At 42.3% G+C, this 144,179-nt stretch overlaps 1 protein-coding gene across 1 annotated transcript; it reads right to left on the reverse strand.

Annotated features, from left to right (window-relative positions):
* Positions 1 to 36,930: 36,930 nt before the first annotated feature.
* On the reverse strand, positions 36,931 to 105,917 carry LOC139409384 (BMP/retinoic acid-inducible neural-specific protein 3-like). The gene is made up of 8 exons (XM_071154465.1): positions 105,339 to 105,917; positions 104,576 to 104,904; positions 66,605 to 66,795; positions 66,271 to 66,455; positions 61,375 to 61,480; positions 60,767 to 61,003; positions 57,040 to 57,262; positions 36,931 to 38,791 (listed from the first exon to the last, which is right to left on the reverse strand). The coding sequence occupies exons 2-8, from the start codon at positions 104,848 to 104,850 to the stop codon at positions 37,675 to 37,677; spliced, it is 2,334 nt and encodes a 777-aa protein (XP_071010566.1). The 5' UTR covers positions 104,851 to 104,904; positions 105,339 to 105,917; the 3' UTR covers positions 36,931 to 37,674.
* Positions 105,918 to 144,179: the final 38,262 nt, after the last annotated feature.

Genomic DNA, 144,179 nt, shown 5'->3' on the forward strand with positions numbered 1-144,179 from the left:
GAACCGCCAGCCGGCCAAGATCTGCCGGATCCAACCACCTGCCTGAGCTTCCTCTCAGTGCTGAGCTTCCTCTCAGTGCTGAGCTTCCTCTCAGTGCTGAGCTACCCATCAGTCCCGAGCTACCTCTGTCCCGAGCTGTCCTTCTGTTCCGAGCTGCCCCTCTGTCCCGAGCTGTCATTTAGGAGGGTAACCTATCTAGGGACGCTAAGGAGGTGGACTAAGACTATTATGGAGTGGGGTCCACGTCCAGCGCCAGAGCCGCCACCGCGGACAGATGCCCACCCAGACCCTCCCCTATAGGTTCAGGTTTTGCGGCCGGAGTCCGCACCTTGGGGGGGGGGGGTACTGTCACACCCTGACCATAGTTTACTTTGTATGTTTCTATGTTTTGGTTGGTCAGGGTGTGATCTGAGTGGGCATTCTATGTTACATGTCTAGTTTGTCTAGTTCTATGTTCGGCCTGATATGGTTCTCAATCAGAGGCAGGTGTTCGTCATTGTCTCTGATTGGGAACCATATTTAGGTAGCCTGGGTTTCACTGTGTGTTTGTTGGTGATTGTTCCTGTCACTGTGTTTGTTGTCACAGGATAGGCTGTATAGGTCTTTCACGTTCCGTTTGTTGTTTTGTAGATAAGTTATTTCATGTATCGTTCATTTTCCATTAAAGAACATGAGTAACCACCACGCTGCTTTTTGGTCCGCTTCTTCTTCTACAGACGAACGTCGTTACATTATTAATATTATGAATCACATCCGACCGTGAATGGGAGTCCCATAGGGCGGCGCACAATCGGACCAGCGTTTGTCTCCCTCTAAAAACAGAAACACATGTTTTGTCCTTTACAAAAAATGTTTTTGCCTTTATTTAGATTACAATCACTCACTTTCGTTTTTTTTTAAAACAAAATCATCTCCAAAATATCGTAATATATAATCAAGTTGATGGCACAGTCTTATAGCCCCAGCACCTATATAAAGCTGAGTGACTCACTCATTCATGGCGTTGGATCAAAATATAAGTACCAACATTATTTCTGATAGTCTTTAATAAATACATTTTTACACCATGTACATTATTATAATAGCCCATTATGGGCTATTATCAGGACAATATACCTTTACCAACATCTCTCTGTGTTTTGATACTTTGTGCAAGGCAATTGATCAGCATTAAAAACTTTGCATATGGGGCCTCCTGAGTGGCGCAGCGGTCTAACACACTGCATTGCAGTGCAAACTGCATTGCTACAGATGCTGGTTTGATACCCGTGCCGGCCACAACCGGGAGACCGAGGCTTTTGGTTTCTCCTTCTAAAAACAGAAATAAATCATTCTTAATAACAAACTGGCTTTATTTCCAAATTAGTGAGAATGCCTCAGCCCATGTTCAAGAATGGCCATTTTGTCACTCACTCTATCTCCAAAATATTATTAATTTCTAAACAAAGTAAATTACTTAAAAGCCCCTTAGATATTCTCACAGATTAGATTTGCCCTAATAAAAAATGCCCCTTAGACATTAATTTACAATCCAGCATTCCTCTAAATGTAATTATTTGGCGGAGAGTCGTCTTTGAATTTTTTTTTTGTAGATATACTGTAGGCCTACCGAAGGCAAAATGAGTCTCACTAGTGTTGAGTAATGTACCGTTAAAAGTGGTGTAGGTCTTATTTATTTAAAAAGCATATTGAGGTTAAAAGCAATAGGATTTGAAGCAATAACTATTTCAGCATTTTGTGCTACTCGGAGACAATCATGGGGAATGGTCTTGAAAAATCAATGAGATTTTTATTTTCAATGAATCTCCATTTCGGTATTGGTTACAGTTCAGTTAAGGTGTGGAAATGTTATGCACTTAGTACTGTAGCATACTCCCGACCATCACGTTGTACAGTGCCATATTTTCCGTACCATCCTAATGGAAACCCTTAGAGGTTAGTTTTTCATGTTTTCTTGGAATAGAAACACCATAATATTAAGAAAATAAATTAAGCAAAATTTCATAAAATCAATCCTATATACTATGTTCTCTAGTAATTCCAAAATTGAAGACTATCAACTTTGCTTTCACCTGGTCAGTCTATGTCATGGAAAGAGCAGGTGCTCCTAATGTTTTGTACACTCAGTGTACATTGTACATAGAAATTGGATCCCATAGGACTCTTTTGTGAAATTAAGCATTTAGTGATTTATAATATTATTAAACAAAAATATAAATGCAACATGCAACAATTTCATTGATTTTACTGAGTTACAGTCCCTATAAGGAAATCAGTCAATTGAAATGGATTAATTAGGCACTTTTCTGGGCAGAGGCGTAGCCATGGGTGGGCATAGGCCCACTCACTGGGGAGCCAGGCCCACCCAATAAGAATGAGTTTTTCCACCAAATAGGATTTTATTACAGACAGAAATACTCCCCAGTTTCATCAGCTGTCTGGGTGGCTGGTCTCACACGATGCCACAGGTGAAGAACCCGGATATGGAGATCCTGTGATGGCATGGTTACACGTGGTCTGGGGTTGTGAGGCCGGTTGGACGTACTGCCAAATTGTCTAAAATGGCATTGGAGGCGGCTTATGGTAGAGAAATTAACAATAAATTATCTGGCAACAGCTCTGGTGGACATTCCTGCCAATTGCACTTTCCTTCAAAACTTGAGACATTTGTGGCATTGTGTTGTGGGACAAAATTGCACATTCTAGAGTGGCCTTAAATTGTTCCCATTTAATGATCATGCTGGTTAATCAGCTTCTTGGTATCCCACACCTGTCAGGTGGATGGATTATCTTGGTAAAACAGAAATGATCACCAACAAGGATGTAAACAAATGTGTGTTCTAAATTGGAGGGGGATAAGCTTTTGTACATATGGAACATTTCTGGGATCTTTTATTTCAGCTCATGAAACATGGGACCAAAACTTTACGTGTAGTGTTTATATTTTTGTTCCGTATATAATTTTACATAATGCAAATTATAATTTACCATTCACAATATCTTCAGCGTTTCAATTTGAGTGATACAATATTTATATACAGTATGTAACTGAGCTATAAAAATTACAATTTTGATTCTTCATTCTTGCCTTTTTTTACTATTCTACTATTTATTTTCTAGTTTATTGTACTTTATTTCGATGGTTGTTATTAAATAAACATCAGTCTGGGAAAGTTTACTTCGTGAGGTTACTAAGTTCATCTTATTCATCTCAATTTGTCTTGCTCAAAGTGGTGTACCACAGGGCTCAGTGGTATGCCCTCTCCCAAACAGCACAGTACAAAATTACTCAGCAGAGAACACTCAAGAGGTTACTATAAAATTTGCTCAAAACATGCTGCACACGTCAGTCATTTAGACCATTATGATATAAGGCCACAGGGAAGAAGTTGTAATAATATTTGACTAGAATGAGAAACAGAAAATGAATGGTATAAAATTGCTTGCAGGGAAACATTGAGCATTTCATAGGCAGTTATCATATGCCCCTGATAGAGAATTCTCAATGGAATACACGCAGTATTGGATATTGAATTTGACTGTATGTGCAGCTAAATTGTTATTTTGTATCCATTAAATATGTCTAGAGTTGTTTATATTTCCTTGGAAAAACAAATACTCAGTAACCATCTGTATCCACATTTTAGTTTTTTTTTGTTTGTCCTTGATCAGTGATTGTTAAATGTGAACAACATACTGAGACACCCACTCAACAAATTACTACAAACACTCCCAGAGCACTGATACAAAAAAATCCAATTAAAAAAAAATCTTTAATACGATGTTCTGCTTTTTTCTGTACATGTATTGCTGCTGGCGATGATGTGAACTTGGCTGTCAATGAAACATAGAAATTGTTGGGAGCCATTACTTATGAACCATTTAAGGAAGACGGGCTGCAATCTCATGCAATCATCTATCCTATTTTTCTTGATGCTGGCTGCGCTTTGGAAAGGAAGTGAAGGTGTGATTGATACAGTCGAAACATGAATCCCAGATAACTATCAGAGAGAGAGAGAGAGAAAGAGAAAGACTCAGTTGGTCAGAAGAGATGTCATTGAAGAGTATTCACCTTGACTGGCAGCCAGCTCGCACACCACTGAAATACCACTGTGCCTCCTAAAACATTTAAAGTACAGTATGTACCACAATGTTTCTATGTACACACACAATTTAAAGCAAATCATCAATATTCAGAGCCTACTTCCTGTACAAATGTAAGATGAGGAAGTTCTTTAACCGCCTCAGCAGGACATAAATCCACTCTCCCCAAAGTCCTAATTTAAAGACTTAAATTCCACATTTAGTCAAACTAAAGCAGTCAGCCTGTGGATCACGCTGTGCCTTGCAGGGAGGAAACATAAAGACGGCTTGTAATTGTTTTTCCTCTCTAGTTGTTTCTCCTTGGCTTGGGTGCTGTGTTCTCTAGACCACCTCTCTCTGTTTGGCCTTGTCTTTACAGGCACTGGAGACCAAGAAGTTGGAGAATACACTTTTCTGTTTATGTTACTTACTTTAACACATTCGATAGCATGAATTAAAGCTTTGACCAGTCTTTGATCTAAAAGAAGAGTGACAAGTCATTTTAAACAAGTACACAAATGGAAACATATTTATCAACATATCCTTATTTAAACAGACAGACAGATCACATACTGTGTACTCTGATTCAACTGCTGTGTGTGTGCGTGTGTTTTTTTTAAATCAGAGTATGATTCCCTATGTGTTTATATGTGTGTGTTTGCGTGTGGTGTTGGCTTTATAAACAACATGCTGAAAAACAACAAAGGGAAACGATTCGAGGTGAGATGAGAGGCCTCCTCAGATCTGCAATAGCTCCCTACGGCGACGCTGATGTGGCACCGCGAACACAAATCACCTAATGGTGATCGCTTTTCAAGGACCCACGTCGTTCTGATGATTAGTCAAACATATTCCCTGGCCTCTAATTATGTGTGAGGCAGCAGAGGCAGATACAGAGCGGAAGACATGCAGGAGAGGCCTCTGTTCTGTCAAATCGTGCTTGGCTGTGCTGGGGTGGAGGGTGACTGACTGGTGTGTGGTTGCTGTTTAGGGCTGTCAGTATGAAAGGCTGCAGAGGTGGATTTGAGGAACTATTGATGTTAGGTAGAAAAGAGGCATGCTTCATTGAGATGCATGCAAACCGTTTTCTGCCTACGATAGAGGAACCAACTTTGAGAGAGGAAGCTGTATATCTGAGTCTGCAGTTGGCTCTGTGTGGTCATTTCCTGAATCCTCGCGGATCTCTGAACTGTGCTTTAACCTGTAACCTCACATATTCCACTTCCAGTCATCCACCAGTAGTGCAGCTACAGCAATGAAATGGGAGGGAACATGACAAATAGGCAGAAGTTTAGAATGATCTCTGTGGTAAATATAATGAACACAATGCATGTATGAATTAAATAATTGGATACTGAAAACTCACACAGACAAGCACGTTTTTGTTGAATTTTTGTGGCCCAGAGTAACTTGAAGTGAAGTTGGGGAAATCAGTCCTCAAAGGTGGTAGCAGAGTGTGTTAGTTAGTCAGCACTGCTGCACTTTCTTCAGAGCAGGGGAAATAATTGGCTGGATTGTGTGAGGGAAGGTGTACATGTCAGGCTTTATAGTGAGTGGAGCCATTGATGTGGTGAAACACATAAAAACAGACATCTCTCAAGGTTAGCTCAGTTTAGATGTAGGTGTGTTTGTTTCCCTAGTATTGCATGTAGCCCAAAACATCTATTATTGTTTGTCTCTCTCTCTTTCTCTCCTTTTTTTCTCTCTTTCTCTCTCTCTCTCTCTCGCTCGCTTGCTCTCTCTCTTCAACACCAACAAATTTAACACCGTCTTCTTCACCTGTCCTTGATTGCATGTTGTGATTTGTCGTGTTGCCTCTCATTAACATTTCTATTATGCTAATTAACCAGCTTTAACACTTCTGAGGGACTACAAAGTCCATCACGGGGAGATTGCAGGTTGCAGCATTCTGATCCCACTGGTGAATTACATTATTTTCAGAACCCCACTCCACAGTGTCTCTCTGCCACACAGAGCTCTTTCTGATGTGGTTCCTGGATTCTGCTGGTTTATAGTTCCTTATTTGAGAGACAAAAAGGACAAAAAGGACAAAAAGACAGACAGACAGACAGACAGACAGACCTGGCTCTCAAGAGAAGACAGGCTATGTGCACACTGCCCACAAATTGAGGTGGAAACTGAGTCGCACTTTCTAACCTCCTGCCAAATGTATAACCATATTAGAGACACATATTTCCCTCAGATTACACAGATCCACAAAAACATGTGAAAAGAAAAAGCAATTTTTGATAAACTCCCATATCTACTTGGTTAAATACCACAGTGTGCCATCACAGCAGAAAGATGTGTGACCTGTTGCCACAAGAAAAGGGCAACCAGTGAAGAACAAACACCATTGTAAATACAAACCATATTTATGTTTATTTATTATCCCCTTTGAACTTTAACTATTTGCACATCGTTACAACACTGTATATAGACATAATATTACATTTGGAACTTCTGTGAGTGTAATGTTTACTGTAAATTTGTATTGTTTATTTCACTTTTGTTTATTATCTACTTCAATTGCTTTGGCAATGTTAAAACATATGTTTGCCATGTCAATAAAGCCCTTAAATTGAATTGAATTGAAGTGAACAAGTGTGTGCCTGTTTGTGTGTTTGTTGGGGCACAACAAAGTAAATACTTTGGAAAACACGTTGCATCAGAATTCAAACATCTACATCTATTGGCTCATTGTGTAAATTGTTGCTAAAAAAGTTGCAAAAACATTTGTTTTTACTTTTCTCATAGAGAAAGGAGCAAATAACCTGAACAAAAATGTAAACGCAACATGTATTGGTCAAGTGTTGGTCCCATGTTTCATGAGCTGAAATAAAAGATCCCAGAATCTTTCCATAAAAAGCTAATTTATCTCCAGTTTTGTGCACAAATTTGTTTACATCCTTGTTAGTGAACATTTCTCCTTTGCAAGATATCCATCCACCTGACATGTGTGGCATATCAATGAGCTGATTAGACAGCATGATCATTACAGAGATGCATCTTGTGTTGGGGACAATAGAAGGCAACACAATGCCACAGATGTCTCAAGTTTTGAGGAGTGTGCAATTGGCATACTTACTGCAGGAATGTTCATTTCTCTACCATAAGCTGCCTCCTCTGTCATTTTAGAGAACTCGGCATTATGTCCAACCGGCCTCACAACCACAGACCACGTGTAACTGCGCCAGGCCAGGACATCCACATCCAGCTTCTACACATGTGGGATCGTCTGAGACCAGCCACTCAGACAGCTGATGAAACTGAGGAGTAATTTATGTCTGTAATAAAGCTCTTTTGTTGTGAAAAACGAATTACCAATAGGTGGGCCTGGCTCCCAAGTGGGTGGGCTTAAGGCCTCCCAGGCCTACCCATGGCTGCACCCCTGCCCAGTCATGTGGAATCCATAGAATAGGGCCCAGTGAATTTTCTTCAATTGACTGATTTTCTTAGATGAACTGTAACTCAGTAAAGTCATTGAAATTGTTCAATGTTGCATTTATATTTTTTTTCAGTATGTATATCTAAGTTGTGTTTGCTCTGCTCATTATATACATGCTAGAACTAAATGGTTGGATTTGATACATTGTGCCATGAATGCAAATTGTATCTGTTATCAAGTCTAATACGCTGTAGATGTACAGTAGACTTTGCAATCAAATATATTGAATGCAGGACTGGGGCCAATGTTTTCGAAAAAAAGGAAAAAAGCTGAAGTAGCAAATTAGAAGGTGAACATTCACTGCATGACCAAAAGTATGTGGACACCTGCTCATCAAACATCTCATTCCAAAATAATGGGCATTAATATGGAGTTGGGCCCCCTTTGCTGCTATAACAGCCTCCTCTCTTCTGGGAAGACTTTCCGCTAGATGTTGGAACATTGCTGCTGTGACTTGCTTCTATTCAGCCATTAGAGCATTAGTGAGGTCGGGCACTGGTTTTGGGCGATTAGGCCTGGCTCAGAGTAGGCGTTCCAATTAATCCGAAAGGTTATTGATGGAGTTGTGGTCAGGACTCTGTGCAGGTCAGTCAAGTTCTTACACATTGATCTCAACAAACCATTTATGTACGGACCTCGCTTTGTGCTTGGGGGCATTGTATTGCTTAAACTTGAAAGTGCCTTCCCCAAACTGTTGCCACAAAGTTGGAAGTACAGAATTGTCTAGAATTTCCCTTCAGCGGAACTAAGGGGCCTAGACCGAACCATGAAAAACAGCCCCAGCCCAATATACCTCCTCCACCAAACTTTACAGTTGGCACTATGCATTCGGGCAGGTAGCGTTCTCTTGGCATCCGCCAAACCCAAATTCGTCCGTTGGACTGCCAGATGGTGAAGAGTGATTCATCACTCCAGAGAAAAGGTTTCCACTTCTCCAGAATCCAATGGCAACAAGCTTTACACCACTTCAGCCAGTGCTTGGCATTGCCCCTGGTGATCTTAGGCCTGTGTGAAACCCATTTCCATGGCCGTTGCTTCCAGAGGCAGTTTGGAACTTGATAATGAATGTTGCAACTGAGGACAGACCGTTTTTATGCTATACTCCCTATACAGCACTCAGTGGTCCTGTTTTGTGAGCTTGTGTAGCCTATCACTTCATGGCTGAGCCATTGTTGCTCCTAGACGTTTCCACTTCACAATAACAGCACTTACAGTTGACCAGGGCAGCTATAGCACTGCAAACATTTTACGAACTGACCTATTGGAAAGGTGGCATCCTACGACGGTGCCACTTGAAAGTCACTGAGCTCTTCAGTAAGGCCATTCTACTGCCAATGTTTGTCTAAGGAGATTGCATGGCTGTGTGCTCAATTTTTCGACGTGTTAGCTTGGGGCAGCAGGTGGTTGGAGCGTTGGGCCAGTAACCAAAAGGTTGCTGGATCGAATCCCCGAGGTAAAAATCTGTTGTTCTGGCCCTGAACATGGCAGTTAACCCACTGTTCCCTGGTAGGCAGTCACTGTAAATAGGAATTTGCTCTTAACTGACTTGCCTAGTTAAAGAAAGGTATAAATGTATATACAGTACCTGTCAGTGACAGGTGTGGCTGAAATAGCCAAATCCACTCATTTGAAAGGGTGTCCACATACTTTTGTATATATAGCGTATATCAACATTGCCATGCTGAATCTTACATACACAATCTCTCATTTGCAATCTTGGATGTATTCACTGCTTGTAACTTTGATATCATTAATAGAGACAGCTACCAATGGAATATGATCTAGCTCCAACCCACTTTTGAGTGAATACAGAAGCTTTCATTCTCTCTGTCCTCGGTATCTCTGTCGTCTATAGAGATTGTTGACAGGGAGAATCCTGCTGTTAGTGGAAGATAATGAGGGTCTGGAGAGGTACAAAAGATGGGACTCCTCATTGCTAGAGAGTGTGAGGTCTTCTGTTTCCCAGCAGCAGATGCCAACGGCTGTATTCTGACATCCACTTTACCTACTAGCAAAAATACCCAGGGGTTTTCCTACTGAATGTATCACATAGTCATTGTGACTGTTCCTAGTGTAGTGGCAGGAGAAATGACACTAATAAGGAGACTAAATGCTGAGCCCAGCACTTTGGTGACAGAAAAAACACTGCTGTAAAGATTCTGACTGTTGGATAAGGAAATTAATAGAGAACAGGATTGTATGGCTGCTTAAGTGCGATTTTACCACAGTATACTTTTCTCAGTGCAGTGAGGTGTGTTCCTGTCTAACAACAGTGAAGGCAATCTATTGGACATGCCTGTAATTAGTAAAAAATCTAACCCAAAAATAGACTTATCATGAATGGACATCACACTTGTTTGTTAAGCGATGTCAGTTAAGGAATCTCAGTGGGCTCTGTGTTTGAAATGTGTTTATCAGGAAGAGACTGGCTGTGTGAGGAGTGTTTATGCCAATGGTAAAAAACAGAGCTGTTTCATCTGTGATAACAAACAGCTCTGCCACTCTCTAATTACTCTGTTTTCATACCCATCCTTCGTTACATATACACAGGAGATTCATTTTTAACAATGCCCTGTCTCCTTCAACACCTCATGGACATCAACAAGCAACCATCAACCCTAGCTGTCACTTGAAAAGACCACTGGCTCTGCAATCAAAACAATAACTGCACTTTCAAATGCTGCTTGCTCCAGAAAACAGCCATCAATATCCCTCCTCACTTAGGTGGGTAAAGAAGGACATTTGATCAGGAGTGCTTGGTAAACAATTGCATGCATCGCCTCAGAGCCCCTGGGAGAGGTTTCAGCAGCCCCATTCTCAGTCAGGCTAGCTCGTTAGTTAAGCCTCAGACCTGTCACACCTTATATTTCACTGCTTCCTCGCATGGTAGTCTTCCCTGTAAACCTGTGGTTCACTCTTACATTATTGACCCTTTTCATACCTTTCTTCGATCCCCTCCCTCCCTCTAACTATCCCCTTACACTCCTTTCCTATTTCCTCCATTCCTCCTCTCATACCCCTTTCTCACCCCATTATATCACTACCTCCTTCCCCTCCACCCCTGTCTCTCCCTCCTCCAGCCTTGTTAAATAGAGAACCACATTAGTCTAACTGGGGCCTCCTCTGGGGCTAGCAGTCCTGTCAGCCCCAAGGTTTAGTTGATCACTCAGCCAGCCTCCAAGTCCTGCGTGAAGCTTGGCTCGTTGGTACGTCCCCCGACGCTAATAGAGAGACAACTATAGGGGAGGAGAGGGGAGAAAAGGGGGAGTGCTTGTTAGAAATGCAGTTATTTAAGGAAATGGTCCATTTCAAATCAAAATATTTGTCTCCGGCTGGAGGTTTGGGGTTCTGAGAGGATGGATAGGCTTTAGTTATTGAACTGCAGATCTGGAGTAACTCAGGGATGCAATAGGCCATGAGACACTATAAGGCTGTTGACACTATCAATTTGAAATGTGATAAATACTCGCTGTGTTTAGACAGCATATTTTATCGCCAAAAGAGAGGTTTAGTTTTAATCATTTTCAAAGGGATTTTGCTGACTCCTTTTGTTGTTGGAAACCCAATGAGGTGGGACTCAATACAGCTAAACTATGACCTCCATTTGCATGATGCCGTCTGCTTCAAATCATAGAGGGTTTCTTGTTCACGCACATCAAATTTGCGGTCAGAATTTTTATACCCACATGTTAAATGTAACACTTTCTTAGTAATTACAGCATATATGACCCATATAAATAGTGTTAAACTAACACTATTCAAAGTATTGAAACATTAACACCCCAAGAGTTAGGGTAATACCATGGGTGTTGCAAATTACGACATAAATTAACACTTTATTAGAGCTGATGCTGATACACAGTGTTAGGGAGGTAACACCTGTGGTGTTGCAGTAACCTGTTTTGGGGTGTTGTTTAAAACCTCTTAGATCTAAAGTCCGCTGTTTAGGGGAAATGCGTGGTTCTGGTACCACTTCTGACCGACAGTTTATAGTCGATCTGTGGACAATGTAGATTGAAATGCTTTGCATTGAGCGATAGCCTTGGTTACATTGGCCGCAGACTATACTTCTTTGCCTAGGATGACGTAGGATTTGAAAGACTATACTTCTTTGCCTAGGATGACGTAGGATTTGAAATCTGAAACCACTTGAAGTTGGGATGTTCCTCCTACCAGCCTGTTTTCCTCATGGTAGCACATTCAGAGATTGATTTATATGCATGAATCTAAAATAATTAATACATTTGAAACAAAAAACACTTTTGGTTTGTCATAGACGGACAAGATTAACATAAGAGGAAAGGCGAGTTCCTAATGCGTTCAGGAAGCCAATAACATATGCTAAATATGTGTATGTGACCAATAACATTTGATTTTGATTTGGTTGTTGCATTCAATGTCTATCAGTCCTGTAGCCTTCATCCAGTGAGTGCCTAAGTGAATAGTTTATAATTAAAATTTAATTATTTATGGCAATAGATTAGTTTTTTTTGACAATAACATATTTCAATAGCCTATTTTACCCCAACGCAGTGTTCTAAAACTCCTGGTTTGCAGACCACATCAGTAGAACATATTATGCTGGTTTACAAAAACATAAACATGTCAATGATTTTCCTGAAATACAGTTAAATTAAGGAAATCAGTTAATTAAAACAAATGAATTGGGCCATGGGTGGGATTGGGAGGGCATAAGCCCACCCACTGGGGAGCCAGGCCCAGCCCTTCAGGATATGTTTTCCCCACAAAAGGGCTTTATTACAGACAGAAATACTCCTCAGTTTCATCAACTGTCCGGGTGACTGGTCTCAGACGATCCGCAGGTGAAGAAGCCAGATGTGGAGGTACTGGGCAGGTGTGGTTACACGTGATCTGCATGTGAGTCACGTTGGACGTACTGCCAAATTGCTCTGAAACAACATTGGGGGCAATTTTTGGTAGAGAAATTAACATGAAATTATCTGACAACAGCCCTGGTGGATATTCCTGCAGTCAGCACGCCAATTGCACAGTCCCTCAAAACTTGAGGAATCTGCGGCATGGTGTTGTGTGACAAAACTGCACATTTTAGATCGGGCTTTTAGTGTTCCCAGCTAAAGGTGCACCTGTGCAATTTTTTTATTTTTTTATTTAACCTTTATTTAACCAGGTTGGCAAGTTGAGAACAAGTTCTCATTTACAATTGCGACCTGGCCAAGATAAAGCAAAGCAGTTTGACACATACAACAACATAGAGTTACACATGGAGTAAAACAAACATACAGTCAATAATACAGTAGAAAAATAAGTCTATATACAATGTGAGCAAGTGAGGTAAGGGAGGTAAAGGCAAAAAAGGCCATGGTGGCGAAGTAAATACAATATAGCAAGTAAAACACTGGAATGGTTGATTTGCAGTGGAAGAATGTGCAAAGTAGAGATAGAAATAATGGGGTGCAAAGGAGCTAAATAAATAAATAAAAACAGTAGGGAAAGAGGTAGTTGTTTGGGCTAAATTATAGATGGCCTATGTACAGGTGCAGTAATCTGTGAGCTGCCCTGACAGCTGGTGCCTAAAGCTAGTGAGGGAGATAAGTGTTTCCAGTTTCAGAGATTTTTGTAGTTCGTTCCAGTCATTGGTAGCAGAGAACTGGAAGGAGAGGCAGCCAAAAGAAGAATAGAGTTTTGGGGGTGACCAGAGAGATATACCTGCTGGAGCGTGTGCTACAAGTGGGTGCTGCTATGGTGACCAGCGAGCTGTGGTGGGTAGTATATGGGGCTTTGGTGACAAAACGGATGGCACTGTGATAGACTGCATCCAATTTATTGAGTAGGGTATGGGGGCTATTTTGTAAATGAGAGGTAAATGTAATTAACTAGAAAGTCGGGGGACCACAAAATAATTTTTATAGAGCTGATAACTTGCGAATAAACTCTTAACCTCCTTGGGGTTATGTGGGACGGTAGCTTCTGGGCCTGAGTAGCAGGCAGTTTACTTTGGGCACGCTTTTCATCCAAAATTCTGAATGCTGCCCCCTATCCCAAAAAAGGTAACTTCTTTGTGACAGGGGGGCAGTATTGAGTAGCTTGGATGAATAAGGTACCCAGAGTAAACTGCCTGCTACTCAGTCCCAGATGCTAATATATGCATATTATAAGTAGTATTGGATAGAAAACACTCTGAAGTTTCTAAAACTGTTTGAATGATGTCTGTGAGTATAACACAGGGCCCTCGGAGAGTGGTGTCAGGAAAATAACCTCTCACTTAATGTCAGCAAAACAAAAGAGATGATCGTGGACTTCAGGAAACTGCAATGGGACACCCCCCTATCCACATCAATGGGACAGCAGTAGAGAAAGTGGAAAGTTTTAAGTTCCTTGGTGTACATATCACAGACAAACATAAATGGTCCCCGCACACAAACAGTGTGGTGAAGAAGCTGCAACAGCGCCTCTTCAACCTCAGGAGGCTGAGAAAATGTAGCTTGTCACCGAAAACCATCACTAACTTTTACAGGTGCACAATGGAGATCATCCTGTCGGGCTGTATCACCACCTGGTACCTCAACTGCACCGCCCACAACGGCAGGGCTCTCCAGAGGGTGGTGAGGTCTGCACAATGCATCACCGGGGGCAAACTATCTGCCCTTCAGGACACCTACACCACCCGATGTCACAGGATGGCAAAAAAGATTATCAAGGACTATAACCACCCGAGCCACTTCTTGTTCACCCCTCTTCCATCCAGAAGGTGAGGTCTGTACAGGTGCATCAAAGCTGGGACAGAAAGATTGAAAAACAGCTTCTATCTCAAGGCCATCAGATTGTTAAACAGCCATCACTAGCATAGAGAGGTGGCTGCCTACCTACAGTTTTCATATTTTAGCCATTCCAACCCTCTCATCCCCATACTGTATTTATTTATTTATCTTGCTCCTTTACCCCCCAGTTTTTTGCACATTCATCTTCTGCACATCTATCACTCCAGTGTTTAATTGGTGAAATTGTAATTACTTCGCCACCATGGCCTATTTATTGCCTTACCTCGCTTATCTTACCTCATTTGCATACACTGCATATAGACTTTATCTACTATATTATTGACTGTATGTTTGTTTATTCCATGTGTATCTCTGTGTTGTTGATTTGAACTGCTTTGCTTTATCTTGGCCAGGTCGCAGGTGTAAAAGAGAACTTGTTCTCAAATAGCCTACCTGTATACTGTACACTACACTATTTAGTCTATACTATCTATTGCATCTTAGCCGCTCTGTCACTGCTCATCCATGTATTTTATATTTCTATATTCTTATCCCATTCCTTTACTAGATTCTGTGTATTAGGGGTTGTTGTGGAGTTTGTAAGATATTCGGTTTTGTTGTGGAATTGTTAGATGTTACCTGTTAGATACTGCTGCACTGTCGGATCTAGAAGCATAAGAATTTCGCTACACTCGCAATAAAATCTGCTGACTATGTGTATGTGACCAATAACATTTCATTTTATTTGGAGCGTGCATGGCCACGTAGTCATGGGTGAGCAGGGAGTACAGGGGGGGCTGAGCACACACCCTTGTGGGGCACCAGTGTTGAAGATCAGAGAAGTGGAGATGTTGTTTCCTACCTTTACCAGCTAGGGGCGGACCATCAGGAAGTCCAGGACCCAACTGCACAGGCTTAATGATGAGTTGAGGGAACTATGGTGTTGAATGCTGAGCTGTAGTCAATGAACAGCATTCTTACATAGGTATTCCTCTTGTCCAGATGGGATAGGGCAGTGTGCAGTGTGCAGTGTGATGGCGATTGCATCGTCTGTGGACCTATTGGGGAGGTATGCAAATTGAAGTGGGTCTAAGGTGACAGGTAAGGTGGAGTTGATTTGATCCTTGACTAGTCTCTCAAGATCATTTCATGTTGCCCAAATGTGAGTGCTACGGGGTGATAGTCATTTAGTTCAGTTACCTTTAACTTCTTTGGTACAAGAATAATGGTGGCCATCTTGAAGAATGTGGGGACAGTAAACTGGGATAATGAGAGACTGAATATGTCCGTAAACAAAACAGCCATCTGGGCCAGCAGCCTTGCAAGGGTTAAATGTCTTACTCATGTCAGCCAAGAGAAGGAGAGCCAACTGTCCTTGGTAGCGGCGCGTGTCGGCACTGTATTATCCTCAAAGCGGGCAAAGAAGGTGTTTAGTTTGTCTGGAAGCAAGACGTCGGTGTCCGTGACATGGCTGGTTTTCTTTTTCTAGTCTGTGATTGTCCGTAGATCCTGCCACACACGTCTTGTATCTGAGCCATTGAATTGCGACTCCACTTTGTCTCTATACTGACATTTCGCTTGTTTGATTGCCTTGCGGAGGGAATAACTGCACTGTTTGTATTCGGCCATATTCCCCGTCACCTTTCCATCGTTAAATGCAGTGGTTTGTGCTTTCAGTTTTGTGCGAATGCCACCATCTATCCACGGTTTCTGGTTAGGGTAGGTTTTAATAGTTACAGTGGGTACAACATCTCCTATGCATTTCCTTATAAACTCACTCACCGAATCAGCGTATAAATGGAAGCGTATAAATATAAGTGGATTCCGATTGGCCAGACCAGCGTTGAATAGTCCTTGTCACGGATACATCCTGTTTGAGTTTCTGCCTACAGGGAGGGAAAAGCAAAATTAAGTTTTGGTCAGATTTGCCGAAAGGAGGGTGGGGGGGGGGGGGGGGGGGGGTGTTGTATGCATTGCGGAAGTTAGAGTAACAGTTATCCATTGTATTGCCAGCGTGAGTGCTACAATCAATATGCTGATAGAATTTAGGTAGCCTTGTTCTCAAATTTGCTTTGTTAAAATCTCCAGCAACAACAAATGCAGCCTCAAGATACATGGTTTCCAGTTTGCATAGAGTCCAGTGAAGTTCCTGTAACTTGTAACTGTAACTGACGAGAATTATCTTGGGAGATAAAAAGGTAGGCATTTGATTGTGAGGAACTCTAGGTCAGGTGAACAAAATGACTTGAGTTCCTGTATGTTGTTACAATTACATCATGAGTCTGTAATCATGAAACATATACCTCTGCCCTTCTTCTTCCCGGAGAGATGTTTATTTCTGTCGGCGCAACGCACAAAGACTCCCGGTGACTCCAACAGAATATCCTGAGAGAGCCATGTTTCCTTGAAACAGAGTATCTACAATCCCTGATGTATCTCTGGAAAGCAACCCTTGCCCTAATTTCATCTACCTTGTTATCTAGAGACTGGACATTAGCAAGTAATATACTCATATGCGGTGGGTGGTGTGTACGCGTCCTAAATCTGACCAGAAGGCCATTCCGTTTTCCTCTTCTACGGCGACGTTGTTTTGGGTCAGCCTCTGGAATCAATTCAAATGCCTTGGGTGGTTCGGACGAAGGATCTCCTTCAGGAAGGTTGTATTCCTGTTCGTAGTGCTGATAAGTTGACGTCACTCTGATATCCAATAGTTCTTCCCGGCAGGATGTAATAACACTTAAGATTTTTTGGGATAACATTGTAAGAAATAATACATAGAAAAGCAAAATACTGTAAAGTTCCCTAAGGACTAGAAGCGAGGCGACCCTCTCTGTCGGCGCCATCTTGCTATCTGTAGCTATGACTGTAGCTAGGTTTCCATCCAAATGGCGGGAGATTTTCATGGGAAAATTCTAAAATCCATGTGTAGAAAATATGTGCATTTTCCTACCAGCAGTTTTTCCACCAAACTGACTTTTTGCGGAAAACAATCAGTGCGTGATGACATAGTGCACACAAAATGCAATGTTTTGCTTAAGTTTTCATGTACTGAATTGCATATTCAATTCTACCATCTCACAAAAACTGTTGCGTTAAATAGCAAATGTGCCTACTCTGGTCTTCCACATGCGCTCTAGCCAACAGCTTGCAGATAAAGTACGGGTAAACTGTGCTGGTAAACTTGTCAACATGATGAGATTATTGGATAAGACTAAGAGCAAGAATATCTTTATTTGTCAAACGTTAAACCTCTTTGGGCGGAGATCCCGCTATAACGGGATCGATATGACAACAGCCAGTGAAAGTGCAGGGCGCCAAATTCAAAACAACAGAAATCACATAATTAAAATTCCTCAAACATACAAGTATTTTACACCATTTTAAAGATACACTTCTTGTTAATCCCACCACAGTGTCCGATTTCAAAAAGGCTTTATGACGAAAGCAAACCAAAAGATTATGTTAGGTCAGAGCCAAGTCACAGAAAAAAACATTTTTCCAGCCAAAGAGAGGAGTCACAAAAAGCATAAATTAACTGCCTGTTCAGGGGCAGAATGACAGATTGGTACCTTGTCAGCTCGGGGGTTTGAACTTGCAACCTTCCAGTTACTAGTCCAACGCTCTAACCACTAGGCTACCCTGCCGCCCCCAGGTAAATTAATCACTAACCTTTGAAGATCTTCATCAGATGACACTCATAGGACTTCATGTTACACAATACATGTATGTTTATTTCGATAAACAAAAATCTCATTATACATTTGCGCGTTACGTTCAGTAGTTCCAAAACATCTGGTGATTTTGCAGAGAACCACATCAATTTACAGAAATACTCATAATAAACATTGGCCAGCTCGTGGCTCTCTGGCAGACCTCTGACTCATTCCCCTCTCATTCGCCCCCACGTCACAGTAGAAGCATCAAACAAGGTTCTAAAGACTGTTGACATCTAGTGGAAGTCTTAGGAAGTGCAATTGACCCCATAGACACTGTGTATTCGAGGGTTAGCAATATGGTGTAACCGGAGGGAAACGGGGCCTTCAACTGAAATGTGTCTTCTGCATTTAACCCAACCCCTCTGAATCAGAGAGGTGCGGGGGGCTGCCTTAATCGACATCCACGTCTTCAGCGCCTGAGGAACAGTGGGTTAACTGCCTTGCTCAGGGGCAGAACAACAGATTTTTACCTTGTCAGCTCGGGGATTCGATCCAGCAACCTTTCAGTTCCAGGCCCAATGTTCTAAGGACAGCTACCTTCCGTCCTAATCTGGGTACTTTTACTTCAATACAAAACCTAGGAGGCTTGTGGTTCTCACCCCCTTTCAAAGAGTTACACAATAATTATAGTTGACTCAAAGAGAGAGAAATACAATAGTTGAACAGTTTTGAACAAATAGATTTCTTCCAAAATGAAGGAGAAGCAAAAGAGAAATAAAGAGAGATTTTTAAAAAATCACTTTCAGTTTGACTAGTTTAGCCAACTGAAACGCCCTGCTCAAACAGAGGGATGCTATGTTAGCTAGCTGGCTATGACTTTTCAACACAACACTGGAACTCTTCCAAGTCAAGGTAAGCTTTAGGTTTTACTCATTTATTGCAACCGGGGCCTGTCGGTTTAACTGCTTACTGACTGTACACTAACATTACTGCAAGATTGTAGCGGGTTTACTAACACATTAGTTCAATTAGCTATGCTGACTATGGCGTTACTTTAGCTAATATTGAGAGAATGATTTTGGCTGTGTGCAGCAGTTTGGTTTGAAAAGTTTTTTTCGCCTGGTCACATACAGCTGATGTGTTGTGCATTGAAGTCCACAAGCAAAGGGAAGAGGTGAGAGGAGAAGAGTGCATATATGCGAGAAGGAATACAATGTGGCTGCTATGAAAATGAACTGCGTTTAAGTGTGAACAGGGGTGTATTCATTCCAGACAATTCTGTTGAAAAACATTTCTTAAACGGAACCAACCGTAACAAAACAGGGATGAACATATCTGAATTTGTCCAATAGAAACTCTCGTTTGCAACTGTTGGACTAATGATTACACCCTATATCGGCTAGATGCAGGCAAGAGTGTGCAAGGCGGTAATGAATGTCATTGTCTGTCCATGTGTCACTGTATGTCACCTCAAATGTTTTCTCTCGACCTGTGTTCACCTACGTTGTAAACTTTCATTCATAGGCTAGGTTGGAGCAACCTCATGATGGGAATAGCGAAAGTTTGAGTATCAAGTAGCCTAAACCTATCGCTGTTACATTGAACTGGGTGAATGGAACATGAATGAGATTCATCCAATATGCTGTAATAGAAATAAGGCCATTCTCATGGGAAAAAAATGTTGTTCTCCCTCATCTTAAATGGCACTGCTTTCACCACCCTGTAATTTATTTAATCTCTAGCCTTATATACTGCATGGTTTCCAGAGTTATAGTGGGAAGACCACATCATTGCGTTTCTGCCACCATTTTTTGCATAATTAATTTTACAGACACAAAAACATCCCACCATGTCGAACGAACAAATTATCTATCGCCATTTATCAAACTGTACAGAAACTTCCTGTTTCCATCACAGCTGTCGTGATTTCATTTTAATACAGTAGGACATTACTCGCATAAAAACTATGGATGGAAACGTGGTTTGTGGTACCAAATCTTTAATATTTTGTTCTTCAGTACCTCTTCATTTAAGGTGCTGCATACAGACGTATCAGAGGGTCCATGGACAGGGTCCATGCTACATATTGCTACAGACAGGAAGAATAGAGCTGTTTTTGTTTGACGTTCCCTCTGGCAGAAACCTCTTCAGGTGTCTCCAGTCCTGACTGAGCCAACCTGTCCCCAGTGTTTGTCCCACTGTATCATTAGCCAGCGACTCAGCTCTCCTCTCCAAATGTCATATATCCACAGTAATGAACTGCTAGAGAGAATAGAGTAGAGTACATGCTATTCCCAAACTTCCCTGCTGCACAACTCCCATTAATCCAAATGCTCTGACTTTGCTGCTCCAGTACCTCTCCTCATTAGCCTTGGCAGGTATCAGGATGCATATAATTGGGAGGTGCCCCATGTCAGGCAGTTGTATATACTAGAGAAGGAGAAAGAAAGAGGGAGAGAGAGCCATGAGGAAATGACGAAACACCCTGGAGAACGATGACTAGGGCTCAGATTACTACAGGGGTGCAAGTGGCAAGCATCAAGCTGTCATTCTGTTTGTCAAACCGTGTCAACCCCTTTCAGCGCACTGTGCCAATGAAAAGTCCCTAAAAATATATATGAAAATGTAGAGGGGGGGACAAACAAGGTGTTTGTGGATTCCAATAACCCTCAGAGGCTCTGTGAGTCGCCCCCTATACCCACTTATCCAATGTTTACCTCACAGAGAAGCATTGTTATAAATAACAAATAATTATGTATCCTGCACATTGAACTTCCTTGCTAGTCCCTCAGGGGGGGAAAGTGAGGCTCTACTGTCAAACTATTTTTCCACTGATGTTCATTGTCTTGGATTAGAGTATGTCCTTGGTTAATATTACAGCACTGTAACAGAACGCCTTGCCTTCCTGGCTTTGTCACAATTAAGACAATCTCATCCTAGCTCCTCATGAATCTGAGCACTTGGTACACTTCATGGCGAAGGATGCCTGAGAGCCCGATTTGCGGAAATGCTTTCACAAATAAATGCACAAACAAGCCATAACACTGCTATGGTACCTTATTCTCTACATGTTGCCCCTGCATTAGTTTCCATGTTAAATTGAACGGGGGGTGTCCACCTTAACTGCATCTTGCCCTGGAGTGACATTGGAGACACGTGGTATGGAGGGGCATGGAGCGGCATGGTGTGGGGCAGTGCAGAGTGGGCAGGTGCGGTTGGGCGAGAGTGCTTTAATAATTGCCTGGGCAACATGGCCAAGCCCTGGTGGTTGTGTGCTGCGACTCTGAAGAAGATGCTCAGAATGTGCCACTGCATCATAGATTGAGGTTGGGAACCTAGGAGCACGTCTGGGCCATTTTTCAAATGTGCATTTCTTGTCCCAGAAGGAAGAAGTGGTTTTCCCCTATCATAAGCAATTGGAATAGATACAGGCACTAATATACTTCTTCAGTAGGTTGAGAAAGAGGGCTCACTGTGATGTTTTTCCTGGAGCACTGTATTTCTCCTTCCTGTTTTCACTGATAGAAGAATGAGGAGAGATCTGAGAGGAATGGGCTTACTGACCCATTCAATACTGCAACAGCCATGCAATTACTCTCCGTATGCTCTGACACCACGTTGAATGTGGTATAGAAGATGGCAATGCAACAACACAGTATTTACAACAGCATGGTGCTTTTAGGAGATTGTATGGGGTCCTTACTGTAACAGACAAACACTGTAGAGATTTCCACAAGGAAATAACACAAAAGCAGTTACCCCATTTGAAAATAAAACTCTGAATTATGTATGAATATTGAAATATAGAAATAAATATGAATTATAACAGTAAATCCAAATGGCACCAAAATAAGTATTGCCTGGACTTGGAAGTTCTTACAACTTAACACCCTTATTGTGGATATGATTTTTCCATCCTGTTCTCTTTCAATAAAAGGCACCAATCATTGTTAGTAATTGGAGAGCGAATGGAAAGGACATTCCTTTGAAATGCCACTCCTAAATGGTCCCGTGTCAAATGAGGTAAGGGACATATATTCAGAATCCCCCTCATCTCTACTTCCTTATCAAATACATCTCATGCAGCCTATTTCAGAGCTATGCAAAAATCTGATGATTTAGAGAAAAGCCTTGCCTTTTCTAATCCAGCAGAAATGTCATGCTTGATTGAAACTTGGAGGAGTTGCAGAGTCGAGTCAAGTGAGAGGCGCATTCATTTGCATTTGGCCGACCAAATCACTATTTTTATAGGCCCCCTTTTCACAATTACACTCTCAGGATGTTAATGTTACTTTCAGACAGAATTACCTCTTTATGTGCTCTGATGCTTGTACTCCATTAATTTTGTTTTATTGCCACTAAATTAGTTTCACTCAGCCCCTCTGGCAGAGAAACCTAATGCGCATAAATATAATTTATGCACCTAAACATTTGTACTCAAAATATTCAGCTCAAGTACACTGTAGGTAGGCCGTGGGAATGTAAATTCCCTTCCCAACTCTTTGACTTCCACTCTGTTCTGTGTAGGAAATGAATAGACTTATGGAGTTATTCTGGTAAAGTCATTCACCACAGGAATACCTTGTCTCTAACCTCATAGATAAAGTTTCTAAGGGAACATTTTCTCAGAGAATTGTGCCTCGTAATAATGTCACCTTCAGCCCACCAAATTCGGAAGTCTGTGCTATTTCACTTTCATGCATGAACATTATGTTTTAGTGCTACTATTAAGGCTATATGAGTTCAGATATTACTGTTTTAGCGGTGGGCGGGGGAAACTAGGTGTCACATTGGGAATTGCACTTGATTGCAGTTGTGTGGTGAACTATGAAGATCATTTGGAGAAGGATGCAGAGATTACACCATGGGGAGCTCTACAGTACCTAGCTGAGGAATAAACATCCACTAAACAATAAAACAACAATTATGAAACATTTCAGGAATAATGAGGTCTTTATGAAAATCTCTGTTTATAAAGACTCAAGGTTGAGTCTTGCCTTGTCGACTGAATGACATTAGTTGGACCATGAATATAAATATGTGGACTACACTCAATAGATTTTTTTGTACTGCTTCAGAGGGAGAGACATTACAGCAAATAAAGTAATATCAGCAGGAGATAGTTCTACAAAAGGATGCACTAAAGAACCTGAGATGTTTTGGTGGATACTGGGTATTAAGGCTTTTACTCCAGCCCTGATCTAACACACCTTATTTGGCTAATCAAGGTCCTGATGAGCAGCTGATTTGTAAGGCAGATTTGTTAAAGCAGGAGAGCACAGTAGCTCTCCGGCAGGAGGGTTGACCACCCCTGTTGTTTTCTATTTACTATTTTCCTCCTGTTTCACTCCTTGTGTCTGAGCTGTTCAGAGGATGCTGTGGAATGTTTGAGTCTCATTGCCTCCAGTTGTCATTCTGGGTGATGAAGCTAAAGCTGAGCTAGGGTTGGGAGATTTAAACCAGAATGTAAACATTTGTCTCCCATCAGGCCTGCTGTCGAGACAACCCTAAGCTTTTTCACTCCGAGGCCTCTCAGGTGAAATTCCTTTATTCCAGGACCCAGAGTAAGACATAAAACTCTATAGATTACAAGAGACTGGCAGCTAGTGAGAGAAACACCTGAGATAATGAGCTTTGATACGCTGCCTGTCTCTCTTCCTCCAGCAGCCATCCATCAATGGAAATGTTAGAGACAGAGAGGTCCAAAGCTGGGTTATTCTCCTCCTGTCACTGGAAACTAGATTCCAAACACCTGCCTGACCTTTGGTGAAGCAATTTTCTGCCCATGTAGTATAGCCTACTGCTGGTGTCCTGCCGACTACACCAGCTGCTGGGATGAGCGATGGGATTTTATTAGGGATGGCAACGTCTTGTTACTGACCAAACATAACTTATACCTGCACCCACCTACATCCCACTGGGAACACCATGTCATGTCAACATGGGCAATTAGGTAATATTTAGTTGCGATATTGTACAATGAGATTACAACCTATATTCAACCAAAAAAAAGCTTCTCCCAAGTGGGTGTGACACATAGTCCCATTGCCTGCTGCACTGCTGCTTGGATTCCACCTGGCAATCTGTTCACCGTCCGCCCTGGCCTGTCTCCCACTGTCTGGTATAGGTACCTCCACCACACTCACCCCTCTCTCCCGAGCTTTTGCTCGCCTCCAGCACTCAGACGCTGTTGGGGCGAGTGACTATGAATTTACAATGGCTAGCCCCAAGTCGTTATATACAGTGCCTTGCGAAAGTATTCGGCCCCCTTGAACTTTGCGACCTTTTGCCACATTTCAGGCTTCAAACATAAAGATATAAAACTGTATTTTTTTGTGAAGAATCAACAACAAGTGGGACACAATCATGAAGTGGAACAACATTTATTGGATATTTCAAACTTTTTTAACAAATCAAAAACTGAAAAATTGGCCGTGCAAAATTATTCAGCGCCCTTAAGTTAATACTTTGTAGCGCCACCTTTTGCTGCGATTACAGCTGTAAGTCGCTTGGGGTATGTCTCTATCAGTTTTGCACATCGAGAGACTGACATTTTTTCCCATTCCTCCTTGCAAAACAGCTCGAGCTCAGTGAGGTTGGATGGAGAGCATTTGTGAACAGCAGTTTTCAGTTCTTTCCACAGATTCTCGATTGGATTCAGGTCTGGACTTTGACTTGGCCATTCTAACACCTGGATATGTTTATTTTTGAACCATTCCATTGTAGATTTTGCTTTATGTTTTGGATCATTGTCTTGTTGGAAGACAAATCTCCGTCCCAGTCTCAGGTCTTTTGCAGACTCCATCAGGTTTTCTTCCAGAATGGTCCTGTATTTGGCTCCATCCATCTTCCCATCAATTTTAACCATCTTCCCTGTCCCTGCTGAAGAAAAGCAGGCCCAAACCATGATGCTGCCACCACCATGTTTGACAGTGGGGATGGTGTGTTCAGCTGTGTTGCTTTTACGCCAAACATAACGTTTTGCATTGTTGCCAAAAAGTTCAATTTTGGTTTCATCTGACCAGAGCACCTTCTTCCACATGTTTGGTGTGTCTCCCAGGTGGCTTGTGGCAAACTTTAAACTACACTTTTTATGGATATCTTTAATGGCTTTCTTCTTGCCACTCTTCTATAAAGGCCAGATTTGTGCAATATACGACTGATTGTTGTCCTATGGACAGAGTCTCCCACCTCAGCTGTAGATCTCTGCAGTTCATCCAGAGTGATCATGGGCCTCTTTGGCTGCATCTCTGATCAGTCTTCTCCTTGTTTGAGCTGAAAGTTTAGAGGGACGGCCAGGTCTTGGTAGATTTGCAGTGGTCTGATACTCCTTCCATTTCAATATTATCGCTTGCACAGTGCTCCTTGGGATGTTTAAAGCTTGGGAAATCTTTTTGTATCCAAATCCGGCTTTAAACTTCTTCACAACAGTATCTCGGACCTGCCTGGTGTGTTCCTTGTTCTTCATGATGCTCTCTGCGCTTTTAACGGACCTCTGAGACTATCACAGTGCAGGTGCATTTATACGGAGACTTGATTACACACAGGTGGATTGTATTTATCATCATTAGTCATTTAGGTCAACATTGGATCATTCAGAGATCCTCACTGAACTTCTGGAGAGAGTTTGCTGCACTGAAAGTAAAGGGGCTGAATAATTTTGCACGACCAATTTTTCAGTTTTTGATTTGTTAAAAAAGTTAGAAATATCCAATAAATGTCGTTCCACTTCATGATTGTGTCCCACTTGTTGTTGATTCTTCACAAAAAAAATACAGTTTTATATCGTTATGTTTGAAGCCTGAAATGTGGCAAAAGGTCGCAAAGTTCAAGGGGGCCGAATACTTTCGCAAGGCACTGTATATATATTTTTTCTTGAGAATTTTGCTATTTGCCTCATGACTGCTGCATACTTTGTTGACTACAAAGTTTCTTTACCCAACCGTTGGACAGACTATGTTTGATCCCACACTTGGGTCTTTGACACTCTATTGGTTACACAGACTTTTGGCCTCCCATCCTATTCCAACCACCTCTCGCCGGCTTTGTATTCATGTTACCTGATGAAATTGCTGTACAATATGATCTTGTTGCCATCTGATGCACATTCAGATGTCATAAATCAGCACTGCAGATCTCTCCCTGTAGTATGCCGTGCCTTGATTGTATTACTGTTGATCATATCTGGAAATGTGCATGAACACCCTGGCCCACCTACTGTTGTTAGCCCCAATTCTCTTTGTGCTCTGATATCTGCTTCACTGATTTCTGCTCTCCTAAAATCCTGGGTTTTCTGCACGTTAACACTAGAAGCTTATTACCTAAAATGGATCAATTGAAAGAGAGGGTTCACAGCTCCAATCCAGATGTGTTGGTCATTACTGAGACATGATTAAGGATGAGTGTTTTGAATACTGATGTTAACCTTTCTGGTTATCACTTTTTTGGGGGGATTGGCAATCTTTACCAAGGATCACCTTCAGTGCTTGGTTATCTCCATCAAGTCTGTCCCCAAACAATTTGATTTGCTGGTTTAAAGCTTTTTACTTGCAAATAGCTCTTTCCCTAATTGGAGGGAGTTGAAATACCGTGTTGCCCATCAACAACCCAAAAAAATCACTGCTCTAGAGAAGATCTGCATGGAGGAATGGGCCAAAATACCAGCAACAGTGTGTGAAAACCTGGTGAAGACTTGCAGAAAACGTTTGACCTCTGTCATTGCCAACAAAGGGTATATAACAAAGTATTGAGATAAACTTTTGTTATTGACCAAATACTTATTTTCCACCATAATTTGCAAATAAATTCATAAAAAATCCTACAATGTGATTTTCTGGATTTTTTTTCTCATTTTGTCTGCCATAGTTGAAGTGTACCTATGATGACAATTACAGGCCTCTCTCATCTTTTTAAGTGGGAGAACTTGCACAATTGGTGACTGACTAAATACTTTTTTTGCCCCACTTATATATATATATATATATATATATATAAATAAAAGCATAAATATATAAGAGAGCATAAATACATTTATGTCTGAGGTTTTTAATATATAATATATATATATATATCAGTGACATTGATATTGATGGATACAATGTTTTTTTGTTCCGATTGCAGATCTGGTGTTGCTATATACATAAAATACAAGTTTTTGGAAACCTTTCTGACTTATGTTACCAAACACAAGCAATTTCAATATCTGTCTTTAAATATAAATCTGACTCACAGGTGGTAACTGAAAACCTCTATTCTGAACTATTTTAATGAACATTTTCATGATGCAGACACATTATTTGATAGAGTTAAATTTATGTTTAAAAAATCCCCTGCCCCTGATGATCTGAAAACCCCACCTACTACAAATAGCTGCAGACATTGTTACTCCCCCTTTAACATACATCTTTAACCTCACCCTAGAATGTAATGAAATCCCCAGGTTGTGGAAATCAGCATTTGTCCTTCCTCTTTTGAAAGGAGGTGATCCCACTCTACTTAATAATTATCGGCCAATATCTAAATCATCTGTTCTGGCAAAGGTATTTGAGTCCCTAGTCAATAGGTAGCTTAAGGTTAACCTCCAGGTTAAAAAAAAACAATTTTGAATGGTATGCAATCAGGTTTCAGGTCTAGCCATAGTACTGCCACAGCAACTTTGAGGGTGTGATATTCACTGTGCCCTGGATAAGAAGCTGCATCTGTATCTGTTATCATAGACTTGTCAAAGGTTTTTGACATTGTAGACCATTCTCTTGGTGCAGTGATTAAAGTGTAGTGGGATTACTGGTCATACTCTGGAGTGGTTTGGGAACTACCTGTTTTCATGACGTTGGCCTGGGGGGTTGGTTTATGACAGTCATAAATACCTCTTTTCTTTTGGGAAATGAACTATATTCTGGTAATCCAAACAATTGAGCATATGCAGTGGTACTTAATGAATATGATGCCTGTTCGGTTGTCATCTGAGATATTCTCATCAATGATAAGATGACATAAACTCTACAGTGAAAATCTACATATCAGAGTTATCGGATTCACATGGAATTGTTTTTCAATTTAAATGTTTGAATATGAAATTATTTGTGATGGGATGAAATGTGATTTTAGCTTCTAAAATGTGAGATGTGGGTTTTCATAAGTTAGGGCTGCTCACTCAGTGGCCCGCCTCTCCCTTCCTATATAAGCCCTTGACGACAACATAACTTCCTGTTCCGATGAGGTGGGATGACGATCCTATGTCAGAATGGTTCAGAAAATAACTACAGGACGAAGCGAACATCAGCAGGAGCTTTGGTTGTGAATGGTATGAACTTTGAACTCTTATTCACTACAGAAGTGATACCTCCTAGCTGTTGAGATAGCGACCGCAGCTGCAAACACAGGTTAGGAAGGAACAGACAGAGTATCCCATCTATCACACAACAACGTTACTACAATGTATCCAATTGACAACCAGAGACATTCTTCAAAGGACAGAGGACTCGGTTTGGCAACACAGCCTTCCATCTACCACCAACCTAATGAAGCGGCGCACAGAGTAAATATTTATTGCATTTTCCTTTTCCAAATGGGCGGTAATTTAGAATGCATAAGATACCGTATTTACTATAGCACAGCTTCGCCTTTGTTCCTGTCTTCCTGCTCTTTCACTCAACCCAGCCCCTTTTCCTTTGTGTAACAAGCCGTCATATCTGTTCCGCCCGCCAGGGACGTTTTCCTATGACGTAATTTGTAATCAAGTTATGATTTAATTATGTGTATATGAATTATGTGTAATTAGTTAGGTATTTAGTAAATAAATGATTTAACCCAATGTTGTATTGCTGATTCAAATTGTTAGCCAGGGTTCTTGCAGATAACCAAGAATTTACAATTTTCAGATAATGAGACTGAAGTACGATGAAGATTAATGTTGACTGCTATTGATGTAAAATTTTACTAGGTCTTTTAGAGTTTATCCGGAAGATAACAGCTCTATAAATATTATTTTGTGGTGCCCGACTCTCTAGTTAATTACATTTACATGATTAGCTCAATCAGGTGATATTAATTACGGAGAAATTATTTTATAGAATAGCATGTCATATCACTTAATCCGGCATAGCCAAAGACGCGACACTGTCAAATCGAAACCAGTGTGTTAAGGTAGCTGGTTGTAAATCGGACACCATAAAGTTGTGCTCGGGTGTGCCTCAAGGATCCATTTTAGGTCCGCTGTGGTTTATTATCTATATCAACAACATTGGGAGACATATTGAGACGCTGATGTATATTTTTCATGCAGATGACACCATTCAAGTGGCTGCAGTTTTACTTTGGCTTTTGAAAAATGCTCAAACAGCTTTCAATGTCATTCAACAAAACCTGTACAATTTGAAGCTTGTTCTGAATTTCTCTAAAACAATATGCATGGTATTTTCCAATACTAAACATTCTGAAAACCATGTAAGTACTACCTTGGAAGGACATTCTACAGAGCAAAGACATTCTACAGAGCAAATCAAAACATACAAATATCTGGGAGTTTGGGTTGTTGTGACTTTTGGCTAATTCATATTTAAGATAATTTACTGATTAATTACTGGAATAATTAAATTATCTGATTTGTTTGATTCATTTGGTTATCCTATTTAAATGAATCTATGAGGACACCATTAAGGTTTATATACAGAAAAACCCTTGACTTAATGCTCCCAGTAGTTATCATTAACCGTTAAACCATTAATGACTATATCAACACGTCAATAATTTAAAGTTTAAAGTTTTAATGTCACATGCAGTGAAATGACTTTCCTGAAAACTCAAAACCCAACAACGCAATAATCAATAACAATGTATCAAAAACCCCAAAATACGAGAAATAAGAATGAGAAATATGAAATAATAAAGTAAGTATACTATATAGAGTAAATATTTTAAAAGTCAGTTCCAATACAATATTCACATGTGCAGGGATCCTGGAGTGATGGATGCAGATATGTATAGCGCTAAGGTGACTAGGCAACAGGATATAATATGAACAGAGTAGCAGCAGCTTGCATGTGAGTGGGTGTGCAGGTGTGTAGAGTCAGTATAAATGTATGTGCATATTATGTGTGAGTGAGCAAATGATGGAGTGAGTGTTTGTGTGTGTTGGAGTGACAGTGTGTGAGTGTGCAGGGCAAATACTGAAATAAAAGGTCAATAAAGATACAAGGTAAATTCGGTCCGTGTAGCTATTTTGTTAGCTATTTATCAGTCATATTGCTTGGGGGATAGAAGCTATCCATGAGCCTGTTGGTGGCAGACTTGATGCACCAGTACCTCTTGCCGTGCAGCAGCAGAGAAAATAGTCTATGACTTGGGTGGTTGGGGTCTTTGATGATTTTCCGGCCTTCTTTTCACACCACCTGATATAGCGGTCCTCGTGGCAGGGAGCTCAGCCCCAGTAATGTACCTCAAGCAATACTCTGTCTAATAAAATTATCATTCTTAATTAAGGATTAGCCCCTTTTTCCCCCAATTTTCGCCTAAAATAACATACCCAAATCTAACTGCCTGTAGCTCAGGTCCTGAAGCAAGGATATGCAAATTCCTGGTACCATTTGAAAGGAAACACTTTGAAGTTCATGGAAATGCGAAAGGAATATAACACAATAGATCTGGTCAAATATAATACAAAGGAAAAAAAAATGTTATTTTGTATTTTTTTGTACCATCATCTTTGAAATGCAAGAGAAAGGCCCAAATGTATTATTCCAGCCCAGGTGCAATTTTGGCCACTAGATGGCATCGGTGTGTGTGCAAAGTTTTAGACTGATCCAATTAACCATTGCATTTCTGTTCAAAATGTTGTATCAAGACTGCCCAAATGTGCCTAATTTGTTTATTAATAACTTTTCATGTTCAAAATTGTACACAGTCCTCAAACAATAGCATGGTATTATTTCACAATAGCTACTGTAAATTGGACAGTGCAGTTAGATTAACAAGAATTTAAGCTTTCTGCCAATATCCGATATGTCTATGTCCTGGGATTTATTTTTATTACTTACAACCTCGTGCTAATTGCATTAGCCTACGTTAGCAAAACCGTCCCGTGGAAGGGACACTGATCCCGAAGAAGTTTTAATAGTCGTTAGTTCTGGAACTGCAAAAACCCAGTCACTGGCAAATGACTTCAATGCCACAAATAATCAAATTCACGGTTTTACTTACTATACTAAATAGGTATATCATTTGGTAGTTAATAACTCACAGACAAAATGTTGACAGTTTTGGAAACTTTAGAGTGTTGTCTATCCTAATCTGTCAATTATATGCATATTCAAGCATCTGGTCCTGAGAAATAGGCCGTTTACTTTGGGAACGTTATTTTTCCAAACATAAAAATAGTACCCCCTAGCTTCAAGAGGTAAATAAAAAAGTTAAGACAGGGTACAATGGGATACAACACAGTTATTGAGGTGAGAATCTCCACAGATCAGTATGAATAGGCTTATGTACTCAACAACACATTCACAGGACTTTTGTGGATGATATGGTCTTATTCATTGAAAGAGAATATGTGAGAGGGCTACATCAACATAGGCTTTCACAACCGTGAAACTATAGAGCTCACCTTCCAGGAATACACATGGACTAGGCTACCAGTTATCATCCGATGTTGACAGTGCCAGGACAGTATTGATCATTGTTTTGTAAATTATACCTACCCTCTTACAATGCTCAATGACTTCCACCACTTAACACAAACAGCGCCACATTCAGAGGAAAGTAAGAATGCAACACCGACTTGCATGTCGGTGTTGCCTGCCCAGTTGGATTCCGTTAGGATGAGATGGAGCTGGGGTAAAGGGTTTGTTGTCCAATTCTCTTTCGACAGTAGTGCTGAGGTCAGCAGGCCGAAGTAGCTCATAGCAGAAAGAGCAATACCCACTTCTCTCTCTCTCAGTCAAGGAGAGTAAAGTTGATTACAGCTTTTTCCTGTGCAGTGAATTCTTCCTCTGATCCCAGCCGGGATGGATTGTGAACTCAGTCAGTTAGTCTTGAATGAGCAAACAGTGCATTCCGCAGGATCACCTCTAGGATGATTGCTTCTGTCTGAGTGGGATAGGTCTCGTCAATAGGTGTTTGGTTTCAAGGTAATGTGGATAATTTGTTCAACTGGTGTGGCTGCACCGCGAAGAAACTTGATATACCAGTCTGTTAGCAATTAAGTCCTGCAATTATAGGGATACTCACAGAGGGCGGGCTGATAGGCAAGACAAGGTACCACGGGACCACCCCGTTGATCCCAAGAATCCATCCAATTTTTGACAAGTGAGATAAATCTAAGATTTCCTCATAAGTATCGACAGTATGTTCCTACTGTAGAGAAAACAGGTCAACAGTCCCTAGGATGAAATACAGTGCCTTGCGAAAGTATTTGGCCCCCTTGAACTTTGCGACCTTTTGCCACATTTCAGGCTTCAAACATAAAGATATAAAACTGTATTTTTGTGAAGAATCAACAACAAGTGGGACACAATCATGAAGTGGAACGACATTTATTGGATATTTCAAACTTTTTTAACAAATCAAAAACTGAAAAATTGGGCGTGCAAAATTATTCAGCCCCTTTACTTTCAGTGCAGCAAACTCTCTCCAGAAGTTCAGCGAGGATCTCTGAATGATCCAATGTTGACCTAAATGACTAATGATGATAAATACAATCCACCTGTGTGTAATCAAGTCTCTGTATAAATGCACCTGCACTGTGATAGTCTCAGAGGTCCGTTAAAAGCGCAGAGAGCATCATGCAGAACAAGGAACACACCAGGCAGGTCCGAGATACTGTTGTGAAGAAGTTTAAAGCCGGATTTGGATACAAAAAGATTTCCCAAGCTTTAAACATCCCAAGGAGCACTGTGCAAGCGATAATATTGAAATGGAAGGAGTATCAGACCACTGCAAATCTACCAAGACCTGGCCGTCCCTCTAAACTTTCAACTCATACAACGAGAAGACTGATCAGAGATGCAGCCAAGAGGCCCATGGTCACTCTGGATGAACTGAAGAGATCTACAGCTGAGGTGGGAGACTCTGTCCATAGGACAACAATCAGTCGTATATTGCACAAATCTGGCCTTTATGGAAGAGTGGCAAGAAGAAAGCCATTTCTTAAAGATATCCATAAAAAGTGTTGTTTAAAGTTTGCCACAAGCCACCTGGGAGACACACCAAACATGTGGAAGAAGGTGCTCTGGTCAGATGAAACCAAAATTGAACTTTTTGGCAACAATGCAAAACGTTATGTTTGGCGTAAAAGCAACACAGCTGAACACACCATCCCCACTGTCAAACATGGTGGTGGCAGCATCATGGTTTGGGCCTGCTTTTCTTCAGCAGGGACAGGGAAGATGGTTACAATTGATGGGAAGATGGATGGAGCCAAATACAGGACCATTCTGGAAGAAAACCTGATGGAGTCTGCAAAAGACCTGAGACTGGGACGGAGATTTGTCTTCCAACAAGACAATGATCCAAAACATAAAGCAAAATCTACAATGGAATGGTTCAAAAATAAACATATCCAGGTGTTAGAATGGCCAAGTCAAAGTCCAGACCTGAATCCAATCGAGAATCTGTGGAAAGAACTGAAAACTGCTGTTCACAAATGCTCTCCATCCAACCTCACTGAGCTCGAGCTGTTTTGCAAGGAGGAATGGGAAAAAATATCAGTCTCTCGATGTGCAAAACTGATAGAGACATACCCCAAGCGACTTACAGCTGTAATCGCAGCAAAAGGTGGCGCTACAAAGTATTAACTTAAGGGGGCTGAATAATTTTGCACGCCCAATTTTTCAGTTTTTGATTTGTTAAAAAAGTTTGAAATATCCAATAAATGTCGTTCCACTTCATGATTGTGTCCCACTTGTTGTTGATTCTTCACAAAAAAATACAGTTTTATATCTTTATGTTTGAAGCCTGAAATGTGGCAAATGTCGCTAAGTTCAAGGGGGCCGAATACTTTCGCAAGGCACTGTACATATCCTATAGATTCTAAACATGCCTTAAGTAAAATGCATTCATTCCATGTCTCAGCAAATACACATTATAACCCTTTTAGAGACACAAAAATCAGAAGAAAAATATCAAGTTATGCCAACCAATGTCATGAGTCTTCCTGTTCGGTACATTGTTCAGAAATGAGTTTAAACGTCACTTTCACAATTGCTGCTACTTTTTCTAGTTGGTAATCCCCAGTAACACATGTACATTGCAAAGATGATCTGCTGATCTGCAGAAAGTGCCTGTTTTTTGTCTCTTAGACCTCCTTCAGGAGACAATCCTTCAGGAGTCATAAAAAGGGGAAACGGAGAGGAGTTTATTGTTCTTGTGACGGGGGCGTCTTGTAAGCTACTCAGTGACTGGAAGGTCTGACCCCTCTTTGCACATTAATGCGTGCAGAGGGACATTTGCTCCATCATTGATGGCTTGAGGAAGGTGCTGTCAATAACAGAACACTCTGGCCTGGAATGTAGTACATAGGGAATATATGTTCTCCACCATTCATAATTGAGGGGCACTTGTCAACAACAAAACTTAAAATCTTTGCCTGGAGGGTGTGTAACCCTCACTCGTGGGCTCTTATTACAACAGGGTGGATGAGAAGTTAAGTTTCAACACCCATGTTGAGGACCTTGTCCATAAACACATGCTGGCAATTGGGTTTTATTACCTGCACAAATCTTGTTTTTCCTTTGCCGCCAGAAAATGGTTGATTTGTTGTACCTTTCTCTCTGTGTTGGTCTATGGTGATACTATTATGTGTAAGCCTAAAACTCCACACTGAAGGCTTTTGAATCTGTATCATGAAGCCTTCATTTTGTTACCAATCAGAGACATCTAACTCATCATGGTGATCTTTACAGTGTACTAGCAACACGCAGGCTCAAACACTGGTTCATTCTTGAGGTCATTTTAGGTAAAGTTTATCTATCCGCTCTTCTAGCTTGAAATGGAAACACAAACAAGCTCAGATCTCAATATTGTCTTATGCTAATCGTTCAGCAAATTAGAACCAAGCATGGAAAAAGTTCCTTTCATTACTCAGCCCCCTGGTCTTGGAATTCCCTCCAAGCTAACCTAAATCTCCAGGACCTGGTGTCCCTGGAGGAGTTCAAAGAACAAATAGATAAACAGGTTGTTTGAGACATGTAATTGTTTCTAGTTCTCACTCGATGTCACACACATCCACTGTTTGTCAATGTTGTATTTGTGCTGTAGCCAGTGTCTTCTGTCTGTGTTTTCCATTTTGTCTCACATTGTTATCCACAATGATGAAATATGGGGAGGGGAATGCGGATCTTTCTCCGTCCGTCTGTACTTTCATTCGTTTATTCATTCGTAGATTTGTTTGTTCATACATTAGGCACACACAATATCGCAAACAGCACTGGCCCAATTTTAACTAAGCTTTGGTGTATGATGTGTCTTGCCATAGAGATCCAGCATTTACAAAATTACACTGATTGGCCAGATGGTGGTGCTATAATAAGAGATTGAAAATGCAAACTTTGAAAGGTCACGAGCCTCACCCCGTTTGATCTGAAGTCATGAAATTAGGTACATAGGTCCCAGGGGGGCGCTATAATAATGAACTGAAATTCAAAACTTTGAATAAGCATATCTCCTGCCTTTTACCTGCTGTTAATGTAAATAATAATTTCTTAGGCCTAAATAGCATCATTGATGTTATGAGTCACATTAATTTGCTCTGTTAAATCTACCCTTTGGAATGACTTCGACAGCAGCAGTTAATCTATTTAGATTTTAAGTCGAAATCACTCAACATCATTCTCACGATAACATATTGGTAATAGTCAGTAACAAATATCATAGCTAAGCAGGGTTTGGTTAAAATCCTGAATGGGAGACCAAAAGGTTGCTGTAGATAGATTCATTTTCCAGTAGGAGGTTCTGCCCAGCTTGTTGTTTTTTTCTGATAGTGTATTTTACTTTGAAGATCTGATGTTTTAAATAAACAAATTCAAAATAATTTATAGACTAACTTTCTATGTTGAAATGTAGTTACCATTATGACATAAACCTGTGGTTGAAATTTCACCGTCAAAAACAAGTTTACATTGATGACTTTTTCGAATCCAGTGTATTTTCCACGTAGATTCCACATCACAATAGGTTGACAAATTGCGTTGAAACAACATTAATTCAACCAGTTAGTGCCCAGTGGGATGTAATTAAAACAAAGACAATTGAAAGTCCTTGAAACTCACATTTCAAGTGTACCGATGGACACTTTTGTTTCACTGTTGTCATCAGACGTCCAATTAACCTGAGCTTTTTTTTTTCTTTTCTTAAAGCCAGATTTGATATTGGCACATAAAAAAGATTCATACCTCATATTCTCACAAATTCTGAAAAAGTACTAAATATTGACAGACAGAACGAAGAGAGAGTGAATCAATAAATAAGGAATGCCTCCACTTTGATTGATGATCATCTGAAGATATAGGGAAACTTTCCAGGCTACCACTCTTATAGTATTTGACACTTTTTTCCTGCAGTGAATTGGCTGGATTGCTTTCAAGGATATCCAAGGGGAAAAGTCATTAGTCGAAGAATAAGTCACCTGGCGTTTTATGCCAAACACAGGAGCGAGTTGTGCTCTAGGGTTTGTTGTGACTTAAATATATTATTTTGTTGTCGGGCAATGTTGCCTTGTCGAAGTCCTTTACACAGATAAATTGCAAAGGTTCTTTCAAGTCAACATTTCTCTCAAATTACAGGAAAATAAATCCTCTCAAAACACCGAAGGACTGAATGGAACATCTTATATTCTGTGGTTTGCATGAAGCATTTCCTTTTCAGAGAAGAGATTGATTTTGAAATATAATATACAAAGATATACATCAGATATGATATAATCTAGATTATTTAACCAAAGATCAAATATTATCTCTGATAAAAATATCCACTAGATAAAACATCTAAACTATTTACAGATGGCACATAAAAATGACTTTTATTTAGTGAATTAGCAAATTCAGAATGTTTTCATACATCATATAGACATTGTTTCATAACTGTTCACAAACGACTGCATTATAAAAAATAAAAGTAACATAAACATACTAGCCATTGCGTGTATGGTGTTTTATTTCTGCATGTCTGAAGTATTGTATAACTCTAATTTTACAAATATGTGAAATAGAAAAGCCTGTGTGGGAATTTAAACTGATGACAAACAAGGAACATTTGATTTCCTTAGCATCTCATTTAGCTCTGGACACATGGGGTGTAGTGGGATTAAACAGAAGAGTATGATAATAAAAAATTGTGTGTTCAATAACAAAGTGAAAGACCTAAGTAAAGCCATGCTGGTGTCAAACCAAACACACTGTTGAGATAACACTTAATTATCAGCAAAAGCTTCACATTTTAACAGATTATTGAGATCTGTGCAATTTATGGGAAACATATCAGTGATGATACATCTTTTATATCCATCACGGTCAGAAATCAACTCTGTTTCTAATTTCTTATCATTTAAAAAGGCAAAGTGGGCATGGTGAAGCCCCCTTGTGTTTGTATGACACACACTTTCCAGAAATATATAATTTTACACGAATCCCAATAAACAGCGCTCAACATCATAAAAACAAAGAAATGTCCCTCGGTGCCTTACAAAATTGCTCTTAACTGTAATCAAGTCAGTGTAATAGCAGCACAAGCATCTGTGTAGTTGGACTCCGACCCCTTATTAGCTACATAATTTGGTTGTTTCGTATTCCATGGAGTTCGGCTGTTTGGCAGAAAAAATCTGCAACGCTGCCTGTATTCGGACAACATCTGTGGTGGATAATTTCAGGCGGTGGCGCAGCAGGCAGGAAAAGAGGTCCAGGAGCTGAGGTCCAGGAGGGGACAGTCTGTTGACCCGGTCCCTGATCTCTAGCAACTGCAGCAGGGCTGAGTCCTGCGATCCCTGAGTGTACGGGTAGTCCAGCTGCAGAATCAGGTCCTGGATCGCTTCCGGGTCAAAGTGCATACTGTAGCCAAACACCTGGATGCTGTTTATTTTCATGTAGCCCAGGTTCTTACCAGGCTCCAGGAACTCTAAAGGTTCGTAGTAGACTGAGCCGTTCCCTTGGGGCAACGGAGCACTGATCCGGCTCCGCAAGTAGAAGTGGACAGTTTCAAAAAATGTTTTCCACTTGTTGCCCAAAGTCAACGTCCAGTTGTAACAGTCCAGGGGAATGTCTAGTTTAGTCCTTTCCCAGTCGGGGTAGCTGTTCTGGTGTATAGGCATGATCCAGCTCTCAGAGTGACTGCCCCCGAAGGGGTTGATGTAGACAGACAGCACTGGCTCCAGGGTGCTGTTCTTAGTAAGGCAGATCTGCAGGGTCATCCCGAGGAGCATGTGGACGTGGTTGGACTTGTACTTGTTGCTCTTCAGTGTCAGCAGCATCCTCTTTCTCCACGATGGGTCAAACCAGTTGTTGAGCCGGACATCATTGCTGACGAAGAGCCCATGGATGCCAATACGGCTGTCTTTCTTCTGTAGCAGGTATCTCAGCTCCAGGTCCTGCAGGTCCATCTCAAAGCCGATGTAGTGGTCTGTGGAGTCCGGCACCTCATTGCGGCAGACCCCCTGGCTGAGCATGTACCCAGGATTGCATGTGGCACAGCGGGAGCGGTTGTCGTAGGAGCAGGAGGCGCAGAAGGAGCCCTCGCCCATGGTGCAGGGTATGACACCCTGGCAGGACGGGTGTTCATAGGGGCAAGAGCAGCTCCTTGTCTCCTCCAGGTATGAACCTATGTGGTTGTTCTCACTGCAGTACATGATGGACAAGATAAAGTTCAGCCAGTAGGTGAAGGACCTGCAAAACACAGATAAACACAATGAAGATAAACTTCCAGACTGTTTTCTACAGGAAATGCACTTTGTGTGGCCAAACACTTTGCAGTTCTGGGAAAAGGGAAAGAGGGATACCTAGTCAGTTGTACAAGTGAATGCATTCAACTGAAATGTGTCTTCCGCATTTAACACAACCCCTTTTGAACACTATCTGCACAAGGATCAAATCAAATTAAATTTATCACATGCTTCGTAAATAACAGGTGTAGACTAACAGTGAAATGCTTGCTTTGTCCTTTTTAAATGTGTGTGTCAATATGCATGTGTGCTCATGCGATGTGTGGGCGTATGTAGTATATCTGTGTTTGGTGTGTGAGTGTTGGGGTGTCAGTGTAAGTACAGTTGAAGTCGGAAATGCACATACACCTTAGCCAAACACATTTAAACTCAGTTTTTCACAATTCCTGACATTTAATCCTAGTAAAATTCCCTGTCTTAGGTCAGTTAGGATCTCCACTTTATTTTAAGAATGTGAAATGTCAGAATAATAGTAGAGAGAATGATTTAATTCAGCTTTTATTTGTTTCATCACATTCCCTGTGGGTCAGAAGTTTACATGCTACCAAATACTAATTGAGTGTATTGCCTTTAAACTGTTTGACTTGGGTCAAACGTGTCGGGTAATTTATCCACATAATTTTCTATACTCATGATGCCATCTATTTTGTGAAGTGCACCAGTCCCTCCTGCAGCAAAGCACCCCCACAACATGACGCTGCCACCCCCGTTCTTCACGGTTGGGATGGTGTTCTTCCAAACAGTTATATTTGTGTTTCATCAGACCACAGGACATATCGCCAAGAAATACGATCTCTGTCCCCATGTGCAATTGCAAACCATAGTCTGGCTTTTTTCTGCCAGTTTTGGAGCAGTGGCGTCTTCCTTGCTGAGCGGCCTTTCAGGTTATGTTGATATAGGACTTGTTTTACTGTGGATATAGATACTTTTGTACCTGTTTCGTCCAGCATCTTCACATGGTCCTTTGCTGCTGTTCTGGGATTGATTTACACTTTTCGCACCAAGGTACGTTCATCTCGGCCTCCCGGGTGGCGCAGTGGTCTAGGGCACCAGAGACTCTGGGTTCGAGCCAGGCTCTGTCGCAGCCGTCCGCAACCGGGAGGTCCATGGGGCAATGCACAATTGGCTTAGCTTCATCCGGGTTAGGGAGGGTTTGGCCGGTAGGGATATCCTTGTCTCATTGCGCACTAGCAACTCCTGTGGCGGGCCGGAAGCAGTGCACGCTAACCAGGTCGCCAGGTGCACGGTGTTTCCTCCGACACATTGGTGCGGCTGGCATCCGGGTTGGATGCTCGCTGTGTTAAGAAGCAGCGCGGCTTGGTTGGGTTGTGTTTCAGAGGACACATGGATTTCGACCTTCGTCTCTCCTGAGCCCGTACGGGAGTTGTAGCGATGAGACAAGATAGTAACTACTAACAATTAGATACCACGAAGATTGGGGAGAAAAGGGGATAAATAAAAAAAGTATGTTCATCTCTAGGAGACAGAACACGTCTCCTTCCTTATTGTTTATACAGATTAACGTGATACCTTCAGGCGTTTGGAAATTGCTCCCAAGGATGAACCAGACTTGTGGAGGTCTACAATTTTTTTCTGAGGTCTTGGCTGATTTCTTTTGATTTTCCCATGATGTCAAGCAAAGAGGCACTGAGTTTGAAGGTAGGCCTTGAAATACATCCACAGGTACACCTCCAATTTACTCAATTGATGTCAATTAGCCAATCAGAAGCTTCTAAAGCCATGACATAATTTTATGGAATTTTCCAAGCTGTTAAAAGGCACAGTCAACTTAGAGTATGTAAACTTCTGACCCACTGGAATTGTGATAGTGTATTATAAGTAAAATAATCTGTATGTAAACAATTGTTGGAAAAATTACTTGTGTCATGCACAAAGCAGGTGTCCTAACCGACTTGCCAAAACTATAGTTTGTTAAAAAGGAATTAGTGGAGAGGTTGAAAAATGAGTTTTAATGACTCCAACCTAAGCGTATGTAAACGTACGACTTCAACTGTATGTGTGAGTGTGTGGGTAGAGTCCAGTGTGTATGCAGAGTTAGCGCAAGAGAGTTAGTGCAAAAAAGGGTCAATGCAGGTAGTCCTGGTAGCCATTTGATTGGCTATTTAGCAGTCTTGTTAAGCAGTTTCATGGCTTGTTAGTAGAAGCTGTTCAGGGTCCTGTAGGTTCCAGACTTGTGCATTGGTACCGCTTGCCGTGCGGTAGCAGAGAGAACAGTCTATGGCTTGGGTGGCTGGAGTCTGATCATTTTTTTTGGGCCTTCCTCTGACACCGCCTGGTGTAGAGGTACTGGATAGCAGGTAGCTTGGTCCCATTGATGTACTGGGCCATACTCACAAACCTCTGTAGCGCCTTGCGGTCATTGTAGCGCCTTGCGGTTGGATGCCTTGCAGTTGCCGTACCAAGCAATGATGAAGCCAGTTAAGATGCTCTCAATGGTGCAGCTGTAGAACCTCTAAGATATGGGGGCCCATGACAAATATTTTCAGCCTCTTGAGGGGAACAGCCACTGAAGTACCCGCTTCACAAAAGTGTGGGTGTGGGGACCATATTAATTCCTTAGTGATGTGGACACAGAGGAACTTGAAGCTCCTGACCTGCTCCACTACAGCCCCAACAATGTACCAATGTGGATGGGGGCGTGCTTGCCCCTGCATTTCCTATAGTCCACGATCAGCTCATTTGTCTTGCTGACATTGAGGGAGAGGTTGTTGTCCTGGTACCACACCGCCAGGTCTCCGACCTCTTTCCTATAGGCTGCCTCATCGTCATTGGTCATAAGTCCTACCACCATTGGGCTATTACCAAACCTGATGATGGTGTTGGGTGAAAAGGGAGTACAGAAGGGTACTAAGCACACACTCCTGAGGGGCCCCCATGTTGATGGTCCACGTGGCAGATGTGTTGTTGCCTACCCTCACTGCCAGGGGAAGTCAGGATCCAGTTACATAGGGAGGTATTCGGGACTTGAGTCTGGAAATGAGCTTGGGGGGGGGGGGGGGGGGGGGGGGGGGGCTTTCTGAGAATTTCATGGTTATAGATGTGAGTGCTACGGGGCGACAGTAATTTAGACAGGTTACCTTGGCAGTCTTGAGCATGCGGACTGTGTTGGCCTGCTTGAAACAAGTTGGTATTAAAGACCAGGTCAAAGATAAGTTGAAAATGTCAGTGAATACACTTGTCAGCTGGTCAGTGCATGCTCCGAGTACACATCCTGATATTCCGTCTGGGCCTGCGGCCTTGTGAATGTTAACCTGTTTAAAGGTCTTACTGATATCGGCTATGGAGAGCGAGATCACACAGTTGTCTGGAACAGCTGGTGCTTTCATGCATGGTTCAGCGTTGCTTACCTCAAAAACGAGCATAGAAGGTATTTAGCTCATCTGGTATGCTCACGACACTGGCCAGCTCGTGGCTGGGTTTCCCTTTGCAATCCATAAAAGTTTTCAAGCCCTGCCACATCCGTCGAGCAGAGCCGATGTAGTAGGATTTGATCTTAGTTCTGTATTGACACTTTGCCTGTTTGATGGCTCGTTGGAGGTCGAAGTGGGATTTCTTATAAGCTTCCATGGCTCTACGTACACTACTGTTCAAAAGTTTAGGGTCACTTAGAAATGTCCTTGTTTTTGAAAGAAAAGCTACTTTTTTGTCCATTAAAATAACATCAAATTGATCAGAAATACAGTGCAGACCATTGGTAAATGTTGAAAATGACTAATGTAGCTTCATTAAATTGTAACCGCAAAACACCAGTCTCAACGTCAACAGTGAAGAGGCGACTCCCGGATGCTGGCCTTCTAGGCAGAGTTCCTCTGTCCAGTGTCTGTGTTCTTTTGCCCATCTTATATTTTTTTTATTGCCAGTCTGAGATATGGCTTTTTCTTTGCAACTCTGCCTAGAAGGCCAGCATTCCGGAGTCGCCTCTTCACTGTTGATGTTGAGACTGGTGTTTTGCGGGTACTATTTAATGAAGCTGCCAGTTGAGGACTTGTGAGGCGTTGGTTTCTCAAACTAGACACTCTAATATAATATACTTGCTCAGTTGTGCACCAGGGCCTCCCACTCCTCGTTCTATTCTGGTTAGAGCAATTTTGCTCTGTTCTGTGAAGGGAGTAGTACACAGCGTTGCATGAGATCCTCAGTTTATTGGCAATTTCTCGCATGGAATAGCCTTCATTTCTCAGAACAATAATAGACTGATGAGTTTCAGAAGAAAGTCCTTTGTTTCTGGCCATTTTGAGCCTGTAATCGAACCCGCAAATGCTGATGCTCCAAATACTCAAGTAGTCTAAAGAAGGCCAGTTTTATTGCTTCTTTAATCAGAACAACAGGTTTCAGCCATGCTAACAACTGCAAAAGGGTTTTCTAATGCTCAATTAGCCTTTTATAATTATAAACATGGATTAGCTAACACAACATGCCATTGGAACACAGGAGTGATGGTTGCTGATAATGGGCCTCTATACGCCTACGTAGATATTCAATTAAAAATCAGCTGTTTCCAGATACAATAGTCATTTACAACATTAACAATGTCTACACTGTATTTCTGATCAATTTGATCTTATTTTAAAAATGGACAAAAAAATTAGCTTTTCTTTCAAAATCAAGGACATTTCTAAGTGACCCCAAACCTTTAAATGGTAGTGTACGTACAGTCATTTTGGGGATATCAAGTTCACTAGAATAACTAGATAGTCACATTCCCCAATACAAAATTCCATCTTCCTTGGGTTCATGTCATGATACAGCTGTATTTTCCTAACAAAATAACAATATATTAGGTATTACCCTGTAGTATTTTATGTCTGGTCATATCAATAGGTTGTCGCAGTGTTTAATTCTTAAATATATGCAGGCAGGGTGTCATGGTATTTTCAGTACCCCAGATGAGACATACTGTAAACAATGATAGATACTGAATTTATGTGGGTATATGTGCACACAGCAACAGTTTATGAAGAATTGACGTCAGTTTACGAAAATATAATGAAGTGGAAAAACTGAAAATAAAATGCTCTCCCTTAAAAGCAGGCCTCAAGGTATCTATAATGGGTTATTTATCTATAAGACATTTTATCCATGTTTGTTAATCAAATCTCTTTGCAGCTGCAGAAACATTTATATCTACTGGGCCTGGTTTTGTCGCCCACATGGGTATTGTGCATATCTCTCCTCCTCACTGGAACTTCTGCTCAGCCAGGAATGTTTTTCTCCCACCAGGCTGACCCAGAATACTTCATGGCGGGGGATATGTAAATACTACCGGAGTCGTGTTGCCATGAGAGACGGGGTGAGGTGAGCGAGAAGGTGGGTGGTAACTTAAGAGGTGTTACATGTAGCAATGGTCCCGCTCATTGAAGCCACGGAAGTTGAAGGCCGACTATAGTACTGCAGGCATTGTTAGCAGAAAACAGGACCCTATTATAGTGAATGGAAAATACATAAAAAAATGTAATAGTACAAATAATTGCTTCTAATACACCAGAAAGTATTCACACCCCTTGACCCTTTGCACATTTTGTTGTGTTACAGCATGAATATAAAATGGATTCAACTGAGAATGTTTTGTTACTGACCTACACACAATAGCCCACAATGTCGAAATGGAATAATTTTTTTCTAAATGTTTACAAATTAATAAGAAATCAAAAGCTGAAATATCTTAGATCAATAAGTATTCAACCCCTTTGTTATGGCAAACCTTAAATAAATTCAGGAGTACAAATGTACTTAACAAGTCACATAATAAGTTGCTTGTCCAACAATAGTCAATATTTTTGGGTGCTTTTTACCCCTTTTTCATGATATCCAAGTGGTAGTTACAGTCTTGTCCCATCGCTGTAACTCCACTACGGACTGGGGAGAGGCGGAGGTTGAGAGGCATGCGTCCTACGAAACAACCCTGCCAAGCCGTACTGGGTCTCCCAATCACAGCCAGCTGTGACACAGCCTGGGATCGAACCCGGGAATGTAGTGACGTCTCAAGCACTGCAATGCAGTGCCTTAGGCCGCTGCACCACTCGGGAGGCCTTTAACATGATTTTTGAATGAATACCTCCTCTCTGTATCCTTTAGTCGAGCAGTGAATTTCAAACACAGATTCAATCACAAAGACCAGGAAGGTTTTCTAATGCCTCGCTAAGAAAGGCACCTATTGGTAGGATGGTAAAAAATTACACAGACATTAAATACCCATTTGAGCATGATATTTATTAGCTAGTAATTACACTTGGGATCTTGTATCAATACTCCCAGTCACTACAAAGATATAGGCGTCTTTCCTAACTCTGTTGCCGGAGAAGAAGGAAACCACTCAGGGATTTCACCATGAGGCCAATGGTGACTTTAAATCAGTTACAGAGTTTAATGACTGTGATAGGATGGATCAACAACATTGTAGTTACTCTACAATACTAACCTAATTGACAGAGTGAAAAGGATGCCTGTACAGAATTCAAATATTCATAAACATGCATCCTGTTTGCAACAAGGAACAAAAGTAATACTGAACAAAAATGTGGCAAAGCAATTCACTTTTGTCCCAAATACAAAATGTTGTGTTTGGGGCAAATCCATAACACATTACTGAGTATCACTCTCCATATTTTCAAGAATAGTGGTAGCTGAATCATGTTATGGGTATGCTTGTAATGACTGGGGAGTTTTTCATGATAAAATGAAACGGAATGGAGCCAAGCACAGGCAATATCCTAGAGGAAAACCTGGTGCAGTCTGCTTTCCACCAGCCACTGGGAGATGAATTCACATTCCAGCAGGTCAGTAACCTAAAACACAAGGCCAAAACTACACTGGAGTTGCTTAACATGAAGACAGTGAATGTTCCTGAGTGGCCGAGTTACAATTTCAACTTAAATCTGCTTGAAAATCTATGGCAAGACCAGCAAATGGTTGTTTAGCAATTAACAACCAATTTTATAAGGCTTGAAGAATTTTGCACAATCCAGGTTTAGAAAGCACTTTGAGATTTACCCAGAAATAATAGCAACTGTAATCGCTGCCAAAGGTGATTCTAACATGTATTGACTTAACTAATGAAGATATACATTTATTAGTGTTTTATTTTCAAATGTTGGAAGTGTTCTCCACTGGCAGAGTATTTTGTGTAGATAAAAAATACAAAATCCATTTTAATCCCACTTCAAATCAAATGTTCAAATAACATTTTATTTGTCACATGCACCGAATACAACAGGTGTAGGTAGACCTTACAGTGAAATGCTTACTTTACAAGCCTTTAACCAACAATGCAGTTAAGAAAAATATGTGTTTAGTAAAAAATAAATAAGGAAAAAATATAAATAAATAATCATTAAAGAGCAGCAGTAAAATAACAGTAGCAAAGCTATATACAGGGGGTACCGGTACAGAGTCAATGTGCGGGGTCACAGGTTAGTCGAGGTCATTGAGGTAAAATGTACATGTGTGTAGAGTTAAAGTGACTATGCATAGATTTAAAACAGAGAGTAGCAGCAGCATAAAAGAGGGCTCTGGGTAGCCCTTTGATTAGATGTTCAGGAGTCTTATGGATTGGTGGTAGAAGCTGTTAAGCCTGTTGGACCAAGACTTGGGGCTCTGGTACCGCATGGCAAGCGGTACCAGAGAGAACAGTCTATGACTAGGGTGGCTGGAGTCTCTGACAATTTTTAGGGCCTTCCTCCGACACCGCCTGGCATAGAGGTCCTCGATGGCAGGAAGTTGGCCACAGTGATGTACTGGGCCGTACGCATTACCCTCTGTAGTGCCTTGTGGTCGGATCCTGAGCAGTTGCTATACCAGACAGTGATGCAACCAGTCAGGATACTCTCGATGGTGCAGCTGTAGAACCTTTTGAGAATCTGAGGACCCCATGGCAAACCTTTTCAGTCTCCTGAGGGGAAAACGGTTTTGTCTTGCCCTCTTCTCGACTGTCTTGGTGTGTTTGGACCATGAAAGTATGTTGGTGATGTGGACACCAAGGAACTTGAAGCTCTCAACCTGCTCCACTACAGCCCCGTCGATGAGAATGGGGGTGTGCTCGGTCCTCCTCCTGTATTCCACAATCATCTCCTTTGTCTTGATCACATTGAGGGAGAGGTTGTTATCCTGGCACCACATGGCCAATGTCTCTGAGCTATGTACACGTGTCTCTGTGTGTGGAGTAAAGGTGGTCCAGAGTTTTTTTCACCCTCTGGTTGCACATTTAACATGCTAGTAGAAATTAGGTAGAACAGATTTAAGTTTCCCTGCATTAAAATCCCCGGCCACTATAAGCTTAGCCAGTGGATGAGCGTTTTCCTATGGCTGTATGCAGCTCATTGAGTGAAGTCATAGTCCCAGAATCGGTTTGTGGTGGTAAATAGACAGCTACAAAGAATATAGATAAAAACTCGTAGTAAATAGTGTGGTCTACATATATTCTACCTCAGGCAAGCAAAACCTAGAGAATTCCTTACCATTAGATTCCGTACATCAGCTGCTGTTAAAAATATACACAGACCGCCACTCCTTGTCTTACTGGAGGCGGCTGTTCTAGCTTGCCGATGCAGCATTAAACCGGCCAGCTGAATGTTATTCATGTCCTCGTTCAGCCACGGCTCGGTGAAATATAAGATAGTACAGTTTTAATGTCCCGTTGGAAGGATATTTGTGATCATAGTTCATCTATTTTGTTATCCAATGATAGTATGTTGGCTAATAGTACTGATGGCAGAGGCAGATTACTCACTTGCCGTTAGATCCGTACAAGGCACCCTCTACCTCCCCGATATCTCCGTCTCTGTCTCATGCAAATCACAGGGATTTGGGCATTGTCAGGTGTCTTTAGTAAATCCTTTGCATCTGACTCGTTAATAAATAAATAAAAATCCGTGAGAGGGGGCAGCACTGAGCTAGCTTGCAACGTCACTTCCTGGAGTAGTTCAAACTGCACGTGTTATGTCTTCATGAGATGCCATCTTAATTTGGCTTCAATGCGCCATTGAGTCTTCACATAGGAATGAATGGTGTCACGTGATCTATGGCTTTCTCCCTTCATATATACAGTAATTTGTCAGAGCTTTTCACAGACACCCAACACCAGAGACAGTGGATACCTCTGTGTGCTCTATTTTAACAAACCTAATGCAATGGTAAATCTTAGCACTGGCGGTAGCATTATAGATTCGGGGGTGTGTCAGAAATAGTTTTTGTATTTTCACAACCAGAATGATGGGCGCAGTAGTTGGCAGTAGTGTGAAAAAGCTGGGTTTTGATGAATAAAGTTGCGGGATTGTCGAGGCTTGGCCCCTCACTGGGCAAACAGAATGTGCTCCATGGCTAAATTTGTGTTTGCTTCAAGTTGTGTATTTATGGTGTTATCTATTGCATTGTCCTCAACCCCAATTTGAATATTAGTTTGTTACAGCCTAGTTTGTTAAATAGCCTGCCCCATATTTGCTAAATATGTTGTAATTGCATCAATATGGAAATACATTGTTAAACATAGGCTATAGCATTCACAATGATAGGCTAGGCCTACTGTACATTTGAGTTAATTTAATTTGAATTTAACCCTTTTTTTACCAGATAAGTTGACAGAGAGCAAATTCTCATTTACAGCAAAAACCTGGGGAACAGTTACATGGGAGAGGAATGAGTCAATTGGAAGCTTGGGAATGATTAGGTGGCCAGATTGGGAATTTAGCCAGGACACCAGGGTTAAAATGAAAAGTGCTGTGTGCTCTTTAGTGGCCACAGAGAGTCAGGGCACCCATTTAACGTCCCATCAGAAAGATGGTACACTACACAGGGCAATGTCCCCAATCACTGCCCTGGGGGATTGTGATGTTTCTTTTGACAATATGAAAGAGTCTCCCATCCAGGGACCGACCAGGACCAACCCTGCTTAGCTTCAGTGGCAGCTAGCAGTGGAACGCAGGGTGGTATGCTGCTGGCCAAAATTGCAGTCTGGACATGCCAAATGTAGTCAATAAGCAATATTACATTCACTAGGCTATTGATAATACCTAAAAAAAACTGTATAATTGTTATCAAATTTGACAACTTGTTTTAAATAGGCCATGTCTAAATACAGTTACAGGCACCATACTTGCTCCTTGTGGGCGTATAATACAGACAACTTAAAACTATGGAGGGTTTTATGCATATCCAAACTTTTCACAGGAGCTGGATAAAGATCCAATATAAAGAGAATGAGGAAATGTCCACTCACTGTGATACTGCTCGCAAATGTAATGTTTTATAAACATCATGGAACCATTTTACAGATCATATTAGCGCTTATCCAGAATTATCAGCTGAAATTACATTGTTTCGAGCCATGCATGTTCTCACCATAAACCAATTAACGATAAATCTTTCTAATAAGTTTAGTTTTTTGTTTAATTTGACTAAAAACCAAGTATTTTAAACCAACAACAATATGTCTAAATAGGATCGAGTCAGAAATATACCATAAATCACTTCTCTCATTTCATGGAACTGTGTGCACATGTAGGCCTAAATGTCTTTACGCATAATATTCATACTTCTATACAAAATACTAGGCTCCTCTCAATTCTATCGTTACCTACAGCATGTGCAAGGCAAATATATATATTTTTTACCTGATTGATATGGCATTATAGGAAGACTGAATAGTTTGGAGGAGCGTGTCTGGTAATTGGACGAGGGGATGGATACTCTACCATTGATCCACATCAATGGGACTGCAGTAGTAGAGAGAGTCACGAGTTTGAAGTTCCTTGGAGTCCACATCACCGAGGACTTGTCATGGACCAATAAAACCACCACTCATGTCAAGAGTGCACAACAGCGTCTCTATTTCCTAAGGCAGCTGAAGAACTTTGGCATGCTGCCCTGGGTCCTACCGCTGCACCATCGAGAACATCCTGACCAGTTGCATCAAAAACATTTCCAATCACTCTGTAGACAATTTAAAACCTCCTTATTCATAGTCTACTTGGCTAATGGTCACGATAAAAAGACGCACTGTGATGCTGCTAAACCAGCCTATATTAAGGGGAGGGCAGGCTATGCTTGTTATTTTTTAAATCAAATTAAATGGGGGTGGAAAAAATCAATTGTTTCTAAATATGAGATTCACCTGCACAAAAGGCACATCTCTCCTTCCATGGGCACTGTGCATCATGGCTGGATAGGGTGCGCTTTCGCTCTCAAAGTCCATGCCATTATCTACTGCATTACAGTTAAGACCTGCTTTTTGTGAGTCTTAACCCTTCCCATTAGCACTGCAAGAAATTGTGACTTTTGCACTTGTTAAGAACACACCTCAAATATTGCCACCCCTTCAACCTCAGCGCAAGCAAGCTGATGTTAAACAGGTAAATAGCCAAACCTGGCGTTAGGTTTGGAAAATGCCAGTGCACCAGTTTTTACATGACAAAATTGCAAACTAATGTGCACCTTAGCACCAGCCGAAAATACAGCCCTGTGTATCTGCATCTCTGTGCTAGCACCCAATTCTCTGTGAATAACTGGATTTACTTTTTGAATTGCATCCATGAAACAATTTGTCGAAACACCATAAGGTTGAGAAACGGAAGGGGCAAAGAAACCTATACTGGACATTGGAGGGGCAGAGAGTAGCTTGTATTGCTTTACTAAAACCCATTAAGAGAAATTTGTCACAGAGTCAGACTCTTCATGTCCACGATCACTTCTGTGTTAGAGACACAATAGCAGTAGTACTAGGAGACTAGTACAAATTAACATAGTTTATGAGAATATCATGGCCACAGACGTTTTATTTGTATCCATTATAGGTAGTTTCTGTCACGAATATTACCGAGGGTGACTCCCCTTCTGGTTCGGGTGGCGCTCGGCGCTCGTCGTCGCCGGTCTACTAGTTGCCACCGATCCATTGTTCTGTGTTCTTTTGGTTTTGTCTAATTGGTTTCACCTGTTTCTTGTTTGGTTGTTAGGGTGGGGTTATTTAAGTTAGTTCAGCCCGCTTCTGTTTGTGCGGGCTTGTTCATCTGTATTTGTTAGAGTGGTTTGTGTTTTGCATTTTCGGGTTTTTTCGCTGTCCTTTATTTTCTTCACGTGTTGTTCGCCTGATTTTTGTTTGTGTGATTTTCTGGACATTAAAGCGTGTTTTTCCCGTATCCTTTGCTCTCTGCGCCTGACTCCACACCTATTCACTCATTTACCGCTACAGTTTCGTCAAAAAAGAGGGAAAGTCATACAAAAAGACACTCAACACCACAGAATACAGTCATTCACTGAGCAAAATATAGTCCTTGACGGTGAAAAATAACAGTAAAAGGAAAGACTAATGAAATGGATGTTCTCTCAATGGGATTTTCTATCTAAATAATAAACATGAATGAATTAAATAAATTATGGCTGACGGTATTAGTCAGATCTAGGTAACTACTGTATTCTCTGTATGTAGTCTATTAAAATCAAAGCTCTCAGTATATCTAATGTATGAAATAGAGTTTCAGTTTTATTAATCAGTCCTCTATGCTTGTTAAAGTCAATTTTCCCCTGACGAAGAAATATGGGAAAAAAAATAAAGAAAAACACAAACACAGCAGAGTTTCACCCGACAAGAGGGTTGGTGAAATTGGAGATGCTATCTCATGTTCTGATTGATTGCCTGTGAACTCTTTTGAACATAAGAAACAAAATAAATCAGTGCAGAAATGTCAAAGCAATATGCAGAGTACAGAATTCATCTCCCTTCGCCTATCAACAATGTGTATGTCTGAACAGCAGCCATTTTTGACTGGGACATTCACAACATCCCCGAGTCTATTCAGGCATAAAAGGGATTCTCAGGCAGATTTCTTACATGGCCTGGAAATTTTGAAGGGAGACTAGACCGGGACAAAGTCATCAGCATCGAAACAATTCTTTCTACAAAATCCCTTCTCAGGTCTCTGCTGAAAACAAAGTGTTGTGTTTATTGCCATGTTATAAACACAACACTTTGGGGCGGCAGGCAGCCTAGTGGTTAGAGCGTTGGACTAGTAACCGAAAGGTTGCAAGATCAAATCCCCAAGCTGTCGTTCTGCCCCTGAACAAGGCAGTTAACCCACTGTTCCTAGGCCATCATTGAAAATAAGAATTTGTTCTTAACTGACTTGCCTAGTTAAATAAAGATAAATCCTGTTTGGGATAGGGGGCAGCATTTTCACGTTTGGATGAAAAGTGTGCCCAGAGTAAACTACCTGCTACTCAGGCCCAGTTGCTAATATATGCATATTATTAGTATATTTGGATAGAAAACACTGAAGTTTCTAAAAAACTGTTTGAATGATGTCTGTGTATAACATAACTCATATGGCAGGCGAAAACCTGAGAACAATCCAACCAGGAAGTGGGAAATCTGAGGTTGTAGTTTTTCAACTCATTGCCTATCGAATATACAGTGTCTATGGGGTCATATTGCACTTCCTAAGGCTTCCACTAGATGTCAACAGTCTTTAGAACCTTGTTTGATGCTTCCACTGTGAAGGAGGGGGGGAATGGGACCTGAATGAGTCAGAGGTCTGCCAGAGTGGCATGAGCTGGTAACGCACTCATGCTTGCGTTCCATTGCATTTCTGAAGACAAAGGAATTCTCCGGTTGGAACATTGTTGAAGATTTATGATAAAAACATCCTAAAGATTGATTCTATACATCGTTTGACATGTTTCTACGAACTATAATATGACTTTTCTTCTGAACTTTAGCCTGGACCTGCCATCGCGTCGTGAGTTTGGATTTGTGAACTGAACGCACTAACAAAGGAGGTATTTGGACATAAATGATGGACTTTATCGAACAAATCAAACATTTATCGTGGAACTGGGATTCCTGGGAGTGCATTCTGATGAAGATCATCAAAGGTAAGTGAATATTTCTAATGCTATTTCTGACTTCTGTTGACTCCAACATGGCGGATATCTGTATGGCTTGATTTGTTGTCTGAGCGCCGTACTCAGATTATTGAATGGTTTGCTTTTTCCGTAAAGTTTTGAAATCTGACACAGCGGTTCCATTAAGGAGAAGTATATCTCTAATTCTGTGCATAACACTTATATTAAAGTTTATGATGACTATTTCTGTAAATTGATGTGGCTCTCCGCAAAATCACCAGATGTTTTGGAAGCAAAACATTACTGAACGTAACGCGCCAATGTAAACTGAGATTTTTGGATATAAATATGCACTTTATCGAACAAAACATACATGTGTTGTGTAACATGAAGTCCTATGAGTGTCATCTGATGAAGATCGTCAAAGGTTAGTGATTATTTGCATCTCTTTCTGCTTTTTGTGACTCCTCTCTTTGGCTGTGACTAGGCTCTGACCTAACATATGTTGTGGTTTCGCTATAAAGCCTTTTTGAAATCAGACACGATGGGTAGATTAACAAGAGGTTTATCTTTAATTTGGTGTATTGCACATGTGAATGTATGAAAGTTACATATTTGCCATTTCAGTGGAATGTTGTCGAGGGTTCCGCTAGCCATAAGAAGATAAAAACATTTTTTTTGTTTGATACCTCATCCAGAGATAGCACAGAAATATAACTACCAGTTTGAGGCTTGATTTTTCATCCATATAATTTAAATAATCACAAACAATGTTTATCATAGCATCCAGTCACGTCCCTGTCACTCCCTCCCAATCTTTCCTTCTGTGTCTCCCCCCCCCCCCTCGCATTCTTCATACACACACGGTACCAGTCAAAGGTTTGGACAGACACCTACTCATTCAAGGGTTTTTCTTTATTTTTAGAATAATAGTGAAGACATCACAGCTATGAAATAACACATATGGAATCATGTAGTAACCAAAAAAAGTGTTAAACAAATCAAAATATATTTTACATTTGAGATTCTTCAAAGTAGCCACCCTTCTTTGCCTGGATGACAGCTTTGAACACTTTTGGCTTTCTTTCAACCAGCTTCAGGTGGAATGCTTTTCCACCAGTTTTGAAGGAGTTCCCACATATGCTAAGCATTTGTTGACTGCTTTTCCTTCACTCTGCTGTCCCACTCATCCCAAACTTTCTCAATTGGGTTGACGTCGGGTGATTGTGGAGGCCAGGTCATTGGATGCAGCACTCCATCACTCTCTTCCTTGGTCAAATAGTAATTACACAGTCTGGAGGTGTGTTGGGTCATTGTCCTTTTGAAAAACAAATGATAGTGGGACTAAGCGCAAACCAGATGGGATGGCGTATCACTGCAGAATGCTGTGGTAGCCATGCTGGTTAAGTGTGCCTTGAAATCTAAATAAATCACTGACAGTGTCACCAGCAAAGCACCCCCACACGATCACATCTCCTCCTCCATGCTTCACGGTGGAAACCACGCATGCAGAGATCATCCATTCACCGCTCTGCATTTCACAAAGACAGTTGGTTGAAAATAGGACTCATCAGACCAAAGGACAGATTTCCACTGGTCTAAGGACCATTGCTTGTGGCCCAAGCAAGTCTCTTCTTATTGGAGTCCTTTAGTAGTGGTTTCTTTGCAGCAATTCAAGCATGAAGTTCTGATTCATGCAGTCTCCTCTGAACAGTTAATTTTGAGATGTGTCTGTTACTTGAACTCTGTGAAGCATTTATTTGAACTGCAATCTGAGGTGCAGTTAACTCTAATGAACTTATATTCTGCAGCAGAGTTAACTCTGGGTCTTCCTTTATGGCGGTCCTCATGACAGCCAGTTTTATCATAGCGCTTGACGGTTTTTGTGACTGCACTTGAAGAAACGTTCAAAGTTCTTGACATTTTCCAGATTGACTGACCTTCATGTCTTAACTTCTTAAGGCAGCATTTTCACTTTTGGATAAATAGCGTGCCCAATTTCAACTTCCTGCTACTCATGCCAAGAATATAAGATATGCATATTATTAGTAGATTTGGTTAAAACACTGAAGTTTCTAAAACTGTTTGAATCATGTCTGTGAGTATAACATAACTTATGTAGCAGGCAAAACCCTGAGGGCTAACCGTTCAGAATTTCTTTTTTTGACGTCTCTGTTCAGTGATTTCTCATTGGGAAACCATATTCTTAGGCACTTGTTTTCAGTTCTTACCGCATCCACTGGATTTCACCAGTCCTTGGAATTTGGTTGCGGTTATTCCTTTGTGCAATGAAGAAGTACAGCCATGTTGGAAAAAGGTAACGCTGTTGAGTGCCCAAGACTTGAAAAGTAGCATTAGTTTCCTCTCGTCCTCTATTGAAAAACAGATAGAACAGTCTTCAATTTGATCGATTATTAACGTTTAAAAATACCTAAAGTTGTGTTACAAAACTAGTTTGAAATGTTTTGGCAAACTTTACAGGCAACTTTTGAGATATTTTGTAGTGACGTTGCGCAATTTGGAAGCTGTTTTTTTTCTGGATCAAACGCACCAAATAAATGGACATTTTGTATATATATGGATGGAATTAATTGAACAAAATGACCAATTGTCATGTTTATGGGACATGGAGTGCCAACAAAAGAAGCTCGTCAAAGGTAAGGCATGTTTTACATTTTATTTCTGTGTTTTGTGTAGAGCCTGCAGGGTCGAAATATGCTACTCTTTGTTTACGGTTGTGCTATCATCAGATAATAGCTTCTTATGGCTTTCGCCAAAAAGCCTTTTTAAAATCTGACATGTTGGCTGGATTCACTCATTTTATTTGAATTTGCCGCGCTGCCTTTCCCTGGCTTTTGGCCAAGTGGGACGCAAGCGTCCCCTATACCATAAGAAGTTAAAGTAATGGACTGTCGTTTCTCTTTGCTTATTTGAGCTGTTCTTGCCATAATAGGGAATTGGTCTTTTACCAAATAGGGCTATCTTCTGTATACCACCTCTACCTTGTCACAACACAACTGATTGGCTCAAATGCGTTAAGAAGGAAAGAAATTACACAAAGTAACTTTTAACAAGGCACACGTGTTAATTTAAATGCATTCCAGGTGACTACCTCATGAAGCTGGTTGAGAGAATGCCAAGTGAGTGTGCAAAGCTGTAATCAAGGCAAAGGGTGGCTACTTTGAAGAAAATATAAAATATATTTTATATGATACCAGATGTATTCAAGTGCAGTCACTGGATCCTGGACTTCCTGATGAGCTTCCCCCAGGTGGTAAGGGGAGGCTACAACACGTCTGCCATGCTGATCATCAACACTGGAGCCCCTCATGGGTGTGTACTCAGTCCCCTCCTGTACTCCCTGTTCACCCACGCCCAAACAAACACGACTCCAACACCGTTATTAAGTTTGCTGACACCGACAACGATGAGAGCCTATAGGGAGGAGGTCAGAGAACTGGCAGTGTGGTGCCAGGACAACAACCTCTCCCTCAATGTGAGCAAGACTAAGGAGCTGGTCGTGGACTACAGGAAAAGGCGGGCCAGACCAGCCCCCATTAACATCAATGGGGCTGTAGTGGAGAGGGTCGAGAGCTTCAAGTTCCTTGGTGACCACATCACCAACGAACTATCATGGTCCAAACACACCAAGACACTCATGAAGAGGGCACGACAAAACCTTTTCCCCCCCAGGAGACTGAAAAGACTTGGCATGGGTCCCCAGATCCTCGTAGTTCTAAAGCTACACCATCGGTTGCATCACCGCCTGGTATGGCAGCTGCTCGGCATCTGGCCGTAAAGCGCTACAGAGGGTAATGCGTACGGCCCAGTACCTCACTCGGGCCAAGCTTCCTGCAATCCAGGACCTATATAATAGGCCGTGTCAGAGGAAAGCCCATAAAATTGTCAGATTCCAATCACCCAAATCATAAACTGTTTTCTTTGTTACCGCACAGCAAGTGGTACCGGACCGCCAAGTCTAGGACCAAAAGGCTCCTCAACAGCTTCTACCCCCAAGCCATACGACTGCTGAACAATTAATCACATGACCACCAGACTATTACATTTTTTACTTTAGTTTATTTGGTAAATATTGTCTTAACTCTTTTTGAACTGCACTGTTGGTTAAGGGCTTAAAAGAAAGCACTTGACGGTAAGGTCTGCACTTGTATTCTGCGCATGTGACAAATAAAGTTGATTTGATTCAATATTATTCTACAATGTAGAAAATAGTAAAAATAAAGAAAAACCCTGGAACAAGTACTGTAGGTGTCCAAACTTTTGACTGGTATTTTACATGCCAGCTAAACTTCACAGGCAACGTTTATCATAATACAGTCTCACCTCTCTCTCAGCACAATGACTTTCGGCTGTGTCCGACACCTCTTGCTGAGGGTGAAGAGTTTGTTGACGATTCGTCGGGATTTGGCAATGAGCTGTCTGCTGCTGAGCTCCAGCTGTCTGTAGCGTTGGTGGATGGCCGGCTCCATCTTCCAGAAGTACTGGATGGCAGATGTGTTGAGGGCGTAGAACATCGGGAGTCTCCGCAAAAAGTTCTGGAACTCCTCTGAAAGGCAGACAGGTGTGGAGAGGTTTAATGCCCCCTTGTCGTTCTGGTCCGCTTATTTATTTATATGATTCTGTTCATTTTGTCTGATAAAGTCAGACGGCATTAAGGGATCACTTTAGAGAGAGCACATGGGACTTGATTTGCCGGGCCGCGGTGGGGGAAAATGGAAGTGATGCATATGCTAATAGAAAGAGGCAGAAATAAATGTAGGTCTGTGTCTCTGTTTGAAACACCAAGAACCCAGCCAGCTCCTGGCAAAGCAAGCTCATGGCTCTGTGTGCAGAGGCACAACAGCCAAACAGATTGAAAAGCAGCAAAAAATATTACATTGCTTCATGGTAAGTGTTAGGTTTAACGAGTCAAAGGGGGCAAAAAAACGATTTTCAGAGCAATCGATATATGCTTTCATGATTGAATAGATTTTTCAGAATTCAATTCTAATTCATCTGTAATGAGAAAGTGACAGTGATATTTACAATTAACAGTGATGTTGATTATCTCTGATTACAATCGTCATTTGCTCTCAAAGTGATTAGCCATGGTGTAATATGTACTGCTGTGAATTTTTGATAAACCATCGCTATATTAGGAGAGAGATCTCAGATTGCAATTAGAAGTAAATGTAGTAGTGACTTTACGGCCATTAGATTCCATGATGTGCTCGGTAAAGGATGTTTACATGTTTTAAATCAGCCTCCAGCTGCTGCATTCAAATGAATTAGTGTGCTCCATTGCACCCTGAGTAAACCTGCTTAGGCTGGCGCCATTCCCGGGACACACAAAAAAAAAAGAAAGGCTGTTCATGCCAAGACTAGAGCGCTGTTTCACTGCCATGACAATGACACCTCATCCCTGAAAGCCCAGGCCTCTTCCCACCATTATTATCTTGTCAGACGATGAAAACAGCTAGGTAACAATGCTTCTCTCTTAATGCCTTCCCACAGCTCTGCTCCGAGGCAAACCACTGCAGAACTACAGGTACTGAACCTGGGCAAATTAAACAGCTCACATCAACAATGCAGTAGGGCAGATGGTGTGGAGGGTATAATTGGTCCAACTGGCTCAGACAGTTACACTATAATGCTGCCAACATCAAGGTTGTGGGTTTAGTCCCTCGCATGGGCCATGTGAATTAAACATACAGTGCCTTCAGAAAGTATTCATACCCCTTGACTTATTCCACATTGTTTTATTACAGCCTGAATTCAAAATGGATTAAATATAACTTTTTCCTCACCCATCGACACACAATACCCTATAATGACAAAGTGAAAACATGTTTATTTTTATGAAATACACAAATATTTCATATACATAAGTATTCACAACCCTGAGTCAATACAGTACATGTTAAAATCGCCAGCGGTTACAGCTGTGAGTCTTTCTGGGTAAGGCTCTACGAGCTTTCCACACCTGGATTGTACAATATTTGCACATTATTCTTTAAAATAATTCTTCAAGCTCTGTCAAGTTGGTTGTTTATCATTGCTAGACAGCCATTTAAGTCTTGCCATATACTATTTTCAAGCAAATTAAAGTAAAACCAGGCCACTCAGGAACATTCAATGTTGTCTTGGGAAGCAACTCCAGTGTATATTTGGCCTTGTGTTTAGGATAATGTCATGCTGAAAGGTGAATTTGTCTCCCAGTGTTTGTTAGAAAATAGACAACCAGGATTTCCTCTAGGATTGTGCTTAGCTATTCTGTTTATTTTTATCCTAAAAAACTCGATGACAAGCGTATCCATAACATGATTCCGCCACCACGCTTTAAAATATGAAGAGTGGTACTCGGTGATGTGTTGGATTTGCCCCAAACAGAACACTTGGTATTCAGGACATAAAGTTAATATATTTTTCTTTTTTTTTTGCCGTTTTACTTTACTGCCTTATTGCAAACAGGATACATGTTTTGGAATATTTTTATTCTGTAGAGGCTTCCTTTTCATCCTGTCAATTAGGTTAGTGTTGTGTAGTAACTACAATGTTGTTGATCCATCCTCAGTTTTCGCCTATCACAGCCATTAAACACCCTCTAACTGTTTTAAAGTCACCATTGGCCTCATGGTGAAATCCTAAAGCAGTTTCCTTCCTCTCAGGCTACTGAGTTAGGAAAGACGCCTGTATCTTTGTAGTGATTGGGTGTAGAAAAGCATCTTCACCATGCTCAAAGGGATATTCAATGTCTGTCCTTCTTGGCAAGGCTTTGGAAAACCTCCCTAGTTTTTGTGGTTAAATCTGTGTTTGAAATTCACTGCTCAACTGAGGGACCTTACATGTATGTGTGGGGTACAGAGTTGAGGTTTTCAAAAATCATGTTAAACACTATTCCACACAGAGTTCATTGAATTATTTTTTGACTTGTTAAGCAAATGTTTACTCCTGAACATATTTAGGCTTGCCATAGCAAATTGGTTGAATACTTATTCACTCGTTTTTATTAATTTGTACTTTGACATTATGAGGTATTGTGTTTAGGCCAGTGTCAGCAAATTTCTATTTAATCAATTTTAGATTCAGGCTGTAACACAACAAAATGTGGAACAAGTCAAGGGGCGTAAATACTTTCTGGAGTTGCTGTATGCGTTTACAGACTTCTCAAGTGTGACCCGGACATTTAATATGAATAATTCAGCCTTTAAATATACATGTGAACCCATAGACAGCAGACGTCACACTGATTTCCGTGTTGTGTAAGGTTCTGTGGCATATATCAGGAGACTGAAAAGATTTGGCATTGGTCCCCAGATCCTCAAAACATTCTACAGCTGCACCATCGAGAGCATCCTGAATGGTTGCATCACCGCCTGGTATGGAAACTGCTCGGCATCTGACCTTAAGGTGCTACAGAGGCTAGTGCCTCCTGCCGTGTACGTCACTGGGGCCAAGCTTCCTGCCATCCAGGACCTATATATACACACTAGACGGTGTCAGATGAAGTCCCAAAAAATGATCAAAAACTCCAGTCACCCAAGTCATAGACGGTTCTCTCTGCTACTGCATGACAAGCGGTACCAGAGCACCAAGTCTAAAAGGTTCCTTAACAGCTTCTACCCCAAATCCATAAGACTTCACAGCTTCTAACCCCCAATCCACCCCCCCCCCCCTTTTTACACTGCTGCTACTTATTGTTCATTATCTAGGCATAGTCACTTTACATGTACAAATTACATCAACTAACCTGTACCCCGCACATTGACTCAGTATCGGAACTCCCTGTATATGTCCTTGTTATTGTAATTTTGTAACTTTTTATTTTTTTACTTAAGAAAATATTAAAAATAAATAAAATTTAGTGAAAAAATAAAATGAACTCTATTTTTTGACCTGCATTGTTGGTTAAGGGCTTGTAATAAGCATTTTACGGTAAGGTTTTATTCGGCGCAATACAATTTCATTTGATTTGACATACAGTTGCAGTACATTTGTGCAAGTATATTGAATGTTACAAATTCTCTATATACGCCTCTGTGAGTGTATCATCAATGTCATACTCCCATACCCGACTCTTCAAAGTCCTGGTTGGCCATGTTCCAGGTGTCTCTGATGTGCAGTAGGCTGGCCTCCATGGCCCTCAGGTCCACTTCGGGGCAATTACACTGGGGGAAGCCTGGGCTGCAGTGGCACCAACAGTCATTGTCTCGGCACACAAACTGACCCTCCACGTTACAGCCGATGTAGCTCAGAGCAGCCTGGACGAACCTGACCCTCAGGTACTCTGGTAGGATGGCCTGGAGACCTGAGGAGAGGACATGGTACAGTTCATATATGACAACACTGGCTAAACTTCAAGACAAATTACTGTAATAATGTAAACTAGACTCAAATACTGTATTAACTATAGACTTTCTACTGTAAGTTCCTATAGGACAGAAGAGGTATTTTCTGGTCACTTTATAGATATATATGAACAAGCCAGTGGAAATGTGTCTACAAATCCCTGTGATCCACTTAGGAATCCAGAGGTTCGGTTTCCAATGCCAGACAAAGACGAATTGAAGGTAAATTCCTTCTGACACTCTGGTGCCTCTTGTCTAACGTTTGGCAGAGAATATAAACTGTGACAATTCCATCAGAATGTCTGGGTGGGTTCAATTATGGATGGCCGACCTTGCAGATTAATCTTGTTTTCAGGGCTCTGAACCAGAACAGAGCTGACTGAGTCCAGGTTGTCATAGTTACTGCATCCAAGAGGGCCCGTCCTGGTTTCGGTCACCTAGCGGGAAAGACAGAGGCACATGGCAATACTCCACTACACTGTAAAAGAGAGCCACTAAAGTCATAAAAAATGTAGGGATGCAGAGCTGAATGTCATGTGGAATGAGATCAACAACAAGAGTATGCTCACTCAGATCCTACCATCTGTACTTCCACAGGACTAAATATTTTATACCTTATTGAGACACGTTTAAATGTTCATATCAACAAACATTACAAGTAGTAGTACAGTAGTTCAGTTGTTTGGTGTATGATGCAACACCAAGGTTGTGCATTTAGACATATCCACTATTCAGTATAGTCTGTTAGATGATAATTCTCTGTTCAGAGGCCACATTATGTTGTATCCAAAAAGTATAGTACATGAATAAGCTTAAGGGTGAGAGGTGGTTTCTTGTCTACTCAGAGAAAGCGATGATGACATACAGTAGCAATGCAACCAAAAAACACTGTCATCTGACACAAGGGAGAGAAGAATGTGGAGTCTGCAAAAAAGTAAAAGAAAGAACTACGTATGAAGAATTATTTTCGGTGGCAGCTTCCAATTATGCTTTAAGTCTTGAAAGATGCAGTTACATGCAAGCCTGGCAGACATATCACTATATTCACGCTGACAAATGAGAAAGACACTGGATCTCTTCTCCTCTGGGTGAGCAGTTAGATCGTTCACAATCACAGCTCAATCCTCCTTGACAAAAGGATGATTTAAAAGCTCCCATATATCAAGGTTTCTCTGCCACCATTCCAAGTCTGGCAGCCTGTGGGCCTATCCATCTCCCTCCTCGTCACTTGCAAGTTATTCTCCCCTAATGCCACAGTGGCTCCTTCTTTTAATATTTTCCCAAAGGGCCAATAAAAGTAACCACATCACCAGTGTAGATCAATGAGGAACTATGGTTCTACATTCAGAAGAAAGGGGACACTTTCCCCACTTTCCCTCTGTGGGCAGAAAAGTTGTCTTTCTTTGACACCTACTTTAAGGTCACTGTGAAAACAGAGGGAAGGGTGAGACACAAGAAAGAAAATGAAGAACAGAAACTTAACTGTATCAAAAAGGTAAGCATTCAAAACATTAATACACCAGAACCATGACCAACCTTCATACATAAGCAGCAGTGATTCATTATATGATAATCACAAAATATTATTTTCCATTTTTCATTCAACATTGAGGTTTGAGTTACTTTGAAATGGAGAGGGGGAAGAGGGTTGAGAAAGAGAGAATAAAAACCTCAACTTCAGCAAGCCTATCGACGGCATTTCCATTATTTTTTTTATTGATGCTTCAACGAAAATAATTAAAATCCGAGAAATGTCTAGAGGGATGGGCAGATAAATTTCTAACACAGACAGATGTCCAACTTAAAGGGAAATGTTTTAATTTAAATCTGGATTTTCTATGCATAGCAATGAGACCATCTGCAACAAGGACCAAGTGAAGCTGAGCATACGCACACTTAAAATACATTTCTTATAGAAAGGACTAAGAAAAAAAAGAAGTCTTAACAGTTGTTTGTATAAAAGTATGTTCAGTAACTTATTGGGACTTTGGTGGAAAGAAACATTTAAATTAGGTGGAGAGAGTGTGAGCGGGGGTTGTATTAATATGCCATAATCGAGTGCTGACTATCAGAAATTCTAACAGCTGCATTTAATAGGACTGGCGATTGCTCTTAAAGGCTGTCCTGGAATAGGAAAGTGCTGCTTGGTTATGTGATGGAGACATGTCTGGTATGCATCATCATATTCTACATTTAAGTAATTCAGCAGACGCTCTTATCCGAACCGAGTAACAGTAGTGAGTGCATATTTTTTTTTTACTTCGTACTGGTCCCTGGTGGGACTCAAACCCACAACCCTGGCATTGCAAGCGCAATGATCTACCAAACTGAGCCACATGAGACTTGATATACGGGAACAGCACTCACTCACAGTATGGATGCTTCTTCTGATTAAGGCAGAGACCAGAGTCCCCTGTCCTGCCTCAGCCAAAGAATCTGCCCCTGGGGAATTGTTTAAAGGTCTTGCAAGTGTTTAGTGTTTGGGAATAGCTAATGGTTTAAAGCGAGAATGAAAATAAGCATATCCCAAGTGCTCCAAAGCAATGCAGTAACAACCCTTGTATACTTTTATATGCATGGTGCAATAACTCAAATGACAAGGAAGCTCAATTATTTTCTAAATGCAAGCATTATTAATATTATTATTATACCACTAAGGCAAAGGCATGGAAACTGATGAAGATCATGCCTTCTGTTAATTCCACCTATGAGTAATTCCACAAAAGCAGAATATAATACATAAAATGCCAGTAAGTGAGCCCCAGATGTCAGATATTTAAATAATGGGTATTAAGAGGCCTATACACCAACCTGTTAAAAAAGTATGGAATGGCATTAATGTTTGGGACCGGCGCTTCTTTGGAAATTGCTTTTTTCACGGCACCACAGAGAATCGTCCTGTTTTTAATCACTAGGCATAGCCTTAGTAGATGCAGCATATCCCCATTTGCATCCTAGATGTGTTTACGCGTGTTTAGACATTCTTTGAGGATTCCGGCAAGATGTTTTAAAACCACTTTGTTGCACTGGCTTACACTACGATGTCAACCAGAGCTGGGGATCAGCTTATCGACTTGAAGAGAGAAAAAATAAACTAGCATGAGATTATATTTGTGCCCCCTAAATAAATGGAGGCTCATTGAAATCCGCAGGGGAGCAGCAGAGGACCTTTAAGAGAAGAAAGTAGGAGTTAATACTGTGGCAAGGCAAACTATGATATGCTGTTTTTTTTAGATGGGGCTGAGAGAGAGACTCCTTTTGATTTGAAACAAATTTATCGTCCCTCTTCCCTTCTCTCAGAGCTTAATAATTCTGGTGCTCTTGGCAGACAATGTTGCAAAGAGAGGAAACAGAGCTGGCTAAAGGTTAAGATTACTCACAACTTGCATATTAGTAGCTTGACTGACGATGACCCAGACAGAGGTTAAAGGGTAAGTGAAGCCAACTGCAGCTCATACCTTTATCTAATTTGTAAAGTTCTCCCAGAGTATATAAGACCTTGATAGAAAATAACAAACTTCCTCTAGTTTTTACATCTGAGGGTGTATTTTTCTTGAGGGGGAGGACATGGCAAAATGTTAAAGAGGACACAACAATATAATAACGAAGATGACAACATCTGTATGAAATGAATAATTCATTGATACACAAGGGATAAAACAAGACAGTGTTTTTTTATTTATCCACATCAAATCTGTTCTACATCGTGAACAACTGCAACCATATTTTCTCACTAGATTTCCAAAGCTCAGCCTCACAAATTATCTTTATTCCCCTACAAATGAACCATAAGAGGACATGAATGACTAAACACTGCAGTAGCAAGGCAGCAAATTGGGTCAAAAACACTCCTGTCCTCTCCCCATCGATGGCTAGTTGTTTTTCAGGCTAATTGTAATAAACCTTTGTAGAAACGGACCTGGGTTGTAAATCAAACTTTAACCACTTGATTTATGTCCACCCAGCACTGTTAGTATCTCCTGTCAGTGTTTCTTGCTCGCTGGTAGGTTAAAGCACCGATTATTACAGATGGCAGAACCCCAGTATTCTTCATACGTCTTCTATTCATTAGCGTGACACCTTAACTCATACCCAAAATGGCTGACAAATGGGGCAAGCTCTCTAAGAAATTGTTGAAATAGAACCGAGGCTTCATCACTCTGATGCGTAATTGTAGAGGCACCACTTCCCTTCGCCTCCCCTCTTTATCTTTTTCATTTTTCCTTTCCCTTTCTTTTCCCTTTAAGTGTTATAGCTATAGCTCCTACATTATACCAGGACAACAGGCCTTTCTCCTCCTGAAATCTGTTCTCTTAAATCCGTTGTCCGGTGCCCTCTTTCTAAGAGATGCTTTTGTTTTGCCATCCGTCTTCATCTTGACGAGGTAAAAATCCATGGCCTGAATTAAAGGCAGCTGAATGCGTTGAATATTTCACATCAGTCACCTGAAACTGCCTCCTAAACAAATGCACCTCAGAGGACTTCTGCTCCATTCATCTCAATCAGACGATTTTAGCAGCACTTTGTCCACGAGAACGCTGCCAACAAAGCCATGATGTGTCCCGTTGCCAATTCACTTTAAGGAATATATGGCCTTATCTGTCTGTGGTGGCCAAAGATGGGATAGCACTGGGAAAAGTCAATGATAAACAGATTGATGCTTTCAAATTACAAGTGAGTTTATAACTCTACATCATCTTAGATAATGTTCAAAATCAATGTTGAACTGTACAATTGTGTCAGGTATGACTGTCACATGTATTTTAGCACACACCTACTCCCCTCCCCCACATTCTTTAGAAGTTGTTCCCCAAACCTCAAGATGTACAAAACAGTCTAGCAGTCCAGTTTTAAACAATCACTTCTAAATAAATGTAAATTCGACACCAGTGGCTCACCAGCTGGTGAAACACTGCTCTCATACAAGGTGTCTATACATGGGAAATACCTCAATGATAATCCTCTCATTGCCACAGGTACATGTAAACAAATCACAGGCTCACATGGAAACGAATCACCCCAAATACGGAGTCTGACAAACATGTCCTGCTGTGCAAAGGGCAAACTCAGCCGATCACACTCATTACTCGGTAATAATGACTGACACAGTGATTAATGGACCCAGCTAGAGGGCTCTGGGAATGAATGTGTGTGTGTGTGTGTGTGGGGGGGGGGGGGGGGGGGGGGCATGGATGCAATCTGGATGTGGTGCAGCTTGTAGGTTTACCTTAATGGCTGTGGATGCTATCTGGATGTGGTGCAGCTTGCGCAGGGTGCTCTCTCTGTCGATGAAGTAAGAGGCAGCCAGTTGGTGCAGGGCCTCTAGAGTCACGGCTGTACCGTTGGCCTCTCTCGTCTCCACCGTTCTACTCAACCTCCGCTTGTCCACAAAGATCATTAATGACTCCTCCCCTAAACACACACAGAGTGGAGCAGAATATGCACTGAGAACTGGGCTGGAGAATAGAACAACACATTCAATATGACACCTTTACAGCAAAGAGAGAATTTACTGTTTGCGTTTCTGAAGCTAAGCACCAATAAATACATATTATTCTTACCCCCCAGGGTGGCTGAGAGCAGGAAGTGTGTTCCGTACTTCCTGATGATGCTGTCTGTAATGGAGCTGAGGCTGGGCCGTCTGCCCAGGTGCCTGATGGTCTGGAGGAACTCTGGGTCCAGGGGCAGGGCCAGACCATTGTTGTCCTGTCTCTCTAGAGCCAGGCTGTTCACTTTCCAGCGGCCAAACTCCCTGCAATGTCACAGACACATATTAGCGCACACACACACACACACACACATTAACAAACACAGGCAGCGATGCACATGTGCCGGGCGCCCCCTCCCCCCACGGCAGGCTTCATTTGCAAACACCCTCTTTCATAGTCATAGTGAAGACAGAGGAAAAAGGTCTCAAGAGGATGTTACAGCCAGCCAACAGCCTTGCCCTGTGTGAGGAGACTAATTTTTAGATTCAGGCAATGCTGGGTGGGAAATGTGTCTGCACGCCATGACATCTCCGGTGCCATTTCTTAAAATATGAATGATGCCATGCTGTTTACACTGTTCTGAGAAGGTCTCTCTCGCTCTCTTTCTCTCCGAGGGCACAAGGCTCCCCATCATTACGCACACCTGCCCCCCCCCCCCCATTACACAAATCAGCAATTATTGGACTCAATCACCTCTGTCATTACCTCCCCTATGTCTGTCTGTTCCCCCGCACTGTTTCCTGCTTCAGCATTGATTGTCATATGTCCTTGTCCTAACGCTGTTCCTGTCTTGTTCGATGTCTGTTCCGATTAAATTTTTGACTCCCCGTACCTGCTTCTCTACTCCAGTGTCGGTCCTTACAGATTACCATGCAGCTCAAACAGCCCATAATAACCAGGCTTCAGTGGTCAAGCCTATTATGGAGAGAAAGGATCAATGTAAAACTGTCAGAAATTAGTGCTGAGGATTTTAATGGAATAACAATGGAGGTGATCTACTGTGGGTCGGAATAGTTTATCAGGTCTGTCGTGGAACAATCAGGGAAAACACACGGGCACGCACCCGCACACACACTCAAGAGTCCACAGTAGCTGTCAATCAAAAACTCACTTTTCTGGGGGAAAAGTCCCCCCAGAGAAGAAAAACACACAAAAAAGTAGCCAACAGGAATCAGCTCATTAGGGCCTGTTTCACGATGCCGTTTTTCCATAACGAGGGTCAATTACTGGTATTCCTGCCACTGAGCCGTGGGGGAGAGAAGGAGGGAGCGAGTAGAGCAGAGCTTAACCGTGATCGACACAAAGCCTCGCCAGGCTTGTTGATGTACAGTTACGGATGCTGGTTAGCAAGGGCACACACAAACACCCTAGCGAGTTAGCTAGCATTAGCACTGGGCAATTCCACCACTGGCCCCCTGTAGGGATGCTAGGACACTGACAGCTTTATTTATTTAAAAAAATACAATTTTAAAGAACGCAATGGTAAATCTTAGCACTGGCAGTAGTGCCATAGGTCAGGCAGTGTGTCAGAAATATTTTTGCTATTTTCACAGTGGGAATTATGGGTGCAGTAGCTGGCGGTGGCACATAAGGGCTTGACCCCTCACTGCCCAATCAGAACGTGCTCCATGTCTAAATACAGTACGTGGTTGCTTTAAGTTGTGTATTAACAGTCTTATGTATTGCATTGTTTTTAACTCCAATTCAAACTGCTGTAGTCTAGTTTATAAAATACCCTACAGAAACAAAATAACAAAAATGAAAGCCAATCCCATATTTGCTAAATAGCCTATTGTGGTAAACCGTGGGGTGTTGGGTTGAATGTTCAGAGATTGACACAGAGACAGGGAGGCGTTAATCAGAAAAACAACTTTAATTAAGACAGAAAATAAATATATCAAAGAAATAACTTTGGTTTTGCTCGGTCTTCCATCTCTCTAAACCGGTGTCCGTCTCTCTCCCTTCTCTCCCGTGGTGTGCCATCGTGCTCCTTTTTTTTAGCCTCCACAGCTGGTTGGCAATTTCCTCTAATTACCTCCACTTAACTGACCATGTCGGGGTGCCCAGCTTCCGGAATCCCAGCAGAGGGAGCCAACATCGCCTCACGTACGTCCCCTCTATGACCATCCCCCGGGGTAGACCTCCTGGGATACCACACACCCCCCCCCCCCCCCCCTTAGCCCTGCTGGGAGGGAGGCATGCTCAGGGCTAGGTTTGCATCCCTCCTGGATAGGGCGTCCGCATTGCCGTGCTGGGCCCCCAACCTGTGGATGACAGAGAATCGGTGTAAGGACAGGAACCAGCGGGTGACACGGTCATTCGTGTCCTTACCTCGTGCTATCCACACGAGCGGGGCATGGTCAGTAATCAAGGTGAACTTCCTCCCGAGAAGGAGGGTGTCGAGCACCCACTTCACGGCGAGGCACTCCTTCTCGACAATTGAGTATTTCTTCTCCCGAGGGAGGAGCTTCCTGCTGACACACATGATGGGGTGCTCCTCGCCTTCCTGCTCGTGGGACAAAATGGCCCCTACCCCGGTGGCAGACGCATCTGTCTAGACCAGGAGAGTTTGAGAAGTCCAGGGTGACGAGTACCAGGTGCGAACATAGCGCATACTTCAGGGCCTGGAAAGCCGCCTCTGTGTCCTCCATCCATCGCACCGTCTGGAGTAGTCATGCCTTTGTTAAATCTGTCAGGGTAGAAGCTATTGCGTCAAAGTTAGGTACAAATCTACCATAGTAGCCTGCTAACCCCAGGAATGACTTAATGGCAGCAATTTTTTTATTCTTGGGGTTTCACATTTCCCCTCCCGATCTGATATCCCAGGCACTCCACTTCGGCGTAGCCCAGCTTGCACTTGTGGGGGTTCGCGATCAGACCTGCATCCCTTAGCGCATAAACCACAGCCTGTAACTTACAGATGTGCACAGTGACAATTGGGAGTCACAATTATGTCATCTAGATAAGCCGCTGCGTACTCACTGTGCAGCCACAAACTCGGTCCATGCCCCGTGGAGCCCGAACGGCAGAACCCGGTAGTGGTATAGCCCCCCCGGGTTGGAGAAGGCAGTCTTCTCCCAGAAGGCCGCTACCAGTGCCACCTGCCTACCCCTTCGTTAGGTCCAAGGTGCTGACATATCTCGCTGTCCCCAAGTGGTCGATCAGTTCGTCCACCCAGGGCATGGGGTAGGCATCAAACTTACTGATCTCGTTCAGGCCCCAGAAGTCATTACAGAAGCGGATGGTTCCGTCCAGTTTTGGAACCAGCACTATGGGGCTAGACCACTCACTGTGACTCCTCCAGTACCCCCATTTCTAACATTGTTGTCACTTCCCGCTGGACCACCAACCTCCGGGCTTCTGGTATTCGATATGGCCGTTTACGCACTTTTTCTCCCGGAACAGTGTGGATCTGATGTTCCACGAGGTCCGTGGGGGTCGGCTGCTCTTCCCAGACCTCTTTGGCTAGGTCCAGCAGCCCGCGGGGCCGACGGCCATACAGGAGCTCAAAGGGGGAGAACCCCGTGGATGCTTTGGGTACCTCACGCACTGAAAACATCAGGTGGGGCAGCAGCTGGTCCCAGGTCCTCCAGTCTCTCTCGATGACCTTCTTCAGCATGTTTCATGGTCTTATTGAAGCGTTCCACCAGCCCATCGGTTTGTGGATGGTGCACACTGGTGCACACTGGTCCTCACTTGTTTGATTCGTAACAGATTGCAGACATCCTTCATCACACAAGACAGGAACACGGTGCCCTGGTTTGTCAGGATTTCCTGCAGAATCCCCACCTGGATGAATAAATGTAAGAGCTCCCGTGCGATACCTTTGGATGCCGCCGTGCGTAGCGGTATTGCCTCAGGATAACGGGTGGCATAATCCATGAATACCAGGATGTATTGGTGTCCCCTCGCGGTCTTCACCAATGGACCCACCAGATCGATTGCCAACCACTCGAATGGCACTCCTATAATGGGCAAGGGAACCAAAGGGTTTCGATACTGCACCCTCGGAGCTGTGATCTGACACTCCGGGCAACCACGGCAGTCGTCCTCCATGGTGCGTTTGACTCCAGGCCAGTGGAACCGGTTCCCGATCCGCTCCCTGGTTTTCTCCACCCCCAGGTGTTCCCCAAGCAGGTGGGTGTTGTCAAGCTGCAACACAGTCCTAACATACTGGCTGGGTATGAGTAACAAGTCTTTGGTCTCCCCATTATGCTTTACTACCTGATACAATAAATGATGCTTAATTGCGAAGTGGGGGTAGCACCAATCACTTAACCCAGGTAACAGTACGCCATCCACCGGCATCACCTGGGCCCTAGCGTTCTGGAGATTTGGGTCTTCTAATTGGGCCGTCCCGAACTGACCCGTGAGGATTCCCATGTTGGGAGGTCCGTCTAGGGCTTCCAACTCCATAAAGTGTAGCCTGAGGTCTTCCTTGCACAGTGGCTCGCTTGCCGGAGCGGGGTCGTCTCCCTTCTCCGGGTCCGACTCAGGCCCAGTGGACACCTCTTGTGGAGGGGGTTGGGTGGCACACGTCACAATCTTTTTTCCTTCCTTCCGTGCTCGCCTACCCAGGTCCCACCTCCACAGTGCCTGGAAGAGAGGGCAGTCTCGACCGAGGAGAATGGACACTGGTAGGTTAGGCACAGATCCCACGCGCATCTGGCACTCCCCCTTTGGGGTGGTTATCCTCACGGCCACCATTGGGTACCTCTTTGTGTCCCCATGTACACAGGACACTGTCACCTCCTCATCCCCCTGTTCCTCCTTCCCCTCTCACGTGAGTCACTGCGGGTGGGCCAGGGTCACCATGCTACCGGAGTCCAGCAGAGCGCTGGTGTCGATGCCATCGATTCATACCGGAACCATCGGAGGGGCCGTCTCGGTGTGCGCCCAACAGGAGGTGACGTAACTCGCCATCCGGGTTATCCCCGAGCTGGGAGGTGCGGAGGGCATGGCCTCATCCCAGCCGGGACAGGTCCACGCAAGGTGCCCCAGCTCACCACTCTCATAGCAGCATCTCTGATCGGGGTCCAGCAGCCGCCGGCGTCGTCGGTTTGGGTCACCCTCCCGCTTCACAGTCTTGGCTGGTCCCGTCCAGGCCCCCTTCCGCTCCTCGTCTCTCTTTGTGTTGGTTGACCCCCTCACCGTGTCTCCTCTCTACGCTCGGCCCCCTCTCAGCAGGTCCTGTGTGTTCTGGTGAATTTCCACCACTGTCAGCAATTCCACCCAGGCTCTTGCGGTTCTACATGCTCACCGTCTTCTTCATCTCGTAGGGCAGGGCCCAAAAGTATTTATCCAGGACGGGTTTGTCGAGCATCGGGAGGGGTCAACGGCCCAGTCGTGGACCAATTGTGCACAGCGTATGAGATTGAACCCATAACGGCTTAGTATCTCCCGTTTGAGTCCCTCATAATTTGCGGCCTGGTCAGTGTTCAAATCAAAGTAGGCCTTCTGGGCCTTCCCAGAGAGGTAGGGTGCCAACAGGCTGGCCCACTGGGGCTTGGGCCATCCTTCCCGCTGTGCTGTCCTCTCGAAGGTGCACAGATACGACTGCACGTCATCTTCCTCGCTGAACTGAACCAAGAACTGATTCGGGCCAGACTCCTGAGCCCTCCCAACCTTCAACTGGGCTACCTCCGCTACCAGTCTGTGGTTTTGTTGGTGCTGCTCCTCCAGCGCTTGCTCCTGGAGAGCCTGTTGCTTATGCTGGCTGAGGATGAAGTGAGCCGCCAGCTCAGCTCCTCCATGGTTATCTCCGCACACTCGACCCCACGGGACCTAAATCTATTTAGTTGCCCGCATTCTCCACCATATGTGGTAAACCGTGGGGTGTTTGGTTGAGCATATTGACACAGACAGGGAGGCGTTAATTAAGTAAAGTTGTTTTTCTGACTAAGACAGAAAATAAATATATCAAAGAAATAACTTTGGTTTTGCTCGGTCTTCCTTCTCTCTCTGAACCGGTGTCCGTCTCTCTCCCTTCTCTCCCGCGGTGTGCCATCGTGCCCCTTTCATTTTAGCCTCCACAGCTGGTTGGCACTTTCATCTAATTACCTCCACTTAGCTGTCCATGTCAGGGTGCCAAGCTCCTGTATTCCCAGCAGAGGGAGCCAACATCGCCTCACGTACCTCCCCTCTATTACCATCCCCCGGGGTAGACCTCCTGGGATACCATACTATGTTGAACATGTTTGAAGTCTATATTGTTCTAAGTAATTTCATGGCTTCAATAGGCCTATGAAAATATATTGTTTAACATAGCATTCCACTAATATACTAATACATGCCAAACATGGTCAATAAGTAAGAAATTCACTATTGATAAGACCAACAAAAAAGTGAATAATTGTAATTAAATTTCATAAAAAATTCAACAACAACTTGTTTTAAATAGGCCATGTCCAAATACAGGTACAGGCACCATACTGTAATTTCTCCACGTGGGCAAATACTGTAATATTAATCAAGGCAACTTAGTCTGGAGGGTTTTACAAACATCCAAACTTTTCACAGGAGCTGGACATAGATTCAATACAACCCCCGACCCCCAGAGTCTATTGATGCATCAATATAAGTAACATAATAAAAATATCCCCATCAAAATCTGTTAGTTTAACCTAAAAATATAGGTTCTTTGCATGGGCTGCGTCTCAATTCACTGCATCCTCCTAAAGTATGTCGCCCTTCCACATCTGTGGTAGAAAGTGGCAGAGTCTTCTCACTAAACCATCTGAACGGTTGGTTTACAAACTAATATGACCCCACAGTAGAAAGGGGTTGACTCTCACAAATACAATGGTATTCTCCGTTTGAATAGGCCTCTCCGCTCTACGACTATCTAAAGGCAACCCATACAAATGAATGGAAGTACGGAGGTAGTTTTGACAATAAGGGGTTAAATGTGTAATCAATAAAAAGATTTTAAAAAAGGTTAAAGAAGGACTTTTAAGCCTTGAGACATGGATTGTGTATCTGTGCAATTCATAGGGAAAATTAAGAAAGAAAAAATATTGAAGTGCCTCTGAGCAGGATATGGTAGTAGGTGACAGGCACACCAGTTTAAGTGTCAAGACTGGACACCATCTTGGCACAACTGTGGGAAGCATGGATGTTTGTCCTAGCCATTGAATATTTCAGTTGTGCTGCCTAGAAATTGACAGTTTGGCACACATAATTTCACAGAAAACTCATTGTTACAGTAATTTCCTTTTTGTCTGGATAATGAAGACTTTTTTTAAATTACAGTAATCAGCTCTAATTTAAAATGTTTCCTGTAAAATAATGGTTTATGTCAATTATAACAAATGATAACAATTTTTTTAGGGAAATCATTCTATTTTAACATACTGTATGTAAATGTACTTTTACGTGAATATCAGAGTCAAGACATTTAGTTCACTGTGAATAAAATAACAATTTAACAGTTATGGAAATACACAACCAAAATACAGTAACTTCTGATTAAAGTAGCGGTTTTAAGACCTAAATTAACTCAAACATATTGTAGACATACATTGTGTGCGTGTGTGTATCGGTTTGTCAATAACAGCTGGTGCGCGATGTCTAATAAGTCTCAAGGTATTGCTCGCCTGAAGTAGAGTACCTTATGATAAGCTGTAGAGCACACCATCTACCAAGAGTTCTTATCTATATTATTCATAGCCATCTATTTACCACCACAAACCGATGCTGGCACTAAAACCGCACTCAACGAGCAATATAAGGCCCCAAGCAAATAAGAAAATGCTCATCAAGAAGCGGCATGCCTAGTGGCCGGGGACTTTAATGCAGGCAAACTTAAATCGGTTTTACCTAAATTCTACCAGCATGTCACGTGCAACCAGAATGTTTTTTTTTTTTTTTAACTCTAGACCACCTTTACTCCACACACAGATACACATGCAAAGCTCTCCCTCACCCTCCATTTGGCAAATCCTGCTTACAAGCAAAAACTAAAGCAGGTAGTACCAGTGACTTGCTCAATATGGAAGGGTCAGATGACGCAGATGCTAAGCTCCAGGACTGTTTTGCTAGCACAGACTGGAATATGTTCTGGGTTTTCATCTAATGGCATTGAGGAATTTACCAACGTCATCAATATGTGCATCGACAACATTGTCGCCACAGTGACTGTACACACATATCCCAACCAGAAGCCATGGATTACAGGCAACATACACATCGAGCTAAAGGCTAAAGCTGCCACTTTCAAGGAGTAAATAGTATAAAAAACAATCACCATTAGTGGCTGCATACAGTCATGAGTAAAGCGGAAAACGCTCATCCATAGGCGGTGCTCCTTGTGGCCTTCATGCAGGAAAACTCTAATCTGTTTTACCTCATTTCTAACAGCATGTTAAATGTGCCGCCAGAGGAAAACAATTCTAGACCCCATTTACTCCACACAGAGATGCGTACAAAGCTCTCCCTCACCCTCCAAATTTGGAGTGGCATCTGACAGCAGCGAAGATAAGTAACATATTTGAAATAATGCATGCAAGATTAAAAATAAATTAGAAAGATACACCACAATGTCAAAGAAAAAAGTGGAAATAAAAATCTATTTAACAATTTAGAAATGAAATATTCGTGTCATGTTGGCTGCTCACTGGAAGTTTCTCAACATTTTTATTTTCTCTTGCAAAGCCACAATTATTATATGTCTACCTTGTGTGCATGCTCATTTTTAAAACATTTTTATTTAACCTTTATTTAAATCAGGTAGGCCAGTTGAGAACAAGTTCTCATTTACAACTGCGACCTGGCCAAGATAAAGCAAAGCAGTGCGACAAAAACAACAGCGTTAAACATAAGCAAACATACAGTCAATAACACAAAATAAAATAAAGATTTTTCTATGCATGTACAGTGTGTGTAAATAATATGGGGACGATGTAGTTGCGTGCGCCATTTACAGATTGGCTGTTTACAGGTACAGTGCGGGTAAGCTGCTCTGACAGCTGATGCTTAAAGTTAGAGGGGGAGATATAAGACTCCAGCTTGAGAGCTTTTTGCAATTCGTTCCAGTCATTGGCAGCAGAGAACTGGAAGGAAAGGCAGCCAAAGGAAGAGTTGGCTTTGGGGATGACCAGTGCAATATACCTGCTGGAGCACGTACTACGGGTGGGTGTTGTTATGGTGACCAGTGAGCTGAGATAAGGCAGGGCTTTACATAGCAAAGACTTATAGATTACCTGAAGCCAATGGGTTTGGCGACGGATATGTAGTGAGGGCCAGCCAACGACAGCATACAGGTCGCAGTGGTGGGTAGTATATGGGGCTTTGGTGACAAAACAGATGGCACTGTGATAGACTGCATCCAATTTTCTGAGTAGAGTGTTGGAGGCTATTTTGTAAATGACATCGCCGATGTCAAGTATCGGTAGGATAGTCCGTTTTAGAAGGGTATGTTTGGCGGCATGAGTGAAGTAGGCTTTGTTGCGAAAAAGTAAGATGAATCCAGATTTAATTTTGGATTGGAGATGCTTAATGTGAGGCTTGAAGGAGAGTTTACAGTCTAACCAGACACCTAGGTATTTGTAGCTGTCCACATATTCTAGAACCATCCAGAGTAGTGATGCTAGTCGGGCGGGAGGGTGCAGGCAGCAATTGGTTGAAGAGCATGCACTTAGTTTTACTAGCATTTAAAAGCAGTTGGAGGCCAGGGATGGAGTGTTGTATGGCGATGAAGCTCATTTGGAGGTTTGTTAGCACAGTGTCCAAAGAAGGGCCAGAGGTATACAGAATGTCATCTGGGTAGAGGGGGGGATCCAGAGACTCAAAGGGGGAGAATAGTAGCCCAGACCCATGATGAGCCTCATCGAGACGTTGGGTGGGTCGAGACTACAGACAACATCGTACGAGGCCGCCAGAGCATAAATCAAATCTAGTTGTAAACTCCCCTATGAGAACAGTGAGGACAACTGGTCCCCTTGAGTACCAGTACCAATACCAATACCACCGACAATCCAGCAAGAGGATAAGTAACCTCACAAGTTAAATTGCTATTGATAATAGCGACATAGGAGTCAGAGTGTAACACGGGGAAGGGAATCTCCATTCCACTCTTCCAATGGTTAACACACATGCCACTAATAAATAGAACCCTCCATACGAATGGTTCCGTGCTTAGAGAGTACTTCCGTTGTCAGGTTAGCTCCTCTGTGGATAACATAGTTATGAAGTAGACTTCTTCATACCTACCGCCACTACAATAGTGGAAGACAGTGACTGGTAGTAAAACCAATACAGACTCCCGACACCAATTCTGACTGACCTCCAGGCATTGACCTGAAAATTACCTGACTACGTCCGACTCATTCTGAACAAGTTGTAATCTGCCAGGATACTTGGTTTTCTTCCCTTGACATGTGCGCTTGTGTAAGCATAAATGCACATGCACAACGGAACATCCAATTAGGACTTATGCTAAGATCACTTAAGGATCCGAGAAAAATACCAGCCTTAATAAAGTTGAACATTTATTTTGAGACCTTTGACTCTACAGCTACAGTACTCACCAGTTGTTTTCTTTCCAGAAGTCCATAGGTCATCCCTGTAGACTGCCCAAAACTAGTGCCTTGCAGCTGTAGACTTATCATGTAGTTATCAACTTAGGATAGTACCCTAAGCAGCAACCCGGAAATTAGGAAAGCCCTAGATATGACATTAGACAATGCCATGATAGGGTCATTTTGCCAAAACCATGGACGTGTATATAGGGTCGACTACCAGAGGGGAAAATGCCACAGCGATCACCAACTGGACATCGGCTGCCCAGCCTTGGAGCGGACTTCTTCATCCCCAGAAACCCTACCCGGGTCGACCACCAGAGGGGGACCACAACGATGGTCCACAACCAGGAGAACCCATGGTCATTTTTATGTTGGTTTGCAACATGCAGGTTAATCGCACGATTGAACCCAACTGGGGGGACTGTCATGACGTTGGCCTGTTGGGGGAGGTTTATGACCACCATAAATACCTTTCCCCTTTTCTCTCCCTCTACTTTATAGAGTTGACTCTTGTAAAGCCTTCGCAACATAGAGTCTGGTAACATCAAAAGGTGGGAAACAACCATATTTCGGTAATCCAACCAGTTGAAAATATGCATTGGTACTTAATGAATATGATCTCAGATCAGTTATTGTCAGAGACATTACTACTAATGACATTTTGTCACCAAGATGGCATAGCAGTCAGACGTCTTTTGTCCTCGTCTTGTCCTGTCCTGTATATACAGTGGGGCAAAAAAGTATTTAGTCAGCCACCAATTGTGCAAGTTCTCCCACTTAAAAAGATGAGAGGCCTGTAATTTTCATCATAGGTACACTTCAACTATGACGGACAAAATGAAAAAAAATAATCCAGAAAATCACATTGTAGGATTTTTAATGAATTTATTTGCAAATTATGGTGGAAAATAAGTATTTGGTCAATAACAAAAGTTTCTCAATACTTTGTTATATACCCTTTGTTGGCAATGACAGAGGTCAAACGTTTTCTGTAAGTCTTCACAAGGTTTTCACACAATGTTGCTGGTATTTTGGCCCATTCCTCCATGCAGATCTCCTCTAGAGCAGTGATGTTTTGGGGCTGTTGCTGGGCAACACGGACTTTCAACTCCCTCCAAAGATTTTCTATGGGGTTGAGATCTGGAGACTGGCTAGACCACTCCAGGACCTTGAAGTGCTTCTTACGAAGCCACTCCTTCGTTGCCTGCAACCCCCCTCACCAATTTATATTAAAAAAATAAAGTATAATTTACCTCATATTCGGCCAGGTCATTTACAAAATAGCCTCCAATACCCTACTCAACAAATTGGATGCAGTCTATCACAGTGCCATCCGTTTTGTCACCAAAGCCCCATATACTACCCACCATTGCAACCTGTACGCTCTCGTTTGCTGGCCCTCGCTTCATACTTGTCGCCAAAACCCACCGGCTCCATGTCATCTACAAGACCCTGCTCGGTAAAGTCCCCCCTTATCTCATCTCGCTGGTCACCATAGCATCACCCACCTGTAGCACGCACTCTAGCAGGTATATTTCTGGTCACCCCCAAAAACAAAATCTTTCTTTGGCCTCTCCTTCCAGTTCTCTGATGCCAATGACTGGAACGGACTACAAAAATCTCCGAAACTGGAAACACTTATCTCCCTCACTAGCTTTAGGCACCAGCTGTCAGAGCAGCTCACAGATTACTGCACCTGTACATAGCCCGCCTATAATTTAGCCCAAACAACTACCTCTTTCCCTACTGTATTTATATTATTTATTTATTTATTTTGCTCCTCCCATTATTTTTATTTCTACTTTAAACATTCTTCCACTTCAAATCTACCATTCCAGTGTTTTACTTGCTTTATTGTATTTACTTTGCCACCACCTCATTTGCTCAAATCGTATATAGACTTGTTTCTACTGTATGTTTGTTTTACTCCATGTGTAACTCTGTGTCATTGTATGTGTCGAACTGCTTTACTTTATATTGGCCAGGTCGCAATTGTAAATGAGAACTTGTTCTCTATTTAACCAGGTAGGCAAGTTAAGATGAAATAAAATATAAATAAATAAAATGACAGGATGACAGAAACGGTATCTTGGAAAGTCGACAAATTCAGATTCCCATGGAATTGTTGTGCAATTTAAATGTTTAAATATGAAACTATTTGTGAAAGATGAAATGTAATTTTAGCTTCTTAAACTAGAGAACGGTTTGTCATAAGAGTAAACTCTGCTCACTCAGAAGCCCCGCCCAAGTGAACAGACATTGGTTGTAAAACTATGAAACACACCCTTCTTTCACCACTATATAAACCCGTTGACGAAAATTCAACTTTCTGTTCTAAGGACAAGAGGACGGCGGTACCCACGTTAAAAGGGCAAGATCACCAACAGAACTAAGCCAACCTCAGCGTGAACTCTGGTTGAACGACAAGAACCTAACAAAATTAGCATCGAATTTCAATGTGAAGATGACGATCAACACGACGAAAGGAGGAATTTTGACTATATCAGCCAGAAAATAACATGAGCTTAAAGTATGGCAACTTGGTATGAACTTTGAACTCTTATTCACTAAAGCAGTGATACCTACCAAGCCGTTGCATAAGCAACAGCAGCTGTAAACGTAGGCTAGGAGAGGACGGACAGAGTATCCACTCTACCACACTCCAGTTCACCACTAGACATTCTTCAGAGGACAAGAGATCCATGGTGGAGAACCCGGCCTTCTATCTACGACCAATCTACCGAAGCACAGCTCAGAGTAAATATTTATTGCATTGTCCTTTTTCATATAGGCGGTTATTTAAAATGCATAAAATACTGTATTTACGATAGCATAGCTGCATAGATACCAAATCTTCTTTAATTCAAAACCCAACCCCCTTTCTTTGTGTAACCAGCCATCATATCTGTTCTGTCCACTAGGGACGTTTTCCTTTATGACATGATTTGTAATCAATGTATGATCCTTTCTGTGTAGATGTAATTCTGTGTGATAATGTCACGTCCTGACCATAGAATGCCTGTATTGTCTATGGTAGAGTAGGTCAAATCAAAATCAGATTAAATGTATTTGTCACATAAACATGGTTAGCACATGTTAATGCGAGTGTGGCGAAATGCTTGTGCTTCTAGTTCCGACAATGCAGTAATAACCAACGAGTAATCTAACAATTCCAAAACTACTACCTTATACACACACAAGTGTAAAGGGATAAAGAATATGTACATAAAGATATATGAATGAGTGATGGTACAGAACGGCATAGGCAAGATGCAGTAGATGGTATCGAGTACAGTATATACATATGAGATGAGTAATGTAGGGTATATAAACAAAGTGGCATAGTTTAAAGTGGGTAGTGATACATGTATTACATAAAGATGCAGTAGATGATAGAGTACAGTATATACATATGAGATGAATAATGTAGGGTATGTAAACATTTTATGTAGCATTGTTTAAAGTGGCTAGTGATATATTTGACATTCATTTCCATCAATTCCCATTTTTAAAGTGGCTGGAGTTGAGTCAGTGTCTTGGCAGCAGCCACTCAATGTTAGTGGTGGCTGTTTAATTAACAGTCTGATGGCCTTGAGACTGAAAAACAGCTTCTGTCTCTCGGTCCCTGCTTTGATGCACCTATACTGACCTCGCCTTCTGGATGATAGCGGGGTGAACAGGCAGTGGCTCGGGTGGTTGTTGTCCTTGATGATCTTTATGGCCTTCCTGTGACATCGGGTGGTGTAGGTGTCCTGGAGGGCAGGTAGTTTGCCCCCGGTGATGCGTTGTGCAGACCTCACTACCCTCTGGAGAACATTATGGTTGTGGGTGGAGCAGTTGCCTTACCAGGCGGTGATACAGCCCGACAGGATGCTCTCGATTGTGCATCTGTAGAAGTTTATGAGTGCTTTTGGTGACAAGCCGAATTTCTTCAGTCTGTCTGTGATGTGTACGCCGAGGAACTTAAAACTTACTACCCTCTCCACTGCTGTCCCATCGATGTGGATAGGGGGAACATATCCCAGTCCACGTGATGGAAGCAGTCTTGGAGTGTGGAATCAGATTGGTCGGACCAGCGTTGAACAGACCTCAGCGTAGGAGCTTCTAGTTTTAGCTTCTGTCGGCAGGGAGCAACAAAATGGAGTCGTGGTCAGCTTTTCCGAAAGGAGGGCGGGGGAGGGCCTTATATTTGTCGCGGAAGTTAGAATAGCAATGATCCAAGGTTTTACCAGCCCTGGATGCGCAATCGATATGCTGATACAATTTAGGGACTCTTGTTTTCAGATTAGCCTTGTTAAAATCCCCAGCTACAATGAATGCAGCCTCAGGATATGTGGTTTCCGGTTTACATAGTCAAATAAAGTTTGTTCAGAGCCATCGATGTGTCTGCTTGGGGGGAATATATACGGCTGTGATTATAATCGAAGAGAATTCCCTTGGTAGATAATGCGGTCGACATTTCATTGTGAGGAATTCTTAAATCAGGTGAACAGAAGGACTTGAGTTCCCGTATGTTGTTGTGACCACACCACGTCTCGTTAACCATAAGGCATACACCCCCGCCCCTCTTTTTACCAGAAAGATGTTTGTTTCTGTCAGCGCGATGCGTGAAGAAACCAGCTGGCTGCACCGATTCCGTTAGAGTCTCGAGTGAGCCATGTTTCCGTGAAGCAAAGAACGTTACAGTCTCTGATCTCCCTCTGGAATGCTACCCTTGCTCGGATTTCATCAACCTTGTTTTCAAGAGACTGGACATTGGTGAGAAGTATGCTAGGGAGGGGTGCACGATGTGCCCGTCTCCGGAGCCTGACCAGAAGACCGCTTTGTTTCCCTCTTTTACGACGTCTTTGTTTTAGGTCGCAGGCTGGGATCCATTCCGTTGTCCTGGGTGAAAGGCAGAACACAGGATCCGCTTCGGGAAAGTCATATTCCTGGTCGTACTAATGGTGAGTTGATGTTGCTCTTATATTTAGAAGCTCTTCCCAACTGTATGTAATTAAACCTAAGATTACCTGGGGTACCAATGTAAGAAATAACACGTAAAAAAAAAAAAAGCTGCATAGTTTCCTAGGAACGAGAAGCGAGGCAGCCATCTCTGTCAGCTCCAGAAGTGAGTACAGGGTGTGAAGTCTAGTTTATTTTTCTATGTTGGAGTTTGTGTATGATTCCCAATTAGAGGCAACTGGTAATCGTTGTCTCTAATTTGGGATCATACTTAAGTTGCATTTTTTCCACCTGTGGGTTATAGTGGGGCAAAAAAGTATTTAGTCAGCCACCAATTATGCAAGTTCTCCCACTTAAAAATATGAGGCCTGTAATTTTCATCATAGGTACACTTCAACTATGACGGACAAAATGAGGAAAAAAAAATCCAGAAAATCACATTGTAGGATTTTTAATGAATTTATTTGCAAATTATGGTGGAAAATAAGTATTTGGTCACTTACAAACAAGCAAGACTTCTGGCTCTCACAGACCTGTAACTTCTTCTTTAAGAGGCTCCTCTGTCCTCCACTCGTTAACTGTATTAATGGCACATATATGAACTTGTTATCAGTATAAAAGACACCTGTCCACAACCTCAAACAGTCACACTCCAAACTCCACTATGGCCAAGACCAAAGAGCTGTCAAAGGACACCAGAAATAAAATTGTAGACCTGCACCAGGCTGGGAAGACTGAATCTGCAATAGGTAAGCAGCTTGGTTTGAAGAAATCAACTGTGGGAGCAATTATTAGGAAATGGAAGACATACAAGACCCCACTGATGGGGTCAAAATGATCACAAGAACGGTGAGCAAAAATCCCAGAACCACACGGGGGGGACCTAGTGAATGACCTGCAGAGAGCTGGGACCAAAGTAACAAAGCCTACCATCAGTAACACACTACGCCGCCAGGGACTCAAATCCTGCAGTGCCAGACGTGTCCCCCTGCTTAAGCCAGTACATGTCCAGGCCCGTCTGAAGTTTGCTAGAGAGCATTTGGATGATCCAGAAGAAGATTGGAAGAATGTCATATGGTCAGATGAAACCAAAATATAACTTTTTGGTAGAAACTCAACTCGTTGTGTTTGGAGGACAAAGAATGCTGAGTTGCATCCAAAGAACACCATACCTACTGTGAAGCATGGGGGTGGAAACATCATGCTTTGGGGCTGTTTTTCTGCAAAGGGACTAGGACGACTGATCCGTGTAAAGGAAAGAATGAATGGGGCCATGTATCGTGAGATTTTGAGTGAAAACCTCCTTCCATCAGCAAGGGCAAACGTTTGACCTCTGTCATTGCCAACAAAGGGTATATAACAAAGTATTGAGATATCTTTTGTTATTGACCAAATATTTTTATTTTTATTTTTTTATTTTTTTATTTTTTGCAAATAAATTCATTAAGAATCCTACAATGTGATTTTCTGGATTTTTTTTCATATTTTGTCCGTCATAGTTGAAGTGTACCTATGATGAAAATTACAGGCCTCTCATCTTTTTAAGTGGGAGAACTTGCACAATTGGTGGCTGACTAAATACTTTTTTGCCCCACTGTATGTGATATTGTTTATGTTTAGTTGCCTGTTCAAACTATATTGTCATCACGGTTCGTTTATTCTTTATTTTTTATTAGCTTAAGTTTCACTTTCATTTATATATTTGGAACCTGAAGTACGCTGCGCCTTGGTCCAATCATTATGACGATAGTGACAGATTATTTCGGTATTTAGTAAATAAATAATTAAACCACATGTTGTATTGCTGATTCAACTTGTTAGCCAGGGTTCGTGAAGATATCTGAAAGTTGTAAATTCTTGGTGGAGACTGAATAAGGTGAGGATTAATAATTGACTGCTACTGATGTAAAAGATTACTAGGTCTTTAAGAGTTTATTCGGAAGATAACAGCTCTATAAACATTATTTCTTGGTGCCCCGACTTTCTAGTTAATTACATTTACCTGATTAGCTTAATCAGGTGATATTAATTACAGAGAAATTATTTTATAGAATTGCATGTCATATCACTTAATCCGGCATACCGAAAGACAAGACCAAGGGCAGGATGGATATATATAGATCTATAACAGTTTGGGTCTATAGTGTCTCCCCTTTTGAAGAGGTGGATGACCGCGGCAGCTTTCCAATCTTTGGGGATCTTATACGATACGAAAGAAAGGTTGAATAGGCTAGTAATAGGGTTGCAACAATTTCGGCAGATCATTTTAGAAAGTGAGGGTCCCAATTGTTTAGCCCAGGTGATTTGTAGGGAAGGAAGTGGTGGGGGTTTGGGCAAGTTGCTGCAGGGGGTGCTGAGATATTGGCCGGTGTAGGAGTAGCCAGGTGGAAAGCATGGCTAGCCGTGGAAAAACCCTTATTGAAATTGTAGATTTATCGTTGGTGACAGAGTTTCCTATCCTCAGTGCAGTGGGCAGCTGGGAGGTGCTCTTATTCTCCATGGGTATTAGTGTCACAAAACCTTTTGGATTTAGTGCTACAGTTAGCAAATTTCTGTTTGAAAAGGATTGCATTAGCTTTCCTAACTGACTGTTAAGTTGGTTCCTGACTTCCCTGAAAAGTTGCATATCGCGGGGGCTATTCGATGCTAATGCAGAACACCACAGGATGTTTGTGATGGTCAAGGGCGGTCAAGTCTGCGGTGAACCAAGGGCTATATTTGTTCTGAGTTCTACATTTTTTGAATGGGGCATGCTTATTTAAGATGGAGAGGAAAGCCCTTTTGAAGAGCAACCAGGCATCCTCTACTGATGTGATGAGGTCAATATCCTTTCAGGATACCCGGGCCAGGACGACTAGAAAGTGATGACAGTGATGAGACAGTGATGAGGGGTGGACCCATTACGCACGCAGGCAGTGATCGCTGAGATCCTGGCTGTAGACAGCAGAGGTGTATTTAGAGGGCAAGTTGGTCAGGGTGATATCTAAGAGGGTGCCCATAGTTACGAAATTAGGGTTGTACCTGGTAGGTTCCTTCGTAATTCGTGTGAGATTGAGGGTATCTAGCTTAGATTGTAGGACGGCCGGGGTGTCAAGCATGTCCCAGTTTAGGTCACCCAACAGTACGAACTCTGAAGATTAGATGGGGGGGGCGATCAATTCACATATGGTGTCCAGGGCACAGATGGGGGCTGAAGGGTGTCTCATCCCAACATTAACTCCAAGTCAAGATATTAATCTGTTTGGCCAAATATTTCTCTTCACGACACAGATGGTTGACCTTGCAAATAGAGCTCTGAATTTGAAAAGGATTGGCCTACCAACACTGTAAAAAAAGATAGAATTTCTCTAAGTGAGTCGTTTTATCTAGTCAAGTTAAATGAAATTGCAAAAAAATGAAATCTAGTTGTATTTGCAAATATCAAATCAGAACCAAGAAGTCTTAACTAAAGGAACATGGGCAATATTTCTGTAACATGTTGACAGACAGTCCGACCAGCGAATGAAAGTTAATGCCAACGTCCAATGGCGGTGGATATGTAAACCCGATACCCCAGGCAGTGTTTCTTAATGCTGGTCCTAGGGACCCAAAGGGGTGCACTGGAATTGGAGCGCTAAAGCACTGGAATTGGAGCGCTGAAACTACATTCAAACAATGCACCTTCACTTCTGATTATTTTACACTTCTAGTAAGGCAGTGAAATTTAAGAAATAGTCCACAAACACTATGAACAGTACCAATTACAAGGCCTATTGATAGCCTACTGTTTAACATAAGGGTCCCAGCTTGTTACTCATTTAAAGGGATAGTTCACCCCCATTTTATTTTTACCTGGCCATTGTTTCAAATGCGAACTTGTCCAAATCATGTCCAAAATCAATGATTTGGACATGAAGTGTGAAAATGCTAATATACAGTACCAGTCAAAGATTGACACACCTACTCATGACTTCCGGCGCTGACAGAGATGGCCGCCTCGCTTCGCGTTCCTAGGAAACTATGCAGTTTTTTGTTTTTTTACATGTTATTTCTTACATTGGTACCCCAGGTCATCTTAGGTTTCAATGCATACAGTCGAGAAGAACTACTGAATATAAGAGCATTGTCAACTCACCATCAGTACGACCAAGAATATGACTTTCGCGAAGCGGATCCTGTGTTCTGCCTTTCACCCAGGACAACGGAATGGATCCCAGCCGGCGACCCAAAAAAACTACTTCGTAAAAGGGGGAAACGAAGCGGTCTTCTGGTCAGACTCCGGAGACGGGCACATCGTGCACCACTCCCTAGCATTCTTCTCGCCAATGTCCAGTCTCTTGACAACAAGGTTGATGAAATCCGAGCAAGGGTAGCATTCCAGAGGGACATCAGAGACTAACGTTCTTTGCTTCACGGAAACATGGCTCACTGGAGAGCTATCGGAGTCGGTGCAGCCATCTGGTTTCTCCACGCATCGCGCCAACAGAAACAAACATTTTTCTGGTAAGAAGAGGGGCGGGGGCGTATACTTCATGGTTAACGAGACATGGTGTGGTCACAACAACATACGGGAACTCAAGTCCTTCTGTTCACCTGATTTAGAATTCCTCACAATCAAATGTCGACCGCATTATCTACCAAGGGAATTCTCTTCGATTATAATCACAGCCGTATATATTCCCCCCCAAGCAGACACATCGATGGCTTTGAACAAACTTTATTTGACTCTTTGCAAACTGGAATCCATATATCCCGAGGCTGCATTCATTGTAGCTGGGGATTTTAACAAGGCTAATCTGAAAACAAGACTCCCTAAATTGTATATGTATATATACGTATATGTATTGTATCGATTGAGCAACCAGGGCAGGAAAAACCTTGGATCATTGCTATTCTAACTTCCGCGACGCATATAAGGCCCTGCCCTGCTCTCCTTTCGGAAAAGCTGACCACGACTCCATTTTGTTGATCCCTGCCTACAGACAGAAACTAAAACAAGAAGCTCCCACGCTGAGGTCTGTTCAACGCTGGTCCGACCAATCTGATTCCACACTCCAAGACTGCTTCCATCACGTGGACTGGGATATGTTTCGTATTGCATCAAACAACAACATTGACGAATACGCTGATTAGATGAGCGAGTTCATTAGAACGTGTGTTGAAGATGTCGTTCCCATTGCAATGATTAAACATTCCCAAACCAGAAACCGTGGATTGATGGCAGCATTTGCGTGAAACTGAAAGCGTGAACCACTGCTTTTAACCAGGGCAAGGTGACCGGAAACATGACCGAATACAAACAGTGTAGCTATTCCCTCTGCAAGGCAATCAAACAAGCTAAGCGTCAGTATAGAGACAAAGTAGAATCTCAATTCAACGGCTCAGACACAAGAGGTATGTGGCAGGGTCTACAGTCAATCACGGATTACAAAAAGAAAACCAGCCTCGTCACGGACCAGGATGTCTTGCTCCCAGGCAGACTAAATAACTTTTTTGCCCGCTTTGAGGACAATACAGTGCCACTGACACGGTCCGCAACCAAAACATGCGGAATCTCCTTCACTGCAGCCGACGTGAGGAAAATATTTAAACGTGTCAACCCTCGCTGGGCTGCAGGCCCAGACGGCATTCCCCAGCCGCGCCCTCAGAGCATGCGCAGACCTGCTGGCTGGTGTGTTTACGGACATATTCAATCAATCCCTATCCCAGTCTGTTGTTCCCACATGCTTCAAGAGGGCCACCATTGTTCCTGTTCCCAAGAAAGCTAAGGTAACTGAGCTAAACGACTACCGCCCCGTAGCACTCACTTCCGTCATCATGAAGTGCTTTGAGAGACTAGTCACGGACCATATCACCTCCACCCTACCTGACACCCTAGACCCACTCCAATTTGCTTACCGCCCAAATAGGTGCACAGACGATGCAATCTCAACCACACTGCCCTAACCCATCTGGACAAGAGGAATACTATGTGAGAATGCTGTTCATGGACTACAGCTCGGCATTTAACACCATAGTGCCCTCCAAGCTCGTCATCAAGCTCGAGACCCTGGGTATCGACCCTGCCCTGTGCAACTGGGTACTGGACTTCCTGACGGGCCGCCCCCAGGTGGTGAGGGTAGGCAACAACATCTCTACACCGCTGATCCTCAACACTGGGGCCCCACAAGGGTGCGTTCTGAGCACTCTACTGTACTCCCTGTTCACCCACGACTGCGTGGCCACGCACGCCTCCAACTCAATCATCAAGTTTGCGGACGACACAACAGTGGTAGGCTTGATTACCAACAACGACGAGACGGCCTACAGGGAGGAGGTGAGGGCCCTCGGAGTGTGGTGTCAGGAAAATAACCTCACACTCAACGTCAACAAAACTAAGGAGATGATTGTGGACTTCAGGAAACAGCAGAGAGAGCACCCCCCTATCCACATCGATGGAACAGTAGTGGAGAGGGTAGCAAGTTTTAAGTTCCTCGGCGTACACATCACAGACAAACTGAATTGGTCCACCCACACAGACAGCATCGTGAAGAAGGCGCAGCAGCGCCTCTTCAACCTCAGGAGGCTGAAGAAATTCGGCTTGTCACCAAAAGCACACAAACTTCTACAGATGCACAATCGAGAGCATCCTGTCGGGCTGTATCACCGCCTGGTACGGCAACTACTCCGCCCACAACCGTAAGGCTCTCCAGAGGGTAGTGAGGTCTGCACAACGCATCACCGGGGGCAAACTACCTGCCCTCCAGGACACCTACACCACCCGATGTCACAGGAAGGCCATAAAGATCATCAAGGACAACAACCACCCGAGCCACTGCCTGTTCACCCCGCTATCATCCAGAAGGCGAGGTCAGTACAGGTGCATCAAAGCAGGGACCGAGAGACAGAAGCTGTTTTTCAATCTCAAGGCCATCAGACTGTTAATTAAACAGCCACCACTAACATTGAGTGGCTGCTGCCAACACACTGGCTCAACTCCAGCCACTTTAATAATGGGAATTGATGGGAAATTATGTAAAATATATCACTAGCCACTTTAAACAATGCTACCTAATATAATGGTTACATACCCTACATTATTCATCTCATATGTATACGTATATACTGTACTCTATATCATCTACTGCATCTTTATGTAATACATGTATCACTAGGCACTTTAACTATGCCACTTTGTTTACATACTCATCTCATATGTATATACTGCACTCAATACCATCTACTGTATCTTGCCTATGCCGCTCTGTACCATCACTCATTCATACATCTTTATGTACATATTCTTTATCCCCTTACACTTGTGTCTATAAGGTAGTAGTTTTGGAATTGTTAGCTAGATTACTTGTTGGTTAATACTGCATTGTCGGAACTAGAAGCACAAGCATTTCGCTACACTCGCATTAACATCTGCTAACCATGTATATGTGACAAATCAAATTTGATTTCATTCAAGTTTTTATTACATTTTTTATTACTATTTTCTACATTGTAGAATTGTAGTGAAGACATTAAAACTTTGAAAAAACACATATGGAATCATGTAGCTACCAAAAGAGTGAAAAAACAAATCTAAATATATATTTTTTGCGATTCTTTGAGTACAGCTGTGCACACTGTTGCCATTCTTTCAACCAGCTTCATGAGGAATGGTCCAACTCATCCCAAACCATCTCAATTGGGTGGAGGTAAGTTGATTTTGGAGGCCAGGTCATTGGATGCAGCACTCCATCACTTTCCTTCTTACATAGCCTGCAAGTGTGTTGTGGGTCATTGTCCTGCTGAAAATAAAATGATAGTGGGACTAAGCGATAACCAGATGGGGTGGCGTATCGATGCAGAATGATGTGGTAGCCATACAGGTTAAGTGTGCCTTGAATTCTAAATAAATCACTGACAGTGTCACCAGCAAAGCACCCCCACACCTCCTCCTCCATGCTTCACGGTGGGAACCACACATGTGAATACCATCCGTTCACCTACTCTGCATCTCACAAAGACACGGAGGTTGGAACCAAAAATCTCAAATTTGGACTCCTCAGACCAAAGGGCAAATTTCCACCAGTTTAATATCCATAGCTTGTGTTTCTTGGCACAAGCAAGTCTCTCCTTCTTATTATTGTCTTTTAGTAGTGGTTTCTTTGCAGCAATTCGACACAGTCTCCTCTGAATGGTTGATGTTGAGATTTGTCTGTTACTTGAACTCTGTGAAGCATTTATATGTGCTGCAATCTGAGGTGCAGTTAACTAATGAACTTATCCTCTGCAGCAGAGGTAACTCTGTGTCTTCCATTCCTGTGGTGGTCCTCATGAGAGCCAGTTTACTCATAGCTCTTGATGGGTTTTTGCGACTGCACATGAAAAAAAAAAACGTTCAAAGTTCTTGAAAATGTCCGTATTGACGGACCTTCATGTCTTAAAGTAATGGACTGTCGTTTCTCTTTGCTTATTTAAACTGTTCTTGCCATAATAGGGACTTGGTCTTTCTCCAAATAGGGCTATCTTCTGTATACCACCCTTACCTTGTCACAACAGAACTGATTGGCTCAAATGCAGTAACTTCTCATGGTATAGGGGACGCTTGCGTCCCACTTTGCCAAAAGCCAGGGAAAATGCAACGGGGCAAATTCAAATAAAATGATATAAAAATCAAACTTTCATTAAATCACACTTGTAAGATATTAATTAAAGCTACACTCGTTGTGAATCCAGCCAACATGTCAGATTTTAAAAAGGCTTTTCGGCAAAAGCATAAGAAGCTATTATCTGATGATAGCACAACAGTAAACAAAGAGAGTAGCATATTTCAACCCTGCAGGCGCTACACAAAACGCAGAAATAAAACATAAAACATTCCTTATCTTTGACGAGCTTCTTTTGTTGGCACTCCAATATGTCCCATAAACATCACAATTGGTCATTTTGTTCGATTAATTCCGTCCATATATATCCAAAATGTTGATTTATTTGGCGTGTTTGATCCAGAAAAAAAACGCTTCCAAATAATGCAACGTCACTACAAAATATTTCAAAAGTTGCCTGTAAACTTTGCCAAAACATTTCAAACTACTTTTGTAATACAACTTTAGGTATTTTTAAACGTTAATAAATCGATCGAATTGAAGACGGGTCTATCTGTGTTCAATACAGGAAGACAACAAACCAACGCTACTTTTCAAGTCTTGCGCAACTCAATAGTGTTACCCATTTCCTAGATGGCCATACTTCTTCATTGCACAAAGGAATAACCTCAACCAAATTCCAAGGACTGGTGACATCCAGTGGAAGCGGTAGGAACTGAAAACAAGTGCCCAATGAGAACTACTGAACAGACAGAGACCTAAAAAAAATAATTCTGAACGGTTAGTCCTCTGGGTTTTGCCTGCCTCATAAGTTTTGTTATACTCACAGACATGACTCAAACAGTTTTAGAAACGTCAGTGTTTTCTATCCAAACCTACTAATAATATGCATCTTATATTCTTGGCATGTGTAGTAGGAAGTTGAAATTGGGCACGCAATTTATCCAAAAGTGAAAATGCTGCCCCATCTACCTTAATTAAGAAGTTAAGAAGAAGGAAAGCAATTACCATTAATTAACTTTTAAGGCACACCTGTTAATTTAAATGCATTCCAGGTGACTACCTCATGAAGCTATGATCAAGGCAAAGGGTGGCTACAATAATCTCAAATATGTTTTGACTTGTTAAACACTTTTTTTGGTTACTACATGATTCCATGTGTGTTATATCAAAGTTGTGATGTTTTCACTATTATTCTACAATGTAGATAATAGTATAAAATAAAAACCCTGGAATGAGCAGGTGTCCAAACTTTTCGCCGGTATTGTATGTACCATTGACTTGTATTAGAATTTGTGGCACAAATCCAATGCAATGCAAGGTAAGCATTTCTTGTTCACCCAAATTCCAAAATTACATATTGGTTTTCTTGCCCTGTTAGCAGTACATGGAAAAGGGGTGACAGCAATCCATTCTTTGGTTGAGTTTCCCTGGAATGGTTTCCAGAATGCTAACGTTTTAGCATTGGTGGCACAAATCCCATTCAAGTTATGGGACCGATAATAGCATTTCTGCGCATTTTGTTCAAATCATCTAAGTTACTTTGTTGAGCTTTACACTCAATTGTAGATACTTTCGGATGATTTGAACATGATACATGAAATACGCTCATATCGGTCCCATGACGTGAATGGGATTTGTGATACAAATGCAAAAAATATTAGCATTTGGAAACAGGGCCAGGGAAGCTAAACCAAAGCATGGATTGAGGTCATACTTTGCAGGGTAATTAAAGCCTAAATGTAATTTTGTAATTTGAGTGAACTATCCCTTTAAGTAGGCTATTTGCAAATGTATTATAGTGACGGTACAATTCCCACCAAGTGGGTTAACCCTGTTAATAGGGAGTTTCTTTCATGCCAGTGACCCAGGTTCCCTTCCCTGCCCCGCCGTTCGCTACTCTGGTGCCAGAATTGGGATGGCGACCGTGAGGCCATTGGAATGCACTGCCAGACATTTAAAGAGGCCGATGTGGTTGAAGCACAGAATCGTGCCTTCCCATTTGGAGGGAGCAATATAGTGGTCCTCGTTACCATTCTCAAGTGGGTTTACCCTATTGGCGCAATGCGTATGGTGTATGCTTTTCATGGCAGTGACCCAGGTTCCCTTCTCTGCATTGCAGTTTGCTACATTGGTGTCAAAATTGGGATGCCAGCAGTGAGGCAATTGGAAAGCACAGCTGGATGTTTGAGGAGACTGATGTGGTCAAAGCCACATTACCATTCCCAAGTGGGGTTACCCTATTGGCACCATGTGTAGGGTGTTTGACTTTCACACCAGCATGTGGATTTCAGATAAAATACTAAATTGTGATTTTCAACATTAGATAAAGCAAGGTGCTAGAGCAAAGAACACATTTCCAGCCATTTTACACAGTTAACCAATGAACAAGGGGGTAAAATAAAATTAAAATTATACTCCGGGCATGCATGCATCATGGTCTGCATAAACTGAATTACTATTCAGAGTGTACAAAACATTAGGAACACCTTCCTAAAATTGATTGGCACCCCCTTTTGCCTTCAGAACAGCCTCAATTTGTTGGGGCATGGACTCTACAAGGTGTCAAAAGTGGTCCACGGGGATGATGGCCCATGGTGACTCCAATACTTCACAGTTGTGTCAAGTTGGCTGGTAGTAGCTCGTTCCATCTCATCCCACAGCTGATCAATTGGATTGATATCTGGTGACTGGGCAGGCCACTGCAGTAAGCTGAATTCACTGTCATGTTTGTGGAACCATTCCTGGACAATTCTAACCTTGTGGTATAGGGCATTATCCTGCTGGGGGAAGAAGGGAAAAAAAATGATTTGCAGACGTATACACTGCTTCCATGAAGGGATGCAACTGATGTTCAGATATTATGTGGCATTAAAATGTTGGTCCACTTTTATAAAGGGGACCAATGTGTGCCATGAAAACACACCCCACACCACCACCAGCCTAAAAAAAAGCACAAACCAGGATTCATCAGACCAGGGAACGTTTTTCCAATTCTCCAATGTTTTCATTCCTTAGCCCACTGCAACCACACTTTCTTGCTGAAAGGAGTGTAACTCTGTAAGGTCGTCGACTGCCATACCCCATGTGTCAAGGTACGGCGAGTTGTGCATTATTTACGGGTCTTTGGGCACCAATGTTGTACTGGACTGTCAGTTGACTGACTGTAGCCAGTCAGTTTCTCTGAATAATTATTGTCAGCCTCCTCTGTCCTCTCATCAATGACCCGTTTTTCACCACTGGCCTGGTGTCGGCTGGATGTCCTTTGGGTAGTAGACCTTGATGCACACAGGAAACTGTTGAGTGTGAAAAACCCAGCAGCATGGAAGTTCTTGACACACGCAAACAGCTGCGCCTGGTACCTACTACCATATCCCCAAAGTCACTTAAATATTTTGTCTTGCCCATTCACCCTCTGACTGGCACACATACACAATCCATGTCTCAATTGTCTCAAGGCTTAAATCCTTCTTTAACCGTCTCCCACCCTTCATCTACACTGATTGAAGTGGATCTAACAGGTGACGTCAATAAGGGATCATTGCTTTCACCTGGGTCAGTCTGTGTCATGGAAGGAGCAGGTGTTAGTAATAAAAGCACACCTTCCTCTTTGGTGGTGTTAAATCTACAGCCTATTGATCAGAGAATAATATGTGAAAGAATCCCCTAGAATCCACCTCTCTAAAAACAAGTCTCTCCGTTGCCACCTGCTATAGACCACCCTCTGCCCCCAGCTGGGCTCTGGACACCATATGTGAACTGATTGCCCACCCATCTATCTTCAGAGCTCGTGCTGCTAGGCGACCTAAACTGGAACATGCTTAACACCCCAGCTATCCTACAATCTAAGCTTGATGCCCTCAATCTGACACAAATTATCAATGAACCTACCAGGTAATACCCCAAAGCCGTAAACACGGGCACCCTCATAGATATCATCCTAACCAACTTGCCCTCTAAATACACCTCTGCTGTTTTTAACCAAGATCTCAGCGTTCACTGCCTCATTGCCTGCATCCGTAATGGGTCAGCGGTCAAACGACTTCCACTCATCACTGTCAAACGCTCCCTGAAACACTTCAGCGAGCAGGTCTTTCTAATCGACCTGGCCAGGGTATCCTGGAAGGATATTGATCTCATTCCATCAGTAGAGGATGCCTGGTTACTTATTTTAAGTGCCTTACTCACCATCTTAAATAAGCATGCCCCATTCAAGAAATGTAGAACCAGGAACAGATATAGCCCTTGGTTCTCTCCAGACCTGACTGCCCTTAACCAACACAAAAACATTCTATGGCGTTCTGCATTAGCATCAAACTGCCCCCGTGATATGCAACTTTTCAGGGAAGCTAGAAACCAATATACACAGGCAGTTAGAAAAGCCAAGGCTAGCTTTGTCAAGCAGAAATTTGCTTCCTGCAACAAACTCAAATGTTCTGGGACACTGTAAAGTCCATGGAGAATAAGAACACCTCCTCCCTGCTGCCCAACTGCACTGAAGATAGGAAACACTGTCACCACCGATAAATCCACTATTATTGAGATTTTCAATAAGCATTTTTCTATGGCTGGCCATTGCTTTCCACCTGGATACCCTTACCCCGGTCAACAGCACAGCACCCCCCACAGCAACTCGCCCAAGCCTTCCCCATTTCTCCTTCTCTCAAATCCAGTCAGCTGACGTTCTGAAAGAGCTGCAAAATCTGGACCCCTACAAATCAGCCGGGCTAGACAACCTGGACCCTTTCTTTCTAAAATGGTCTGCCGAAATTGTTGCCACCCCTATTACTAGCTTGTTCAACCTCTTTCGTGTCGTCTGAGATTCCCAAAGATTGGAAAGCAGCTGCGGTCATCCCCCTCTTCAAAGGGGGGGGGGAGACACTCTTGACCCAAACTGCTACAGACCTATATCTATCCTACCCTGCCTTTCTAAGGTCTTCGAAAGCCAAGTCAACAAACCGATTACTGACTATTTCAAATCCCACCATATCTTCTCTGGTATGCAATCTGGTTTCAGAGCTGGTCATGGGTGCACCTCAGCCACGCTCAAGGTCCTAAACGATATCTTAACCGCCATCGATAAGAAACAATACTTTGCAGTCGTATTCATTGACCTGGCCAAGGCTTTCGACTCTGTCAATCACCACATCTTCAACGGCAGACTCGATAGCCTTGTTTTCTCAAATGATTGCCTCGCCTGGTTCCCCAACTACTTCTCTGATAGAGCTCAGTGTGTCAAATCAGAGGGCCTGTTGTCCGGGCCTCTGGCAGTCTCTGGGGGTGCCACAGGATTCAATTCTTGGACCGACTCTCCTCTGTATACATCAATGATGTCGCTCTTGCGGCTGGTGAGTCTCTGACCCACCTATACGCAGACGACACCATTCTGTAGACTTCTGGCCCTTCTTTGGACATTTAACAACCCTCCAGGCGAGCTTCGATGCCATACAACTCTCCTTCCATGGCCTCCAATTGCTCTTAAATACAAGTAAAACTAAATGCATGCTCTTCAACTGATCGCTGGCTGCACCTGCCCAACATCACTACTCTGGACGGCTCGGACTTAGAATATGTGGACAACTACAAATACCTAGGTGTCTGGTTAGACTGTAAACTCTCCTTCCAGACTCACATCAAACATCTCCAATCCAAAGTTAAATCTAGAATTGGCTTCCTATTTCGCAACAAAGCATCCTTCACTCATGCTGCCAAACATACCCTCGTAAAACTGACCATCCTACCGATCCTCGACTTCGGCGATGTCATTTACAAAATAGCCTCCAATACCCTACTTAATAAATTGGATGCAGTCTGTCACAGTGCCATCCGTTTTGTCACCAAAGCCCCAAATACTACCTACCATTGCGACCTGTACGCTCTCGTTGGCTGGCCCTCGCTTCATACTCGTCACCAAACTAACTGGCTCCAGGTCATCTACAAGACCCTGCTAGGTAAAGTCCCCCCTTATCTCAGCTCGCTGGTCACCATAGCAGCACCCACCCATAGCACGCGCTCCAGCAGGTGTATCTCTCTGGTCACCCCCAAAACCAACTCTTCCTTTTGCCGCCTCTCCTTCCAGTTCTCTGCTGCCAATGACTGGAACGAACTACAAAAATATCTGAAACTGTCAGAGCAGCTGTCAGAGCAGCTCACAAATTACTGCACCTGTACATAGCCCATCTATAATTTAGCCCAAACAACTACCTCTCCCCGTACTGTATTTATTTATGCTCTTTTGCACCCCATTATTTCGATCTCAACCTTGCACATTCTTCCACTGCAAATCTACCATTCCAGTGTTTTACTTGCTATATTGTATTTACTTCTCCACCATGGCCTTTTCTTTTTTTGTTGTCTTTACCTCCCTTACCTAATTTGCTCACATTGTATATAGACTTATTTTTCTACTGTATTATTGACTGTTTTTTACTCCATGTGTAACTCTGTTGTATGTGTCCAACTGCTTTGCGTTATCTTGGCCAGGTCACAATTGTAAATGAGAACTTGTTCTCAACTTGCCTACCTGGTTAATAAATAAAAAATAAAATACAAATAAAAAGATTTTGGAAGATGAGCCTCGTCACTGAGATTAAATCCAGTTTGCTAGGACTGTTCAAGGTGAAATCTGATATTTTCTGCCATTAAATAACTCTTGAATACCTCAATAGGCCTTCCTTCAGACCTTCTTAAAATAATTTTGTGAAGGTGAGGAGACAGGACACGGAATTGTGTAAGGACTCATTAAGTTAGTTGTCTGTTTTTATGCTCGCTCCAACAGGTTGCTCCGTAGTTCACAACACTGGTGTCTGTGGACCTCAAGATGTCATTCTATGAAGGCCTGGACAGTCATCTGCCCAAGCTCCTTGAATTCTACAGGACCAAGAAAAGTGGAGGTACTGCTAAAACACTTGATGGGCAGTCTTGACAAATAAGTTGCATTATATTTATGGAAACAAAAGTATTCTGTACAGTCCGGTATGTACTTTTGTGTACATTGATAATATGGATAACTTTTTTTCCAATACGTCTTAATATGGATGATGACACCTTAACATTGTGTTATTTACAACCACTTTGATAACAATGGTGTAAATTGTGCTTTTTTGTCAGTTCCATTCAGAGGGAGGCTGTGCTGCGAGGCCTGCCTTGATTCATGAGAGAGGACCCTATCCATTTCTTGAAGATGTGAGGTATATAACAATACACTACAACACAACGTTATTATTTCAACCTTCATTCACAACAGATATTTTTCAGAGCTGATCTAATTACACCGGAGATATCCCTGAGCAGCTGTTTAGAGAAAATGACCCTGGAAGTTTTTTGGGTCTGTTTATAGAGCAGCGCCGTTTGCTTTCTGAATGTCACAGAACTCAATAATAACAGTTTATTCATCCCTGGTAGTTATCTAAACTAGCTTGCTAACGTGACTACTTTGTGTGAAGCGGAAGTTTGTTTATTGAGATGATAGCAGTGAGGTCAAATTCAAGTTTCATCAACAACAAAAATCCATATTTGTTTCTAATACCCCCAGGTGTACTAAATGGGGAATCAAATAGTAAAAACATGAACCATCAAGCCATATTAAACAATTATGTTAGGGGGGTGAACATCCATAAGCTATACAACTGCTAATATCTTCAAATAAAACAGTGGTTGGGTAAGTTTTGAAATGTACTACCCCCCCCCTAAAAAATTCAGTTTTACATACATTTCTAATGGTGTTATAAATATGCTTTCATCAAGTGCTCCAGAGATGTTCATCATTAAGGGATATCCTTTTGCTGGCTTTGAAGTGGAGGGAAGGAGCATGCATGAGTTGACTCTCCACATGTTATGCTCCTATAAAGGAGTCTATGGATTTGCTTCCATAACATTTTATTCCCTATCCACTTGTACACTGCATTAAACTATTGTAAGTTATAGCCTACCACAGGGTTCGCCAATTCTATTCCTAGAGAGCTTCTGTGCAGGTTCTCTCCAGCCCATCACTAACACACATTTGAAGAATCAAGCACAGCAAGTTGCTTTCCCAATATCAGAAGCCCTTGGCCTACTGTTAACGATGCGTTTTATATCTGACAGATAGACGCAAATGAATACTAGATAATTACATAATCTGCTTATTTTATAATTTGAGGCCCATAATCTAACTGGAAATGTTTGAACGATCTGATCCTGTACATTAACTTGAATCTTAACACATACATACATATTCAATTAAAGTAGGGGGTTTCAGATGTAAATGAACTAGCCAATATTATAAAATTACATTGTAAATATGGTAATTTAATAAAATTACTTGTTTTACTGTAATTTTAGCCTGCCAAAGCAGGACATTTTAATTAACCATTTCTGTCATTCTTACTCTTCATGTAAATGTCTGTAATTTTAAGATTCTCACACGTCAATTGAATTACATTTTTCTTTAACTGTTAATGTTTGGCACCCTGTGGTGCCATGCTTTTGACAGTTACAATATTGTCCTGTAATTTATAGATATGGCCTATAAATTTACAGGGCAATATTGTAAATATACATTAAAAAAAACATTAACCGTAAAATTACAGAAAAATGTCAGATTGAAAAGCCATGTGAAAATCTTGAAATTAGACATTAACAGATTCATTGCTTTGACAGGCAAATTACAGTAAAGGAGTAATTTCTGATTAAACTACTGTATATAAAATGTACTTAATTTACTTCTGAAACCCCTAATTTGATTGCTTTTTCAAAATTTACATTTTCAATCTTATGAAATGACTACTGTAAATATTCAGATTTACCCCAACATGTGACTATGTATTTTTACAAAATTGTCAAGTTGATTTACAGCTTAAGACTTAACACATAACAGTAATTTCTGATTTAAAGTAAGATAACTGAAACATATTTTAGAAATGTTCCAAATAGCCAATTAAGGGTACATTACTGTATAATTTACAGTTTAACAGTAAAACTAAAAAAAGTAATCTGACATTGTTTTTATGCAAATACTGTAAACATACATTAATGTACCCCTAAAATTGTCTAGTTGGAACATTTCTACAATAGGTTTCAGTCATCTTAACACACTTTAAATCAGATGTTTTTTTACTGTAATTTTTGCCTGCTAAAGCAGAGAATGTTAATTAACAGTGTCACTTAAATGTAAATGTTTGTAATTTTAAGATTTTCAAATGTCATTTGAACCTACAAACATGTTCTGTCATTGTACAGCTAATGTTTGGCACCCCTGTTGACTTAAAAAAAAAATAATAATAAATAACAGTGCACAGCTTCTACTGTACAGGCTGTGCTCTTTTACAAGTTGAAGTCTTACATTGTGCGTTACTCTCTCTCAGGGATTAATCTAATGTGGCATTGATCCCTCTGAATTTTCAATGTGCACGCCCCATCAGCAACAGAGGAATAGTTTTGCATTTTTAGAACCAGGAAGAAATATCCTTTTGATTGCAACGACCTCAAAGTCACCATACATGACGTTGAAGTAAACAGCCCCTATGCCAGCTTCAAGTCAATAGCCAGCTTCACATTCAAAGGAGCACAGATCAACTTTCCTAATTGAGCTGCTTAATTTGTGTGATAGAGAGCAAGAGACAGCAAGCAAGAGAAAAGTGAGATGGAGAACAGCTATGATCCTCTCTGAATAATGACCCCAATCGTGAACATGCCACCAACACCACCAAAAAGGATCAAACACTCACCAGAGAATGATTTACTTGGTATGGTTCACGTAAACAATGTGATATGGATTCAGCATCATGGATTTAGGATAGAATTGCATGTAATAGTCACTGTGGCGTATCGCTATATCTCCAGGATGAGGAGCTAATTTTCATCACACAACAGGGTCATTAAGGTATTACCCACTCCCTAGTCCCGATCCCAGCTATAGGTCTTTAGCCTGGGCCACCAAATGAGGCTACTGTCACATAATGGAGGGAGCCTAACATATGTGGATTTAGTACCTGGCCTCTCTCCTTACCAGAGGCAGGTGTGAATGTAGTCACCTTCACTGTAAACAGCCATCATATGGCCTGGTTTATAATCTATAGTGTTTGGCAGAGCGGGGTGGAGCTACACACCATGTTCACTGTCGATCCTCATTGGGTCTCTATTGTCATAACAAAGCAGACGAGCCAGGATCTCACACTCTGTGCAAGGACACATTACTGTAGCAGTGCCTGGAATATCTCACACATAGTGCATTCGGAAACTATTCAGACCCCTTGACTTTTTCCACATTTTGGTACGTTACAGCCTTATTTGAAAAAAGAAAATCCCTCAAGCTACACAATAACCCATAATGAAATTTTACAACATTTACATGAAATATTACATTTACATAAGTATAAAGACCCTTTACTCAGTACTTTGTTGAAATACCTTAGGCAGTGATTCAGCCTAGAGTCTTCTTGGGTATGATGCTACAAGATTGGCACACCTGTATTTGGGGAGTTTCTCCCATTTCTCTCTGCAGAACCTCTCAAGCTCTGTTAGGTTGGATGGGGAGCGGAGCGTCGCTGCACAGCTATTGTCACATCTCTCCAGAGATGTTTGATCAGGTTCAAGCCACTCCTGCGTTGTCTTGGCTGTGTGCTTAGAGGCATCATTCTATTGGAAGGTGAACCTTCACCCCAGTCTGAGGTCCTGAGCACTCTAGAGCAGGTTTTTATCAAGAACCTCTCTGCATTTTGCACCGTTCATCTTTCCCTATCCTGACTAGTCTCCTGCCACTGAAAAACATCCCCGCAGCATGATGCTGCCAACAACATGCTTCACTGTAGGGATGGTGCCAGGTTTCCTCCAGACGTGGCGCTTGGCATTCAGGCCAAATAGTTCAATCTTGGTTTCATCAGACCAGAGAATCTTGGTCTGAGAGTCCTTTAGGTGCCTTTTGGCAAACTCCAAGTGGGCTGTCATGTGCCTTTTACAGAGGACTGGCTTCCGTCTGGCCACTTTACCTTAAAGTGCTGTTTGGTGGAGTGCTGCAGAGATGGTTGTCCTTCTGGAAGGTTCTCCCATCTCCACAGAGGAACTCTGGTGTTCAGTCATCTCCCTGACCAAGGCCCTTCTCCCCTGATTACTCATTTTGGCCAGGTGGCCAGCTCTAGGAAGAGTCTTGGTGGCTCCAAACTTCCATTTAAGAAGAATGGACACCACTGTGTCCTTGGGGACATTCAATGCTGCAGAAATGTTTTGGTACCCTTCCCCAGATCTGTGCCTCGAAATATTCCTGTCTTGGAGAGCTACAGACAATTCCTTCGACCTCAGCTTGGTTTTTGCTCTGACATGCACTGTCAACTGTGGGACCTTATATAGACAGGAGTGTGCCTTTCCAAATCATGTCCAATCAATTGAATTTACCATAGGTGGACTCCAATCAAGCTGTATAAATATCTCAAGGATGATCAATGGAAAAATGAGTCACCTGAGCTCAAAAGGGTCTGAATACAAATGTTATTTTTTTTTCTAAATTTGTAAACATTTTGTAAAATCTGTTTTTGCTTTGTCATTGTGAGGTATTGTGTGTAGATTGATGAGGAACAAAAAATTATTCCATCCATTTGAGAATAAGGCTGTAACGCAATACAATGTGGAAAAAGTCAAAGGGTCTGAATACTTAAATATGAGCCAGTTTGCTACAGGTGGAAAATAATCCAGAAGCAACATGAAACGTAAATTGTGTGGATTCGAAATTAATAGATTTTTTTGTAGGGTTGATAAATGTTTTGTTAGTGCAAATCAAGTCTGACATTTTAAAGTGGAAATTACAAACTTTAGAAGCCTTTCTAAACCTTGAATACACTACAAGTTTGCATTTTTCAGCAACAAAGAGTGATCAAATGAAGATCATACATCTGTATAGCTTACTCACACACACACGCAAGACTGTGCACATAACCAGGCACAGCCATCAACACTCCTCACTCGGCTGCCCCTGAGAGTTCTGTCACCACCGACACACAGCATAGGCTCTGGAACAGACGTTACCATGGACCTCTGCTACAAACACACAGTCGCTATGGCAGAGGTGACACCACGGACCTCTGCCCCATATAACTCCCCCATCACACACTTGTCAGGAACCATAAGCCCTGTGCTCTACGAGCTCCTCGTCACGACTCCCCGAGCTACAGGGACACGCTACTGTAACTGTCCTGAGGCATCACTCAACCTTTGGCTGGGGGAGAAAAGAGGTTATGCTGAGTCTATCTTAACCATTTGAAGCAGTTTATGTTCTATGTAACTGGAAAATGGATTTGTGATTTTTTATGTTTTGTGATTTTTAGGAGACGGGAAATTATTTCCCTCTTGGAGGACTATTCTATAGGCAATGAGAACGGTCTGTTGCCTTACGATGGCTATGAAAATAAACCAGCGGCATGCAGAGTTACAGATACCAGCCATTGAACGACACTATTGTATGATTCAATCTTGTAGGCGTTGTTCAAGATGCCTCTCCAGAACAAACATGTTTTTGTCGGTGGCGAACCGTGGCTATTGGACCTAGGCCTATTGGACCTAGACCTAGGCCTACTCCAAAACATTGTATCAAACTCAAAAATCGAGACAAATTAAAAAGAGTCATAACGTCACTATATGCACCCAACATTATATATAGCTCTAATGCAGATGAAGCAATGCTTTTGATGACATCATGAATTAATCAAACAGGGCTGCAACTTGCACAGAGACATAACAGTACCAGCACAGAATAATGCAACCCGCAACAGCCACACTGCGCACCCAATTTATGGTAGCCAAAATTTGATTGGTTGATTCCACTGTCAATCCAGAATTCTGCTCTAATGCAGTTGAATGGCAAGGGTATTGAGGGATTTGTTTATCTGGCAAGGGTTACCCTGGTGGGAGGAGTTTAAACCGGATGAAAAGTGATTGCACTCGTTTTGGATCCGGGCTGCCTCCAGGGTGTGAGCCAGGTGCCTTGCTCTGGCCGACAGCAAAGTCAGCGCAAAACAAATGTGACGGAATTAAGCATGTATGATGAGTAGGATTCTGTGTTTTCACATGAAAAGTGATTGCTTTTGATAAAAATGCTTTACATGCATTACCAATGAAAACGAGTTTGAAAATTTGAACATTTATTTTTATGGCACAACATAACAGCTCAAAATAACTATCGCTTGCACAGGAGAAGGGAGAGCTTATCTTACATATCACAGTCCTTAATAAGGGATCACAATGACTGAGGTGTTGAAATTCTAAGATACTATTGCCCTTTCTCTTCCAGAGTCAGCAGGTGTAGCTCTGTGCTGAGAGTCACCAGCAGGGGGGAGTAAGGCACAGAGAGAGAGAAAGAGAGAGAGAGCTAACACTTTCACAGTCCTCTTGACTCCCTTTCCCTGGTCCTGACTGAACAGGTCACTGGAGCACTGAGAGAGCGAGAGAGAGAGCAGCGTTACATTCCCCATCTGTGCCTGGCCGTGTCACCTCAGCCGGCAGCCAAACGCCACTGTGTGTCAGTCAGGACCCTTTAGCTGGTATCATCCACTATGCTGTTCCAGCAATCCCATGCCGACAACATCACACAAACACACCAGGGACACACATGCAAAAATCACACACACGCCTTGCACGAAAATGGAAAAATCGGTATGGACAGGTGACAAAGACAGCACTCACTACAGCAAACAACAGCAAACAACCCCCAGTATTCATCCACCTGACCTTGCCAGCAGTCAGTGCAGTATATGTTATTGATGAAGAACACTGGTTGTGAGCTGCGATATATGCGGCCACTGCCAGACTTTGCAAACTGCCTCGTCCTTCCTGTTCTTTTGGAACTAGAAATGCCAGCTGTAAGGCTAAACCCCTCTGCTTCGCAACACACACTCACTGGCAATCTCACCTGTATCAATGTCACCTGTACAGGTATCTCTAAACCATAATGTTGATCTTACTCTGAACCTTGCTACTCAACAAACGTTCAATGATCTCAACAGTCTCGCTAAACCCTGCAGCCATCTTTACTTAAGCCATGCAGACAGACTCACCTGTATATCTTGTACTTGGTGGTGAATCCTTGCTGGTAGCGCTCCGTAAAGTCAGAAAACTCCTGGGAGTGATGAAAGGGCCCTTTGTCAGACAGGAGCCAGGCGAAGGGCCCCGTGGCGTCGCTGGAGCCCCCTGCCCCTGCAGACGCCCCAGCTCCTGCCCCGGCCCTGCTGGCTGCCGACCCTACCACCCAGCACTGTAGGAGGCTTAGAACTGTACACTCCCATAGAACCATCAGAGCCACCCGTCTAACAGTGATACACCGGCCGCTCATGCTTCCCCCGCACCCGACGACTCCTCATTCTCCCCAAACTTCTCTCCCCTTGTCCTGAACGATAGGAGGGAGAAAGATAGGATGGTAATATGTTAGAGAAGGGGATGAGTGTGTGAGTTTTGTAATGAGAGTAATAACCAGAGGCTAACATGTCACCACAGTGTGTGTGTGTGTGTGTGTGAGATACTGTGCTTGTGTCATCACAGTGAAATACTTGTCATTTCTTGACCTTCCATTAGCTAGGCAACCTGACTATTTTTCAATAAGTCTTTTTCAAAAAAAGATTATCCTGAATTAACACTATGCGATTTAAATACTATAATGTAGTGTGTATTGTACATAATGTATACGTTTTCCAATCAATAAACAACCAAATTAATATGATAATGTAAATAGTATTTTAAAACACAGGGGTCAAATTGTCTACAATTAATAGGCTATTTTATTTTTACACATTCGTGGTAGAACATAGTAGAACATCATTTTACCTGATTCTGCGAACGGTGTGGTACAAAGCTTATCGGTGAAGTTATTGTTACAATTTCGCCCCAGCGGATCTTCTAAGTGGACCGCAAAGTTGTGATCAGCCCAATGCATGAGAGAACTCGCATGGGATCGAGACCCAACTGGATAAACCTCCGTTTACCGGGTCAGACGATCATACGCTATAAATCACGGCCACGGGAAGTAAAAAAATAGTGACTGAGCGACATCCACCTGAATGGCTGGAGCTCCCTTTTACCGCATCATACCTCCAGTGGGTCGGCTACACTCTTTATGTAAAATCCAAAGGAAGGAGAAGGCAACAGCGCACCGGACAGAGACGAACAAGGGCGCGCTGCTCATTCAGCTGGAGGAAAATCAATTGCCACCTTCCAGCTGAATTTTCTGTTGTTTTTTTCCGAGGGAAAATAAGTTGTTTATGATGTTCCTCAGAAGAAAAAACACAATGCATAAATAGGTGGTTGCTTTCCTCTCAACGCCAAAAAAGCCAAATTATCCTCTTTTCTAACTGAGACGCACTTGGAGCACTGCGCACTCGAGTGCGATGCTCTCTTGTACTCCAGTCAGTGTGGTGGCATGTATCAGAATGATATTCGCTGGTTTGCTCTCGAGCACGGTTAAAATGTCAAATGTATTCCCAAACCGAGCCCACCCCACTCCCCATTGGCTGAATGGAGATAAGAGAGGCAGGGTTTAGGTCTGGCTGTATAATGGAACGGATGGTCAAGAGATTACCTAGAGTTTAGGCTCTTCACTTCTGTCAGAATAAATCAGGGGCCATTTGTCGAATACAAATATTTGAGAGGCACAACATCTGACTATAGGCTACACATCTTATATCGGCTAAATGTTTGTCGTAGGTTATTGGGCTGTGCTGATTGTAATGTTGTCTCAGCACTTGAAAGCTTGAAAGACACCATTCGTTAATTATACAAAAGATGTGGAGTTTCAGATCCAAGTTGAAGGGAGGAAAATACCTTGCAGGACAAAAATATGACATAACAAAACACCAATTTGGCTCGGGCCATTAAAGTTACATGACAAAAATTGACGAATATATATATTTTTTAAATGTATTCATTTAACAGACGTTCTTATACAGAGCGGTTTACAGTAGTGAGTGCATTCAGTAGTGAGGGCTTCCAAGACGGTCTTGTGATCTGTGGTGACTTGTGAGACAGGCGTTGTTTCCGGTCACAACTTGTAGACTTGTTTATGTGCTGCTGTGAAGTTTGTTGCTAACCTTACTTTGCTACCTGCCAACTTTACGATTGTTTTACTTTTTAATTACCATTTTTTATATATATATTTTTCCCTCGCTCAACTTTTTTCATTCAACTTCTTCACCCCAGACACTTTATCTGGACGTGGTTCGTCAGGACCTCCACCAGCCGATGCGAAGTAGTAACATTAACATTATGCCTTCTAATTGCAGTCGTTGTACTCATAATATACAGGAGAACGATCACTTTATGGCGAGGATAGCTGTGCTGCAAGCCCAGTTTCAGACGCAATCGTTAGGCAAGGGTAATTTAAGTGTAGGAAATGATGAAACAGCCTCTGTGCCACGAATAAGTACAGATAGTAGTATAAATCGCCTCGCACAGTCCCCACAGCCGGACAATTTTATCATTGCTTCTGGAAGGAAATGCTGTAGGAATGCTCAACCAGTGTCGCTCATTCAGCCGACAGAAACTTTCAACCGGTTCTCCCCATTAAGCAACGGGTCGGATTCAGAGGCTGAGCCTTCTCTGGTCTCTTCTCCTCCCGTTACGGGGCCTGAGACACCGAAGCCTCCCACCATTAGCTCTGACAAACTGAAAACCCTAGTCATTGGCGACTCCATTACCCGCAGTATTACACTTAAAACAAATCATCCAGTGATCATACACTGTTTACCAGGGGGCAGGGCTGCTTTAAGGCTAATCTGAAGATGGTGCTGGCCAAAGCTAAAACTGGCGAGTGTAGAGAGTATAGGGATATTGTTATCCACGTCAGCACCAACGATGTTAGGATGAAACAGTCAAAGGTCAACAAGCGCAACATAGCTTCAGCGTGTAAATCAGCTAGAAAGATGTGTCGGCATCGAGTAATTGTCTCTGGCCCCCTCCCAGTTAGGAGGAGTGATGAGCTCTACAGCAGAGTCTCACAATTCAATCGCTGGTTGAAAACTGTTTTATGCCCCTCCCAAAAGATAGAATTTGTAGATAATTGGTCCTCTTTCTTGGACTCATCCACAAACAGGACCAAGCCTGGCCTGTTGAGGACTGACGGACTCCATCCTAGCTGGAGGGGTGCTCTCATCTTATCTACGAACATAGACAGGGCTCTAACTCCCCTAGCTCCACAATGAGATAGGGTGCAGGCCAGGCAGCAGGCTGTTAGCCAGCCTGCCAGCTTAGTGGAGTCTGCCACTAGCACAGTCAGTGTAGTCAGCCCAGCTATCCCATTGAGACCGTATCTGTGCCTCGATCTAGGTTAGGCAAAAATTAACATGGCGGTGTTCGCCTTTGCAATCTCACTGGAACAAAGACCTCTTCCATTTCTGTCATTATTGAAAGAGATAATGATATCTCACATCTCAAAATAGGGCTACTTAATGTTAGATCCCTCACTTCCAAGGCAGTTATAGTCAATGAAGTAATCACTGATCATAATCTTGATGTGATTGGCCTGACTGAAACATGGCTTAAGCCTGATGATTTTACTATGTTAAATGAGGCCTCACCTCCTGGTTACACTAGTGACCATATCCCCTGCACATCCCGCAAAGGCAGAGGTGTTGCTAACATTTAAGATAACAAATTTCAGTTTGTTTTGAGCTTCTAGTCATGAAATCTATGCAGCCTACTCAATCACTTTTTATAGCTGCTGTTTACGGGCCTCCTCGGCCATATACAGCGTTCCTCAATGAGTACCCTGAATTCCTGTCGTACCTTGTAGTCATGGCAGATAATATTCCAATTTTAGGTGACTTTAATTTTCACATGGGAAAGTCCACAGACCCACTCTAAAAGGCTTTCGGAGCCATCATCGACTCAGTGGGTTTTGTCCAACATGTCTAGGGACTTACTCACTACCACAGTCATAGTCTGGACCTAGTTTTGGCCCGTGGAATAAATGTTGTGGATCTTAATGTTTTTCCTCATAATCCTGGACTATCGGACCACCATTTTATTACGTTTGCAATCGCAACAAATAACCTGCTCAGACCCCAACTAAGGATCATCAAAAGCTGTGCTATAAATTCCAGGACAACCCAAAGATTCCCAGATGCCCTTCCAGACTCCTTCCACCTACCCAAGGATGTCAGAGTACAAAAATCAGTTCACCACCTAACTGAGGAACTCCATTTAACCTTGAGTAATACCCTAGATGCAGCCACACCCCTAAAAACAAACAACATTTGTCATAAGAAACTAGCTCCCTGGTATACAGAAACTACCCGAGCTCTGAAGCAAGCTTCCAGAAAATTGGATCGGCGCTACACCAAACTGGAGGTCTTCCGACTAGCTTGGAACGACAGTACCGTGCAGTATCGAAGAGCCTTAACTGCTGCTTGATCATCCTATTTTTCCAACTTAATTGAGGAAAATAAGAACAATGCTAAATGTATTTTTGATACTGTCGCAAAGCTAACTAAAAAGCAGCATTCTTAGAGAGGATGGCTTTCACTTCAGCAGTGATAAATTCATGAATGTCTTTGACGAAAAGATCATGATCATTAGAAAGCAAATTACGGACTACTCTTTAAATCTGCGTATTCCTCCAAAGCTTAGTTGTCCTGAGTCTGCACAACTCTGCCAGGACCTAGGATCAAGGGAGACACTCAAGTTTTTTAATACTGTATCTCTTCACATATTGATGAAAATAATCATAGGCTCCAAACCTTCAAGCTGCATACTGGACCCTATTCCAACTAAACTACTGAAAGAGCTTCTTCCTGCCCTCCTATTTTGAACATAATAAACGGTTCTCTATCCACCGGATGTGTACCAAACTCACTAAAAGTGGCAGTAATAAAGCCTCTCTTGAAAAAGCCAAAACCTTGACCCAGAAAATATAAAAAACTATCAGCCTATATCGAATCTCCCATTCCTCTAAAAATGTTTGAAAAAGCTGTTGCTCAGCAATTCACTGCCTTCCAGACGCTTCAGTCTGGTTTTAGACCCCATCATAGCACTGAGACTGCACTTGTGAATGTGGTAAATTACCTTTTAATGGCGTCAGACCGAGGATCTGCATCTGTCCTCATGCTCCTAGACCTTAGTGCTGCTTTTGAGACTATCGATCACCACATTCTTTTGAAGAGATTGGAAGCCCAAATTGGTCTACATGAACAAGTTCTGGCCTGGTTTAGATCTTATCTGTCGGAAAGATATCAGTTTGTCTCTGTAGATGGTTTGTCCTCTGACAAATCAACTGTACATTTCGGTGTTCCTCAAGGCTCCGTTTTAGGACAACTATTGTTTTCACTATATATTTTACCTCTTGGTGATGTCATTCAGAAACATAATGTTAACTTTTACTGCTATGCGGATGACACACAGCTGTACCTTTCGATGAAACATGGTGAAGCCCCAAAATTGCCCTGCCTGGAAGCTTGTGTTTCAGACATAAGAAAGTTGATGGAGGCAAATGTTCTACTTTTAAACTCGGACAAAACAGAGATGCTAGATCTAGGTCCTAAGAAACAAAGAGATCTTCTGTTGAATCTGACAAGTAATCTTGATGGTTGTACAGTCGTCTCAAATAGAACTGTGAAGGACCTCAGCGTTACTCTGGACCCTTATCTCTCTTTTGACGAACATATCAAGACTGTCTCAAGGACTGCTTTTTTCCATCTGCGTAACATTGCAAATATCAGAAAAATTAATCCATGCTTTTGCCACTTCTAGGTTATACTACTGCAATGCTCTACTTTCCGGCTCCCCGGATAAAGCACTAAATACACTTCTGTTAGTGCTAAACACGGCTGCTAGAATCTTGACAAGAAACCAAAAAAATGTGATTATATTACTCCAGTGCTAGCCTCTCTACACTGGCTTCCTGTTACGTCAAGGGCTGATTTCAAGGTTTTACTGCTAACCTACAAAGTATTAAAACCTCTTAAGCTTACCCCCTACTTTTTAGAACATTCTGTTAAAAATCGTGCAACATTTCAGCGTCCTGCTACTCATGCCAGGAATATAGTATATGCATATGATTAGTATGTGTGGATAGAAAACACTCTGAAGTTTCTAAAACTGGTTAAATCACGGCTGTGACTATAACAGAGCGTGTGTTTCATCGAAAAGCGCAAGAAAAACTGGTCACTGAAAGCTGAAAATAATATCCATGCGCCACTTGCATGTATTGTTTAAAGGACACCAAATTAAATATGGACACGGATGCAATTCCTACAGCTTCCACACGATGTCGCCATTGTCGTCATTTTCCTGAGAGTTATTTCTTGGGAAAACAAAGGAGAGGGATTCCATTTCTTCCGGTCTCCGACAGGATGTTTTGGAGGAAAGTTTTCCGACCATGATTTCAAGACGTGGAGCTATTGAATACACATCGCCCCGTGATCATTTTGATAGATTATAAACGTTTACTAATACCTAAAGTTGGATTACAAAAGTATTTCGAAGTGTTTTGTGAAAGTTTATCGTCGACTTTTTTAATTTTAAAAAATGCCGCAGCGTTTTGAAACAATGTTTTTTTCTGAATTACACAGTTTCCATAGATGGCTATTTTGGGTATATATGGACCGATTTAATCGAAAAAAAGACCCAATAGTGATGTTTATGGGGCATATAGGAGTGCCAAGAAAGAAGCTCGTCAAAGGTAATGAATGTTTTATATTTTATTTCTGCGTTTTTGTGTAGCGCCGGCTACGCTAATTATTTTGTTTACGTCGCCTTCAGGCATTTTGGGTTGTTGCATGCTATAAGATAATAGCTTCTCATGCTTTCGCCGAAAAGCATTTTAAAAATCTGACTTGTTGGCTAGATTCACAACGAGTGTAGCTTTAATTCAATACCCTGCATGTGTATTTTAATGAACGTTTGAGTTTTAACGAGTACATTTAGCATTTAGCGTAGCGCATTTGCATTTCCAGGTGCCTACTTGAGACGTCTGCGTCTCAAGTAGGATCAAGATTAAATGGGCTTGCTGCTACCTATCTTTCCGATGTGGTCCTGCCGTACATAACTACACGTACGCTATGGTCACAAGACGCAGGCCTCCTTACTGTCCCTAGAATTTCTAAGCAAACAGCTGGAGGCAGGGCTTTCTCCTATAGAGCTCAATTTTTATGGAATGGTCTGCCTATCCATGTGAGAGACGCAGACTCGGTCTCAACCTTTACGTCTTTATTGAAGACTCATCTATTCAGTAGGTTCTATGATTGAGTGTAGTCTGTCCCAGGAGTGTGAAGGTGAATGGAAAGGCAGTGGAGCAACGGACCGCCATGACTGTCTCTGCCTGGCTCTGCCTGGCTCTCTCCACTGGGATTATTTTCCTCAAACCTTATTACAGGGGCTGAGTCACTGGCTTACTTGTGCTCTTCCATGCCGTCCTTGGGAGGGGTGCATCATTTGAGTCACTGACGTGATCTCCCTGTCTGGGTTGGCGCCCCCCCCCCCCCTGGGGTTGTGCCGTGGGGGAGATCTTCTTGGGCTATACTCGGCCTTGTTTCAGGATGGTAAGTTGGTGGTCGAAGATTTCCCTCTAGTGGTGTGGGGGCTGTGCTTTGGCAAAGTGGGTGGGGTTATAATTCTGCCTGTTTGGCCCTATCAGCGGGTATCGTCGGACGGGTCCACAGTGTCTCCCGACCCCTCCTGTCTCAGCCTCCAGTATTTAAGCTGCAATAGTTTGTGTCGAGGGGCTAGGGTCAGTCTGTTATATCTGGAGTATTTCTCCTGTCTTATCCAGTGTTCTGTGTGAATTTTAAGTATGCTCTCTCTAATTCTTTCTTTCTTTCTCTCTCTCTCGGAGGACCTGAGCCCTGGACCATCCTCAGGATTACCTGGCCTGATGACTCCTTGCTGACCCCAGTCCTCCTGGTCGTGCTGCTGCTCCAATTTCAACTGTCCTGCCTGCGTCTATTTTGTTATCAACAAATCTGGTAAAATGTACAGTAAATGTAAAATGCACATCAAATCAACAATGTAATATTTGGATTCAGTCATGTGCCAGGTGAACTGTGGTGTCCTCACATTTAGTGTGAAAAATTTACCATGATCTCCAAACTGTTCACTTTTAATTTCTACCATGGTTATGCATTTGCATTTCATATTCCTGTAAGAATATAGGCAAATTCCCATGAGTGTAAGGGCTTAAAGTAAATTGTTACAAATATTTGTTTTAATCGTTAACCATTTCTGTCTTTGATTATATATTCAAATTAAACAGTCAAATTACATTCTGGAAAGCCTCAGTTGTCTGAAGAGTCGGAAGTTTACATACACTTAGGTTGGATTTCATTAAAAATCTATTTTCAACCACTCCACAAATTTCTTGTTAAAAAACTATAATTTTGGCAAGTCGGTTAGGACATTGTGCATGACACAAGTAATTTTTCTAACAATTGTTTACAGACAGATTATTTCACTTATAATTCACTATATCACAAATCCAGTGGGTCAGAAGTTTACATACACTAAGTTGACTGTGCCTATAAAATAGAACATTCCAGAAAATGATGTCATGGCTTTAGAAGCTTCTGACACCATTTGAGTCAATTAGAGGTGGATGTATTTCAAGGCCAACCTTCAAACTCAGTGCCTCTTTGCTTGACATTGTGGGAAAATTTAAAGAAATTACTCAAGACCTCAGAATTTTTTGTATCCTTGGGAGCAATTTCCAAATGCCTGAAGGTACCACGTTCATCTGTACAAACAATAGTACGCAAGTATAAACACCATGGGACCACGCAGCCGTCATACCCCTCAGGAAAGAGACGGTTTCTGTTTCCTAGAAATTTTATTTTTTATTTAACTAGGCAAGTCAGTTAAGAATACATTCATATTTTCAATGACAGCCCAGTGGGTGCCTGTTCAGGGGCAGAACTACAGATTTGTACCTTGTCAGCTCAGGGGTTTGAACTTGCAACCTTCCGGTTACTAGTCCAACGCTCTAACCACTAGGCTACCCTGCCGCCCCAGATGAAGATATTTTGGTGCGAAAAGTGCATATCAATCCCAGAACAACAGCAAAGGACCTTGTGATAATGCTGTAGGAAACAGGTACAAAAGTATCTATATCCATAGTAAAGCAAGTCCTATATCGACATAACCTGAAAGGCCACTCAGTAAGGAAGAAGCCACTGCTCCCAAACCACCATAAAAAAGCCAGACTACGGTTTGCAACTGCACATGGGGACAAAGATTGGACTTTTTGGAGAAATGTCCTCTGGTCTGATGGAACAAAAATTTAACTGTTTGGCCATAATGACCATTGTTATGTTAGGAGGAAAAGGGGGATGCTTGCAAGCCAAAGAACACCATCCCAACCCTGAAGCACGAGGGTGGCAGTATCATGTTGTGGGGGTGCTTTGCAGCAGGAGGAACTGGTGCACTTCACCAAATAGATGGCATCATAAGGCTGGAAAATTATGTGGATATATTGAAGCAACATTTCAAGACATTAGTCAGGAAGTTAAAGCTTGGTAGCGAATGGGTCTTCCAAATGGACAATGACCCCAAGCATACTTCTAAAGTTGTGGCATAATGGCTTAAGGACAACAAAGTCAAGGTATTGGAGTGGCCATCACAAAGCCCTGACCTCAATCCCATAGAAAATGTGTGGGTAGAACTGAAAAAGAGTTTGCGAGCAAGGAGGCCTACAAACCTGACTCAGCTACACCAGTTCTGTCAGGAGGAATGGGCCAAAATTCCCCCAAAATATTGTGGGAAGCTTGTGGAAGGCTACCCAAAACGTTTGACCCAAGTTAAACAATGTAAAATCAATGCTCCCAAACACTAATTGAGTGTATGTAAACTTCTGACCCATTGGGAATGTGATGAAATAAATATAATCTGAAATAACAATTATTTGGACATTTCACATTCTTAAAATGAAGTGGTGATCCTAACTGACCTATGACTGGGAATTTTTACTAGGATTAAATGTCAGGAATTGTGTTTAAATGTATTTGGCTAAGTTGTATGTAAACTTCCGACTTCAACTGTAGGTAACACATGACAAAAAGGCAACACAATATTTAAAAAATAATGTATGTAGTAAAAATATAAAAAACATTAAGCTGTCATTTATGTTGATTTACAACGTTTATGGGTTAACTTTTATCTCATTAAGTGTTGGTAGAACAATTTATATATATATATATTTTAATGGACTGGTCAAAAAGCCAAACATTTTTGTAGAACGACCTATCAAATCAAATTGTATTTATCAAATGCTTTGTAAACAACAGGTGTAGACTACCAGTGAAATGCTTACTTACGTGCCCTTCCCAACAATGCAGAGGGAAAGGAAATCAAGAAATAATAGAAAAGTGAAATACGTAATAATAAATACACAAGGAGTAACTATAACTAGAAAACATTAGCCAGCTAGCTAGTGATGGGAGAATGAATTTGTAATTTGTGTTGTTTAATGTTTTAGGGACTCCTGAGAAAACCAGCAAACCAGGCTGTCATCTTGAGAAACAGTGGATGTAAAGAATCCAGCTAGCTAAAGCATTAACTGCAAATTGAATGTACAATTGTGTAAGCTTGCCTTGCAATACAGCTGAGTTACCATAGCTAACTATTTACTTTCTTATTGTGTAGTGGAGGATACAAATAACTGTATGCCTATGGATGTGTAGTAGCCGATCTGTGTATGGACCCTAAAACGTTTGCTATGAATATTAGTTCAGAACCTATCTATGAACCTCAGCTATCATAGTTGTTGTATCAACTTCAAGTCTGAATGCCATTAATGAAGCCTATGTGTAACCGGAGTGAAATGGCTAACTAGTTAGCGGGGTGCGCGCTAATAGCGTTTCAATCGGTGACTTCACTTGCTCTGAGACCTTGAAGTAGTTGTTCCCCTTGGTCTGCAAAAGCAGTGGATTTGTGGAGCGATGGGTAATGATGCATCGAGGGTGGCGAGGAGAGGATACGGAAGCTAAACTATTGCATATGGATAGAGTAGAATATAATAACTTTATTATGCTAAGGATGCAAGTCCTATATACATGTACTGTAGTTATTACCACGCATGAGATTCCCACATTGTAGCCTGTACATTGAATATGTTCACTGATCATGTACTCTTCCTTGGCAAATGAAGGTGCGGTTCAGGTATGAATCTTTGAGACATTCTTTTTCAGTCATATCAAACTCCATTTTTTTTATGACGTTGTCTGCATGTATGTATTACAATTATATATGTCAACAGTGTTTACCACTCCTGCTCCTGATTACACATTGTAACTATGCAATAGACTGGAAACATGACTGATTTGTAATTCATATATACTGAAAAAAACTATGCATATCGAACTCCCTTCATCTGCATTAATCTGAGGACACAGGATAGTATTTAAATAAGATACTTAATTTCAACCAGTGGAGAATATAAAACGCTTTATTGAAAGAACATTATCCAGGTGTTATAAATACATAATAAATGCATTATAATTATAAATACAAGTTCAATCTGTACTTCAATGCACATATGGTGTGCATTATAAAACGAGGAAGAAAGATGAGGTGGGGAGAGAGGTGTAGAAGACAGAAAGGGAAAGAGGTAAGAACAGCGGCAGACAGCATATGATTAATGAATTACAGTGCTAATATCCTACTATTCTGTCAGTTCATCACAATTGCGATGTCTCCTAACCAGCCTTGGACCCCCAGTTGGCCCGAAGGTTATCTTAAGAGTGGGTGAGGTGGCGATGACAGGACTGGCTTCCTCTCTCACATCAAAACATAACTGCAGACGAGTGACAGATGGATAGAGAGAGAGCATGCCTTGTTATTTTTTTATTCTAACACGGTCAGTCACTCTGGGACTACTACATCTCTGTCTGTATTTCAATGTAAAGCATCTCTTTAATAATACTTCCTGTTGACCCGACCAAGTGACATCTCACTTATGATCATGCTGTGCCCCCTGTGTCAGCCAGTTCAGATGCAGGAGGGGTTCAACAAAACAGCTGGTATAACCTAGAGGATTTAGGCAGAAGGGGGAGAGGGATGAAGTGAAGAAGAGAGACTGTTATTGTGTGTGTGTGGTCTCACCCGGTGTCCACACTAAGTGGCTACAGAGTACTTTATGCTGAAAAACAGACAAGAAGACCACTTGGTGAGACACATAGCTACCGCTTACCGTGCAGTAGCAGAGAGAGGAGTCTTTGACAATTTCTAGGGCCTTTCTTTGACACCACCTGGTATAGAGGTCCTGGATGGCAGGGAGCTCGGCCCAGTGATGTTCTGGATCGTACGCACTACCCGCTGTAGCGCCTTGCTGTCGGATGCCAAGCAGTTGCCATTCCAAGCGGTGATGCAGCCAGTCAAGATGCTCTCAATGTTGCAGCTGTGGAACTGTTTCAGGATCTGAGGACCCATGCCAAATCTTTTCAGCCTCCTGAGGGGGAAGAGGCATTGTCGTGCACTCTTCACGACTGTGTTGGTGTGTTTGTACCATGATAGATCCTTAGTTATGTGGACACCGAGGAAATTGAAGCTCTCGACCCGCTCCACTACAGCCCTCAGTTTCCTGTAGTCCACAATCAGCTCCTTTGTCTTGCTGACATTGAGGGAGAGGTTGTTGTCCTGGCCATAGCAGTGGGAAGTAGGGGTGCTAATCCTGGAAAATCTGAATTAAAACAAAATACATTTACAAAAGTACTGAACCTGGCCTTTACTAGTCCTGTATTAGCAGACTGATATAGCCGTCTGTAGCATGGGCAAAACATTTGTTTTACCCTCTGTTTAACCAATTTGAAAATAGTACATTTTATACGTTACAAACTCCACACGTGCACGGACCATGGACCAAAATGAATCCATTCTAATTTTTGTGACCGTTCTCCATGGATTCGTCTGGCCCTATGATGATGAGGACGGTGAGCAGAGGAAGAGGAAGATTGATGATGATAGTTCTTCATGGTTGATAACATCATCACACCACTTTGATATATCTACAGGCCTATGTTATTCACACCTAATTTGAAAGATAATCCATGTCTCACACAGTAATCTACCTCTGCTATTCCTTTGAATTGATGCGTTTGACACTGAGCATGTCACACGGAGGTAGAGCAGAAGGGAAAGGAATATAATGCATTCCTGCTGACGATCAAAAGAAGATTGCATTAGAAAACCAACACTATTGAGTCATGATGAGATATGTTTGCTGTGCTGTTCATAGAAGAGTTGAAATTGAAAGACTGAGTCGATTCCCCACCATGTCATCAGCTCTCAGGAGGTTGAGCTCATGAAACAAAATTCTAACTCTTAAAGCTGTGCCTTCTCTCCAATCCTCTGTAATGAGAGTAAAGACTTCAGATAGACCTTAAACGATCATCTTAAACAATCATAGGGAGTCATCTCCCTAAAATGGCGCCGGAGCAGAAGGCAGACGTTTTACGTTCCCCCAACCAATTGTTTTTTTGTTTGTTTATCTGCTTTGTTTGTAACTTATTATTTGAAGTTAGGGAAACTTAAATCAGTTTGACCAAATTTCGATCACCATGTTAAATGTGCAACCAGAAAGAAAATAACTCTGGACCACCTATACTCCACACGCAGAAATGCATACAAAGCTCTCCCTCTCCCTCTATTTGGCAAATCTGACCATAATTCCATCCTCCTGATTCCTGCTTACAAGCAAAAATTAAAGCAGGAAGCACCAGTGACTAGATCAATAAAAAAATGGTCAGATGCTAATCTACAGGACTGTTTTGGTAGCACAGACAGGAATATTTTCCCGAGATTCCTCCAATGGCAATGAGGAGTACACCACATACAGTGGGGAGAACAAGTATTTGATAAAATGTAAATTAATTACTTAAAAATCATACAATGTGATTTTCTGAATTTTTGTTTTAGATTCCGTCTCTCACAGTTGAAGTGTACCTATGATAAAATTACAGACCTCTACATGCTTTGTAAGTAGGAAAACCTGCAAAATCGGCAGTGTGTCAAATACTTGTTCTCCCCACTGTATATCATTGGCTTCATCAATAAGTGCATCGATGACGCCGTCCCCACAGTGACCCAACCAGAAGCCATGGATTACAGGCAGCATCCGCACTGAGCTAAAGACTAGAGCTGACGCTTTTAAGGAGCGGGACTCTAACCCGGAAGCTTAAAAGCAATTCCGCTATGCCCTCCGACGAACCATCAAACAGGCAATGCATCAATACAGGACTAAGATCGAGTCGTACTACACCGGCTGTGACACTCGTCAGATGTGGCAGGGCTTGCAAACCATTACAGACTACAAACGGAAGCACAGCCCAGTGACATTAGTCTACCAGACGAGCTAAACTACTTCTATGCTCGCTTCGAGGTAAAGGGCCAGACGGATTACCAGGATGTGTACTGCGAGCATGCGCTGACCATCTAGCAAGTGTCTTCACTGACAATTTCAAACTCTCCCTGTCCGAGTCTGTAATACCAACATGTTTTAAGCAGACCACCATAGTGCCTGTGCCCAAGAACACTAAGGTAACCTGCCTAAATGACTACTGACTCATAGCACTCACGTTTGTAGCCATGAAGTGCTTTGAAAGGCTGGTCATGGCTCACATCAACACCATCATCCCAGAAACACTTGACCCACTTCAATTTGCATACAGCCCCAACAGATCCACAGATGATGTAGTCTCTATTGCACTCCACACTGCCCTTTCCCACCTGGACAAAAGGAACACCTATGTGAGGATGTTATTCATTGACTACAGCTCAGTTTTCAACACCATAATATACTCAAAGCTCATCATTAAGCTAAGGACCCTGGGACTAAACACCTCCCTCATCAACTGAATCCTGGACTTCCTGATGGCCACCCCCAGGGGGTAAGGGTAGTTAACAACACATCCACCACGCTGATCATCAACACAGGGTTCCCTCAGAGGTGCGTGCTCAGCCCCCTCCTGCACTCCCTGTTCACTCATGACTACACGGCCAGGCACTACTCCAACACCATCATTAAATTTGCAGATGACACAACAGTGGTTGGCCTGATCTCCAACAACAACGAGACAGCCTATATGGAGGAGGTCAGAAACCTGGCCGTGTGGTTCCAGGACAACAACCTCTCCCTCAACGTTATCAAGACAAAGGACGTTATTGTGGACTACAGGAAAAAGAGGACCGAGCACACCCCCATTCTCATCGACGGGGCTGCAATGGAGCAGGTTGAGAGCCTCAAGTTCCTTGGTGTCCACATCACCAACAAACTAACATGGTCCAAAACACACCAAGACACTCGTGAAGAGGGCACGACAAAACCTATTCCCCCCCGAGGAGACTGAAAAGATTTGGAATGGGTCCTCAGATCCTCAAAGGTTTTTCTGCTGCACCATCGAGAGCACTGGTTGCATCACTGCCTGTTATGGCAACTGCTTGGCCTCTGACCATAAGGCACCAAAGAGGGTAGTGCGAACGGCCAGGTACATCACTGGGGCCAAGCTTCCTGCAATCCAGGACCTGGTTCCTCTTTGGTCATCCACCTGCTTCTGTTTGGTGATATAAAAGGTGACTCATGTACTGACGTGTCTCAACATGGCATAACTACGCAATGGTGGAGAGAACCATGAGGCAATATTTTGTTTATAGGTCAGAATTAATGATAAGTGTGACTGAGCTATGCATGTGTGTGCATGTGTGTGTGCGTGCCTGTCTAATCGTGAGTGTTTATAAAAAAAGATGGTCAAAGTGATTTGCAATTGATGGCCAGTATTCTATCTGATTGGCCATGGAAAGAACAGTTGGAAAGCCAGAGCAAAATCTAAGAGTGTGTCAAAGCAGAGTGCTCATTATAGGGATAGAAAGCACAGGCTGTCTGTCCAGGTTGCCGTGGCTCAACAGAATAATGAGGACTTGTCTGGATAGGTTTCTGTTGCAGGGGCTGCAGTTTGCAAAAATGATGTCCTTGGCAGGTGAGGTGAGCTCACACCGTTGTCATATATAGTTAGCTCATACCGTTGTAATGTTTCATAAATGCTCAGTTTGTTTGTATTTATTTGATAATATTGGCAAATTAATAATGTAATAGTGTTTATAAACAGCTTTTAAGCAGACCTTCTAATAAAGTGTTACTCAGGTGACATTGTCAGGTATGCACAGTATTTTCTCTATACAACTGCCTAAAAGTCAATAGAGTATTCATTATAGCTTGTTCATTAACACCAATGAAGTGTCTCAGTGACAAGCAACCAGGGAAGAGTTACCAAAGAGAATATTTTAATTACCAGATACTTGACAGCTTTTGTCACTACTTTGTCAGATCAGTATCATGTGTTGTGATTTGTTTATTGAAGACATAATGTTGGCTGGTTACAGTACAGACACTTGAATGTATATTCCCGAAATAGAGTCGTGCTGCTGTACAGACATAGATGGACTGGTTGAGGATTACTACAAGTGGATTCTTTTAGATTCACAAGATAATCATTATGTAGTTTGATTCATAGTTTGACAAAATGGGAGAGAAATAGACATCATTATTTCTTTAACTGTTTTCGTTTAGATGATGTACAGTGCCTTCAGAAAGTATTCAGACCACTTGACTTTTCCACATTTTGTTACATTACAGCCTTATTCTAAAGTGGATTTAAAAAAAAGCTTCAACAATCTACACACAATACCCAATAATGACAAAGTGAAAAGAGGTTTTTAGAAATGTTTGCAAATAAATAAAATAAACGGAAATACCTTATTTACATAAGTATTCAGACCCTTTGTAATGAGACTCAAAATTGAGCTCCGGTGCATGCTGTTTCCATTGATAAACCTTGAGATGTTTCTACAACTTGACTGGAGTCCACATGGTGTAAATTCAATTGATTGGACATGATTTGGAAAGGCATACACCTGTCTATATAACCAAGCCAACATTTCTGCAGTATTGAATGTCCCCAAGAACACAGGTCCCGCCATCATTCTTAAATGGAAGAAGACTCTTCCTAGAGCTGGCTGCCCGGCCAAACTGAGCAATCGGGGGAGAAGGACCTTGGTCACTCTGACAGAGCTCTAGAGTTCCTCTGTGGAGATGGGAGAAACTTCCAGAAGGAGAACCATCTCTGCAGCACTCCACCAATCAGGGCTTCATGATAGAGTGGCCAAACGGATGCCACTCCTCAGTAAATGGCACATGACAGCTAAAGTTTATCAGACCATGATAAACATGGATTCTCTGTTCTGATGAAACCAAGATTCACCATCATTGGCCTGAATGCCAAGAGCCACGTCTGGGATGGTGGTGAAGCATCATGCTGTGGGGTGTATGTCAGAGACTAGTCAGGATCAAGGGCAAAAAGAATGAAGCAAAGTACAGAGAGATCCTTGATGAAAACCTGCTCCGGAGCGCTCAGGACCTCAGACTGGGGCGAAGGTTCACCTTCCAACAGGACAACGACCCCAAGCACACAGTCAAGAAAACAGAGGAGTGGCTTCGGGACAAGTCTCCATGTCCTTGAGTGGCACAGCCAGAGCCTGGACTTGAACCCGATCAAACATTTCTGGAGAGACCTGAAAATAGCTCTGCAGCAACGCTCCCCATCCAACCTGACAGAGATTGGAAGGATCTGCAGAGAAGAATGGGAGAAACTCCCCAAATACAGGTTTTCCAAGCTTGTAGTGTCATACTCAAGGCTTTAATTGCTGCCAAAGGTGCTTCAACAAAGTACTAAGTAAATACTTATGTAAATTTGATATTTCTGTTTTTTCTTTTTAATAAATTAGCATACATTTCTAAACAGTTTTTGCTCTGTCATTAGGGAGTATTTGTGTGTAGATTGATGACAAAAAAAATATTTAACCAATTTTACAATAAGGCTGTAACGTAACAAAATGTGGAAAAAGTCAAGGGGTCTGAATACTTTCCGAAGGCACAGTAAGTGAGTTAGACTGTTGGATGCTTTATTTTTGGTCATCATCATCATTATCATCATCATCATCATCATGTGCTGAAAATATTTTGCAACTCTTATAATGGTAGTAGAGTTTAAAAAATATTATATTGTTTAAACCAAGGCGATTTGCCCTGTAGCCTAAACAGCTTCTACCCCTAAGCCATAAGACTACTGAACATCTAATCAAACGGCAACCCAGACTACTTGCACTGCCCCCCCTCCCTCTTTTACGCTGCTGCTACTCTCTGTTATTATCTATGCGTAAGTCACTTTAATAACTCTACCCACATGTATACATTACCTCAATGACCTTGACTAACCAGTGCCCCGCACTTTGACTCTGTACCAGTACCCTCTGTATATAGCTTCGCTATTGTTATTTTACTGCTGCTCTTTAATTATTTGTTACTTTGTTTCTTTTTTTGTTGTTGTATTTTTCTTAAAACTGCATTGTTGGTTAAGGGCTTGTAAGTAAGCATTTCACCTGTTGTATTCGGTGCATGTGACAAATCAAATTTGATTTGTTTTGCTATAGTATTGTGCTTCAAGACTGTTTAATAAAGCCTCACAATGTTTTCAACACTCCAAGCCAAGAAAGTGATCAACAGTAGATTCATTCACTCAAGTTTCCTTTTGAAGACTGGAAGGCATAATATGGGCTTGGAAGTTCGGCTCTACCGAGTCAGCCCAACCCTCTGATTTTTACTCACCAGTAAAAATATGTTATGCGGAACCTTGCCGGTCAATTTAAGCAGAAAATGTCATTGAATTACAGTATGCATGTAATTAATGGTTAGGAAAAGAGAGAAAATTATATTCTGAACCCGATGATCCAAATGGCTTTTTTCTCCTTGTTAATTGTAAATCTAAGAGTAACAGTAGGCAGAGGGGCAATTAGTAATATCAAAGGCTTGGCACAAGGTGTTTTGGACCTGATCCATACAATTTACATTTTAAAAGCACACAATTAAGACAAACAACATGATTACAACAAATGTCATGCATAATTAACCACTTCCATACCAAGGCCAGTTACCCTGCACTACAAACCAAATTCCATCCTCAATAGCATTATGATTCCACTCACATACACAGCTACAGTATCTATTAACAGTTAAGGCAGGATATGTATCGGATGGGAATACGTAACCTAAAATTACCACTGTCCATTAGGCCTTCAGTTTATCCGTGAAGGGGATTGGGGCCTGAGGGCTGGACAAACCAACTGTGTTAATATGCTAAGGTTAAGCCGGTGAACAGCCAGACATTCTAACCACTAGGGAATTGAAACCATTTGTGGTCCCAAAATGTTTATTTTAGATTCAGAATCTTTCCACTCCTGTTAGGAGAAACCAATTAATTTATAGACGGGTTGCATAACAAAAAAAATGCATTTGGAGTGGATTTTATAAGAGGGAATTACAGACAATCAACAGTAATATTTTGGGTTTGTTTTTAGTTCATCTCCAAAATTCCAGAATGGGGCGTGTTCGTCACTGATAGGTCACTGATAGGAAGTAGTGCAGCCTCCGTGTACAGCAATAGCAGGTGATAAATGATTTAGGCCCAGAACGCTGTAAGCTTGTAGGACGGTGGCCTGGCCTTATCATAGCGGTCTGTCCCACTATTTTCCATTTCCCGCTCTCCATGCGGTGGTGAGGCCTGGGCTAATTACTGTAACTAATGGCATGGCTGACTGTCATAATTATCATTACATCAGTGATGCTAACAGCTTGCTAGAACCCAATCTGCTCTGCTCTGCTCTGCATCACACACACCTGTGGAATGTTGATGTACCTGAGTACTGTATACAAGCAAATAAGAACATTCAACATGTTGCTAATCAGTAAAAAAAAAAAAAAATGTGTGTGTGGACGTGTTTATCCATACTTGTGGGGACCAAACATTTTACTAACTGGGGACATTTTGTTAGTCCCTACAAGGTCAAATGCTGTTTCTAGGGGTTTTAGGGTTAAGGTTAGTGTTAGGGTTAGAATTAGGTTCAGAGTTAGGGTTAAGAACTAGGGTTAGATTTAGGGTTAGGAATAGGAGTTAGGGTTAAGGTTAGGTTTTGGGGTTAAGGTTAGGGCAAGGGTTATGGTTAGGTTTAGAGTTTAGAATGGGACTAAATTGTGTTTCCTCACAAGGTTAGTTATACAAGACTGCGTTTGTGTGTGTGTGTGAGTGCGTGCGTGTGTGTGTGCATGCATTGGTGTGTGTGTCTTTGTTATTTGTACAAATACAGATGCCAAGCAACATTGGTTTAACAACTTTTGCTCAAAAGTCTATGCAAGGAACAGAGTGCAGTTGAATATTGGAAGATAATCACAAACGTGACATGTGGAGATTACGTCAAATCAGTAAGATGAAAGTATTTAATCTTGTTCTACCTTGTAACAGTTTAACATTGCTTATGCATCTGTGTGTGGGTGTGGGTGTGTTCATTTGTGCAAGAGCTTGTGTATGCATGATATGAGTGTATGTGTGTGTGATTCCCTGACTGACGTGCCAAGCATTGTCTCCATTCTAAGAGAGCTGACCCAGGTCAGAGAACCCCCCCTAAGGGTCTGCTTGATGGGATGCATCCTGTTCAGAATCATGATCCCAACAACACTGACATCCTGCTGGGTCACTGATGATATCAGGCTCCTCGGCTGATTATTTAGTTTTACAAAAAGATCAGGTATTACTGTGCACATCTCCTCAGGTCTGTCAAAGGCTTATATGTGATGACACAACAACATGCAAACCCTTGAGTTTATTGGCACTGTACCATGGCAACTGCATCTCTGTGGTTATAGGTTCCTAATATAGTGAGAATAGATGGAGATGGGTGCAGTCTCTCTGTCAGAGGTGGGCAGGCAGTAAAATGCAGGGCCAGATGCTGTTTGGACACACACTGTGACAGCAGATTACATGGCCAGGCTGGACTAAAGCTTTACAGGCTGAAGGTCACTGGTAGGATAACTTTACGACACCCCGTCAGCTGTCACCAACAGTGGGACAGAGATGGGTGGTTTTGGAAAGTCCACAAATAAAGAATGTTCAGCTGTCTTCAAATACTGGGATGTGTGAAGAAATTAGTGGTAGAGTCAAGGTTGTGTCCTCAGGAAAGAATTAAATATTTTGTATCACAGGAAAGTTATCAATCTCCTACACCTCTACGTTTCTAGAGAGGTGATGGACCTATGAATCAAATCAAATGTTATTGGTCACATGCACGTGATTAGCAGATGTTATTGTGGGTGTAGCTAAATGCTTGTGCTTCTAGCTCCGACAGTGCAGTAATATCTAACAAGTCTAACAAATTACACAACGTACTGTATACCCAATACACACAAATCTAAGTAGGAATGAATTAAGACTATATACATATGGAAGAGCGATGTCTGAGCGGAACGGACTAAGATACAGTAGAATAGTATAGAATACAGTATATACATATGAGAAGAGTAATGCAAGATACAGTATGTAAGCATTATTAAGTGAATGAGATACGGTAGCATAGTATAGAAAACAGTATAAACATATGAGATCAGTAATGCCAGATATGTAAACATTAAGTGACTAAGATACCGTAGAATAGTATAGAATACAGTATATACATATGAGATGTGTAATGGCAATTATGTAAACATTATTAAAGTGACTAGTGTTCCATTCCTTAAAGTGGCCAGTGATTTGTAGTCTATGCCTATAGGCAGCAGCCTCTAATCTAGTGATGGCTGTAGTCTGATGGCCTTGAGATAGAAGCTGTTTTTCAGTTTCTCGGTCCCAGCTTTGATGCACCTGTACTGACCTCGCCTTCTGGATGATAGCGGGGTAAACAGGCAGTGGCTTGGGTGGTTGATGTCCTTGATGATCTTTTTGGCCTTCCTGTGACAGTGGGTGCTGTAGGTATCTTGGAGGGTGGGTAGTTTGCCCCCGGTAATGCGTTGTGCAGACCGCACCACCCTTTGGAGAGCCTTGCGGTTGCAGGTGGTGCAGTTGCCGTACCGGGCGGTGATACAGCCCAAGGTGTGAGGGTTTTAGGTGACAAGCCAAATTTCTTTAGCCTCCTGACATTGTGCCTTCTTCGCCACACTGTCTGTGTGGGTGATCCATTTCAGTTTGTCAGTGATGTGTACGCCAATGAACTTAAAGCTTTCCATCTCTCCACTGAGGTCCCTTCGATGTAGATAGGGGGATGCACCCTCTGCTGTTTCCTGAAGTCCACGGTCATCTCCTTTGTTTTGTTGACGCCCTCACCTCATCCTTGTAGGCTGTCTCGTCATTGTTGGTAATCAAGCCTACTAATGTTGTGTCATCTGCAAACTTGATGATTGAGTTGGAGTCGTGCTTGGTCATGCAGTCATGGGTGAACAGGGAGTACAGAAGGGGGCTAAGCATGCACCCTTGTGGGGCCCCAGTGTTGAGGATCAGTGGAGTGGAGATGTTGTTTCCTACCTTCACCACCTGGGAGCGTCCTGTCAGGAAGTCCAGGACCCAGTTGCATAGGGTGGGCTTCAGAACCATGGCCTCGAGCTTAGTGTTGAGCTTGGATGTACTATGGTGTTGAATGCTGAGCTATAGTCAATAAATAGCATTCTTATATACTGTAGGTATTCCTCTTGTCCAGATGGGATAGGGCAGTGTGCAGAGTGATAGCGATTGCATCATCTGTGGATTTATTGGGGCGTAAAGCTAATTGAAGTGGGTCTAGGGTGACAGGTAAGGTAAGGTAGAGGTGATATGATCCTGGACTAGTCTCTCAAAGCACTACATGACGACAGAGGTGATAGTCATTAAGTTCAGTTACCTTTTCCTTCAGTTACCTTGACCTAAATAATTATTTAACAGTGGTGTAAAGTACTTAAGTAAAGTACTACTCATTTTTGGGGGTATCTGTACTTTACAATTAATATTTTTGACAACTTTTACTTCACTACATTCCTAAAGAAAATGATATACTTTTTACTCCATATATTTTCCCTGACACCCACGTCAGTTTGTGGTGGAGGTTGACGCATCAAAGGTCAGAGTGGAGTCCTGTCCCAGCGTTCTCCCCTTGACCTAAAGCTGCGTTCCTACGCCTTATTTTCTCATAATTGTCCCTAGAATTTCTAAGCAAACAGCTGGAGGCAGGGCTTTCTCCTATAGAGCTCCATTTTTATGGAACGGTCTGCCTACAAATGTCAGAGACGCAAACTCGGTCTCAACCTTTAAGTCTCTACTGAAGACTCATCTCTTCAGTGGGTCATATGATTGAGTGTAGTCTGGCCCAGGAGTGGGAGGGTGAACGGAAAGGCTCTGGAGCAACGAACCGCCCTTGCTGTCTCTGCCTGGCCGGTTCCCCTCTTTCCACTGGGATTCTCTGCCTCTAACCCTATTACAGGGGCTGAGTCACTGGCTTACTGGGGCTCTCTCATGCCGTCCCTGGAGGGGGTGCGTCACCTGAGTGGGTTGATTCACTGATGTGGTCATCCTGTCTGGCTTGGCACCCCCCCCCCCCCTTGGGTTGTGCCGTGGCGGAGGTCTTTGTGGGCTATACTCAGCCTTGTCTTAGGATGGTAAGTTGGTGGTTGAAGATATCCCTCTAGTGGTGTGGGGGCTGTGCTTTGGCAAAGTGGGTGGGGTTATATCCTTCCTGTTAGGCCATGTCCGGGGGTGTCCTCGGATGGGGCCACAGTGTCTCCTGACCCCTCCTGTCTCAGCCTCCAGTATTTATGCTGCAGTAGTTTATGTGTCGGGGGGCTAGGGTCAGTTTGTTATATCTGGAGTACTTCTCCTGTCCTATTCGGTGTCCTGTGTGAATCTAAGTGTGCGTTCTCTAATTCTCTCCTTCTCTCTTTCTTTCTCTCTCTCTGAACATCTTGGCCATGTTCTGTTATAATCTCCACCCGGCACAGCCAGAAGAGGACTGGCCATCCCACATATGCTCTCTCTAATTCTCTCTTTCTTTCTCTCTCTCGGAGGACCTGAGCCCTAGGACCATGCCCCAGGAATACCTGACATGATGACTCCTTGCTGTCCCCAGTCCACCTGACTGTGCTGCTGCTCCAGTTTCAACTGTTCTGCCTTATTATTATTTGACCATGCTGGTCATTTATGAACATTTGAACATCTTGGCCATGTTCTGTTATAATCTCCACCCGGCACAGCCAGAAGAGGACTGGCCACCCCACATAGCCTGGTTCCTCTCTAGGTTTCTTCCTAGGTTTTGGCCTTTCTAGGGAGTTTTTCCTAGCCACCGTGCTTCTACACCTGCATTGCTTGCTGTTTGGGGTTTTAGGCTGGGTTTCTGTACAGCACTTTGAGATATCAGCTGATGTACGAAGGGCTATATAAATACATTTGATTTGATTTGATTTTGATTTGATTTTGATTTGATATTTTCCCATCGTCTTACCACCACAGAGAGGAATTATGATGTGGGAAATCGAGAAGTACTCACGGTGAAGATGGAGTTAGAGGAGTGGAGGCACTGGTTAGAGGGGGCGGAACATCCATTCATTGTGTGGACGGATCACAAGAACCTGGAACATCTCCACATCGCCAAGCATCTCAATTCTAGGCAAGCTCGTTGGGCCCTGCTTTTCACTCGGTTCAACTTTACCATCTCCTACCCTTCGGGTCCAAGAATGTTAATCCGGATGCGCTTTCACGCTGCGATTGCTCCACTGCTACACCCTTGAACCCCAAGACCATCCTTCTTACCTTGTGTCTGGCGGCTGCACTCATATGAGGAATAGAGTACCATGTCCATGACGCGCAGCATTCCAGTTGGACCTTGGGGGTGAGGGGGATGGATAACTGGATGTTTGTCCAAGACACTGCCCACTCCACGGTCCTGGAATGGGCTCATTCCTACAGGCTTGCCTGGCACCCTGGATCCCGTTGGACCCTGGCCTTTGTGTGACAAACACTTTTTGTGGCCCACCATGTTTTCTGATGTCTCCACATTCGTTGCCGCCTGCACTGTCTGTGCTCAGAATAAGATTCCTTGGCAAGCTCCGTCTGGCCTCCTTCAACCACTTCCTGTCCCTGGTCACATGTATCACTGGACTTCAGAACTGGTCTCCCTCCATCTGATGGCAACACCACTATCCTTACGGAGGTGAACAGGCTTTTCCAAAGCCACCAATGTCATTCCCCTCCCCAAGCTACCCTCAGCCAAGGAGACGGCCCAAATCATGGTGCAGCACATCTTCTGGATCCATGGACTTCCTGTGGACATGGTCCCCGACCGTGGTCCTCAATTCTCGTCCCGGTTCTGGAAGGCGTTCTGCACGCTCATTGGTTTCATCGGCCAGCCTGTCCTCTGGGTTTCACCCCCAATCTAAAGGCCAGTCGGAACGAGCCAATCGGGACAAGGAAATTACTCTTTGTTGCCTCGTCTCCGCCATCCCAACCACCTGGAGCCAGGAACTCATGTGGGTGGATTAAGCCTGCAACACCCTTCCCTGCTCAGCCACTGGTCTCTTTCCTTTCAATGGGTTATCAGCCCCCGCTCTTCTCTGAGCAAGAGCAAGAGGTCAGCATACCCTCTTCCCAGATGTTCGTCCACCACTGTCGCCATACCTGGAAGAGAGGCTGCTCTTCTCAAGACCACCTCAGGTATCGACGACCGGCGGACCGCCACCGGACCCCGGCTCTCCGTTATTGTTTCGAGCAGAGGGCATGGCTGCACACTCGGGATCTGACCCTCTGGGCGGAGTCCCTTTTCCCATCTCTAAGATTCTTAGCACCTCTGCTGTTCATCTTCTGTTGCCCCGCGCCCCCGTATACATCCCACTTTCATGTATCAAGAATTAAACCTCTGTCTCACAGCCCTCTGTTTCCTTTTTCAAGGCCCATCCCTCTGCCCCGTCTCATCGAGGGCCATCCGGCATACACGATAATGCAACTCCTGAGTGTTCGACCTCGGGGCAGGGGATCCCAGTACCTGCTTGACTGGGATCCAGCCCTCATCCTGGACCCAGCCCTCATCGTTGAATTCCATCGTCTGCACCCAGGTCAACCAGGTGGCGTCCACAGAGGGGGGATACTATCACACACTGATGTTTCACCTGTCTTGTGCTTGTCTCCACCCTCTTCCAGGTGTTGCCCATTTTCCCCATTATCACGTGTGCATTTATACCTGTGTGTTATGTTTGTCTGTTGCCAGTTTGTCTTGTCTCGTCAAGCTTACCAGCGTATTTTTTTCCCTGTACTGTTGTTCTCTTTAGTCCCTGTTTTCTAGTTCTTCCGGTTCCGACCTCTTCTGCCTGCCCTGTCCCCGATCCTGCCTGCTGTCCTGTATCTATCTGACTCTTACCTGGTTTACGAACTTCTGCCTGTCCTGACCTTGAGCATGCCTGTTGCCCTGTACCTATCAGACTTATTCGTACCTGGTTACAATCATCTGCCTGTCCCCAACATGCCCTTGCCTGCCTTCTGTGGTTTTAATAAACTACTAAACTACTTTATTTACTTCTTCACAGTTTATCTTAATTTAATCACAAGCTTGTTGTTTGTACCAGATTGTGTAATAATAGATCGATTTTCTATAGCGCTTTCATAAAGAATCTCAGTCACTTTTAAAAAACAAACAAATCAGTGAGCTTGCAGTTCATGAGAGATGGTCTTCCACAGCTAGATGATGATGCAGTTTAGTAAAGGAGTATCTTAAGCGGAGGTGGCGTCGATGGTACATCCAGGGAGGGAGAACATCAGTCAGACTGGCTGGCCCGGGGCTTTTCATCAGGCACCTCTGTCTCTGAAGTTCACAGCTACTCCTCCTAGGCTGGAACATCAACCACCGAAAGAGTAACATCCACCTGGCTGATGCTTCCGCAGCTATAAGAACCTGAGAGACCACCACACATCTGAAATAATCAGTAACAGTGTCCTACGAGGTGAGCCTCTGTCATCCCCTCTTACTACAGTCCACATCCTTCCAGAAACAGGGGTAGGTAGAATAAAAAGCCAGTGTTGTATTGATCAGGTGGTGATGCATTATTCAAATTAGATTAGCTAGCTACAATGCCTTCAGAAAGTATTCACACCTTGACTTTTTCCACATTTTGTTGTTACAGCCTGAATTTAAAATTGATTCAATTCAGATGTTGTGTCACTGGCCTACATAAAACACCCCATAATGTCAGAGTGAAATTACATTTTTTGAATTTTTTACAAATTAATTAAACATAAAAAGCTGAAACATATTGAGCCAATAAGTATTCAACCCTTTGTTATGGCAAGCCTTAATAAGTTCAGGAGTAAAAGTGTGCTTAAAACGTCACATAAAAAGTTGCATGAACTCACTCTGTGTGCAGTAATAGTATTTAACATGATTTTTGAATGACTATCTCATCTCTGTACCCAACACATACAATTCTCTGTAAGGTACCTCAGTTAGGCAGTGAATTTCAAACACATATTTAACCACAAAGACCAGTTTTCCAATGCCTCGCAAAGAAAAAGGCACCTATTGGTAGATGTGTGCAAAGAGTGTGCAAAGCTGTCATAAAGCAAATGGTGGAGACTTTGAACAATCTAACACTTTTTTGGTAACTACATGATTCCATATGTGTTATTTCATAGTTTTGATGTCTTCACTATTACTCTACAATGTAGGAAATAGTAAAAATAAAGAAAAACCCTTGAATGAGTAGGTGTGTCCAACTTTTGACTGGTACAGTATATAAAAAAGTGGACATTGAGCATGGATGGTGAGCATGGATGGTGTATCAATACACCCAGTAACTACAAAGATACAGGCATCCTCCAAACTCAGTTGCCGAAGAAAAAAGGAAACCGCTCAGAGATTTCAGAAGAAGTCAGTGGTGAGAGTTAGAGAGTGTAATGGTTGTGACAGGAGAAAACTGAGGATGGATCAACAACATTGTAGTTAGTCCATAATACTAATCTAATTGACAGTGCAATAAGGCACTAATGTAAAACTGTAAAAAATGTGGCAAAGAAATACATTTTATGTCCTGATACAAAACATTATGTTTGGGGCAAATCAATCACCAAACATCACTGTTCATATTTGTTTTGTGTCTTTTTTTGTTGTTGAATTTTTACCCCTTTTTCTCCCCAATTTCGTGGTATCCAATTGTTAGTAGCTACTATTTTGTTTCATCTTTACAACTCCCGTACCGTCTCGGGAGAGACGAAGGTTGAAAGTCATGCGTCCTCCGATACACAACCCAACCAAGCTGCACTGCTTCTTAACACAGCGCGCATCCAACCCGGGAAGCCAGCCACACCAATGTGTCAGAGGAAACACCATGCACCTGGCACTTCGCCTGGCCCACCACAGGAGTCGCTGGTGCGTGATGAAACAAGGATATCCCTACCGGCCAAACCCTCCCTAACCCGGATGACGCTAGGCCAATTGTGCCTCGCCCCACGGACCTCCCGGTCGCAGCCAGTTACGACAGAGCCTGGGCGCGAACCCAGAGTCTCTGGTTGTATAGCCACTGCGCCACCCAGGAGGCCCTTACTGTTCATATTTTAAAGCATGGTGGTGGCTGCATCATGTTATGGATATGCTTGTCATTGGCATGGATTAGGGAGTTTTTTAGGATAAAAGGAAATGTAATAGAGCTAAGAACAGACAAAATCTTAGAGGAAAACCTAGTTCAGTCTGCTTTCCAACAGACACTGGGTGTAACGGCTGTCGTAGGTGGAAGAAGGAGAGGACCAAGGTTCAGCGTGGTACGTCATCTTTTAATTACACTGAACACTAGAACAAAAATAACAAAACGGAACAAGTGAAACAGTCCTGTCTGGTACAGAGACAGATACAGAAAACAACTACCCACAAATCATAGTGGGAAAACAGGCTACCTAAGTATGGTTCTCAATCAGAGACAATGATTGACAGCTGCCTCTGATTGGGAACACATAGAAATACAAACATAGAATGCCCACCCCAACTCACGCCCTGACCAACCTAAAATAGAGACATAAAAAAAGGAACTAAGGTCAGGATGTGACACTGGGAGACAAATAACCTAAAGCACAAGGTCAAATATAGACTGGAGTTGCTTACTAAGATGACATTGAATGTTCCTCAGTGGCCTAGTTACAGTTTTGACTTAAATCGTCTTGAACTATTGCATGATTTGAAAATGGCTGTTCAGCAATGATCAACAACCAACTTGACAGAGCTTAAAGAATTTTTTAAATAATAATGTGCAGATATTGTACAATCCAGGTTTGCAAAGCTCTTGGAGAATTACCCAGAAAGACTCACAGCTGTACTCACCACCCAAAAAATATTCTAACATGTTGTGAATATTTATGTAAATGAGTCGTTTCTGTACTTCATTTTCAATACATTTGCTAACATTTCTTAAAACACGTTTTCACTTTGTCTTTATGGGGTATTGGGTGTAGATGGGTGACAAATATTTTTTTTTGAATTCAGGCTGTAACACAACAAAAGATGGAATAAGTCAAGGGGATATCTCGCTAAGGCAAGTAAACAGACTTATCATCGTCAGTGCTGCAACTTCATGGGTCACCATCAGACCCCAAAAAACATTTAAAATAACAGAAATATGTACAATATTCAGATTACATGATGCTACCAAAGTGCATTAAACTAAAGTCATTATGCATTGTTTACCATATGATTTACTTTGTCCTTCAATATAAAGAAAGGACAAGTACGACTCTAACACTCATTAAGCCTATGCAGTACACTGCAAAAAATACACATTTGAACAAGCCTATTTTTCTTGTATTCATACTTTAAAATCATTTAAAATCGATTTATTTAAGAATGATTTACTCATCAAGGGTTGACTGTGTTAGACTATTTAGCTTGTTTTAAGAATATCTTAAATGATCTTACTTAGTTATTACGTCTTAGTATAGGGAATTCTACAAGTTATATGAGATACATTCTTGAGGAAGTTTAGGGATGACAGGTATTTTAAGATTTGTAGGCTTGTTTTAAGAAAATGACTTGCAGAGACTATCAAACTAATATTTGCATAAAAAACTAATTATAATCCAGATATGACTCAAACTGCTTTTTTTCAATATGCCACAGCAGACGTTTTTATCCAAAGCAATTTACATTATGTGAATGAATACATTTTTTGTATGTGATCCCAGTGGGAAACAAACCCCCAAAGCTGTTATTGTATGTGTCTTGCTCTACAAATGGAGCTACACAGGACCACATTAAACACCTATTCATTATAATTTATAATTCTGAAGTTTAAGGACATCCATCAAGACAATACTTCACTGGAACATACTGCACATGCTGCATTTGAATGTGAGTGAGAAGTAGGACTTAAAATCAATATGCTTTTCAGCATCTACCAAATCTGTGGCCTGGGAAATGTTAGGAACAGCAACTTTATATGCTAACAAATCCCTTTTCAGACCGAATGTATTATAAATTAAATGTTATTTTTCACATGTGCAGAATTCACCGTAGGTGTTTCTTTTGTCCAGCTGGGATAAGGCTGATATTCATATAAAGAGTAGGAAGAGTTTGCTACAATGATGTCGTTTATCAGTCTAAATTCTTGAATATTGTCATTCACGTTGGTAAAAATCAAATTAGTTTGACTTGTATATCTATTCCCATTTAGAACAAGCCACTTGAATGACACTGAATACTACAGAAGTCTCAAACTTTTGACTGAACATATTGTACATTCTTCATCTCAGAGAGTGGGCCCAATTCCCTTTCCTGTAAAAAAAAATGGCGTTCTGTGAGCCATTCACTATATGACTGCATTCAAACAGCTGATTGTGCATTACCAATGATTTGTAATCAATTTAGAAGACCATTGCTTAAAAAAACGGTGTTTTGATTCAAATCGCATGCGGGAAGGTGAAACAAGTTCTGTTAGTTGGGTGTTGCATTTTTATCAGGAAAAATCTTCTTGAAATGTTTCAAATGTTGCTTGATTAATACATTTTATATTTTAAATTTCTTAAATTGTACCCCTTTTTTCTCCCCAACTTCGTGGTATCCAATTGGTAGTAGTTACAGTCTTGTCTCATCGCTGCAACTCCCGTACGGACTCGGGAGAGGCGAAGGTCGAGAGCCATGCGTCCTCCGAAACACAACCCAACCAAGCCGCATTGCTTCTTGACACAATGCACATCCAACCCGGAAGCCAGCCGCACCAATGTGTCGGAGGAAATACCGTACACCTGGCGACCTGGTCAGCCTGCACTTCGCCCGGCCCGCCACAAGAGTCGCTAGTGCGCGATGAGACAAGGATATCCCTGCTGGCCAAACCCTCCCTATCCCGGATGACACTGGGCCAATTGTGTGCCGCCCCATGGGCCTCCCGGTCGCGGCCGGCTGCGCCAGAGCCTGGGCTCGAACCCAGAATAATGAGTCTTGAAATGGTTTGAAGAGACATCGCTGTGGCAAAACGTATTTGGGTAATCTCTGTCAACTCAAGCATGAAATGTATATATACATTTTCTTCAATATCATTCAACAAAAAAAGGCAACAATTTCAAGAGAACCAACATTTGTCCAGAAGGTTTGTCGTCATTCGATGCCAAGATGTTAACCGTGATTGGACATCATCTGTCTGTTATATCAAGTGTTGAGTATGGAACATTTTGCATGGCTCCAATGAATGTGTCCATCTGCCCTGAGAGAATGAGTTGTTTCAATACACATTTCATTTCCGCAGGGGCAATGCCTTCAAGAATTACACTACCGGTCAAAAGTTTTAGAACACCTACTCATTCAAGGGTTTTTCTTTATTTTTAATATTTGCTACATTTCAGAATGATATTGAAGACATCAACACTATGAAAAAACATATATGGAATCATGTAGTAACCAAAAACGTGTTAAACAAATCGAAATACTTTTTATATTTGAGATTCTTCAAATAGCTACCCTGTTTTAAAAACCGTTATTTAACTAGGTAAGTCAGTTAAAAAAAAAATCTTATTTTCAATGACGGCCTAGGAACAGTGGGTTAACTGCCTTGTTCAGGGGCAGAACAACAGATTTTGACCTTGTCACATCGGGGATTTAAGCTTGCAACCTCTCGCTTACTGGTCCAATGCTCTAACCACTAGGCTACCTGCTGCCCCTTTAGATTGATGACAGCTTTGCACAATCTTCGCATTCTTTCTTTCTTTCCTTTCTTAATGCATTTGAGCCAATCAGTTGTGCTGTGACAAGATAGGCAGGGGGTGGGGGTGTATACAGAGGATAACCCTATTTGGTAAAAGACCAAGTCCATATTATGGCAAGAACAGCTCAAATAAGCAAAGAGAAATTACTGTCCATCATTACTCTAAGACATGAAGATCAGTCAATAAGGAACTTTGAAAGTTGAAAGTTTCTTCAAGTGCAGTCGCAAAAAACACCAAGCATTATAATGAAACTGGCATTCATGAGGACCGCCACAGTAATGGAAGACCCAGAGTTACCTCTGCTGCAGAGGATAAATTCATTAGAGTTACCAGCCTCAGAAATTGCAGCCCAAATAAATGCTTTACAGAGTTAAAGTAACAGACACATCTCAACATCAACTGTTCAGAGGAGACTGCTTGAATCAGGCCTTCATGGTCGAATTGCTGCAAAGAAACCACTACTAAAGGACACCAATAAGAAGAAGAGACTTGCTTGGGCCTAGAAACCCGAGTAATGGAGATTAGACCGGTGGATATCTGTTCTTGGTCTGATGAGTCCAAATTTGAGATTATTGGTTCCAACCGCCGTGTCTTTGTGAGACACAGAGTAGGTGAACAGATGATTTCAGCATGTGTGGTTCCCACAGTAAAGAATGGAGGAGGAGGTGTTATGGTGTGGGGGTGCTTTGCTGGTGACACAGTCTGTGATTTATGTATAATTCAAGGCACACTTAACCAGCATGGCTAGCACAGCATTCTGCAGCGATACGCCATCCAATCTGGTTTGGGCTTAATGGGACTATTATTTTTTTTTCAACAGGACAATGACCCAAAACACCTCCAGGCTGTGTAAGGGCTATTTTAACAAGAAGGAGAGTGATGGAGTGCTGCATCAGATGACCTGGACTCCACAATCCCCCAACGTCAACCAAATTGAGATTGTTTGGGATAATTTGGACCGCAAAGTGAAGGAAAAGCAGCTAAGAAGTGCTCAGCATATGTGGGAACTCCTTCAAGATTGTTGGAAAAGCATTCCAGGTGAAGCTGGTTGAAAGAATGCCACGAGTGTGCAAAGCTGTCATCAAGGCAAAGTATGGCTATTTGAAGAATCTCAAATATAAAATATATTTGGATTAGTTTAGCACTGTTTTGGTTACTACATGATTCCATGTGTTATTTCATAGTTTTGATGTCATCACTAATATTCTACAATGTAGAAAATAGTCAAAATAAAGAAAAACCCTTGAATGAGTAAGTGTTCTAAAACTTTTGACTGGTAGTGTATATGCATAATATCTTGCGGTGTTTGTTGTATGAGAGAGAAGCTTGTAAATTCAATGAGATTACTTTTTCTATTAATCCTATTTTTGTCAACAACAACAACAAAAAAATCGGAAAATCTGTGTGGGCCTTCTCTATTTCAGGGCTATGCCTAATGTACATGTCCAATATCCTTCCGACAAAATCCTTCTCATCAAAGTTCCTTTGCATATCTTCAAACGTACACTCAGTGCCTGCATTTGCTGTACACAAACCCGAGTCCCTCCTTGATCTACCAAGCTCATGTTGGGCTAAATTGTCACCACAAACATAAATAAATGAACCAAAGAAATCAATTTTACCATTGGAAGTTTGGATCTTTTCTCCATAATACAACACATCCAAGTCATTCTGAATTCTCTCCAGGACCACATCAACACCATGGCGAGAAAGGTCACTTAATTTAGCAAGTTCACTTAATTTAGCAATGGCAAGAAGTCTGATTGCAGTTAGCTTTGATATATATTTAGGATCTATATTTACTAATGAATAGTAAACCTTCAGCAATTTTTAGACACATGTGATCCAAGTGGGTTGCATACCTCTATTTCATATGTATACTAAATCAACTGCAAAGCATTGGGTCTGACAGAGAAAAGTGGGTGTGACTGGAAAAGGTCTGCATCTGCTATGTCATACAAGAATCTATCCTTGCACTTCTGTGGCCCTGTCAATGTCATGGCAATAATTATTGAGTCAGAAAACAACTGCTCCAGGCTTTTGAGCAAGGGTATGTACTAAAAACATGAATGGCATGAATGTATTGCACTAGACTAGCCAAAAACAAAATGCACCAAGACATTAGTATTGTTCAATGTTTTTTCCTTTCTGTTGTCAGACAGAGCCCATCAGTCTTGGGCAGAAACAATAAGTCTCACATCAACCAGCATTTAATATTCTATAAGTAATCCATCTAATATAATAAATAATACCGTAAGTGTTTTGAAATTCCAATTTACCAAGACCACAACATATCTAAGGACTAAGGTGTGTAATGATGGTACATGATGTCACAAATATTTAAGGAAAAGGCAGTAACGCATATGGTCAGATTTACTGCTCATCTTCAAATCAAAACACATTTTATTTGTCACATACACATGGTTAGCAGATGTTAATGCGAGTGTAGCGAAATGCTTGTGCCTCTAGTTCCGACCATGCAGTAGTGTCTAACAAGTAATCAAACAATTTCACAACAACTACCGTATACACAAGTGTAAAGGAATGAATAACAATATGTATATTAAAATACATGGATGAGCGATGGCCAAATGGCATAGGCAAGATGCAGTAGATGGTATAGAGTATGTAAACATTTTATAAAGTGGCATTGTTTAAAGTGGCTAGTGATACATTTATTACATCAAATTTTTTATTATTAAAGTGGCTAGATATTTGAGTCAGTATGTTGGCAGCAGCCACTCAATGTTAGTGATGGCTGTTTAGCAGTCTGATGGCCTTGAGATAGAAGCTGTTTTTCAGTCTCTCGGTCCCAGCTTGATGCACCTGTACTGACCTCACCTTCTGGATGATAGCAGGGTGAACAGGCAATGGCTCGGGTAGTTGTTGTCCTTGATGATCTTTTTGGCCTTCCTGTGACATCGGATGGTGCAGGTGTCCTGGAGGGCAGGTAGTTTGTCCCCGGTAATGCGTTGTGCAGACCTCACTACCCTCTGGAGAGCCTTACGGTTGTGGATGGAGCAGCTGCCTTACCAGGCAGTGATACAGCACGACAGGATGCTCTCAATTGTGCATCTGTAAGCGTTTGTGAGTGTTTTTGGTGACAAGCCAAATTTCTTCAGCCTCCTGAGGTTCTTCACCACTCTGTCTGTGTGGGTGGACCATTTCAGTTTGTCCGTGGTGTGTATGCAGAGGAACTTAAAACTTTCCACCTTCACCACTACTGTCCCGTCGATGTGGATAGGGGACTGCTCCATCTGCTGTTTCCTGAAGTCCACGATGATTGCCTTTGATTTGTTGACATTGAGTGTGAGGTCATTTTCCTGACACCACACTCTGAGGGCCCTCACCTTCTCCCTGTAGGCCGTCTCGTCGTTGTTGGTAATCAAGCCTACCACTGTAGTGTCGTCTGCAAACTTAATGATTGAGTTGGAGGCGTGCATGGCCTCGCAGTCATGGGTGAACAGGGAGTACAGGAGAGGGCTGAGAACGCACCCTTGTGGGGCCCTAGTGTTGAGGATCAGCAGGGTGGAGAAGTACAGGACCCAGTTGCACAGGGGGGGGTCGAGACCCAGGGTCTCGAGCTTAATGACGAGTTTGGAGGGTACTATGGTGTTAAATGCTGAGCTGTAGTCGATGAACAGCATTCTTACAAAGATATTCCTCTTGTCCAAATGGGTTAGGGCAGTGTGCAATGTAATTGTGATTGCGTTATCTGTGGACCTATTGGGGCGGTAAGCAAATTGGAGTGGGTCTAGGGTGTCAGGTAGGGTGGAGGTGATATGGTCCTTGACTAGTCTCTCATAGCACTTCATGATGACAGAAGTGAGTGCTACGCGGCGATAGTCGTTTAGCTCAGTTACCTTAGCTTTCTTGGGAACAGGAACAATGGTGGCCCTCTTGAAGCATGTAAGAACAGCAGACTGGGATAAGGATTGATTGAATATGTCCGTAAACACACCTGCCAGCTGGTCCGCACATGCTCTGATGACGCGGCTAGGGATGCAGTCTGGGCCGGCAGCCTTGCAAAGGTTAAGGTTATCCCGGATGAGCCCCCATTATGTTACGCACGCCTCTATGAAGAGGGAACGCAACACCCTGCTACAACTAAACTCTCTGTGAAGTGAAAAAGGTATGGACTGTAGGTGCGAGTAAGAATGACAACAGGCAGAATGTGGTACCGTTTTACAAGGACTTTATTCCTGTACACGGTAATATGGGGAAAAGGGGCTGGACGGAACCAAAGCAAAGAAAGTAAATCTCAAAGCCCCCCCCTCTCCTATCTTACCTGCCTACCCACTACTTACCTAATTTAGCACCACCTGGTGCCCTAACCAAAATACAGGGAGTGGTCCGCCCAGGTCTTACCTAGTGTGCCTAGACAGTGAATATACTACGGGTATATGTATGCCCGCGGGCCTCTTGCCTAAGCACTCCCAAGGTGCCTTCCCCTTCCCCCCCTGGGAACAAATGAAACATAATATTACACAATTTTACAAACAAACTAAGAAACAAAGGACATCAACTAAGCTCTACCTGAGCAACAAACTCAGAACATACCCACTCTCAGCAATGAACTCCCAGCAAAATCAACCTCTAGCAAAAACTCTCTATCACAAACAATCGCTCAGCAATGACCTCAGCAAACTCTCTCTAGCAAAATATCTCTCAGCAATCCCTACCTCCAAAATCTCTCTAGCAAAATCTCTCTCAGCAATCCCTACCTCCAAAAATCTCTCTAGCAAAATCTCTCTCAGCAATCCCTACCTCCAAAAATCTCTCTAGCAAAATCTCTCTCAGCAATCCCTACCTCCAAAATCTCTCTCAGTAATCCCTACCTCCAAAATCTCTCTAGCAAAATCTCTCTCAGCAATCCCTACCTCCAAAAATCTCTCTAGCAAAATCTCTCTCAGCAATCCCTACCTCCAAAAATCTCTCTAGCAAAATCTCTCTCAGCAATCCCTACCTCCAAAATCTCTCTCAGCAATCCCTACCTCCAAAATCTCTCTCAGTAATCCCTACCTCCAAAATCTCTCTCTCCTGAACAGAACACTGACTTTTATATAGCTTCAGAATGAATGTATAATTGGAGACAGCTGTGTCTTGACGAGGGGGCGGGGTCAGCTCTCCAATTAGCCCTGGAGTCGACCAATCAGCTGCTTGAGGGATTTCAGGAAGCCATTTCCTGAAATAAACACATGCAAATACACAAACTACAACACATAAACTGGGGAACGTAACAGTCCTGAAAGTAAGCAAAGAAGTTGTTTAGTTTGTCTGGGAGCCAGACATCGTGTTCCGCGACCGGGCTGGTTTTCTTTTTGTAGTCCGTTATTGACTGTAGACCATACCACATACAGTGGGGCAAAAAAAGTATTTAGTCAGCCACCAATTGTGGAAGTTCTCCCACTTAAAAAGATGAGAGAGGCCTGTAATTTTCATCATAGGTACACTTCAACTATGACAGACAAAATGAAGGAAAGAAATCCAGAAAATCACATTGTAGGATTTTTTATGAATTTATTTGCAAATTATGGTGGAAAATAAGTATTTGGTCAATAACAAAAGTTTATCTCAATACTTTGTAATATACCCTTTGTTGGCAATGACAGAGGCCAAACGTTTTCTGTAAGTCTTCACAAGGTTTTCACACACTGTTGCTGGTATTTTGGCCCATTCCTCCATGCAGATCTCCTCTAGAGCAGTGATGTTTTGGGGCTGTTGCTGGGCAACACAGACTTTCAACTCCCTCCAAAGATTTTCTATGGGGTTGAGATCTGGAGACTGGCTAGGCCACTCCAGACCTTGAAATGCTTCTTACGAAGCCACTCCTTCGTTGCCCAGGCGGTGTGTTTGGGATCATTGTCATGCTGAAAGACCCAGCCACGTTTCATCTTTAATGCCCTTGCTAAATCTCACGATATATGGCCCCATTCATTCTTCCTTTACACGGATCAGTCGTCCTGGTCCCTTTTTAGAAAAACAGCCCCAAAGCAAGATGTTTCCACCCCCTGTGCTTCACAGTAGGTATGGTGTTCTTTGGATGCAACTCAGCATTTTTTTGTCCTCCAAACACGACGAGTTTAGTTTTTACCAAAAAGTTATATTTTGGTTTCATCTGACCATATGACATTCTCCCAATCTTCTTCTGGATCATCCAAATGCTCTCTAGCAAACTTCAGACGGGCCTGGACATGTACTGGCTTAAGCAGGGGGACACGTCTGGCACTGCAGGATTTGAGTCCCTGGCTGCGTAGTGTGTTACTGATGGTAGGCTTTGTTACTTTGGTTCCAGCTCTCTGCAGGTCATTCACTAGGTCCCACGTGTGGTTCTGGGATTTTTGCTCACCGTTCTTGTGATAATTTTGACCCCACGGGGTGAGATCTTTCGTGGAGCCCCAGATCGAGGGAGATTATCAGTGGTCTTGTATGTCTTCCATTTCCTAATAATTGCTCCCACAGTTGATTTCTTCAAACCATGCTGCTTACCTATTGCAGATTCAGTCTTCCCATTCTGGTGCAGGTCTACAATTTTGTTTCTGGTGTCCTTTGACAGCTCTTTGGTCTTGGCCATAGTGGAGTTTGGAGTGTGACTGTTTGAGGTTGTGGACAGATGTCAAAAAAAATGTTTAACTTTTTTTTATAATCAATCCTCGGGGTGTTTTTCAAATATCTATTCGATTAAATATCAACCAGGACTGTTGGCTTTTCACTAGGACCGGGAGTAACAATGGCCGCCTTTCTCTTTTGCGCACAACTCACTCTGAGAGCCCCCACCTATCCACTTACGCAATGTGGTCGTTCACGCTCATTCTTCAAAATAAAAGCCTGAAACTATGTCTAAAGGCTCTTGACACCCTAGGGAAGCCATAGATAAATGAATCTGGTTGATATCCCTTTAAATGGGCAATAGGGATGCATAACAACAGAGAGGTTTCAAAAACAGGGGCACTTCCTGATTGGATTTTTTAATGTTAGCTAGCAAAATGTATACCGAGCTGGCGCTACTACATACCCTGCCACGGTCTTGTGGTGCCACCTGCATCGACTCCTTAGTATCCAATTTAACATTGACGCCAGCATCTGTCTCTTGTGCCTCTTGTGGAACATCCTCAAAATCAACATCTCCATGCACTGACAAAGCAACAAGATTGGTTGTTTGGATCTGTTCGGGTGAAGTGCACGCATAAATCCTACACCTATTGGATTGTCGATCTCTGTTTGGTAGCTGACAAGGCCCACTGTTAGCTCCATCGGTAGTCCTGCTTCTTGGTGGACGTCCATTTGACAGATAGAAAGCATGCATACATTTAATGTGATAGTCAAACGAGTTGTAAACTCTACTCCTCTGCACAGCTGTCGATACCACAGATGGCACGGAAATCGGGACTGCGGCCATGTGCTTTATTTATGTTGCCCAAAAAGAAACTACAAAGTCAAGGTCACTAATTCAAAGCAAATAACACACCAGCCATTTCTTTGCATTTGTAAATCAATGCTCCAAGTTAGTTAGATAGTATTTGCAGTCAGCAGGTTGAGTCCCACTCCAGACAACAATTTCCAGAAACTGTCATAAAAAATGAATGATTGTGTGTTTTCTCAATTTTTCTCCGGTGCTATTTTTGGTTTATACCAT

The sequence above is a fragment of the Oncorhynchus clarkii genome, chromosome 5 (assembly GCF_045791955.1).
Source record: "Oncorhynchus clarkii lewisi isolate Uvic-CL-2024 chromosome 5, UVic_Ocla_1.0, whole genome shotgun sequence".
NCBI classification, from domain to species: domain Eukaryota; kingdom Metazoa; phylum Chordata; class Actinopteri; order Salmoniformes; family Salmonidae; genus Oncorhynchus; species Oncorhynchus clarkii.

Bases quoted from the DNA above. Each gene is read 5' to 3' on its own strand.
- LOC139409384 (XM_071154465.1), bottom strand. From the start codon at position 104,850: ATGAGCGGCCGGTGTATCACTGTTAGACGGGTGGCTCTGATGGTTCTA. The intron at 61,481-66,270 runs GTAAACCTACAA...CTTTCCCGCTAG, and splicing joins TAGCATCCACAGCCATTAAG to GTGACCGAAACCAGGACGGG. The intron at 61,004-61,374 runs GTCGGCCATCCA...TCCTCTCCTCAG, and splicing joins AAACAAGATTAATCTGCAAG to GTCTCCAGGCCATCCTACCA.